Here is a 144,179-nt window from a genome sequence, read left to right as displayed (position 1 = left end):
TGATACATTTCTTTTAAAAATCTCTAGAGAAGCAGAGTTTTTGATAATGTGAGATTTGGAGTTCCATATCTGTACACCGCGATATCTGAGGGAAAACTGGCCGTGTTTAGTTTTATAAAAAATAAGATGAAAATGATTAACCTGTCTAGTATTATATGAATGTATTTGAGAATTATAAGTGAAAAAATTACTAAACGATAGTGGTAAAGAAAAAGGCAAAAACATATGTTTGTATAAAAACACACATATCTGATGAATATTTATGTCATATACTGAAAGAAGTTTGACCTGGAGACGTTTGTCCATGAGGACCAGAACACCTGTCTACAGGTGGACAAGTCTCACCGACATAAGGTGGAGAGTCTGTCCTTCTTCCCACCCACTTTCATTTGCAACCGCTTTTTAATTATTCTGTTGGACCACAATTTGAAAGCAATGTATTGATTTTCATTAATCAATGTTCAGTAAATACTAAGTAAATAAACTTTATCTCAGGGACCACTGTGGATTTTTACCACCTTAACACCTAACACCTTTATTATCATGTTATAAAAACCATACAAGGACATTTTGGTATAGACCCAGCTGATGTGGTATTATGCAGGAAATAAGAGTGACATGGCTCAATTAGAAACTGTTGTGTAATTCATACTTTTTAATGGCCCATAACTGCCGGAAGTGAGTAGATGTCCTGGTTAATGTTGTTGAAGGAGGTTCGGATGATAAACATGTGCACAGGCATTCACTGCAGATGATCACAGGCTTTCAAGATATATTTTCAATGGATATTGATTAAGAAATATTGTTTTATGAAAACAGATCTGTTCAATTCTGGTTGAGTGCCTTGGAATAACTTTTGATATTTACAAAAATGGATCAAAATTAATTTAATCTCTTTCTTTTGTTGTTGTTGCTTCAGAAACCAATTCCAATTAAAAAAAGTAAAGAAATTCAGCTTGAAGGAGGTTTTAACGGCTGAGGTGTTGTGTGTTGTAAGGGCTTATGTGTACATGTAAGTCTTCACCAAGCTCCTATCAGAACATCCAGTCTTACACAATCCTGTCACCCCGTCACTGGGCGAAACCATCGCAGCAGCTGCCACATCCTGTTTCTCTGCAGTCGTTTTGTTTTCTCCACGGTGCCACTGCAGGTGTGGATTCACTGACGTTCACCTGATGAAAGACGAGGGCTCAAACTGTCTCCAGAGGCACAACTTTTCACACAAGTTCATTGTTTTTAGATCAGACCTGCTGCACAGAGTCACTGATGCAAATTAGTATTTGCTGCAACTGTGGAAACGGTGTGTTCATGTGAGATTACGGGCTAATAAAGACCGTGGTGCTCATCTACAGTGGTAACAAGGTTCTCAGGTTCAGAGGAACTCAATGGTTGGCAAAGCAGAACCAAAACTGTGAGATGCCGTTGAAAATTAGACCAGCGCCCAGCGGGCGTCCCTTCACAGTTGAGCGTTTGTAGGCCTTTATTCTCACAAAGAAAAGAAAAGCTCCACAGCTCAGGGCCTCAAACGTATGGTAGAGCCGAGTGAGAAAGAACAAGGAGACCCTTGTAGACGAGGAGTACTTTTTTTGTGTCCAAAGACTGAGGAAAAAGCTTCTTCAGTTCAGCCAAGGACCATTAATCTTTGCAGGAATTTTCCAAACCTCCAGGTACTTAAAACGACAGATGAAAACAGACACAAGAAATATTCATGCTCTCAGCTCACGCAGTCTGACAGGCGTGATCTTGGTCGAGTGAGACTATGTCACTAATTGTGACGAGGCAGCATCTTGCAGCAACTTTAAAAACTAGGCTTTTGAAAACTTGCAAAGTATAATTAAAGGGGCATGAGACTGTGCAAAAGTGGAGAGGGAGCCCCCTCTAGTGGTCGGAAACGAAAATGTCGCTTTATGGCTGAAAAGTTTGACGTTTCAAATAATGATGATTTGGTACAAAAACAGTAAATGTGTTTGAATTGTGTATGAATGTTTGCTGGTGGTCGGAGGGGCCATCAGTCCGCCCCAGGGCAGCTGTGGCTACAAACGTAGTTTACCACCAGGGAGAATGTGTATGAATGAATAATGATCTCTGTAAAGCGCTCTGGGTGCCTATATAAAACCAAGCCATTATTATTATCATTATTAAGTATGAAAGGCTCAAGGTGAGCAGGACATTTTCACAACAAATGAGGGAAAGATCCAGGAAAGTACAAGAAATCAGAAGAGTTTCCAGTGTGTAATTTCCAGGACAGCAGTGATCCCTGACCCTTCATATGGCAGATTGAGAACCGATATGAGCACCTAACCTCGCTCAGAGGCGCCGCTGACACCTCTGAAGGCATCTTGGATAGATTTTTAAATTTTAATTTTTTAAGCTCTGGACAGCAGATGAAAAGGACCATCCAGGCTGTTACGAGCAACAAGTCCACTCACCAGGACCCGTGATGGTCTGGGGTTGCATACGCAGCCTTCATCTTATTCCATGCATTTGTAAATAATTTCATGCAACAGCACATTCTGCACGCATTACAAAGGCCTGGCTGGGGGGGGTTCCTGGCTTGTCCCCCTACAGAGGGTCTGGAGACTGTTCAAAATGAAGCTGCTGCACAACTGAAGATGAAACAACACTCTCGTCCTCAAAACTGGATGTCCTCAACGTCGCCTCCCAAGAGTTACGAGAACAACATCACAACATCGTCAGCTATTTGTAGTGCGGGAGGATGTAATGCCTGTTAACAGATTAGATTTGATTACACAAAACATCAAGTACTTGATATGAAATCAGTCCAAATAAATGTAAGAGAGAGATTTAATAGTTGTTTACGTTGTCCATATTGTCTGAACTTTTGTTTGTTTTGGGGTGTAAAGAATCCTGTGGGTCAGTAAATCATGCCGAGATAGAGGATAACGATCCTCGGGTTACGATAACGCCGGTGTAATCTGTGTCTGTCTGTCGTGCCGAACATCCTCTGCTGTCAAGTGTGATAGTGGACCGACCGGATCAGGACGTCACGCAGTCTGGACGCGTGAGACAAGCAGGTCAGAGACAACGTTTAATCACCAAGTCCTTGTTCCATTAGTTGGAAATTCATTGTGTCTCCGGTGTAGAGCACAACAGTGAGCACGTCAGTGATAAATGTTTTACATACTAACAACCCAGCTGAATCATCTCTCAGGTCTCTGAGAGTATGAAGAAAATACGGCTCAGATATATAGCACAAACAGAGCCTTTACTACTACTGTCATTTAGCAGACACTTTTATCCAAAGCGACTTATCTGACACACACACTATGGAGTAATTAGGGTTAAGGCCTTGCTCAGCGGCCCAAGGTGGTTCATCTTGGTTGCCATTCCGGGAAGACGAAGGATTTAAGGAAGGATGCAGAAGTGATGGACGGGCCAAAAAACCCTCACTCAGAAAGATGGTGGGTGTGTATTTCTGCGCACTGACATACACAGACACGCACATGCAGTCATCATTGATCATGACAGTGAAATAGAGGAGGATGTGTCTGAAGACAAAGACTATCTTGAGCTAAATTCTGATTCTAATGATTCTGATGATGAACCAGATGAGGGAATTGCTATTCCTATTCCAAGCTAGACATTCATGTCGAAAAATCGTGAAATACAGTTGGTCTTTATCCCCAAATATGTGTCAGTCAAAACTGTGTGCAGAAAACATAACATGACTGTGTCAGGGCCCACTAGGATAGTCCTGTGACTCGTAATACGATTTGATAATTAAGAGACAGGAAGACGGGAGAGAGACAAGCTGGCAGCTATTAGGACAGTGTGTGACAAGTGGGGAGAGCAACTTCCACTACTCTACAACCCAGGCCCTAATATCACCGTGGACGAAAGGCTGGTGGCATTCAGAGGCCCTGCCCATTTAGGCTATATTAAATATCCAGACCAGCTAAATATGGGATAAAAATCAGCTATGCACTGAACATTAGGGAATTAGGGTTAGAGAGTGTTTTATATGTTAGTCTTTTAAAAGTAATAAAGTAGTGAAACATTAAAAAAGTTTGAACATGTTTTTTTTTAAGGAAAAAACAGTGAATTATCCTAATTGAACCATTACCTGTTGGAGGTAAGGAACACCATTGCACTAAATATTGATAGAATACTTAGTAATGGAGTTAGTGATGAAATATTCACACTGCTTGTTAGGATTTTTTTTTTTTTACATATATATATATTATATCACATTGACCCCGAACACCATTGCATACATAACAGGAGCGTCTTTTCTGATGGTGAAGACGAAACAACATCCCTAATCAGAAGGGTCACGAAGTGGATAAAAGATGTGCGTCTTAAGGAGGACAGAGAAAATTCCCAGAAATACACCTCCTCTGGGCTATTTAAGACATCAGCGTTGTTATGGACATCAACCTGCTGAATAAGAAATGCTCGTGAGGATAATGTTGCTTTTTTTTGGCATAGCTTTGTGCACTTTTGTACCATCTTGCATGTGTTTTTTTTTCTTGATAAAAAAAAGTAATTTGCAGAAATTGCACATGCCCTCACCAGAGAAAAAATGCTTTCCACAAACGTAGTCGTGAGCATATATCAAGGTTCAGACTCTCCCGAATCACTTTCCCATTGGATGAGGAGATAAGGTCTCATCTCTACTGCAGAGTGACAGCCGAGTGTGACACGTGACGCTCCCCCACCCCCCCGGTTCACACCGTTTCCACCGGTACAATACTGCGATGGGTTTGATCAAGAACATACCAGATCAATCGCAGGGTGGGGGTGGGCTTTGTGCAGCGACTCACTCAGGTGCATCTGACAGCCACAATACAACACCTGAACAAGAGTTAGGATGGTCGGCCAGACTAGTAAGTGATACATATGTGCACAGATACCGAGCACAAAAAAGACCTTTGTACTTCAGGTGATGACAGGTGATGACAGGTGAGGGGGACAGGTGATGACAGGTGATGACAGGTGATGACAGGTGATTACAGGTGGTGACAGGTGATGACAGGTGATTACAGGTGATGACAGGTGATGACAGGTGATGACAGGTGATGACAGGTGATAACAGGTGAGGGGGACAGGTGATGACAGGTAATGACAGGTGATTACAGGTGATGACAGGTGATGACAGGTGATAACAGGTGAGGGGGACAGGTGATGACAGGTGATGACAGGTGATTACAGGTGATGACAGGTGATGACAGGTGATGATAGGTGATGACAGGTGATAACAGGTGATAACATGTGATAACAGGTGATGACAGGTGGTGACAGGTGATGATAGGTGATGACAGGTGATAACAGGTGATAACATGTGATAACAGGTGATGACAGGTGGTGACAGGTGATGACAGGTGATTACAGGTGATGACAGGTGATGACAGGTGAGGGGGACAGGTGATGACAGGTGATTACAGGTGATAACAGGTGGTGACAGGTGATGACAGGTGATGACAGGTGATGACAGGTGATAACAGGTGATGACAGGTGATGACAGGTGATGACAGGTGATGACAGGTGATAACAGGTGAGGGGGACAGGTGATGACAGGTGATGACAGGTGATTACAGGTGATGACAGGTGGTGACAGGTGATGACAGGTGATGACAGGTGATGACAGGTGATAACAGGTGATGACAGGTGATGACAGGTGATGACAGGTGATGACAGGTGATAACAGGTGAGGGGGACAGGTGATGACAGGTGATAACAGGTGATAACAGGTGATAACAGGTGATAACAGGTAATAACAGGTGATAACGGGTGATGACAGGTGATAACAGGTGATAACAGGTGATAACAGGTGATGACAGGTGATAACAGGTGATAACAGGTGATGACAGGTGATAACAGGTGATAACAGGTGGTGACAGGTGATGATAGGTGATAACAGGTGATGACAGGTGATGAAAGGTGAGGGGGACAGGTGATGACAGGTGGTGACAGGTGATAACAGGTGATAACAGGTAATAACAGGTGATAACGGGTGATGACAGGTGATAACAGGTGATAACAGGTGATGACAGGTGATAACAGGTGATAACAGGTGATGACAGGTGATAACAGGTGATAACAGGTGATGACAGGTGATGACAGGTGATAACAGGTGATAACAGGTGATAACAGGTGATGACAGGTGATAACAGGTGATAACAGGTGATGACAGGTGATAACAGGTGATGACAGGTGATGACAGGTGATGACAGGTGATAACAGGTGATGACAGGTGATGACAGGTGATGACAGGTGGTGACAGGTGATAACAGGTGATGACAGGTGATAACAGGTGATGACAGGTGATAACAGGTGATGACAGGTGATAACAGGTGAGGTGGACAGGTGATGACAGGTGATAACAGGTGATAACAGGTGATAACAGGTGGTGACAGGTGATAACAGGTGATGACAGGTGATAACAGGTGATGACAGATGATAACAGGTGATGACAGGTGATGACAGGTGATAACAGGTGATAACAGGTGGTGACAGGTGACAGGTGATAACAGGTGATGACAGGTGATAACAGGTGATGACAGGTGATAACAGGTGATGACAGGTGATGACAGGTGATAACAGGTGATGACAGGTGGTGACAGGTAATGACAGGTGGTGACAGGTGATAACAGGTGATAACAGGTGATGACAGGTGATAACAGGTGATGACAGGTGATAACAGGTGATGACAGGTGATGACAGGTGATGACAGGTGATGACAGGTGATAACAGGTGATAACAGGTGATAACAGGTGATAACAGGTGATGACAGGTGATAACAGGTGATAACAGGTGATGACAGGTGATAACAGGTGATGACAGGTGATAACAGGTGATAACAGGTGATGACAGGTGACAGGTGGTGACAGGTGGTGACAGGTGATGACAGGTGATAACATGTGATAACAGGTGATGGCAGGTGAGGGGGACAGGTGATGACAGGTGAGGTGGACAGGTGATGACAGGTGATAACAGGTGATGACAGGTGGTGACAGGTGATAACATGTGATAACAGGTGGTGACAGGTGATGACAGGTGGTGACAGGTGATGACAGGTGATGACAGGTGATAACAGGTGATGACAGGTGATAACAGGTGATGACAGGTGACAGGTGATGATAGGTGATGACAGGTGATGACAGGTGATGACAGGTGATGACAGGTGATGACAGGTGATGACAGGTGATGACAGGTGATGACAGGTGATAACAGGTGATGACAGGTGATAACAGGTGATGACAGGTGACAGGTGATGATAGGTGATAACAGGTGATGACAGGTGATGACAGGTGAGGTGGACAGGTGATGACAGGTGATAACAGGTGATGACGGTGATAACAGGTGATGACAGGTGATAACAGGTGATGGCAGGTGATAACAGGTGAGGGGGACAGGTGATGATAGGTGGTGACAGGTGATGACAGGTGATAACAGGTGATGACAGATGACAGGTGATGATAGGTGATGACAGGTGATGACAGGTGATGACAGGTGATGACAGGTGATAACAGGTGATAACAGGTGATAACAGGTGATGACAGGTGACAGGTGATGATAGGTGATAACAGGTGATGACAGGTGATGACAGGTGAGGTGGACAGGTGATGACAGGTGATAACAGGTGATGACGGTGATAACAGGTGATGACAGGTGATAACAGGTGATGGCAGGTGATAACAGGTGAGGGGGACAGGTGATGATAGGTGGTGACAGGTGATGATAGGTGGTGACAGGTGATGACAGGTGATAACAGGTGAGGGGGACAGGTGATGACAGGTGATGACAGGTGATAACAGGTGATGACAGGTGACAGGTGATGATAGGTGATAACAGGTGATGACAGGTGATAACAGGTGATGACGGTGATAACAGGTGATGACAGGTGATAACAGGTGATGACGGTGATAACAGGTGATGACAGGTGGTGACAGGTGATGACAGGTGATGACAGGTGATGACAGGTGATAACAGGTGATGACGGTGATGACAGGTGATGACAGGTGAGGTGGACAGGTGATGACAGGTGATAACAGGTGATGACAGGTGATGACAGGTGATGACAGGTGATAACAGGTGATGACGGTGATAACAGGTGATGACAGGTGATAACAGGTGATGACAGGTGATGACAGGTGAGGTGGACAGGTGATGACAGGTGATAACAGGTGATGACAGGTGATGACAGGTGATGACAGGTGATAACAGGTGATGACAGGTGATGACAGGTGATGACAGGTGATGACAGGTGATGACAGGTGATAACAGGTGATGACAGGTGATAACAGGTGATAACAGGTGATGACAGGTGATAACAGGTGATGACAGGTGATAACAGGTGATAACAGGTGATGACAGGTGATAACAGGTGATGACAGGTGATAACAGGTGATGACAGGTGATAACAGGTGATGACAGGTGATAACAGGTGATGACAGGTGACAGGTGGTGACAGGTGATGACAGGTGATAACAGGTGATAACAGGTGATGACAGGTGATAACAGGTGATAACAGGTGATGACAGGTGATAACAGGTGATGACAGGTGATAACAGGTGATAACAGGTGATGACAGGTGACAGGTGGTGACAGGTGATGACAGGTGATAACAGGTGATGACAGGTGATGACAGGTGATAACAGGTGATAACAGGTGATGACAGGTGACAGGTGGTGACAGGTGATGACAGGTGATAACAGGTGATGACAGGTGATGACAGGTGACAGGTGATGACAGGTGATGACAGGTGATAACAGGTGATGAGAGGTGATGACAGGTGATAACAGGTGATGACAGGTGATGACAGGTGACAGGTGGTGACAGGTAATGACAGGTGATAACAGGTGATGACAGGTGATGACAGGTGATGACAGGTGATAACAGGTGATGACAGGTGATAACAGGTGATAACAGGTGATGACAGGTGATGACAGGTGGTGACAGGTGATGACAGATGATGTCAGGTGATGACAGGTGATGACAGGTGATGTCAGGTGATGACAGGTGATGACAGGTGAGGAGACGGGACACAAGGGACAGTCTTTTTGCTTTCTTGAACATAGGCCGCAGTGGTAGCAATCTAAATGAAAGGAAAACCCCCCGGCAGGCCAACGAGGCCTGAACCGACCCGTCGGCCCATCAAACTGTTTTTTCTCCATCTTCATCTACTGGCAGCAAAATGCGTCTGGTCCAAATTGCTCAAATGATTTGTGGTCACATGATTTATGTTCTGGTGAGAGTGCTGAACGTAACTCAAACAGTTCTGAGTTCTCAGACCGCACATGTGGTAACCTCACAGTCTGGGTGTATTGGCGCCATCTAGCTGGGGTTTAGTGGCACAGGGGGTCCGATGGGAGGCCCTCCATCACGTCTGGGGCCTCCTCAACAGGTGAGCGCTGCTCGCTCGCCTCTGGCCTCCTGTCCCGATGGTTCGATGTCGGCTGCCACGCTTACAGTGACCCGTGTTGGCACTGATGCAGGTGAAGCAGATGCCTCAGACGTGACAGAGCGTGCTGCAGACTCCCCAACAAGCACCTGAAACTGGATCAGAGTGGACCCGGCGAGAGCGCACGCCGCACGTCGCTCTCACAGGATCAGAGCCTTATTAACAAATGCATACACTAAAAAAGTGTTTTTGTGTTTTAAAACAATAATTTCTGCTCAATAAAGGGCTTGCTGAAGTCTGTTATGAGCAACAAGTCCAAACCTCCTGATAAAGACGTCCTTGTGAGAGGTCATTTAAACTTCGGTAAGTGGCTGTGTCAGGGCAGAAAAGTACGCTGAAGTTCCTGCTCAGCATCTGCTGCCTTCAAGGTCACGCCTTATCCGGGTATGTTCCTGCATTTTTCAACCAAATGTGAACGTATACGAACAAATAAATGAAGCTGATGAGAAGTAAAAAAAAACACCACATGTGTTGGCTTTGTTCCGTCTACGCAGAAACCCAGATGAGCTGCAGGGGTTAGGACGACTCTCATACCGTTCCAGCTTCTTCTGATTTGGGTCCGTATCAAGTCCAGGGGTCTGTTTGTTCTGCTTCTGGTCCGATGGCAGAAACTGGATTCCTGGACGCAAAAATAACATTCCCCAATGTGGACCGGTCCGCAACCAGACATGATGTTTCTGCAGGTATCCCTGATCCAGTCAGGGCAGCTGGGCCTGAGGTCGAATGTGAGTCCTCCGAGTGAGATGAGCCCACAGGGGGACACCTTAACCATGAAACATTACCAGGGCGCTAGTACCGCACGCGTCTTGTTGCTCAAGTGGGTCACAGGATGGGTTTTGATTCACATTTTGCTGTGAATGTTTATTTGTTTGCTGAGGTGACGGCCTGAGGGCCAGATGGTTGCTATTCCCTTTCTGCCTCAGTGACCAGAGAAATCAGTCCCAGTTGTTCTGCGTTTACGCCTCCAAAAGGTTCACTTGAGGTTAGTTCACATGTTGAAGTGTCCTTGGGCAAAACACGGAACACCGTGCTGCCTCCAGCGCGCTCAGCGGCATGTGATCGTGTATCTACGACAGAAAAAGCCATGGGACTCTCTCCAGACTAGGAGGGTGCGTGTAGTGGTAGCATGCTTTAAGGGATCCATAAGAGCAGATGTGGGTCCGAGGGTCCCACGTGTGGTTCAGGTACAACGCTGGTGTGTTATCTGGCCTCATTGACATGAGCAAACCCAGGTGGGCATTTCACATGGAAACAGCAAACAATCACAGACCAGTTCACTGGTTTTCTGCCCATTTAAACCTCAGATGGACACCACATACAAATGCTGGTGGGGTGGGTGCTTTTAAAGCCTTTCTGTTTCACGTTGTCAGTCTTAAAATACTGAAACGGACGTGTGTTATGATACTTGCGGAGTGCCTTGGATATTTTCATCTTGTTTATTGTCTGCCCAGCTGTGTTGCTGCTTCCGTGTGAAGTGTTGTTGGTTCAGGCTGAGCGCTGGCTTTTCTTTTTTTCTTGCAAGGCATCTTGTGTTTGCAGCTGCTCTGCTGCAGATGCGACCCCGCTGATACGGCAACAGGGAAGGGAGAGCACCCAGAACTCAGCAGCCTTGACAGAGAGATACAGAACACAGCAGCTGTGGAGAAGCACAGCTACAGGCAGGTGAACCCGATGATACCCAGACTCTGAGCACAAAAGCCTGCAGAGCAAAAAATGTGTCAGTGTTTTGGAGCGTTCACGATCGTGTAGCCAATTTATCAATCAATTCAACTGAATAACGGTACATGGAGCCCGAATAGAGTGTAATGGAGAGGGGGCTCGCTTCATTGCACTAGGGCCTGGATTTGGGCTTGGAGTCATCAAGAGGGGAATTACACTTCCAAGTTTGGTACAGTAGCCTTCAGGTTGATGTTAGGATGGCTGAGGGGAGGCTTAGAAAACCCTGGCTGATGCAGAACGATTACCCTGAACATGGAAGTAAATCCTCCACAGAAAATAGAAAATCCATCTTGTGAAGTCGGAGAGCAGACCTTAAAGCCACGGTTTCATCCATTACTCATGCTGCTATAAGCCTAGACTACTGGGGGGCCTCCCATGATGCTCCTCTCCTCACTCTGTTCTCTTCAACTCCAACTCTGTTAATGACATCATTAGCGTTGCTACTACTAACCTGTGATCCTGGTTCCCAGCACCTTCCTGTCCTCTCAACCCCCAACCGTGAAGGCCGATGCTCGCCCTCCCTGAGCCTGGTTCTTCCAGCAGTTTCGCCCCGTTAAAGGGGAGTTTTTCCTTTCCACAGTCGCCTGGTGCTTGTCCAGGGCGGGAAATTTAATAGAAGAAAAGTTCTGATGCAATCTGTTGGTTTCATTAGCGAATCAATGGTCATTGCTACGTTGTTGGCTTTGTATCAGCTGGAATAATTTGGAACGAGTTGAAGTGTATTGTTTAAGTGCCTTGAAATCACATTTGTAGTGATTTAGTGTTATATAAATAAAGCTGAATTGAACTTCTTCATCCAGAAGTGTTCATGTGTTCAATAAGGACTCAAGAAGTTCCACCCGTCGATGCGTTTATGAGCCGTGTTTAGGTGTTTTGGTCGCCTTTAATGTTACTTTGATAAGGAATCAGATCATATTTGATGGAAAATTATTGCTTAAAAAGCTGTTAATTTCTGCTTTTTCTTGCAACTGTGTCTGGAGCAGTGGCAGCTGGTGATAAAAAATGTTGGGGGGGGCGCACTGGCGAGTGGGGATTAGGGTTAGGATCAGTGTTGTGCTAGTTACTGAAAAATAGTAACTAGTTACCGTTATTAGTTACTTCATTAAAATGTAACTCAGTTAGTAACTCAGTTACTTAAAGTTTAGTTACTTTAAATAAAAACATTATTTTAAATGCTCCCATTTCATGCCCCTCTAGCCTTCATTTCAGCAGGTACTGTATGGATTTGCATTGTGCATCGTGTTCTGCATTCTAAACAGTCTCCCCGCTTCTTCAGTTCCTGTATCAATAACGTTGGTCGCTTAGCAAGAAGCTGAGAACGGCCAATGAGCTTCAGCAGCAGCTCAAGAACGGGACCCTTTGATGAATCGTTCATTACAGTCTCAGATATGATCCATGGTGGCATGTCGATTTATAAGAATCTTTTTGCCCAGAATGAAAAAAGAGCGTCAACAACAACCCATAACTATTTTCTTCTCTCGAAAAAACATCTGCACCGCGGCTTTAGGAGAAAAAGACGCTACAGCGCGAGTCGGGATGCAGCGGCTCAGAAGAGCGGTAGAATACGTGCGAGGCGGTGCTGATCTCTGCAATTTGAAGCCTTCTATAATAATTGTAAAAAGAATTTCACTTACCACGGGTTCTTTTTGTAACGTAACCCCTGCGAAAAACCAGGGATTGCTGTAATGACAATATCTCCATGTTGCGAAACTCGCCTTTTCTTGGTTCGCCATGACCGTCATGTTTTTGAAAGCACACACACACGCCCACTACGTTTCCTCTGGTCTCCGCGTGTTGGGAAAAAAGCTTCACTGTAGCTGTAGCTGGCGTTTGTATGCGAGTGACAGATGCAGTTGTACACTGTCAGGGGTGTGACTGATTGACAGCTCATGAATCAATCAGATTGGATGAAGAATGACAAAAAACACGCTGATTGCAGAGAGCTGCGCCCGGAGGAGAGTCTTTGAGTAACCAATTAGAGACCAGCATGAAGTCACATGGAAGAAAAGTTTAAGAACATACAATACACACTCATTTGGCCGGCGCCCCTCGCCATTGAAACCTATGTATTTCCGTCTGCACAAAAAACAACTCTGAATAAACCCAGTATGGGATGGGAAGGCTTGAAAAATTAAAAGTCAGACACACTTTATGGGTTCAGAGATGTGATAATTACTTTTTATTACGTAATTTATGTGTTCTGTGTCTATATATATATATTTTTTCCTGTAATTTTAATGGGGGCTGCACCCTAGCGCCCCCTATTGACAAACCGCCACTGGTCTGGACTGACTTCCAAAACCTTCACAGCCTTTGTTTGAACATGCTGAGAACTGATACCACAAATAGTTCACATGTCCAGGATCATATTAAGCCATCTTCACATCATGTTCCATTTTCTTGGAAGTGGCGAGCACAAACCTGCATGACAGATCTCACGAGGCCACGCCCCTCTAAGCAGAACCACAAACACATGGTTGGAGAGTGAACCAAGTCAGTGCCTCCTATTTTTATATTTTCGTTGTTTCAGAAAGCTTCGTCCTTTCTATCCCTTGCCTTTTTAAGTCTAACTGAGTCTAACTGAAGCTATCACTTGTGCTTACGTAAGACAGTTCATGATCCCGGCTGCAAATAATGAGAAGACAGGCATAGCAAACAGACAGAGGAGACAGAAGACAGAGACATGGACAGAAAGCAGGACACCATGTTAGTGTCGCAGAAACTGTTTACAGAATAATCACGGCGTCGAAGGAAGAGGTTTGAAGGGGGCTTTGGAAAAATTTTGGCCGCGATGAGTAAAACTAAACATAAAGTATGCACAAATAACTTCTCGTGGAGTAGTTTGAGCTCCTTTCTCAAACTTATTACCTGAAGGTGATAAAACAGGTGGACTTGATCAGGATGAAAGCCGTCGCACCCGAGGGACCAAACACTCGTCCAGGCAGGACATCTCAGGCCTGGTGGTTTCCTTTAGTGTGCGCCATTTTCAAACCAGGATTTAAAGAGATCTATGAACCCTTGAAGTAAAAAGGTTACAAATGCCTGTAAGACTGGTGAAAGATTTTAAAAGATCTCTTCTATATTTGAAGTATATGATTCCACTAAGGAAAATTGCTTGCAGGTGTAGCAGATTTCAGACTTCTGACATTCGTCCAGGGCTGTCTGACTCACTAAATTCTTCCCATAAAGACATAAACAAAGAAAGAATCTCGTAATTTCATCACAGGAGCCACAGGTGAACCTCTCAGCTGCACGAGCTGAACAAATCATCTCACTTAATCTTCTTTAAATATGTCTAAAGAGCCAAATGTTTCTCTACATGGAGCCAGTTCAACAGAAGTCATAAAACAGTTGTTTCTGACTGCTGCAATCTGATGAAAGTTACAGTATTCTTTCATTGCAGAGTTGGACATCAAAAAGTATTTTGTGTGCAAAATGTTACCAGTATTTGCCTTTTGGGCCTGCAACAACAGCTCAGCTGTGGCCATGAGAGTCAGATGGAAGTGGGGGCTTTATTAGAAAAGCTGCATGGGAAGAGATGGGAGTGAATGTCACTATCTGGTGTGACGCAAGCCGCCACAAGGTAAAAGCTCTCCCTGCACGTCTTATCAAGCCGGCTGTGAACTGTGAACAGCTCTTTCTGTGCTAACACAATCAACAGGATTTCCAAACTGAATGGGCTTAATAAAGAAAAGCATTAGCTGTGAGTGAATGTGGCGTTGCCCAAGCAGCTGTGTTAAATCAGGACTCTCGCGTGACCGCTTGCCTTCGCGTAGGAGTAACGTCCGTCTGTGATGCTGCTGAAATCTGCTTCACAGGTGGATGAGACCAGTTTCATCCAGATCCAGACTCAGGCGAATTTAGTGATGCCAAGAAGGGCCGTTCATCTGCAGCTTGTCCCAGCTACAAAACACTCCGGCGGGCCCAAGCTCAGTTAGAGAGGTTTACTGTGTGGGATGTAAATAAAAACAGAACCCAATGATTTTCAGATCTTATAAGCCCGTGTTTCTTTCCCAGTAGAACAGAAACAATATCAGCTGTTCAAACTGAGACATTTTGACATTTCATGAAAGTCCATCCATCCATTTTCTACCGCTTATCCGTTACCGGGTCGCGGGGGCAGCAACCTCAAAAGAGAGGCCCAGACTTCCCTCACCCCAGACATTTCCTCCAGCTCTTCCGAGGGGAGTCCGATACATTCCCAGGCCAGCCGAGAGACATAGTCTTCCCCAGGGTCTCCCCTGCCTGGAACACCTCTCTAGGGAGGCGTCCAGTAGCATCCATACAGATGCCCTGGCCACCTCAGCTGACCCCTCTCAATGAGTGCGTGGGAACTTTAATTCCTCTTTAATTCAGAATTAAAATTAAATCCGATTTAAAATCGGGATCTTGTTCACGAGTGAGGGAACAATGGAGCGTGAGATTGACAGGCGGATCGGTGCAGCGTCTGCAGTTATGCGGTCGATGTACCGGACCGTCGTGGTGAAGGAGCTGAGTCGAAAGGCGAAGCTCTCGATTTACCGGTCAATCTACGCCCCTACCCTCACCTATGGTCATGAACTTTGGGTAGTGACCGAAAGGACAAGATCGCGGATACAAGCGGCCGAGATGAGTTTCCTCCGCAGGGTGGCTGGACGCTCCCTTAGAGATAGGGTGAGGAGTTCGGTCACCCGGGAGGAGCTCGGAGTCGAGCCGCTGCTCCTTCACATTGAGAGGAGTCAGCTGAGGTGGCTTGGGCATCTGTACCAGATGCCTCCTGGACGCCTCCCTAGGGAGGTGTTCCAGGCATGTCCCCCCGGGAGGAGACCCCGGGGAAGACCCAGGACACGCTGGAGAGACTATGTCTCTCGGCTGGCCTGGGAACGCCTCGGACTCCCCTCGGAAGAGCTGGAGGAAGAGTCTGGGGTGAAGGAAGTCTGGGCATCCCTGCTGAGGCTGCTGCCCCCGCGACCCGGGAACGCATAAGGGGAAGAAGATGAGTGAGTGAGTGAGTGAGTTAAAATGAGTAAAAATGACCACGTAAACACCTAATTCCGAATGAAAATGGCCATTCCGAATTAGACTTAATTCCGAAGTAAGTGGTTGGTTTATTCCGATTTTAAATCCGAATTCTAAGTCCGAATAGAATAATTCTGCGATCATTCCCCTTTAACTTAATTCCGGTCTTTCTGCGCTGCTCATTTCCTTGCCTGTCTGTCACGATGACGCTTATATTCCGCCCTGGGCTTGTTTTCCAAACAAAGTTTCAAGATGGCAGCACGCAGTAAACGGTGGTCAAGAGCAGAGACCATTTATTTAATAAATAGCTTGGAGGACCTGGAAATAATTAAAAGAACAGATGGCAGGAAACATGAAAATTGTGAGCTTTTCAAAGTTGTAGCGGCTAAGCGGCTAAGTTTGTTTTTCTTCTGGTAGACGTAATTTCCGGGTAGATGTATCGCCCCCCCTATCCAATTAGAACCTTCCCAACCCCCAGACCTTAAGCAGAATTGGATAAAGCCGATCAAATGTGTTTTCCATGTAAACATCAATTCGGAATTACTATTTCCATGTAAACTCAAAGGAAAATAGTTTAATTCGGAATTATTTAATTTAATCCGAATTAAAAAACATCATGTAACCGTGGCCAATGTGAAGGAGCAGTGGCTCGACTCCGAGCTCCTCCCGGGTGACCGAACTCCTCACCCTATCTCTAAGGGAGCGTCCAGCCACCCTGCGGAGGAAACTCATCTCGGCCGCTTGTATCCGCGATCTCATCCTTTCGGTCACTACCCAAAGTTCATGATCATAGGTGAGGGTAGGGGCGTAGATTGACCGGTAAATCGAGAGCTTCGCCTTTCGACTCAGCTCCTTCTTCACCACGAGGGCCCAGTACACCGACCGCATAACTGTGGACGCTGCACCGATCCGTCTGTCAATCTCCCGCTCCATCGTTCCCTCACTCGTGAACAAGACCCTGAGATACTTGAACTCCTCCACCTGAGGCAGGACTTCTCCACCAACTCGGAGAAGGCATGCCACCCTTTCCCGATGGAGAACCGTGGCCTCGGTCTTGGAGGTGCTGATTCTCATCCCTGCCGCGTTGCACTTGGCCTCAAACCGCCCCAGCACATGCTGAAGGTCCCGGTCCGATGAAGCCAACAAGACAACGTCATCCGCAAAAAGAGGAGACTAAATCCCCTGGTTCCCAAACCGGATCCCCTCCGGCCCTTGTGGCTACGCCTAGAAATCCTGTCCACGGTCAAATGCCTTCTCCAGATCCACAAAACACATGTGGACTGGTTGGGCAAATTCCCATGAACCCTTGAGCACCCTACGGAGGGTGTAGAGCTGGTCCAGTGTTGCACGACCGGGACGAAAACCGCATTGTTCCTCCTGAATCCGAGGTTCAACTATCGCCTGTATTCTGCCTGTAAACATCTGGGGAGTGAGGAGACCAGCCGCTGGAGTTGTAAGAGTGGAACGTTGTCCCATTCTTGTCTGATCCAGGACTCAACAATCCTGGACCTTCATTTCTGGATTTTTCATTTCATGATGTGCCAAATTTTTTCTGTTGGTAAAAAGGTCTGGACTGCAGGCAGGCCGGTTCTGGACCCAGAATCTCCTGTAAAGCCATGATGTTGTGATGGATGCAGTATTTAGGTATCATCGTCTTGTTGAAATATGCAAGACCTTCTCTGATGGAGACATCTGGATTGGAGCAGATGTTGCTCTAAAACCTCATTGATGGTGACTTCCAGATGTGGAATGTAACCACGCCATAGGTGCTGATGAAACCCCATACCATCACGGATGCAGGCTTTTAAACCCAGCTGACAACAAGCTGGAGGGTTCCTCACAGTTTTCTAAAAGAATCTAAAAATTTTGATTCATTCTACCACAGACCAGTTTTTCCATTTTGCCTTGGTCCAGAGAAGATGGCGACGTTCCCGGATTGCGTTCACATATGAGCTAGTCTTTGCATGGTTGAGTCGGAGCCGCATATGTGGGTTGTATGGTGAAGTGTGTTCAGAGACGATGGTAGCAGTATGATCCTAAAACCATGCAGGGATTTCCTGTAGAGGATCAATGTCTGGCTTTAATGCAGCAACGAGTATCTAGTTTTGACCTTAGACCTCGTACCTTGTGCACAGAGATTCGTCAAACGCTCCTGTAGTTGTTTTAGATTTGTGCCAACTACTTTTCCAGCCTTCTGTTTCCCCTCTTCCAACATTTTTGAGATGTGCTGCTACCATCTAATTCATAATGAGCTAATATTGTTCATGAAATGGCAAAACATGTCAGTTTCATCATCTGATATGTTGTTTATATTTTATTGGGAATCAAATGTGGGTTTATGAGATTTACGAATCACTGCTTTTTATTCTTATTTACTCAGTATGCCAACTTTTTTTGGATCTGGGGTTGTCCAATAAATGATGTCATTATTAAAATAATTGTTTTAAATAACTGCTGTTTGAATTTAATGGACTAATAGCAGAGAGAACAAAGGATTTGGAGTTTTAAGTTAATTCTTCTCAGAAGTGCATGATGCCAGCGACCTGAAAGAACCATGATCTCACCAGACTGAACAGGATCGAGATGAATAATGAAAATAAAATACATTGAGAAAAAAAAGAGGTTTACCTCTCAAACCACTCTTCTGTTTGGCTCAAATTTTCTGTCATTGTTTTCTGTGCAGATGTGTTTAAAGAGGATACATACTGAAAAAATAAAAATAAATCTATTAAAACATACCATTGACAACCCATTCGAACACTCTGACAAGCCACAGGTCTGAAGTCTGAAGTCTGAAGACCCAGAACAGAACAGGATTTTCTCACATCTTTATCTGGAAGTCTCATGGAAGAGGGGAATAATAAACTGTACAACAGATCTATAATGAGGCACACCCGGAGCAGTGGGGTGGAGTCAGCGGCTGGATTTAAACTCCACACCCTAAAGCAGGATGGCGCGTACAGAGGTGCAAAGACACGGTTGAAAATAATGTTCTCGAGCTGCTTTACTGTAATTTTTTGAACAAAATATGTCACCGACACTTCATGGACAGTGTTGTAAATAGTGTCTATTTTGAAAAACGTACGCGTCCTTTAATGTGTTCTGTTTACAGACCTGGATCAAACAAAACCTGAAGTCAGCACAGAATTGTTCATTTTCTTTTGCAAATCCACAGTCAAGTAGGACAAATACCTTTGTTTCAGCAACGGTTGATGCAAACTGTAAAATGTTGGTATCTTGATTTTTTTTTTTCTAGCTGTCAGCAGACGCAGCCTCGAGTACTTGCTCCAAGCTCAGTGATGGGAAGATAAAACGTTTAAAAAATGTCCTTCAAATTTGCTAGACGCTTCAATGCAAACACAGCTCCTGTTGCAGAATTCAAACATGACTGTTGAGCTTTACTGAGAAAGCATGGTGTAGCTGGCTTTGTTGTATTTGTTTTGATCTGGAAAAAATCTGGAAAAGGAACATATTCATATAAATCACTTAAAGTTATTTACCGAGGTTAAATAATATCTGATTCATCACGCCAGCAGCACCTGAACGCAACACGGCTGCATCACAGTCACACACACAGTCCGGTAGTATGATGGACCTTGATGGCAGCGGCAAGGGGCTTGGTGGTTGGAAACAACGAGATGATATATGGACATATTTTCAATATAATCAAACAGAAAGAAAAACAGAATGCAGCGTAGAGGGAGATGGCGATAAATGTGGCCACAAACTAGGTGGAAAGAATCTCAAGCAGCTCCTGAAGACTCACCACGCTGATATTTTTTCGAAGGTTGGCTAAGTTACACAAAGTCCTGTAAACATATATACATACAATGTTACTCGACAATCGGCTTGTGATCAATTTCATATGATCAATTGCTGACTTCAGTCTAAAATTGGTTGGGCTTGGTTGGGCTGCTAACCCAGGCTGAAGTTAGTTTAGTTGTGCTGACATCAATTTAGTAGCTTATGTGTGTGTTACTGGTAGCCTGTGTGTCGTACATGACGGGATTTTGGTCGGGTTGCAAGTGTAATAAGTTATCATATTGACCCATGTTTGAGTGACTGTCTGAAACGTAGACGAAAAAAGAGCATTTGAGACGTGTTGCTGTTCCCGAATCCCCATGTGTCTGAATGAACAGCACACTTGGCTTCTTTTGTAAGTTAGCAGCATGTTTAACCATGTTTCAGTGACGGTGTGCTCCTCTCTGTGTGTTTATGTTCCGTCAGCATGTTGCCATATGTTAAACTGGTCGAGTTATATGTGCAGCATTATCATACGTGCTAGCTTTAGGCTAAAACAGAATATACCTTTATTATTGTAAATATTGGTGAAAATACTTATTTTTTATCTTTTCTTTTTTTAACTAAAACTGACTAAAACTGGACTAAAACCTTTTTGAGTTTTCGTCGTCTAAGACTAGACTAAAACTATCACATATAGAAATCACTAAAATGTGACTAAAAACCAATAAGCATTTTCGTCCAAAAGACTAAGGGGTAAATCCACAAAAGGATTGCGCGGCTTTTGCGTCCGCTAAACCGGTGTAAATGACACAAAAAGAGAGCGTCTAATTCACAAAGCACCCGCAAACTGCGCTGCCAAGCAAATAGTGGCATTGTGCGCCTGTGCCATTTGCATGCATGTAAATTAGGTAATATTCATACATTCGGCGCAAAATTGCCCCCTTTCTATGCAAATAAGCCTCATTGCAAAAACCGTCTAATTCACAAAGGCCTGCGCTATTTGCCACACGCAAAAATAGTGGAGCAAATACCGTCTTTTCGAAGCGTGTATTAACTGCGCGCAAACTCACTCCTCACTCCCACTCTGTCTCTGTTTCTCTCTCTCTTCAATATCATTCAAGCCTGTGTGATACTGAATGATATTAAGGGTGAAATCTATAGTCAGACATGACTGTAGACAATCAGATCAAGTGGGGTTGTGGACTTATCTCGGATTTAAAAATAAAAATAACAGGACGGAGTTCAGGATTCATCCATACAGTAGGGGCTGCTTTATTACAAACAATTCCACCATATAAACATATAAATCTAGAATGTGTTTGTTTAACAGCTTAATAATGTCATCACATATCACAACATATATCAGACTTATAATAAAATAGCGCTGATCGTGCCCCTGTGAAGCTCAGCGTCAGTCAGGACTCTCAGCTGCTACTGCAGATGCAGCAGCTGGACGGGTGGGCTGCCACCCGTCCCTTGAAATACGGAATTGTTACGTAATTCGGAATTAGAATTCATATAAAACAGTTTATTCCGTATTTCACAATCGTCCCATGCACGTCCGTCACATACGCACACACTAGTTAAGCCTAATTATGCCTAAATAATGGTCCGCGTTAAATCGACGCAGAGCCTACGCCGTAGGGTTACGCCGTAGGGTACGCGGCGACGCGCACTGTACGGTGCGCCAGCCGCGTAACCTACGCCGTATGGTCTGCGTCGATTTAACGCGGAACCATAAATCATCCTTGAGCAGCACGGAGGGAGGAGGTAGACAGGGTCAATTTTCACAAAATCAGAACCCCGAAGGCATTTTGTGAATATTTATAATATACAACATTTCTAGGGGTATTAAAGGGTGCTGAATCCAAATCTGCTGTTTATGAAGCTCAAAAATGTCCCAAAATGCCTCAAAATTGAGAAATCCAACATGGCCGCCACTGCCAGGCTGAAATCTATTTTTCAGTATATCTTTTTGACTAAACAAGGTACAAACATGAATTAAAAGGTGCTTTTGTAAGTTTTCCTACATGGGCAATTCGATGCCATATTCAGAATTGAGATGTAATGTGAAGAAACTGCTTAGGTATTGCAAAAATAGTTGTTTTTAACTATGAATAATTACTAAATTATTATCATTATTATTAGGTAAAATGTATCAAATGTGCTGGAATGGAACCTTTGCCATCCCCAATATCACCCCACCCCCCAAGCTTAGCTTTTCTCACACTTCTCAGAATGGCTGATCGGAAACATGAGACAGCTAACAGGTAAAGTCATGTCCAGTGTATATTTTGATAATGTGACATGTTTTATGTAGTTTAAATAATCCCAGAATATATTTTTAGCATTTTTGATCACTAAAAGAAGCCTAACTAGCTAATGTTAGCTAGCTAGTTGCTGAGATTAGCTAACGTTAGTGGCTAGCTAGCATTACTGGCTCAATGAGCTAGCTAAATAAATACATATCGATGTCTTAGACTTTGCAAGAAAACTCACTCGTTCTTGTAGGTCTGAATTAGTCAGTTGGCGACAGAAACCATGGCTGAAGCAATAGATTATACCCAAGAAAGCTTAATGTCCTCAGACCCACAGTTATGCATCATTGTTTAGATGGCTGTGTGAAACAGTCTGCTACTACAGTCCGCTCTGTGATTCCTCTTTGGTGCAGGTACTATATTCGTCATTGCCTTGGGGATATTGAGGGTTTCTGACTTGGAGTAAAGATCAATTCCTTCAAGGAGATCACCTTCAGGTGGACCACATTGCGAGACTTGAGTGACATGGCATGTCCCTTTTCCGTCCAGAGTGTATTCGTTGATGTCAACATTGTCCGCTGAGAAATGAACAAAGCGACCCTATATCAGATTTTGTGGAACAACGGCACCATCATCCCCCATGGTTTCCAAGGTCGTCTTAGCCAGTGCAGTGTCAAGTTTGATTACCTCACAGTAACTCATAACATGACCTGCCTGGTGAAACATGTTCACCAACTCCTTCGAACGTTTAGCTTGATGAAGGGTACTGGCCAGTCCTATGTGCTTCGGAGTGAGGAACTTGTCTCCACTAGCTGTGTACATAAGATCCTGTGCAATGCTGAGGATCTTCGGCAGGAAGGTCCCCCCTTATGAGTCCTGCTCAAGGTTTCTTCCCTCCTAAAGGGGAGTTTTTACTTGCCACTGTTAGGCTTAAGGCTTTTCTCCCACTAGGGGAGTTTTTACCTGCCATTGTTTATGTAATATGTGCTCGGGGGTTTATGTTCATGTTCTGGGTCTGTTGTATTAGACGCTATATAAATAAAATTGAATTGAATTGAATTAAGCTGTCGTTTGGCTGTGTTATTATCATAATCTTCAACGTCATCCCCCAGCAGGCGCTGACCACCTAGTAACAAGTTGAGGAACATGTACAGACTGTTGGGTATGCTGTCTATTGCTCTGTTTTCACTGATGTCTATCCCCTCTTGTTTTGGATGTGAGATCATATCTCTTCGGATGTGCAATGCCACATGGACCATGTTCAGGAACATATCTTGATCCTTATGTTTGAATGTAGGAATGACTCTATGAATATTGGAGGTGTCATCTTTCACCATTGCTGATACTGGAATGTGCCGGTATTTGGATGGAACCAAGACAGTACAAGGTTCATTTCGAGGCTGATCATGCAGTACAACAAAGTCGTATATGCCCTCAAGACGATCAGCTATTTGTTCCTTGAAGGAGTTCCTTTGGCTTAGAAATCTAGATGGTATATCTAATTGAGCCTCATTAGCTAGTGTAGAGTGCCGGTCCCACACATGTACAAGATCCAGAATATCCGCTTGCTTTACTGATTGTTCAAGTTCTTGACAGATCCACTCTAATGGCATTTCCGTGCTCGGAAGTGACTCCATGCGTTTGGTCCTACGTTCAAACCTGTTTTTGCAAGTCATGTGATAACTTCCTTCTGCAGGTATAAGATCATTTACTCAATCTAGTCGCACTCTTAAGAATGAATCACACTTTACTGCTTGTAGGATTCTGCTGCTGACTTTCATTTCTTGTATGAGATGTACACATGTACAGATGTTTTTCTTTCTGATCTTGGTGGCAAAAGACTGCTTCCAATCTATTGGAGGTATTTTGCTCCGTAGACTAACATTTTGCGGAGTTGGGGTGGATGCAGACGAACTTTGTTTGGTATCTTTTTTCGATTCTGCCTTCAATTTCCTTTCTATTTCACGTTTATTCATGTATTTTGCTCGGCAGTTCCTATGCCATAAGAATTGCTGAGGCAACTCTCCTTGAAGTATCTCAGTAAGTTGATTGGTTGCATTTCGGAAATTGTCATGATGTAATTTCATCCGGAGTTGTCTTATAGTGTCAGCTGACTGGAGGACACCCTTACTAATTGTCATGAGATTTTGCTTATTGTCTTCCTGGCATATGATGCATAACTGTGGGTCCGAGGACATTAAGCTTTCTTGGGTATAATCTATTGCTTCAGCCATGGTTTCTGTCGCCAATTGACTAATTCAGACCTACAAGAAAGAGTGAGTTTTCTTAGAATAAGAATGCAAAGTCTAAGACATCGATATGTATTTATTTAGCTAGCTCATTGAGCCAGTAATGTTAGCTAGCCACTAACATTAGCTAATCCCAGCAACTAGCTGGCTAACATTAGCTAGTTAGGCTTCTTTTAGTGATCAAAAATGCTAAAAATATATTCTGCGATTATTTAAACTACATAAAACATGTCACATTATCAAAATATACACTGGACATGACTTTACCTGTTAGCTGTCTCATGTTTCCGATCAGCCGTTCTGAGAAGTGTGAGAAAAGCTAAGCTTCGGCGGTGGGGTGATATCGGAGATGGCAAAGGTTCCATTCCAGCACATTTGATACATTTTACCTCAAAACAAAATACAAAGTAAGTAAAAGTAGCCTAATAATAATAATGATAATAATAATAATAATAATAATTGAGTAATTATTCATAGTTAAAAACAACTATTTTTGTAATATATAAGCAGTTTCTTCACATTATATCTCAATTCTGAATATGGCATCGAATTGCCCATGTAGGAAAACTTACAAAAGCACTTTTAATTCATGTTTGTACCTTGTTTAGTCAAAAGGATATACTGAAAAATAGATTTCAGCCTGGCAGTGTTGGCATGTTGGATTTCTCAATTTTGAAGCATTTTGGGACATTTTTGAGCTTCATATACAGCAGATTTGGATTCAGCACCCTTTAATACCCCTAGAAATGTTGTATATTATAAATATTCACAAAATGCCTTCAGCACTTTAAATAAGCACATTTTCAGAAATTCTGCCTAGACTAAGGGAGGAGGGAGGAGGGGGAGCGGGGCTCCCGTCCCGTCTTCGTGTTTTGATGATTTGTAATGCAGGCTGAGCCTACCGTTAGTTCTTAAACTGTAAAAAAGTTTTTTGGGGGGGGGGGGGGACTAAAGCATGAGTTTGAAAAGTGGGGGGACATGTCCCCCCTGTTCCCAGTGGAAATTGCGCCCTTGCGCCTCACGGCGTTTTATTTTCACTCGCTTTATTTTTTATTTCTGCAGTTTTCATTATGGACCAATCTGTGTGCTGAAATATGGAGAACACTTGAAACAGCTCCGCTCACTTACTCAGACAAGGGCAAATTGCACTCAGCCGCAAAACTTTATGGGCGTGTTTGCGCCGGCATAAAATTAGAGCAAAATCTTTTGTGAATAGGACCTTAAGGCGGGGCAAATTGCAGGCGCAAATGCGGCGCAATTCACAGCGCTATTTGCGGGCGCAATCTGTTCTTTGTGGATTTACCCCTAAGACTAAATCTAAAATGGCTGCCAAAAACAACACTGGTCCCAATGCAAGCGTCCTGAGCGAGCACAGGCGATTTCTGACAATTTGTTGATGACAAGACGAGGATGTCTGTCAGCTCTTCATCCTCAGAGCCGTGGACGCCACAAATCAGCTTATTACAGAACCATAATCTGCACCAGGGTACTAAAATGACAGACCGCAGCCTTGCATGACACGAAGCTCATGCAGTCATTAACAAACTGAAGAACCTCGAAAGATGTTAATTGCATTGAGTAAGCAAGGGGCACCAGGTCGACATGTCACGTAGTACCACTCGATAACGATAAGCTACTGAGTAGTCTTCCCTCTCCTCAAGTCTGCTTCAGACACTGGGGAGGCAATAACACACTTTACGTTTACATTACCCAGCACGTTCATCCAGGGATAATAGTGGGGTCTAATCTAAAAACCCCTAGTGAATGAACAGTGCTGGCCTTATTCTCAGAGCCAGCTCTCAGCAGGGTATGATGCTCGCAACAGAGAGAACTTTTGTTGCGGCCCACACTGGGGTAGCACCTGTTTTGGCCGGGAAACTACAGTATTTTACCCCTCTTTCCCGACGTCCTCCCGTATTAGCATTTTCCCGTAAATTTTTTATAATATAATAATTTTTAAAAAGCATTCCTGTGCCTCTTCAAACTGAATTCTTACTAGCCTCACGAGAACTGCCCCCTGGTGTAGCCTGGGTGGCCGAGGTTAGTGTCAACAACGGCAACAAACTCGGAAAAACAAATCAGAGAGATGGATGGATGGAACAAGAGAGAAGGCATTTCTGGTAGTTATTTTAACATGCTGGACCTCGCTCGGCCTGGTGGAAACAGCGGGCAGCGGGTGGAGGAAAATTTCCCTTATTTTTAAATCCAAAACTTGACAGGTATGGGGTAGCAGCAGTAATCCCAGCCAACAGATCACAAGAGGCACGAGACAGCATGTTAGCAGAGTATTACTGTGATATGGAGCTGTTATACAAACCCTGATCAGAATTCCTCTAGGCGCTTGTGGGCAAGCCTGATGCTTGATTCGCTTGGCTCTTGACACATGGCGCAGAACAGTAGCAGAAGCTGAAGGGAATGCCTGCAACACCAGAAGCCAAGTAACAGGGAGAAAATCAATGCAGCAGAGACGACGACTACCGCTGCTGCCAGATACCGAAAACCAAATTATCGCACAGAGAGCCCGAAACTATCGTATTTCACATAGGAATGATTGTACCCTACAACAATGGCAAATGGTAAACAAGTTTGCTGATGGCGTGTATGAGAGGGAAAGTGAGGGTAAAATCAATAAAACATGACAAAACACCTGATCAATTCCAGATAAATGAATATGATTCCAAATCAGTCTAATATTAAAAAACAGTTGTGAAAAAATACCCACTTTTCGAGAGGGATTGTGAAATTATCGTACACTTACGACTATTGATCGTTCTTCACAGGGGCGAAAATCCTGTTTCATAGTTGGGGGGGACAATAAACAGTAAAATTTTAGAGAATAAATCCAGGGGGGGACAAGGAATAAAAGTTTTAGCCTTCCTTTAATACAGCATTTTGACATTTTTAACTCTATCTCGCAAACAGGCAGAAGACCTTTCTTAGAGCAAAACAAAACAATGGAATTAGGTGGAAGGTGGCAATAATACAGCACATCTGACATAATACACTGCAAAAACCCACAATCTTAACAAGAATATGTGTCTTATTTCTAGTTAAAATGTCTAATTTTTCGTTAAAAAAATCTCATTACACTTAAAACAAGACTAATCACTGGAAAAAACAACAATTTTCACCAGTTTCAAGTAGATATTCACTTAAAATAAGTAGAAAAATCTGCATGTGGAACAAGATTTTTTTGCTTGTAATGAGAAGATAAATCTTGTTCCATTGGCAGATTTTTCTACTTATTTCAAGTGAAAATTTACTTGAAACAGGTGAAAATTGTTTTTTTTTTTTCCAGTGATGAGTCTTGTTTTAAGTGTAATGAGATTTTACTGTTTATTATTATTTTCGATTTCGGTTTCGGCCACAAATTTTCATTTTGGTGCATCACTACTAAATACTACTGCATTGTTCCAAAATTATTAATTCTGTCTCAAATTATTCTAGGGGGGGACAGCTTTACTAATGGGGGGGACTTGTCCCCCCTGTCGCCCCCGGGATTTTCGCCCCTGGTTCTTCATACCGGAGTCTAAATTATTGTACAAAAACAATAATTATCATACATCTGGCAACATTGACGACTGCCACGACTTTCAGGTTTTTTATTAGACTGTCATAAAATTAGTTTCCCTCCCATGACAGCGTTGAGCAAAGTTAGCATCATTAGCGCTGCCTTTTTTTGCATTAAACAGCTGGGGGCATGTTTTCTGACATACGGACCAATGAGGGGCAAGTGGAAAGGAGGTGTTACGATACCCATTTGGCGTTTTATAACACAAAAAACTATGCTGCATGACAAGTACACACAATGAACATTTGATCAATTCTTAGCTTTCTTGTATTTTGTATTATTGAACCTGTTTCAAAAACGTCACCTGCTCTGTGTGAAGCAGGGATGTGGACCCTCTCATCTTCTGTGGCCCTTTAGTGGTGTCGACTGAAGAATGTGCTGCGCCATGACTCCCCTGCCAATCAATATCCTGTCCTAAATCTGCCCTGCACCCTCACAGGCCTCCCCCTGTTGAGTCTGCTGGCTGGAAGAGCAGTCACATTCCAGCTGGGAGTTAACTGCTCATATCTGATACCTGGAAGAATACCTCTGGAATCACGCTCAGGTACAAGATTCAAGGAAACGTTCATCCAAAAATGAAGTGCAAAAGTAAATCAGTTCCATGTTTTATCTTTTATGTAATCAAACTACTGTCAGAAGACGTAATCAGCTTCCACTTCTTTGTGCTTCAGAATATTTATTCAGGAGTGTGAGTTCAACACCAACTCTGGAACTTTTACAGAATTCAGCCCTGGAACTCCCCTGAAGTTTGACGCTTCAAGCCTTATTAAGGTGTTCAGGTTTGCAGGCTACTGGGCACCGAGTAGCTCAATCGGACGAGCAAGTCTCTCGGAGCAGGTACAGGTCCTGCGTATCCTCAGTGCAGCCAGTCCAGGTCGGGGGTCCCGGTTCATATCACCCCACGGACTGAAATCATTTCCATAGTTCCTGTTCAATATAGAAACAACTTCAAAATCCCCCTACTAGTCCAGAGAGCCCCTTCCTGCACTTATCTGACTTTCTTACTGTGCAGAATCAGGTCTCTCGGATCAGCAGGCCCAAAACCCTCATCTAACAGGAGACCTGCTGATCCAAGATCTCAAACAGCTGCTACCACTTTTAAAACCAGGCTTTAAACATTTTTATCTACACAAGCCTATATTCTGTCTGTGTATTCTGTGTGTGTGTGCGTGCGTGTGGTGTCACGCTGTGTGGTTCATGTGTATTGCTCTTATTGCCATTGGGATTTTTTCAGTGTTCAGTGTTTCAGTGTCTTTTATGGCTTTTATTCTATTTGTATTAATATTCTGTCTTTACTCCTAAAGACCTTTTAACTTTATGTCGTAGATTTACTAACCCTCAGAAGTGGTTGGCACAAAGCGGCAGCCCCGTTGCCCAATGACGCGCCCTTCTTGGAAGGAGCTTGAGTGGAGTCATGCGTCTGGCTCCACCCCCTTTAACTGGGCCCTTTGACCAAAGCGGTTTATTGAGAGTTCATATGACCTTTATGGGTCACCACAGTGAATCCTCCTCCTCCATGTGACCCTGTCCTCGGCATCCTCTTCTATCACACTAACTTCATGTCCTCTTTCCTCTCATCCACAAGGCTCCTCTTTCTCTTTCATAGCAGCTCCAACCTCATCCTCCTCCTACCAGTAAACTCACCATCCCTCCTCTGTACATGTCCAAACCATCTCAGTCTGGCCTCTCTGACTTATCTCCGAAACATCTTACAGACACTGTCCCACTGATGCACACCTGTCCATCCTCCCCGTCACTCCCAAAGAGGAACTCAACATCTTAACTTGTTTCCTCCAACTACCCATCCCGTATTTTCCAGTCTCTAAACCACACAACACTGCAACACTTTTCCACATTCTCCGTTGCTCTGAACTCCCGGTTGTTCAGGGCATTCTTTCATGTCCAGGTGTTCCTCCACCTGCTCCCTGCTCTCCCTCCGGATCACAGTGTCATCTGCAAACGTCACAGCCACGGAGACTCCCGTCTAACCTCATCCGCAGGTCTGTCCTTCACCATAGGAAACAAGAACGGGCTCGGAGCTGATTATTGATGCAATCCCACCTCCACCTTGAACTTTTCTGTCACACCTACAGCACACCCCACCAGAACATATCCGAGCCGGGCCCTTTGCAGCCTGGAGCCTCTCGTCTCCTGACCTCCCGTCTGGCTCTAGGCTGTAAAAATACCCGTCTCATTATCATAGCCTACACATGCCCAACAACAGGCTTACAAGCATCACCAGATGTAAGAGCAGAACATAGCCTATTAGAGATTGTGAAAGATAATTTTAAAATTTGTTAAAATAATACACATTTTCAGAATAATTATGTTTACTTGCAGCAGGGTAACATATAATTTAATGTCCGCCCCCATGACTCGCGTTTGATTGTATTTATCAGCACCACAGATAACGGAAACCCACTTCATATACAGGACTGTCTCAGAAAATTAGAATATTGTGATTTTCTAAAATGCAATTACAAAAACAAAAATGTCATACATTCTGGATTCATTACAAATCAACTGAAATATTGCAAGCCTTTTATTATTTTAATATTGCTGATCATGGCTTACAGCTTAAGAAAACTCAAATATCCTATCTCAAAAAATTTGAATATTCTGGGAATCTTAATCTTAAACTGTAAGCCATGATCAGCAATATTAAAATAATAAAAGGCTTGCAATATTTCAGTTGATTTGTAATGAATCCAGAATGTATGACATTTTTGTTTTTTTTTTAATTGTATTACAGAAAATAGAACTTTAAGAAGAACTTTATCAAAATATTCTAATTTTCTGAGACAGTCCTGTAATGATATAACATGACAAAGTCCAACTAACCACAAGAACAACAAAAACATAGCCTAATAAAACAAATACATTTCAGACATTGTAGGAGTTCAGCACCACGGAGCCTCCATATCACTCTGAAATCACCGTCTGACATCCACTTCAGCTCATGACTGTAGTGTAGTAAAATTGGCACGGCGGCCCATAAATTCACAAGTTCAAATTCATTGAAGCATTGTGGCCTACTCACCACTACTTGAAGGTACTCGGTGAGTCTTGCGCTCCGCGAACTCACCCGGGGGCCTGGGGATGAAACGCTGCTAAACAATGTGGTTCATCTCCCACAGGCGAACAGAATATGCATCTAGCTTGGGCAATTTGGCTATTTCTTGGTCCCTTTTTTCTTTTTGTTTGCGTTTTATCACTCCACTTTTGTGTTTATAACTACCGCTCATGTTTCGGCTGTAGGATTACTGTGCTCTGTTGACAAGTGATCGATGATGGCGTATGACGTTGATAGACGTCATACGCCAACGTCAATTACATTTGGAGATTATACTTGCAATTTTTGTTTTAATGTTAGTTGTGAGTGTGAAAATCTCAGCACAACATATTATACAATGCTTTATACCTATGGGCTCAAATTAAAGCCATAAATATTTTGTATTGTGCATGTGCAAAAAATATTTGTACTTGTAGAAATATTTTTTACATGTGCAAAACATATTTGTACTTGTAGAAATATTTTGTACATGTGCAAAACATATTTGTACTTGTAGAAATATTTTGTACATGTGCAAAAAATATTTGTACTTGTAGAAATATTTTGTGCATGTGTAGAACATTTTTGTGGCTGTGGCTCTTATTATTGGCAGGTTAAACCAGTGCCATAATTCGTAGTTGTAAAAAAAGTTTGCAGGTTTTGTAAAAAAAGTTTGTAGCTTTGTATATCCAATGTTGCACACAGACTAATTAATTCCACAGCTACAAAAATGTTCTACACATGCACAAAATATTTCTACAAGTACAAAGTTTATTTACAGATACAAAATATGTATGGCTTTATTTTGAGCCCATATATACCTAAAATGAACCAAGTGGTGCCACAAAAAAAAAAAAAAAATCTCGCGGGGCGGTGCGGCCTGCGGCCCGGGCCCTATAGGGCCCCGGGCCGGGGGAGTACCGCCCCCCCAGTCCCCCTGAAGCCCCGTGCGTGCACCCCACCACTGTCCTATAGCTCCCATACATGTCCTGCACCACTCTTACAGCCTCCTCTGTAGCAACAGGAGGATGTTATTGTATTCCTCAAACAACATGGGAGCTCCTCTCTGGACAAGACTGGAGCAGCTCGTCTTAAACAGAACCTCCTCCCGGATCTGCTGATATATGGTATAATTACTCTCCCACCTCCGTGGGGAGAGTAACTATGAAGCTTCATTTCAAATATCTCTGAGGTGTGCTAACGAGTAGCACCACCTATCTCCGCATCTCCTGTTCCTCATAAGATACGAAGGCCAAAAATCAGACCTCTGTGGTGACCCGTCACCTTGTGGACCTGTGGTCCATAGTTGGGGAACTGAGGAGGACGTCACCTTTGCAACGGTGAGTTTTTAAATCCTGTGTTTTCAGTCAAAGTTCAATTCCTGGTTTTCATTGAGCATGAGATAAAAGTATCTTTCATTTAATGGCCTTAAATAGTTGTAAAGGACATTAATTTATGTTTTTACTTGTTCACTGACCTTGAAGAATGTTGTATTATGTTAGGATAGAAATACTGGAACTACAGCACTTTTAAAATTGAAAGCATGAGTCAATATTTGTCTTCAATGTCAGATATGTTTGGAAAATAGTTCACATAGTAATTGGTCAGAAACTGCTCTCCTGGAGCACAATAATCTTTGCTCTTCGCAGAACGAGTACATTGATTGTATTTACTCGGTAATCTCTCAGTAATGCTGGTTAAGCATTAATCGGTTTATTTTATCAGCTGTGCCACACAGGCAGTCGCGATGGCCTTCAGCACTCTCTGAAGGATGATAAGTGCAGTCATGTCAAAGCACAACCAACGGCTACCTTACTCTGAATGTCATGTCAAGTTGTGTTGAATGTAGCTTGACATCCAAAACAAAAGCCTCAGGTTTGTGAATGCTGAACTGTTTCACAGCAAATAGTTTATAACATTTATTTTAGTTACAGGAAGACATACAGAAATAAATAACTTATTTATACATAAAAGATGTGCATACTGGTACATAAAAAAAAGAAATACTTAACATGTACCATTCACTTGGTACAAAAAATTAAAAAAACAACTTTGGTGCCATTCAGTCGAAAGTGCAGATGGAGGATATTAAAGTCCAGAAACACGTAAGGCACGTCAGAAACTGTGAATATGTGACGGCAAGAGCGTAAAACAAGAATAAAGTGATCACAAATATGAATTGAAGTAAAATATTAACACGTGGCTAAACCGACTTGTAACTAAACATGTGCAAACTTACTGTGCTCACGTCAAACACAGCGGGGCATTTAGCAGCTGAACAGGGCCTTCTGGTACCGAACCAGGACTGGGGGGGCTGAAATGTTTGCTTGCACATTCATTTATCACGTGTGCGCGCACACACACGCACACACACACACACACCCACACACACACATACATGCCATTGTTGCCACAGCAGCCAAATATTTGATACTACACATGCACTGGTTGATCGGTTGATAATTCAACGCGCTGGTTCCGACTAGTGGTTGGCTAATCAGATACCAACAAAAACAACATTTTTTTTGGTACCCAATCAGTCCTGATGAGTTAATGTATTTGAAGAAAGTACTTAGAAATTTGGTGCCGACTTTTGTTTCTCTTCTGTTGGTGAACACGTTGCGGCGCTGAAGCCCCCACGCCCTTGACTTGAACGTTTGTCCCGGCACGTACAGAACACCCCAACGTGTAAGGTAAAAACTCCCACCAAACAGTTCAACACTCTGAAGGACCGTCGGCCTGCTGAACGTCCTCGGTGCAACGAAGCTAGCAAGTGTTACAAGGCTGAAAAGGAAGCGAGAACAAACCTCAACTTTCACTGGTTGATAATATTGTTACACACATTGACATCAGAAGGTCAGACATTAAAAGCCACAAATTGTATCTATAGTAAATACTGTTCACTACAACAATCAACCACTCAAAACCCAAAGCCCACGAAGGTGTCGGTGAATGTGTGGGGACATCTCTGGTCACTACGCTGCTGCAGGGGTAACACCATCATCGTCCAGTCTGGTCCTGGACCTCAGGACCTTCAGTACAGTCATTTCAGATGACAACTCTCCGTCGGCCATCTAATCTATTTTGTGAAGAACATTTCAATGTCACTCCCACTTAGGATGAGAACTTCTTTGGGATGCATCTTTCACACGTAACGTTTTAATTGTTCATGCACTCCACCCATCCCGTCGTCTGTGGGATTCAAAGGGGACTCCCCGTCGATGAAGGAGGTTGCTCCGTCGTGCTCTCCATGTTCTTCCTCCTACGTCCCAAAGAGACTCTGCTTTTCTGTTCAGGCAAAGGCTGCGTTTTCTTCCTGTACGTTTTCCTCTGTGGACTGTTGGGAGCTCCCACCTCTTCCAAGAGCCTCTTCTGAAATACCGCCTGGAACTGAAAAACAAAGATGAGTGTGAGGAGCCGATTCAAAAGTGCAAAGTAATGAACAGAATATGACATCCGGGAACGTCTTGGCCATACCATGTCTTGGGCAGTTGTGGTTTGCAGTGTGGCGGATGTGCCTGTGCTTGCGGTCGTGCTTGTGGTCGTGGAAGTGGAAGTGGTGGGATTCTGGCTCTTTGGGGTGGCGCAGTACATCTCCAGGTGGTGAAGTTCACAGCCAGAGGACTTGCAACACTGGTCCACGATCCCTTTCCGTCTGGGCCGAGCACCGTAACCAGACCAGGAACCTTTACCTACAGACAGATTAACGTTAAAAGATCTCCTGTATTTCTGACTTGGTCCATATCAGTAAAATTAAATAAATAACACAGACCTGTTTTCCTGTTATCTGTCATTTTGTGTTTAGGATCATTTGAAACCATTATAATTATATTTTTATCATTGGTTGTCCGGTAACTAAATCTGAACATACATTTCTCAGTCAGATATGAAATCTGGGTACATCACAAGTCACAAACGAATCACTTGAGCTTGTCCTTGTTGTCTTTGGTGAAACTCTGAATGCATCATTAAACACCACCTTATGAAGTATTTTCCTTTGCTGTAACTACAACAGAGATGCTGTGTGGAGGTGAGTACGGAGTATAACATGCTTTAAAAAGTTCAGTTTTATTGGATTGTGCTTATTTGCAGCACTGGTGGTTTGCATGGTCGTCGTACACGTCAATGCTTATTTGCTTTACTCACCAATATTAACTCCAAATGAAACAAGAAACAAAGAATTTAGTTTTTCATCGTCCTTTATTCTAACAATCAATCAAATTCTTTGCAAGATCCAGACGCCAGCTCTTAATATTTGGTGTAAGACTGCACAACAAGGGCACAACATTACTAAACCATCTGCATAGATCAAATAATATTATTCCTCACCAGACATCTAGTTTTAGATTCCCTCAACTTTCTGCACAAATATACAGCCCAAGAAACTCACAGTTTGATAAAAACAGTTGCTAAATGTTTGTTTTAAATGTTCTCACTAACACCCCATCTAACTACATATCAGGTGACAGGAATCTCAACTATGTGACCAATGCATGTATACGCTCTAGCCGCATGATTAGATGACCATCGTGATTGTGATCAAGCATTCCTTGCAGACTTTCCTTCAGGATGTTGCTGCCGTGAACTGGGATGGAGTTAACTCCATCCCCACCATGGCTGACGCCTGGTCTAACTTTAACAATACATTTTAGCCTCTGGTTCGCTCATGAGTTGGCGGAGCTCAATCATCAGAAGAACGCCCTCCGGAGGATGGTTCATTCCTCTCCAGTAGCTGCTGACTGTCTTGCTTTCAGGCAATGCAGAAAAAAGACCACTCTGGTGATCAGGACTGCCAGAATCTGCCACTTTAAAGAGGAACTCAGTGCCCGTGGATCAGATGCAAGAAGTTCTGGAAAACAGCTCAGTCTAGCAAATCCTATCAAATCTGCTGGCTTTGATGGACTAGAGCCCATCTTCCTGAAAACAACAGCTCATATCATCGCTCCCTCCATCACCCAAATATTAACCTCTCTCTGCAGCTCTTCCACCTCCCTTCTGACTGGAAATTGGCTGTGGTCTTTCATCTCTTCAAAGGGGGCTCTATTTCTGACCGAAACTCATTCTATTTTGCTGCAGCGAACGACTACTCACTTCAACACAATCTCAAACTCACACTTCTGATGTCTCTTTCCGCTTATAAGCAAAACATCCATCAGGTTGATCATGACTATTGTTCCTGTCATTTATAATACCCATATTTCTATAAGTATTTTATGCTTTTAATCATCTGTCACTGATTTTTTTTTACACTGACAGCAAATTCGGAGCAGTAGTCTAATTAAGGAAAATCCAATTCAATTAAGTTATAGTCCAATTCATTGAAATTGAGTTAATCCAGTTCATTCCAATGAAGTCCAGATTCTAAATGTATATGCACAAAAAAGAGAGATTAACTCAGGTGAACGGCAAATTATCCTTGATTAGTGTTTACAGAAATAGCTCTAAAATAAAATAATAATAATAATAATAATAATAATAATATTAATAATAATGTTCACTTTTCCTTCATTGATCTCTGTTGTTGTTGTTGCACATCAGGGATTTCAGCCGCAACAAAACCATTTTCCCACATGAACGCTGGAGAATTTTGGGGCATTCATGGAAACTGGACTTTCTCCGTCATTGCTGTGCACACATACACATTACAGCAGAAGATTCTCTGGTGGAGACATGCTCTCGAGCGTGAAAATAACCTGAAGGACGGTGGAAATGACGTACAAAGTTTACTGTGGAAATCACAGTCCTACTGGATGAAAAGGCTCCATAATTACATGTGTCTTTTAATACAACGTTGCTGGATTTAGCTCATTATTGCTCCGGGAGGCTCGCGCTGCAGCTCCTGCTCCTTTTCTGCACCTTTCTTTGTTTTTAGTGAGAAAGCCGAGCTCCTCTCAGATAACAAGTGTTTTAACAATAAAGCTATCGCACACTGAGGCACAGTGTTCTGGTGAGTGCGCTGCCATGTTGGTGGATTGCCATCAGTCAGATAGCAGAGGCAGAAGGTGGCCTTGATCTGAGCAGGGCGAAAGGTAACCAGGTGAAAGGGCCTCTGCGTATGTGGGAGAAATTATATGAAATGCTGCAACATCCTCTGCACTATGACTGTTATTGAAGCAGAAAAAACAATAGAAACTAATGATTCCCTCCCTCAGACATCATTACTGAGCAGAGGGCGGATGCAGCTGGGAGCGCCGGGGCCACAGAGGTTTGTTGTGGATAGTTGGATGTGTTTTGGTTGTTGTAGAGCTGATGACTTGAATGTAGTTGCTTCAGTGTTTTCATGTGGACATGATGGCCATGAGCGTATCTGTGTTACACATCTGGGCCGGTGTGAGTGGAGCAGAACCTTCACAACACTCACTTCTATCAGTATCTGGATGTTTATTCAAATCAACATCAAAAAAATCAGACTTTCTCTTGGAACAACCTGCCAATTTATTTTTATTTACAACTGATTCCTTTTTTTTTTTTTTTTTTTTTAAATCATCTACATTTTTCTTCTCCTTTCAGCTCACATCCCAAGAGCTGGTCAAAGCATCTGATACCATGTACAGAAGAAATGGCCAAAGATGTTAAATAAATATAATGATTAAATCAAAAAGAACATTAAGGGTTATCTGGAGGTATTGAAAAGTCTTAAATTCTGTTTCCTTCAAAGGAACCTTAAATAAAATAATACTTGAATACAATGTAAATCCCTCTCCTATTAAAATGTATTCAAGATTCATCAGATATGAAGTTCCAGCCATGTTCAAACGTGGTTCTGATTTTACAGTAGCTGCAATCTTCAGCTGAACCGGAACGAGGAAATAAAGGACGTCTTCAGGTATTTCCTAGAGAGCAGAAGAATGACCCGCCCCCATGTGTCTGCCACGTCTCCTGTGATCCAATCCACACCCCTCAGCGAACCCGACAGGAAAGAGCTTCCGGGCGTTACTTGTTGTGATATTGCACAGTAATGAAACGCTGCACCTCCAGAACCAGACACCAGCGGTGGATAATCCAGGTGCCATAAAGTAAAAATCCTGTCCAGCAGTTGTTCCAACCGGTCACTAAACCAGCTCTTCTGCAGGTAGATGGATGGTTGTTAGTGAAAACACCTGTTTTAAATGTACTGGCTGATCCACAGGTATATGTTTTAATGAGCAAATATCAGCTTAATGCAAATAAAATTATTTGACTAATGGTGCTTTGAGACTGACCCATTTCAAAATTGGTCTTAATTTAAGATTGATTCAAAACTATTTTTGATTTTGTAAAAAAAAGCACATTCAAGAGGTGTATAATCCAGGTGCCATAAAGTAAAAGCTGCCATGTTTCTGGATCAGCCTGTACATTTAGAGTAGGTGTTTTCACTAAGGACCTACCAACTACCTGCAGAGGAGCTGGTTTAGTGATGGTTGGAACAACTGCTGGACTGGTTTTTGACTTTATGGCACCTGGATTATCCACCTCTACCAGACACTGGACTGCTGTACTTATGTAATTAGAAGAACTGCCATCACACAGATTTAACACACATCTCTTGGCAACATAATGCAGCAGTATCTACCTACGATATGATTCTGCACCTCGTGTTGTTCAGGAAACCTGGGAAGTACTGAATACTCAGAAGACCGGCCCGATCTACCACACCGAGCCTGGCGGCTTCCAAAATAATAAACACAGACAAGCCCTGAGTCGGAGTTGATTACTGTTTATCCAACTTAAACCCAGAAAACCACGAGAACCAGACGTCTGATGAGCTCTGAGACCAGAGCCCGCTGATATCACTACTACCCATAATGCATCAGCAAATAATCAACTACGAGTGGAAAGATTAACACTGATATGTCGAGGCTTAAATATCACTTTAACCTCATTATTGTTTATCTAATCATTTGCACAAGTTGTAATAGAGTTTCTTTATATAAAAAAAGAAAAAACAAACAAGAAAAACTTTGTGACGCTTTCAGACGGTTTATGTAACTGAGAATTATCAGCAGACATTCTGCTTCTCTAAAAACACCACAGAACTGAAAACAAATGTATCAGGTACTAATCAGCATTTTATGTGGAATTTCAAACGAGTATCTGGATTTTAGGAATTCAGATAAACCTTGAAAACACTTGAAAATACGGAGTGAAGCTGCTTTAAAGCATCCAGAGCAAATTTATTTTCCAGCTGGTTCAAGCGAATGTTACCAGCTCATTTCTGAAAAATGGATTTGTAATCACAACTTAACCTTAAGCATCTTAAAAGGAGAATTGTTGATTTGTCTGTTAATTCAGACATCCACACATAAGTTCTCTGGCACAGGAAATGTAATTTTCCTTTAAAGAACCAATGAAAAGATGTCAGAAAACTCACCTAAATAGATCCCACGGTCGCCGCACACGAAGATGAGGTCGCTGAGGAGTTCAGAACCGCAGCGGAGCCTGGCGGCCTCCGAGGACGTCAGCCAGCCGGACAGACTCAGGCTGGTGTAGAACATGCAGATCCGAACACACAACACCTGAAGACGAGAAGACAAGCGTCAACGCAGGTTCCGAGGAAGAGTCGATGGGTCGTCCGCCTCAGACTAATGACTAAAGAGAGCGGGACTGAAGTAACTGAAGTGAGACGCCCTTCAAGCACCGATCACGGACACGCTTTTTCTCCTGTTTCAGATCTTTAGTTTAAGTCTTTGTCTCTCATGGTATACAGGCAGATTGAAACATCACTTTCTTTTTTATCATCCTGAGCCAACAGGCCACAACGGGAAGAGTTCCCTGTTAGCGGGTCGGTTGTATCCCCACTCATGCAGCTTTCATACAGATGTGAAGCCAAACTTCCTTTATGTAATAAAGCCGATGACAAGCGCTAACATCTAGCTGTGGAAACACAGACTCGTGGATGTTGAAGTCGTGTTCTTGGACTGATGCTGGGACTGCAGTTGCGAGTCGGCTTCAAAGCGTTCCCGACCTGACTGGCGCTGGCGACCACATCTAAGGAGACTCACGGCTTCATAAATCAGTTTAAGTCATTAAGTCAGCAGTTGTCATCCTCAGTTACATTCTCCTCCAGCTCAGATTGTTGCACATGTGTCTACACTGTTGTTTTTTTTAAATGTGTTCACCAGAAAGAAAACAAAAGCAGTCCTGACTTCGGCTTTGGTTGCTCCTTTTCTTTTCTTAAAGAATTTCAAATATGACTTTGGCCAGATGTTTATTCGTTGCATTGTCAGCTTTCAAAAGTGAAACCTGTGGAGGAATGCATGAAATTTGTTCTGGGGGAAGGTGGAGAAAATGGGGATTGGGGGGGGCATCACGAACATGCATTTTCTTATCCGTCGTGTAATCACACAGCCTGGGTAGATGTGACGTTCAGCTCAGCAGATAGACAGGTGATAAACGTCATTTCTGAAATAGAGCTCCAATAACAACTCCACGTATCATGAAGCCGTTTTATCCCCGAGATCATCATTAAGACTCAAGACGTCCACTCAGCTATCTGCTGTCAATCACCAGATCTGTGTCTGAATTATGTCATTTCAAACCTAAACTTATTCAAACTGTCATGAAAGTCATTAGGAGCTCATCTTTAGTTTTGTTTGGCTCTTTTTATGTCTTTTTATGGAGAATAACTTTCATAACAACTCTTTTTATTCGTTGTCTTTAAATCAACCTGAACTCAATCAATGCAATTTCACACCATCACATGACAGCAGTGGGGTGATGATGGAAAGCTGTTATCAGATCGTCAAGGTAAAAATAAAAAATATCAAACATTCAAGTTTCTTTTTGTTTTTTAAATAAAAACATTTTGGAATCATTTAAAGTCTTTTTTTCTTTCAGACCTGACATAGAAACAGGTAAAACCCACTACAGTTTATATTTGCGAGGAGATATAAAGACCTTTTTTGTTTTATGACTTCACAATTCCTTTATGATTTTATGGAAATTAAATGCACATTTGGCACCTACGGCAGGAACAATAAGGGCATAAATAAGTCACGATGACTTTAAGAGCTTCCTCTGAACAAAAGTCTCCATTTAAATCCAAGCGAATATTGTTTTATAGTCATCTCTGTGCAGCCGAGGGGCCAGGAATGCTTCTGATGCAGATTCGTAGAAGTGATTTATGAGGTGAATATTTGAATCTGGTGCGCCTCTGCAGTAACCGCGGCACTTTAACCACATGAAAGGTGAACTGGTTTATGCAACACTGTTAGCTGGATTCTCAAGATTCAACTTCAACACTTTTTTTTTTTCTTATTGCAAAGAACCTTTGTTCAGATTAACATAAACTGAACTGCTGTTCAGCAGAGACTTTTCATGCAGACACTATGATTACGCTTCATCTGGACTCGGATAAAGAACCAGCTGCTCAAATTCAATGACAAATATTGTTTTGTTCAGCTGAATCTTGCAGAGTGAAACAAAGTCTTACCTTGAGTGTCAGCGACCTGGCAGGGTGGCTGTGTAAGGAGGGCATCCTGTCTGAGTGGACGGGCTTCAGGAGAGCAGCGGTCTTATACCGAGGCAGCAGGAAGGGAGGTCCACAGCAGCAAGTCGTCCCTACTCCTCTCTTCACACCGTTTCTGGCTCTCTTCTAAGGACCACTATCAAGATTATATCCTGTGCTATCTCTGCTTTGTTTCCATCCCAGACGTGAGTCATTGTCGCAGCCTGAAACTGATTTTTCTAAGACCTAGTAGCACTTAGTTGCTCCTTCCAGCTGAAACTGGTGCAAATGTATCAGAAAGGTGCAGCCGAGTTTCATTTGGAGGCTGCGGACTGTAACTAGTTCTGCTGTGAGGGCACAAGGATTCTTGTGACGTAGTCAAATGTTTGCTTTTGTTTTCACAGGGTTTCCATGAAGGAAGTGTTTCAAAACGTTAATCTGAAGAAATGGGCTTCAAGTGGAAACCTTGATGGAGAGGCCGTTATCTCAGCCTCCTGCAGCAGGTGCATGCAGGTCACCTGGGAGACAATCTGAGCGGGTCACGTCTGGGCTTCTTTACTCTCAGCACATATTTACTGTCATGTGAATGTACACATCTAGGAAATATCCTAGGATTCTGCAACAAAACCCATTAAAAAATACTTTGGACAAAAATTCCCAACAACCTCCTTATCGCCGGATCGTCAGATAACAGTTACCATGGTTACTGTAGCAAGCACAGATGTGCACGTGCCAGCACTTTCCTTTCTTTTTTTCCAGGCTGCAGTAAAAGCTGCTTCTGAATCTGCGAGGCTGGCCTCATTTCACACTGTCCTGGAGATAAGTTTGGTTTGCCTGTGCATTGATTTACAACTAAAAACAGCTTGAACAGCAGCACATAAGTGTCTCTACTGCCGCCTAGAGGTGGACAAGTCGGAAACAGGACTTTTCAGCTGATGAGGGGACTAATGTGCTCTAAAATCGAACTCCAACGATCAACAAGCAGAACTGTTTTTTCTTCAGGATTCATACACATCTGCTGTGTTGAACTTGATAAATAAGCAGATTTTTTTAATCCAAAATGTTGTATAGGAACAAAATCTCCAGCAAAAAAATACCCTGATGACATAATACTTCAAGAAATGTTTCCAGCATGCAGCCTGCATGTATCGTAGCACCAGCACAGTGGACACATCATCTACTTCTGGTGCTGAAAACGGAAAGCTACTCATAGCAGAGTATAAACTATATCATCTTTAAGGGTTTTCATGACTTTATTTACTAATTATGTAACTTTACAGTTCAGTAAACCTTTACTATAAAATTATACACAAACTCTTCAAAAATAAATTCAATAATTAAACTTTTTTCTAAAAAAAAAAGAAAAAAAAGAATGCAACATTGAAAACTGAAAGTTCCTGGAGAAATATCTCCCTCTGCTGAACTTTTTACGTTTGAACACAACTTAAACTATGGAATATTTATTTCATGTATTTGAATTTTTTAAGTATTAATGGTTAACTCCCAAATTTGTCAAATTTGTTAATTTGATTAAAGCAAAGAAATTGAGCACAATTCTAACACTGATCAGTGTTTAAAGTCTCAGCAGGACTCATCCATTTGAGGCCTGTTAATCATTTAACCGCGGAAACGACACGGTATTTGACTCTAACCAATAAGAGCACTACCCATAGGAAAGATTTAGGAATTTCATGAGAGAAGAAAATGTTTGTTGGATCCTATGGAGTCAAGCCCTGGCACTCAACGGTGCCACACGTGTCTAGTTTTTAAAATAATATTGATAAATATCAAGGCAAAGTCACTATTTTACAATAAAAGCTCTATGTTTAACAGCCCAGCTGCTTTCCAAAGCCTTGACAGCAGAAATACAGCTTGAACAAAAAAAAATTAAGGGGATTTAAAGTATTAAAGTAATTAAAAATTAAAGTATTTTGTGTGCGTATTAAAGAAATGCAAAGAAAGCAAATCACTGCAGAGCAATACATTTATTCATCAAATGGTTGACAGAAACTTAAGGCATGTATTCAGTGCTATAAACAGGGGAAGCTGCTAATTTCCTACGGTTTCACCACACCCAACTCTTTATTTTTTACTTTTTAATGAGAAGTATACTCGCATATAGATGTGATGAATATAAGTACCGGTACGCTTAAACACAAAACATATTACTGAGACAGGTTCATGACTCCGGTCTGGAGAGCTCTTCTGTGCCCGAGTTAAAGGGCTGAGCAGACGGATGGAGTAAAGACCCAGGACTTACCTACAGTCTGGGTCTCTGCACAACGAGTGAGAAATTCTCTATTAAAGCATCAGATGAGACTAAAACACCGTTGTTGTTCACATCAGTCTGAAGACACCATCTTGTTGTATTTGGCCTTCAACTGAGCAATCTTATCATCCCTTTCCAGCTCACTAAAGTCAAAGTCCTGCTGGATTGATGTGGAGGTGGTAGCTGCTCCCAGAGACTCCCTACTCATCCAGCTGTGGTTGCTACCCGGGTCAGCGTCTCCGCCGTGCATGTTCAAATCTGAGTCATTGTTCCAGGAAGCACCCTCGGCTTCCTCATCACCAGGGTCTTGCATCTCATATTCCCCCCTGACACCGTAGCCCTCGTCTTGCTGCTCGTCCAGAGACTGGACTGGCTGCAAGGCTGCCACTTCATCCGGCACCTGATGTCTTCTGGCAACCTTGACAGAGCAGGTGTCCACTTTGGGTTGGGTGTGACAGGACTGAGGGGCTGGAAGAGCGGCCCGGACTGATGATGATTTTCTCTTGAGCGCAAAACCCTTTTTCACGTGTTGTTTTACATCACCCGAGGCATTTTTCACCCTGTTTTTGCCGCCAGATCCCAGCTCCTGCAGAAGACACAAACCAGCATCACATAAACCTGTTGTTTCGTTTGATTGTAAGCAACAGAATTTCATTTCATTTTGGTTCTCAAGTGCCCAAAAGCTTCATGTGGTCCAACTAGGACTGGGCGATATGGACCAAAAGTCATATCTCGATATTTTCTAGCTGAATGGCGATACTCGATATATATCGATATTTTTTCTGTGCCATAATTGGGGTTTCCCCCAAGGCATTATAGCATAGCATCTCTGTTAGCTTCATTTTTTTCTGAGGCAAACCCTTAAAAAAACAGTCAGTTTTAATACAAAGCCTCGTGCCAAATGTCACACAGGTTCCTTTATTAACAGAGGTCTGCACAATATCAAAATGTATAAAACAAATGAATTAAAAATAAACTGCCTGCATAGAATAAAAATGCTTCTTGAATAAAATAAAACAAATATCCCTTTCCTGCATAACAATTAAATTAAAATACACTGTGCAATTAATACAATGTAGATAGTAACAGGCAGACTTTTCCACTGAGGTTGACAGTTGTGCAAATAACAAAACATTTGTGCAAATCTCAAATAAAACATTCAAGTCAATTTGTCACAAAATAAGCTATATCAAAATCATATGGCGATATATCGCCCAGCCCTAGGTCCAACATAAACAAATATTCGGCATGTCTGCTGGATTAGCGATACCTGCAGCTTGGACAGTGAAGCTACCAGCAGATGAAGATTTTAAATGGGTTTTTAAGAATCAATCAGCACACATTCCAACTTCAAATTCTGTCTGCAGGATCTGAATGTTTTGTTGTTTTTCTTCAAAATTTGCAAATAATGACCAATGTCTGAAAATGTCAACTTGAACTGTGTGATCAACCTTGGAGAGACTTTTTCTTGTATATATTACAAGGCAAAGAGGAAAACCATGGGCCAAGAGATAGAAGCTTTGTTTAGGGGTCAATTACATGGAAAACCTGATTTGTTTTGGGTATTATTCTGGCCTCATGTTTGGTTTCTTAAGAAAGATTTGCTATGCAGGATTTCAAAGTCAAGAGACCTCCAACACTTCTTCCAGAGCAGGGACCTGAGGTGAGGAGAGCCGGGTACTGGAAGATCGCAACAGGAAACCAAGGAAAAACTGCAGCAAAGAGTTGAGGTCGAGGGGCATGGGGGCAAGCTTGTACCAGGAGAAACAAGACACGTCAGACCAACATCACATCTTCTAAGCTCCCACAGTAGTCCACTGAGGACGCAAGGCCTTGGTGGGTGGGTTGAAGCCAGGCAGCGCAGCTCACAATGACGACCATCAGACTCACAGCACAACAAGAACTGAGGTGGCCTTGGATTACCACGTGCCTCAGAAGACCATGACTATTATTATTATAATAATAGTTAGTCTCAAACCAGCTTCGCTGTAGATATGCTGCCTTTGCTGCAGGGGGGACGCCGACATGATCCACTGCGCTGTGCCCATCTTCCTTCTTCTCTTCTCCTCTTCTTCCATTTTTTATTTATTATAAGTATCTCTTAGCCACATTGTTGTCCATCATTCTTGTAGTTTGTTGTGCTGGTCTGCCCCCCCGACCACCTCAGCGTCTGCTGTCTACATCTCTTTATATAGTCATCCCTGTAGTACACCAGTTAGCCATTGTGTCTGTGTCTCTCCTTTCTCTGTTCTTCATTCTCTCTGTCTGTTTTCTCTTTTCCTGCTCTGTCCGGCTGGCCTCTGGCAGGAGGGCTCTCCCTTATGATCCAGGTCCTGCTCAAGGTTTCTTTCCTCCTAAAGGAGAGTTTTTCTTGCGACTTTTTGGCTTAAGGTTTTTCTCCCACTAGGGGAGTTTTTACCTGTCACTGTTTATGTTATGTTTATGTAATAATTGCTCGGAGGTTTATGTTCTGGGTAACTGGAAAGCGCCTAGAGACAACTTCTGTTGTAGTAGACGCTATATAAATAAAATTGAATTGAACGCCACACTGAAGCCTCAGGGTTGGCAACACAGGGTGAAAGCCCAGACCCAAGAAGTAAATGACCGTCCAAAGTAAATCTGTAGAAATCTAACATCAAAAGGTCCGATTTGGAGAGCTAATATTAGTTGCGTTTCCATTAGCAGAGGTTCCGGGTCCACGAAAGGTCCTGGGTGAAAAAATGTTCCTGTATTCGGAGAGGTACTCGGCAGTGTTGTGCATGAACGCGTTCAAATGAACATGTTCATTTCTGTGAGAACGTTGAACTGAACGCAACGCATTTTCAAATAAAGAACTAGAAAGTGAACTTTGTTAAAAAACATAAATTATTAATTGATTGTCAATATGGTTTTAGGGAAAGTAGATCAACGTCGATGGCCTTGATGGAGCTTATAGAAGAGCTTTCAAGTGCAGTTGATGAGAAAAAATTTGCAGTGGGGGTTTTCATAGATCTGAAGAAAGCATTCGATACAATAGACCATGATATTATTTTGGAAAAGATAGAAAGGTATGGAGTCAGAGGGGTGGGACTGGAATGGCTGAAGAGCTACATTAGACATAGAAACCAGTATGTTCAGGTGGGGGATGCCATGTCTATGCCAGCAAACATCCCATGTGGAGTGCCACAAGGGTCGATAGTTGGACCAAAATTATTTATTATGTACATAAATGACGTCTGTAAAGTGTCAAACATTTTGAAATTTGTAATTTTTGCAGATGATACAAGTGTCTTCTGTTCAGATGATTGTTTACAGAGGTTAATGGAGAAGGTGACAGTTGAACTAGGCAAACTGAAAATGTGGTGTGATGTCAACAAATTATCTTTGAATTTAAACAAAACCAAATTTATGATTTTTGGAAACCGTAAAACACATTTAACAACTCAGGTAGGTTTAACAATAGAAAAAGTTGATTTAGAAAGAGTATATGAGAACACTTTCTTGGGGATAATAATAGACCATAAATTCAGTTGGAAACCACAGGTAAGCCAGGTAAGATTAAAAATTTCCAGAAGTATCGGAGTATTGAGCAAAGTCAGACATTTTTTTAACTTTAGATCTATGAATACCCTATACTGCACGCTTATTCTACCTTACTTGACTTACTGTGTTGAAATCTGGGGTAATGCTTGCAAGACCACACTACAGACAGTTTGCACAATACAGAAAAGAGCAATACGAATGGTGAATAATGTTGGTTTTTATGATCACACCAATTTATTATTCATCAAGTCAAAAGCACTCAAATTCATGGACCTGGTAGATCAGAAAACAGCTTGGTTTATGTTTAAAGCCAGAAAAAATCTACTTCCTCCCAACATACAAACCATGTTCAGAGAGAGAGAGGGCGGTTATGCCCTCAGAGACCAATTCAATTGGAAACAACCGATCTGGAATACAGCTTTGAAAGTAGGTGCATTTCTGTCTGTGGCGTGAGGTTATGGAACACATTACCAGAAGAATTAAAATATAGCAAAAATGTGTTGAATTTAAAAAAAAAAAAAAAAAGGTATAAAGACATGATGATGGATAAGTACAGACTTGTTCCCGGGTAATGGAATGATGGCATAAAGAAAGGAAACAAAAGGATGGGTATATTGAGTATCATTTTTATAATAATTTAAATAATCCTTTTTTTTTAACATGTGTGTGCAGATACATGCATGTATGTAAGTGTATGCATGTGTAGTGTACATATGTATGTGGATATGTAATGTGCTCGTATATATGTATGTACATGTATGGATATATGTGTATGTTAGTACGTAAGTAGTTAGGTATGCATGTAAATATGCATATGTTTTTTGTTGTTGTTAGCTATTATTCATTTGTTGTATTTATTTATATTTATATGTAAGAAGGGGGGGCATTCATAAGCCGAGGCTTCAGCCCTGCCCCTTTGGTCGTGACCTAAGTGTACATGCTTGGTGGTGACCAATACATTTTTTTCGGGAATTTTACACATTGTCTCCCAAAGAGTCCAACGGTAAAAATCTAACCTTTCTAAGCAAATTATGTCCACCTGCGCTGAGAAAACAAGTGCGACCGTCTGCCTCGTCCGTCTGCCTACTAAATTCAAAACGTCATGTGGAGTTAAAGCATCCGTCCAGTGTGAGAAAATATCTGCAAGTCCTTGACAATCCAGTCACACTGCTGCACCTTCAGGGGGTTGATTTCCCAACAACAGGTAGACAAATTGATAATGGACAACAATGTTGGCGATTTACAGCCTGAGTAAAGTTGAAAAGCCACTAGGACAATACATGATTGTATTCAGCAGGGTCTTCAACCCTGTCCTGCATGTTTTAGATGTTTCCTTGTATCATCACACCTGATTCTAATTAATGCTCGTCATCAGCTTGTCATCCAGGTCTGCACAAGACTGTTAATGACAGTCATTTGTATCAGGGTGCTGAAGCAGGGAAATATCTAAAACATGCAGGACAGGGGGTCCTGAGGACCAGGGTTGACGACCACTACAACAGTTTTAGGATAGGGTGGAGTTTCATTCATACTTCTCACCTAAAAATATTGAAATTAACTGAATTAGAACTAGTTCAAAATATAAATGGTTAACTATGAACGTGAACTGTTCATCTTTAAACTATGTGAACTGAACTTTGAACTAGTTCATGAAAAGTATGAACTTGCACAACACTGGTACTCAGATTGGCCAACAGGAACTTCCTGGCAGGGGGTCTTTGCTAATCAGGATGTCTAAATTACACTCAGCCCTCTCACATGACCATAAATCATGTGAACACAACTCATGTAAACCTGGACCAGAAACCTTTTGCTGCAAGTACATTTAATGAAGATGGAGATTTCAACCGGCAAGTCGGTTCAGGCCTTGTTGGTATGGCCTGTAACGACAAACAGTGTCACAACCCAAGTGCACCTCCACAGAATACTCTCAGGGACACGAAAGCCTTTAAAAATTAGCTAACCACATGTGGAGCAGTTGGGCAAACTCCCACGCCCCTTCCAGGACTCCATTGAAGCGTGAGAGTTGTTCACAAACAACTCACACGCTTCAACATGACTGAAATGTTGAGGCGTGCCTGGTTTAAAGTGAATTAAACGTGACTGCAGCCGGAGGAAGCTTCACGCTGACGTCAACTAACATTTTACAGTTCCCTTTTTGCAGGCATTAAAGGGGACCTACTATGAAAAACAAGTTTTTTCTTGTTTTAACATATATAAAGTGGTCTTCCCTCACCCTGCCAACACAGAGAAGGAATTTAGCAACCGAATTCTGCAGGGTCTGTACAGCCCGCCTGGCTGAATCTTACAGTGTCATGTGACTTCTACGAGTCGTTCAGATTCTGCGCCTATGGTGACGTCACCATAGGCGCAGAGGTTCGCCCTCCGCTTCTGAAACCACGCCCACAACCAGCTCAGCCGGCCGGAGCGCCAGCCATTGTTTAGAAGCGGTGAATCGTGTGGCTGTTTCCACAGCGATGGACAGTTAAAATGAGGTTTTGCATCGACATTTACCTTAATAAAAGGATCAGTTCCAACAGCACGGACCCGGCAACTGCACACGAGTCAGCGGTAAGTGACGTTAATTTTTTATGTTTTTTATTTTTTTTTTTTCAAGTATGATCTTTGCATGGGCTAAGTATTTAGCTTAGCTCCGGAGCACCGGAGCCCCGGACCGGACCGGACGGGGAGCAGCTCCGGTGCTCCGCTGTTACCTAACGGAGTGTTCGGTAACAGCGGGGATCTATTAGTTATACATTTTTTGTCTGTTTATGGTTTCAGATCTTCCAAGCACCTGAAGCTGTTCAACGACACCTTCAGAAGAATACACGGTCCTTCCTTGAGCCAGCAATAGTGCATAAATGTTATTTATATACAACTTATGTTTTTATTTTTTTAACAATAAAAGTTGTCATTTGTGAACATTCAGTTTTGTGATTTCTTTACAGTTAACATGATTCATTTGTCTTGTAACATAAGAAATGAAATGATGAGGAATCGGAGTAAATAACTGTGGTGTACCTGTTTAGAATTCAATTAAATCTTCCTGTGTGAATTAGTGTGAAGACGAGGTGACTAAAGGCTGATTTATGGTTCCACGTGTCACCAACGCAGAGCCTACGGCGTAGGGTACACGTCGATTTAACGCAGAACCATAATTCAGGCTTTAAGATCCCAGGGAGTCGTTTACACCGTGTTACCGCATGCGAGCGTCCGACTATCGCGTCGAGCTGCGTGACATCGGACGCTCTCTGTCCACACTGAAACCGTTAAACTCGCGGCCGGTTAGGACAGTCCAATACAATAAAAATAAAGCAATGGAATTGATTTTTTTTTTTCGCCGAAACTCGCTCGCATGGGACACGCTTTGTGTACGGAGCCGCTGCTCTTCAACCAGAGTGAGGCTTTGTTCCCTCCCCTGCTACACGTCATTCAGCCAGCCAATCAGCGCAGAGCCTCATTATCATAGCCCCCCTCCCCTCAGGATCCAGCACAGATTCTGAGGCTAGAAGCGGTAAAACTAGAGACATGGCTCAGAGGCTGAATTTCTGATTTATGTAGAAAAAACAAGCTTTAGATTGTTTTTAAGACATTCAAGGCCTGTTTAAAATATACATTAAATGCCATAATAGGTCCCCTTTAAACAAGCATTGTTTGTGAACTGATAAAATCTTCTAATGTTAAAGCTTAAATTTGTCAAAGGAACTGTCATGTTTCCCCAGGATTTCCTGTTGCTATGTTACCACGGTGATTTAAGCAACTGAAATGTCACGTTACCTTCTTTGGATTAGTAGATGTCAACTCTGATCTCGGGGAAACGGCAGAGCCTGGTTTGAATGTCTGTGGTCCACTCCGGCTCTGCATGCCCCTCCGGATGCACAGGTAAATGCGTCCATGGTAGATGACCACAGCATTCTGGTTGTCTGGCGGCGCTGAGCCCTCAGGAAGCAGGCGGCTGTGATGAGTCTGCCTGCCAGGTGAAATGTCCTTCAGCACCTCCCACGCTACACGGTTGGAGGAGACAAAAGACATCTGCAAGGAAGTCAGCCGAGCACAAAACTCTGTGCCCAGTAATGAGCGAACGTTTTCCGCCACTTTACTCCCGTGGTGTGACGCCGCTCCCTGACTTTTTCTTCCAATGACAGCGGGACAAATCCATATGACTCTCGGGGAGTCTCCTGTGCTGCTGGAGGAGTCGCAGTCTGGGACAGGGAGGTCCATTCTTTTTAGTACTGAGTGGGGTAAACTCTGCAAGGGGATGTTCTTCACCTCAGCCTCCACAGGAATATAGATCTCCCAGTCATTAGAGGCAGCCATGCTGTCAATGGATACCTGTGCACACACAAACACTTATCACTCAAGATGTAAGCCACTTGATGAATAGCTTAATAACAGTTCAGTTGTGATTACACTGTGATAGCAAAAATGGGGTTACTTTCTTTTTAAACACACCAACAGTGGAATGCGCAAATTTACAAATCAAAAGACTGGTTAGGGGACAGACAAGTCCTACTGTCTATTGTAATACTCTCCTCCGGTCAGGCCAACTACTTGTGCAAGCCAATGTTCTTTTTTAAAAGATATTTGCTAAAAACAGCTTAATATGTTAATGTAAATTTTATTCACACATTTCCATTGTGCAGTTTCATTAAACCAGTGTTTCTCAATCCTGGTCCTCGTGGGCCCCTATCCTGCATGTTTTAGATGTTTCCCTGCTTCAGCACACCGTGATACAAGCAGAGGCGGAAAAAGTACAAAAATATTGTACTTAAGTAAAAGTACAAATTTTCTGCTTGAAAATTACTTAAGTAAAAGTAAAAAGTACCCATTAAGAAAATTACTTAAGTAAAAGTATAAAAGTACCTCAAATTAAATATAATAAAGTACCAAAAGTACATGGTGTAAAATGTACTTAAGTACAAAAGTAAAAAGTAAAAAGTACAAAGTACAAAATTCAAAGTACAAAATTATTTTCAAAAGGATTGCAAAGAAATGAAGAATCCAAGAATTTGCTTACAACTCTAAATAATGGTGATATTATTCTGACCCCTTTAGCGTTTGTTTCCATTAACCCATTTTAATTTCGTCGGCTTGAGCGTCGGCTGCCGCTCAAGGCTGATTTATGGTTCCGCGTTACACCAACGCAGAGCCTACGGCGTAGGGTACGCGGCGACACGCACCGTACGGTGTGCTTCGCCGCGTAACCTACGCCGTACCTTACGTCGATTTAACGCGGAACCATAATTCAGGCTTCAGTCCTCATCGGTACTCGACGCGACGGCGGTTCCTCCGGCCTTCCGGCCCTCCTCTGCGGCGCAACTCTCCCGGGGGCTGCGGCTCCTTCTCGGGGAGGCCGAGTCTCCCCGTCTGCCCCAGGTGTCTCGCATGGATCTATAATATTAACGGTATTAAAAGGTGTCTCGTCACGGACCCGCCGCCGGGCAATCACGGGCAATTCACTCGCCCCCCTTCCTTCCCGTCCGCCTTATCGACGCACACCTTACGCCGTAGGCTACGGCGTAGAGTGTGCGTCGCCGCGTACCCTACGCCGTAGCTCTGCGCCGGTGTAACGCGGAACCATAAATCAGCCCCCGCTGTGCTGTTCTCATGGCTTTAATTTGTAGCGGGTAACGACGTGTCCAATTTTAAATATAGCGGATTAAAAGTACGATTTTTTCCTTGAAAATGTAACGAAGTAAAAGTAAAAGTACAGAAAAATGAAAGTATCAATAAAAGTACAAATTCTCAAAAATCTTACTTAAGTACAATAACGAAGTACTTGTACTTCGTTACTTTACACCACTGGATACAAGTACCTGTGTTATCAACAGAGTTGTGCAGACCTTGGTGACAAGCTAATGAGGACCATTACCGGTAATTAGAATCAGGTGTGTTGGTGCAGGGAAACATCTAAGGCCCCGTTTACACATAGCCGGGTATTTACAAAAACGGATATTTCCCCCTCTACGTTTTGAAAAATTCCATCGTTTACACAAGATCGTTTTCAAAATCTCTTCGTTTACACGAACAGCATAAATATGCTGTTAAGGTGCTATGAGCAGCCAAACCTGCAGGGGGCAGTGTAACAAGAAGCGTAAAGTCATGCTAGCCAATCAGAGTCCTGGAAAAAAACGTCAACAAATGACATGTGTGAAGCCTGAATAATATGGTTCCGCGTTAAATCGACGGAGTTTCTCTCCCGGGGCGACGGAGCAGCTTGACCCGGCGGATACGTCTGATCTCGGGCTGTGAGCTGAGGCTGCTCCCCGGGGGCGGCGGCTATTCTCATCTCCGAAAACATTGGAGTTATTTGGATAAAATGAGCCCAGGTTGCGGATCTTAAGGTTACCTTTATACCTGAAAAAATATTAAAACTTAATACAGTGCCATATTAACAGCGCTACAGCTGAAATTAAAGCAGCTTTTGGCTCTCTGCTTCCTGATCAAGTTAGGGATGAAAACGAGGGGGAGTAGGAGAAATGGGACAGGCACCTGGGCCAAGTGCCCTAGATCTCAAGTGCCCTAAAATCTCCCCCTTCTTTTTTAGGGGTTAGGGAAGAAAAGAAGTACGAGTGGAGAAAAGAAGGGCGAGTGAAGGAGAATTGGGATTGGCCCTAAATCTCCGTTTTCCTCTGTTTAGACGCAAATGTGAAAACTGAGTTTTTGAAAATCTCCACTTTGGCCGGAGTTTTCAGAAATGATCGTTTTTGGTGACTTTGAGCTCCGTTTTCGTGTAAACGAACGGCCAAAACGCATGAAAACGCCTCCGTTTTTGCTCCGTGTAAACGGGGCCTAAAACATGCAGGACAGGGGCCCACGAGGACCAGGATTGAGAAACACTGCATTAAACCAACTAGCCTAAATTGATGTCTACAACTTGTATTTTGAAATGTAATCCGTGGTTCTCATTCCTTTTACCCTATGCTGTCAGGGCCATGCTCATACAGGAGCTTATTTTATTTAAAAGCGTACATTTAATATTTAACATTAAAGGTTAAATATGTTGGTCTTATGTGTTGTGGTATACCCTGGTCTCCATTTATCTTGCATTAAAGCCTGTATTATTAGTAACCCGTCTTCTGAATTATTACTTCCCAATAGAAGGCTTAAGGGCCATTCTAATGGATCCTAATGGGGTCCAGTTCAAAAACAACAATTAGACAGCTGAAACCTGGATCAAATCAAATCTTAGATATAGTACTGAATATATTCAACACAATTTATGAAACCCTTTTTCAACTTGTTAAAATGCAATAGAGGGTTATTCCACTTAGGGTTATTTCTTATGCTAAACCAGCTAAAACCTGGATTAAATGATCTCTTATATAGTAAAGAACACGTCAAATACAGTTTGTGATATGTGAAACCTTTATGTTATTTGTGAAAATGTAAAACATACCAGTCTCCTCACCCACTTGCAACAGATGCAAGTCTGCGACTGGTAATTTAGTACATTCTATTTGGTTATGCAGTAAAATTCATACACACTGGAAAGGTATTTTCCATTGCTTCTCTATGGCTTATGGGAGATGTTGGGAGCCAGATCCGCTTGTGGCCATTCTCAGGGCAACTACCCCTTTGTCTTTTGCCAACAAATATCAGAAAAAGGCTGTTCTATTTGGAACTGTGATTGCAAAAAAGCTTATCCTCCGGACTTGGAGAGCAGACACTGCACCCACATATGATTTGTGGCTGAGAGAAATGGCAGATATGTTTCACCTGGGGAAACTGAGACTTTGTAACGAAGACAGGGAAGACGTGTTTAAGAAAATGTGGGACCCTTTACTGCAATGGTTTCAAAGAAAAGACAAATTTATCAATGGGAACCTCCTTGCTGTGTGTACTACTTATTTTACTTTTTACTCGGTACAGTTTTCTTTCATTATAATGAGATTATTGTAGTGATTGTGAACTTTACTATTTTCTTACAAGATGTGCTGAATCTGTTCAAGTTTTGTTTGTGTTGAGGGTGAGGGAGGGGTTTTCTTTTTATCTTTTCTTTTTTCATTTGTCTGTTCTGTATCTTTGAAATTCTGAAAAGCAATAAACATATATTAAAAAAAAAAAAAGCTTACCAGTCTCCCTCCTTTTGACAGTGAAACCACCTCAAACCATCCACCTAACTATTTTCTACACCAGCTACTGCAGCTCAGACATTATTGTGGGTTAACCTGGTCTTTATGGAGGTAGATTTGTGTCTTAATTAGTCAATCAAAAAAAAGATTGCTTCAATCAAAAAATATATTTTCAATAAAAAAAATTTCACTTCAATCAAAAAACATTTTTCAATCTAAGAAAAAAAGCGTTTGAATGAAATATTTGAGACTAAAAAAATGCATTTGAACACTGTCTTTCTTTGATTAGAAATGTTTTCTTTGATAGAGTGAAGTTTTTTTGTTTGAAGCAACCTTTTTGATTGAAGTAGTGTTTTTTGTGTTTGGGCCATATTATGTAGGACATTTGTGTCTTTATCATTTAATCAAAAAAGAAGTTGCTTCAAAAAGAAAAAAACATTTTCAATGAAAAAAAAAATCACTTCAATAAAAAAAACTTTCAATCAAAGAAAAGTGTTTGAATGCAAAAAAATATTTGAGACCCTAAAAATTGCATTTGAACACTTTTTTTGGGATTGAAAATTTTTCGATTTGAAGTAAAAAAAAATTTTGATTGACGTGAAAAAAATCTTTTTTTTATTGAATCATTTTGACACAAACATCCCGCAGTGGGCGGATGCTTCTGCTTCCCCATTGGTCAGACCATATTGACATCTTTTTTTTTTGATTGAAGTGAATTTTTTTTTTTATTGAAAATATATTTTTTGATTGAATCAATCATTTTTTGATTGAATCAATCATTTTTTGATTGAATAATTAAGACACAAATCTACCTCCATAGGTCTTAGCAGCCTCGCTGCTCTAGCACGTGTTTGAATGGCCCTTTAACTTTCTGGGAAACCGAAAGTTAAGCCTCATTCAGTGACTGGTGGACCAAAGCGCGACCACAACACGGTGCATCTAATTGCCTGGTCTGCGCTTCATTGTGAAATAGATCATATTTTCTTCCAGGGGAAGATCCTGGCCTGAATGTTAGTTTTAGCTTTAGATAGAAACCTTAAACAACGCTTTTGTTCGACTAAAACACGTTGTTTTATAATTTGACGTCTCTGCCGAGGCGTGAAGGCTAATTTATGGTTCCGCGTTACACCACTCACCGTACGTTGCGCGTCGACGTGTTCCTTACGCCGTAGGTTCTGCGTCGATTTAACGCAGAACCATAAATCAGGCATAGGAAGACGGTAGGTAGACTGTTATCAAACATTCTTCGGATAGAAACCAACTAAATTATCAACCAAACGGGACATCAAAGTGACGGTTTCCAACCACATAGGTAACAACACGGTTTTAACAACACAATATTATATAAAGTTCCGCAAAAAGCACATACCTGGATGCTGCAGCCTCACTTCAGTTCGTAGGGTTTATTTCCAGTTTACTGTAAACCCAAATTATTTCCGGAAACGACCTTTCAAAATAAAAGCGCGTTCGAATCCAACTGTGGTTCCACACAGACTGCCTGGTCTTAGGTTTTCTTACATACTTTTAACTTTACAGACAATAAAATATTGTCTGTAAAGTTAAAAGAGCATGAGGCAAGAATAAGAAATGAGACTCATTAGCGCCACGACGACCGTCGGGGTTCCTGCAGCCAACAGCGAAGCCGGTGTCGTGCCAAAAAGTGATTGCCTGCCAGAATCTGATTTCTCTCCTGAAAATGGGTCTTTTTACCTGCCAAAATTTGATTGAAGGCCAAATACAGTTAATGAAAGGTTGTTTCTACCTAAAGATTTTGTCTCATTGTTGAGCTTCATAAAATAAATACTAGAGCTCTCAGGATTGCTTTTAACTCTTTTAAAGGACCATTACAACACAAAATAGGCATTTTCACCTGCCAAAAATTGATTGAAGGCCAAATACAGTTAATGAAAAGTTGTTTCTGCCTAAATATGACTTGATCTCATTCTTGAGCTTCATAATCTGAAAATCTGACGTTTTAGCGCTGTCGTTCAACGGGCTGCTGTGCGCGCTCCTGCGGCCAGAAATCAGAAGAAATCAGATTCTGGCAGGCAATCACTTTTTGGCACAACACCGGCACGGGAGCGCCGTTCAAATCAAGCTCTAAATATGACTTACAATGTTATCTTACCTGGTCAGTAGGAAATGAGCCATGTCAGCATCTGTTTTCAGTCCCAATTCAAGTTGAAGCTGCCTCCATGACTCTAACGCATATCCAATGTTTACTCGTGCGCCGCCGAGAACGCGCATGCAGCGTCATGTGACGTCACATCCGCAGGACAGCGCGGGAAATTCCGGTCCGGAATTGCAGCACATTTTGCAGCACATAGCCTGTTCAAGGCAACGGAGAGATACACTAGAGGTCTCATTCTTTTTGGTTTGGAACGCTTCATCTGACATTATTACTAGAAAACTTAAAACGTATACGAATTTTTTTCATAAATCCTGCCTCAATCCTGCCTCAAGCTCCTTTAAGTTAGTTACTCTCTAAGAGTGACCATCCTACAATGAGGAAATTCCTGAATTAAAAAGTAATCGATGGCAGAGCCATTCCAGGATTTCACCAGCTTCAAGAGAAATACTTACTTACTTAAAGGGAGCAGTTTTGTAGCATAACAGATTCTGTTCTACCTCACTTTTATAAAGCAGGAAGCAATTATTTAATTTTACAATTTTGTGACTCAGGAATGTTTAAGCCATGCTTAAATTGAGACAATAAAAAATACCAAAAATTTGCACTGTCTGTGATGCAGCTTGTTTCTAGCATGCTTGTTTATTATAGGAAGTCACTAAAATCTCTTTTATTCAGTAGTAGCCCAGTTAGAACAGGAACAATCACCTTTATTACATTTCCTGCATATTCTGCAACTTTTCGCATATTTCACAACTTTATGCATATTTTGCAACTATTTCGCAACTTTTGCAATTTCACTGCATAAAATCGTACAATAACCCTGCATATTTCATCGCATAATCAAGGATTTTTGCCCGCTTTTTTCTGGAGGGTCTAATAATGCAGTTGTTGGCCTGCAAAAAAAGGATGAAACTATTTTCAGAACAAAAGTGCATTGTGTTGCAGAGGGATAATGTGGCTCTTAACACATGTAAAACTGACCTCGGTCCTCCCCACATGACAGCAGTGATTCTCAACTGGTGGGTCGGGACCCAGAAGTGGGTCACAGACCCGTTTTCAGTGGGCCCCGGGCCCCGGGCCCTGTGCCTTTAGATGATGGTCAAGTTCTCAGGTTTTTGGGTATATTTCCCTATTTTTTCATGTATTTGCAGGAAAACACCACTTGAGTCTGTTAAAAGTGGCCGTTGAGATATTTAGATTGTCAAATCAGCTTCCTATTTGAAGCTTGATTAATGACTGAATAACTTCACTCCTACTGTATTGTACATTTAATTAGTGGATGCTCAGCTAAAGCCATATATTTTGGCAAATATTTTTCAGTTGCACTTTTTTATTTCACGTTTGTATGTGAAAACACTGTTATTTCTCTACAATCTGAGGCTTAAGCTACACTACATTTTCAATGAATTTGAGAACTAGAAAACTGTCTTTGATTTGGGTCCCGGCTTGTAATGAAGGAGGGATGGAGGGCCCCGAAGCCAGACCAGTTGAGAACCACTGGACTAGAATGTATGTTAAACTGGACAGAGGATTTGTGATCTCTTCCATAGTTTTTGCTGAACAGTGGTTTTGTAACGTATTTTTCCTCAGACTGCAGGGTGCCATATAGCCACACAGGATAAATGCCCACCTTTTGTCAATCACTGGTACCAGAACCTTTGGGTGATCAACAGGGGGAGGTGCTCAGTTGCCTACAGATGTTTGCGTCAATATCCACATACTCCCAATTTAACAGACTGACTCACTTTTGGAGCCAGCCTCCAGCGGTGAGTGGATAAACTGCAGATCTCGTTTCTTCTGGCCTCAATATGGAAGTAAAGCCTGGTTTATACTTCTGTGTGGCAGCTACGCAGGTAGGCATCGCACCGCGCCTACACCATCTATGGCATTTATACTTGTGTCATTGTTTGAGTTGCTCTATAATTAAACCACACCTAATTAGTAATGCAGGTTATTTTTCTGCATCAAAGTAGCTCAGAGTGCAGTGTTTCCTTTTGTGTACTTCATGTATGTAGCTCAGATCCAATAAAAGTTTGAACAGCATGAAAAGGCTGTCCTTAAATGGAGAAATATCCTTAAATTCACTTCTGTAGGCAACAAAAAGCGTAAATCAACCAGCTGCCATGTTAAAAATAATCTTTAATGTTCTGGGTCAAATTGACAACAGCAGCTTAAACCTACAAAACATGACATATTTGTACCATTTACTTTGTTTACAATATGTAACATCCGTCAATAAAACATCTCACAACTGATCCATCTTCTATACATCCAGTTTATTTTGTAGATATAAAGTATTTAAAGGTAACTGCCTTCTTAAGCGGCGGCTGGGACGGAAATGAAACATAATCAGTCCATAGCATTTAACAATAAACAACCAAATAAATCATTTCATAAAAGCACCAAAGGGGAAACTTTGTTTTAAATTGAAAATCTGGAGGCATATTTCATGGAAATGGATCCATAGGACAGATATTGGATCAGTTGGTGGACCAACTGACCGATCCGATAAGGTGACAATTGAACAGAAAGTCAACATCCAACCGTATTGCGCTCCGACAGAACAACTTTACCACAAGAACCTTCATAACATAATAATATTAGTAGTATTTCACAAGTGACTAGTGTGCATTTATTTATTCAATAGTATTTAATACTTGTAGTGAGTCAACAGGGTTAAACTTCTGCAGAACTTAAGCTCCTCTCTTACTTTTATGTACTTCCATTTCAACTTGGCTCAAGACATCTTGCTTAATGATGACAAGTAATGTGATGAATTAATGAAATGTAATTAATATTCCAACAGCTCTGTAATTGTGAATTATTATAACCAGAAACTCAGAACTAAACAGCAGAGGTGAGAATAATGAAAAAAGACTCAGTGCCATCAGCTGAGACAGAACATGCAGAGCTGTGTGATATGTGGTGATAAAACTAATCTAGATCTAAATAATGATAACATAAGTAGCATTAAAACTGGGCTATGAAAGAACAAACTGTTCAGCTCGTTGTCACTCAACAGATAAAGTGGCAGCGCTGCTGTCTCGTGACGTTTTCATGTTAAACCGTCAAAGTTTTGGTCAAAACTTGGCCAAATCAAAAAACTGTATTTGTCTTAGTTTACTGTGATGAATAAAATGTTAACATAGCACAGTTTAAAATGCAAAATGTCCTGAAACAAGCCTCCACTGATGAGCAACCAACCAGATAGTTAACGAGTTTAAATCATATAGTGGCCAATTAAAACTCCCGACTGGCAGGAGTGAAGTACATTCCAGGAAGTGAACGTCAAGACTCAGATTCAGTCATCCGGCTTGAATTCAAAGGCAACCGGACCTGCTTTGTTGGTTCTTGAAGATGTGTCACCGTTCATTGAAAAAAAGGCTGTTTCACTTCTGACTGATGAGAACAGAGAACACAGAGGGGGGGGGGGGGGGTCTTTGTGGAAATGAGGGAAACACTGGGAAGGTGGCCTCATGTATCTCTCCCGAATCTCCTCCCTGGGAGGTTTGACCGGCTGGCAGTTTCATCTCGTAAACGTGAAGGTCCCCACCAGCCAGCCACACCCGAGGAAGGCTCCCGGACGAGAGGAGAAATGTCTCAGAGAACAGAGGAAACCTGTCCAGCTGACTTTTATTCAAGGACAGGGCTGATGCAACCGTTTGCTTGCTGGCATTAAAGACAGCAGCGGACGACTGGGGGGGGTTACTGTGTGTGCTTGCCCCGATTGTTGCTCCACCTCTTCAGCCTCGTGGCCTCCAGGGTTGTGGCCGTGGAGCTGCTCGTCAGCGTCTCTACTGCTCTAATAAAACAGTATCTGGACTTAGTCGTGTTAGTACTTGCTAATTCCCACTAAATTATCAGAAGCAACACAAATACTTTACTGCAAACAAATTAATTAAATTCACAACACGAAGGTTATGCATACTAAAATGTTGGTGTCTTTTGGGTTATAAAAAGCAGATCAACAATCAAATCCTCTGTAAAGTGGTTCATCAAGAATCCAAAATCTACTCTGAAAGATGCAAAAAGAGTGTTTCAAAACAACCCGATGAAGGCACGTGAATGATGAAGCAAAAACGAGATTTGGGCTGCAGCTTCTTCACATCCTTCGGTATATGTTTTTTGTTTTTTTGTGTGTCAACTCATACCTTTTCTTATTTGAGCCACCTTCTCCTCAAGGATATCTTCAAGTCTTTCACTCTGTTCGTGTCTTTTGAACTCCAAACCATCACCAGACTGGATCTCGTGTGGTTTAGAGTTTTTGCTTCTGGACTCCACACAGCTGATCCTTGAAGAGGTTCTCCCATCTTTCCTCGGGACCTTCGGTCGTCCCGCTTTCTTACTCGTCTGGTCCGCGGTTAACGTGCACTCTTCGGGCTCCTCGAACCTTGCGCTGGACTTCCCGACAGGATGCAGAACGTACGGGACGCAACACGGACACATGGTGCGCTTCCTCGTCCGCCCCACTCTCCTCGTGCTGGCGTTGATGTCCCTGCATGTCTGAGTTTGGGGATGGGCCGGTCCGTCCTGTGACCTGGGGTTGTCATTTTCATCTGGGAAATCCTCATCTATTGGTTCAACGTAGCTGACCACTGGTTCAGACTCAGAGCAACGCGTTTTGCTGAGGGAACTCTGGCCCAAAGACCAGCAGTTCTCCTTCAGTCTGGAAGGATGTTTTGTGTTAAGTTTGGAAGGGGAGCTTTTCAAAGGTGTGACACTTGCGTGCGGAGATGTGGACACCTTGTGTTCAGTTTGCACTTTCACACTAGGAACATTGACAGGATCGTGGGAAATGTCTGTCCAAATGTCGTGAAAAGAGAGTTCTTTCTCTTTTAAACCACTTGCTTCCTCGTCGTCTTCTGCCAATCGCATGGACTCTGTGTGCAGGAGATCTGCAGAGAAGCACCCAGGTCCTGCTTCATCAATCTTCTGCAGACAAATTCTCACATCAGCTGTGATCCCAAAGATGTTCCTCAGCAGGCGGTCTGACATCTGACAGGGCTCTGACAGCAGCAACATCTGCAAAGAAAGAAAAAATGAATTTATGAGTACAGGTAGCATGTGCAGAGCAGACTGAGTTTCTTGGTTGTCAGATACAAACATCTCCCATGTACAAAAATCTCATCGGAATAGTGGATTTTGTGCCACTTTTCACTCTGAACGTAATCAAAGGACAGGAAACCAACTAGCAACCACCGATTAGTTAGTCAATGTCAAACTTCATAAGCAAAGACTGTCTAGTGAATGTTCATCTATGTTCAGTGTTTTTTCTTCATACTTGACACCATGTATTGTCTAGCTTAAGTTGTATAGTAGGCGGGAATTAATAAGCTCTGCTTCTGCCTGAGCCTTTTTCAGTCAAATTGTAATATTTGTCTCTTCCTTGTTGCCTTGAAAGGTATATATGGCTGAAATAAACTTAAACTAACTAACTAAACTAACTAACCTTTAGTTTATTTAAACTGCACTCAAACGGCACTGTTGTGGCTCCGTGAGCTACGTCGACTTTAATGCGCATCAAACTCAATTACAGACTCTGGGAAAACATGAGTGGCAGACAGCAGCCTGGAAGCTCTCAGGACAACACACAAGTCAGATGCATAAACCTCAGCGGTTTCACGCCATCATAAACTGGCTTTCACTGTTATTTTCAACTATGGCTGGATACAAAAACTCTTCTTTATCATATGCATGATGCATGTTTTTGCACCACAACTCAATGAAAGAAACATCAAAGAGTCACAGTTTTACCCAAGGTCCATGGTTTCTGTTTGTACATGTATTTCCAGCACCTGGCCCCAAGCACGGGCTGTACACCCCCCGCCGCCTTCCTGTGGTAAGAACAATCCCTGCAGCAACGACTGCTAAACCGACATCTGTCCACATCCTCTTGCAAATGAAACAAACAAAAAAGTTTTACGTGGACATTTGATATGATCTTGCACTTCTTACCCTGAAGCTGATGAGCAAAACTGAAGATGACAATGTTGGACCAGATAAATTAAAAGGAAATGAAATTGCTTGAAAACAAACTAGAACAAACTCGAGTGGCATTTACAATATTGCATAATCTTTTCAGGAAGAATTTTTTTTAAGGTGAGGGAGGAGTCACATGACAGGTAACGAGAGGCCAGGCAGACTGCAGCTTCAGCGGCTGCTAGTCTTGTCCCAGCTCTACAACCTGGCCAGGGTTCTGGAGGGAGCATGCGAGTTTGGTCAGTCAGTCCACGTGTCACGACACCTTGGCGAAGGCATACGACCATGTCCCTCAGGGTGTCCTGTGGGAGGTGCCGAAGGAGTTTGCTCACAAGTGAGGGAAGAATGGAGCAGATGATTGACAGGTGGTGATAGTTTTGTCACCTACGGTCACGAGTTATGGGTCACTGTTTCCCCAACCATTATATTGGAGGCCACCTCCCTCCTATGACCAACCTGTCACCACCAACATGATCTGCCGCGTGTATTTCTCTATCCATAACCATTTACAATATCTATATAATTCAGAGGCTACCAGAAAGCAGAGAAATACAGCATTGTGTCCATATGAGTCTTGGAACGGTTTTCTGAAAGAAGACAAGAGCTTTTCAATTGTGTGGGACGACACAATTGGCATTATGGTAACAATAAACTGAGTGAGGGAAGACCGACGCACAGCTTTAAGTAGCAAGAGGGAGCCAAGGAGCACAACAGCCGTCATTGTGCAGTTCTATTCAGTTTTGGGGAGAAATATCAGAGATGTTTGATGTTGAATCTCAGGAAAAGCAACAAAAACTCCCAGCATCCTATGGTGGTGTGAGACAACGATGTCCTCGTGGCCTCAGACAGTCGACTCTGTCTATACTTGTCCTGTTTGTATGCTTTAATTACTTTTTAATTTAGAATTCTTCTCTTCAAATATAAAACTTTAGGGTCCTTGCATCTTCTTATCTTAAATACCGCATACAGATTGCAAATATATAAAATATTTAGAATGAATACATCAGTTACATAAATCACAAATGTCCAATTCCAGTGCTCGCAGCCGCCGTCCCGCACATTTGAGACGTTTTCTTGCATCATTAACAGACTTGTGCAGACCTTGATGACAAGCGTGATCAAGACATTTAAATCAGGTGTGAGCATCCAACATACAGGACAGCAGCCCGCGTGGCCTGGGATTGGACCCCCCCCAGCTCCCCTAGGTAAAAAATAAATTGACTGAACTACTTTAATTGTTTCCACATTTCATTTTCTTATTCTTTCACAGATGCAATATTTTATTGTGACAGTGCTGTCATCACATAGAAACATTCCTATCAAACACATCACATCAGATTAAATTGTGCCCCTACCTGGGGTTCTGGAGCGCTCGCCACGGGTTCTGGAGCGCTGGCCTCGGGTTCTGGAGCGCTCGCCTCGGCACGTTCTCCTCTGTCCTCGGGATCTGCTGGACTTCCCGTTGTTGCACCCACCTCCAGATGGTCTCTCTGCTGGGTGGAGATGCTCCGCTGGCTCTTCCCGTTGGCGTGGTCATCTTGTCTGATGGGGATGCTTTGGCCACCAACTGAAACGTCTGCTCTGCGGTTGGAGCCACTTGAGGTCATGAGTGTTGTTTTCTCTCCGGGTCCCATTGTTGTTTTTAGGATCACCTCTTTTGCCGTGCTGGACTCGGCCTTGGGTGGAATATATGACACAAATATGACGTTATCCTCGTCCAGTTGGGAGGCTTGTTGAAGTTGATCCTCCTGAGCGTCGTCGTCGTCGTCACAAAGATCAATCACTTCATTTGACTTATCTAGTGTTCTGAGCTCTGGATTCGTTTGAGGCGCAGCTGACTGCTGGCGAGGAGAAGGAAAGACAACTTTGTTGCCCTCCGAGCTCTCTCTTGCAGCTGTGGATTTAGACGTTAAGCTGCCATTTTTGCCCACAAAAAACACCTTCCCATTGCACACCACCAAAGCATTTTCTTGTCCTTGCACATCCTTGCCATGAATTGTTTGAGAGATGGTCTGCCTGACAGCATTCCCTCCCTCGGTCACGGATCGAAGGATCTCTGAAGGGGAAGATGGAGAATCAACAGGTCTCAGGTTATCAGGGGAGGAGTTGTCCACCTCTTCAATAACCCACCTGGTGGGGCTGTTGGGCCTCTGCGAAACCTTTGGTATTAGTCTCAGCTGTGGTTGCACTCCCTTCAGAGGGACACATGCCGTCGGATTGGGCGTTTTGGGGAGCAGTTTGACTGCACGGGTCGTTGAGCCACTGGGTTCAGGAACTCCTTGTCTCATGGTAGTGACGGGTGACACGAGGACCACGCTGGGTGAGCTTGAGTACGCCGAGGAGTTGGCTGATGAAGTAAAGATCTGCTCCTTGATCGCTGGAGGGAGCTCAGATGCCGGGACTCTCTGGACCTGTGCATTGGGGGGAATCTGCAGGTACTGTCCTCTAGGAAGCGCTGGAGATTTCACCGTCACGGGAAGTTCCCTTGGAAGTCTGATCAACTTCCCCAGAATTGTTGAAGGGTCTGCCATCTGAGAAACTTTGGTCGTTAAATTTGAAGTTTGCTTCTGCATGGGAGGCTTGTTTAGCGAGTTACTGAGGACAAAGTTGACTTTATTGGGCAAGTTGTTCACGAGGGAAAAGTGGTTCCTGACAAATCGTTCAGTTGTACAGTGACTCCCTGCTTCCTTTTCAGCCACGAGGACAGATCCTGAGGTATTGTTCATGGTGACAGCTTTCTGTGCAGCTGAATTTGTCTGGGTCATGCTCATCTGAGTCGGGATAAACCGCCCATTGACCATTTGGACAGGAATCAGTTTCATTATGTTCTTTCCGTCGGCTCCAACCGCAGGCATCGCCTGGTAGAAGACACCAGTCCCACTGGGGCAGAAAACAAACAAAACATAGCAGAGAAATGTGAGCAAAAAACAGGATATAAAAAAAGGACAGGTAGGTAAGGTGTCTTTGTTACTCGGGTGGTACCATTCCCAAACACTGAAGCTCTAGACATTTACAAAATACCATGGCCCTAAGGAGTGGCTCAGTGTTCTAGGAAATATATTGATCTGCTGTCTGATGTGAAGGTGGATATCAACGGGCTCTTTTCACAGCAATGTCTCCTGCTAAGGTGAACCACTCTTACAATTTGAGCCCAAATTAATCCTGGAATTCATCTTTGAATACGACAGCAGCATCAGTGATGGAAGCATGAAGAAAATAACTGGTTACTCAGTTTATTCAGCACAAAACAAATCTGCACCTAGACAGGAGTGACTGAAGTAATCCAACAAAAATTCAGGCCATATCTGTCAAGTCTCCGTTTTGGCCAGGAAACTACCATATTTTAGCCCTCTTTCCCGCCATCCTCCCATATTAGTATTTTCCCATAAATTTCCCGTTTTATAACATAAGAGTTAGAGCTGGGTATTGTTAAGAACCTCACAATTCAATTTCGATTCTTTAGGTTTCGATTCGATATCGATTCGATATTGATTTAAATGCTTCGATATCGATTCAGTAAGACTCAGTGCTCAGTGAGTATGGAGTCCGGGGCCCTCTGCTAAGGGCTGTCCGGTCTCTATATGATCGGAGCAGGAGTTTGGTTCACATTGCGGGCAGTAAGTCAGACTTGTTCCCGGTGCATGTTGGACTTCTGCAGGGCTGCCCTTTGTCACCGGTCCTGTTCATAATTTTTATGGACAGCATTTCTAGGCGTAGCCACAGGGGCCGGAGGGGATCCGGTTGGGGAACCACAGGATTTCATCTCTGCTTTTTGCAGATGATGTTGTCCTGTTGGCTTCATCGAACCGGGACCTTCAGCATGTGCTGGGGCAGTTTGACTCCGAGTGCAACGCGGCAGGGATGAGAATCAGCACCTCCAAAACAGAGGACATGGTTCTCCACCGGGAAAGGGTGGTGTGCCTTCTCCGGGTGGGTGGAGAAGTCTCTGGTGGAGGAGTTCAAGTATCTCGGGGTCTTGTTCACGAGTGAGGGAAAGATGGAGCGTGAGATTGAAAGACAGATTGGTGCAGCGTCCACAGTTATGCGGTCGGTGTACCGGACTGTCGTGGTGAAGAAAGAGCTGAGTCGAAAGGCTCTTGATTTACCAGTCAATCTACGCTCCCACCCTCAACTATGGTTATGAACTTTGGGTAGTGGCCGAAAGGACAAGACGCAGATACAAGCAGCCGAGATGAGTTTCCTCCGCAGGGTGGCTGGACGCTCCCTTAGAGATAGGGTGAGTAGTTCGGTCACTCGGGAGGAGCTCGGAGTCGAGCCGCTACTCCTTCACATTGAAAGTAGTCAGCTGAGGTGGCTCGGGCATCTGTACGGAATCCTCCTGGACACCTCCCTAGGGAGGTGTTCCAGGCATGTCCCACCAGGAGGAGACCCCGGGGAAGACCCAGAACACTCTGGAGAGACTATGTCTCTCGGCTGGCCTGGGAACGCCTCGGACTCCCCTCGGAAGAGCTGGAGGAAGTGTCTGGGGTGAGGGAAGTCTTGGCATCTCTGCTAAGACTGCTGCCTCCCGTGACCCGGTAACAGATAAGCGGTAGAAAATGGATGGATGGATAAAAACATTCCTCTGCCTCTCTAAACTGAATCGTCACTAGCCTTGTGAGAACTGTCACCTACTGTAACCTGGGTGGCCATACCTGCGAGGTTAGTGGTGACAACAGAAACAAACTCGGAACAACAAATCAGAGAGATGGATGGATGTAACAAGAGAGAAGGCATTTCTGGTAGTTATTTTAGATTTCTTGTAAACCTGTCTTAAAATGTAAGGACTACTGGACCTCGGTTGGGCTGGTGGTACAGCGCACAGCGAGTGAAGGAAAATTTCCCTTATTTTCAAATCCAAAACTTGACAGGTATGATTCAGGCTGGTATCAGCAATACCGATTCGATCACCGACAGATGTGCAAATACACATAGTGTGCCCAGTAAATCTGAAAAATGGGTGTATTTTAGATACAGAAGTATACTGAGGTAGCAACCTCATTCACAATATAGCTGAGCTATTACAACAACAGAAAAAACAGTGTTTAAAAAAGGTGTTTCCATCACTAAAAAAAGATCCTACATAAAATAATAAAACCATTAAAATAGACAAGAGAATAATAAACAAAAAAAGGAACTACTATAAAAATGAAAAGTAGTTCCTACCAGAGGCGTGTCATTTAGACAAAATCTGAATAGCTTAGTTACTTTCTGCCGTATTCCTGTTAATGATATACATTACAATTTATGACTTAAGTATCAAAAGTATCGATATTTTCATCTGAGGCTCGATTTTAAAGCACACATGGTCTGGAATCGGGAGTATCGATATTTCAGTATTGATCCGCGCATCACTACCATCTCCTGCCCTTCTTACGACGATATACTCCCATGTCTGGGGGGGGGTGTAAATCTGAACTCCTCAGACCAAAGACACTTCCATCCTTTAGTTTCCCCAACCGATAAGCTGTTTTCTGAAGGCTACACGGCTGTGTTGTATCCATATCTTTTGGGAACGCTCTCACCATCACGATTAAATGTTTATTATGTCTCAATAAACATTTAAGTCCTCTCCTACTTCAACTTTGACCTCTCAGGTTTTATAAAAAGGTGCTGTAGTTTTTAACCCAGTCTAAAGTTATTTTATGAAGACCATAGTGGTTATTGTCCAGGCAGAAGTGTATTTTGATGCCTTTTCTGGGACATGCAATCTTCAGGAGATGTTATGGGCAGAAATATGTGCCACTAGAAACTGAATAATTTATATTTGAATTTGAATTGCTCAACTTGAATAATTGCATTAAAAACTGAATCTGAATCACATAATTTGAATTTGTATTGTTTAATTTGAATCATTGCACTGAAAAACTTATTCTACATTCAGTTCTCACAATTCAAATTCAGTTCTTGCAATTCAATCTTATCCTATGCCAGACATCCGGGTCTTCTGGAGGAAGAGCAATCGAGTGCAGATACAAAGAACTCCTTTTCACATAGCCTACTATAACCAGTGCTTAATTTGTCAATGAAGAGGTCCCGGAACATCCTTTCCCCCCCCCCCCCCCGGGAAATTTTTTGAGCATAATGCATTTAAATGCATCAATCTGGTGCACTTTGGAAAGCTAGAATAACAATAATAGGGTGTCTGCTGCCTTAACTTATCTTGGAAACATAGCTCCGGACCTTCTCTACCCGGTTAAACTTATTCTTCCCTCTGTTTGTGTGAGAACAGAGCATTCACAGCCTTCACCGCTGATTGGCTTTTTCCCGTACCTGTCTCTGTCTGTAACCAATCAGATGGAGCTGTGGGCGGGACATTGCTGCAGAGTGCAGTGACTGCAGGCAGAGAGATGCGGCTGCATCAATCCCAAAATAACGCCGTTTTAAATTGTACAAACACAATATTGGTATCGTTGGAAAGGGAAAAATGTCCTCTTAATTTTGGGGGGGCTGAGATCAAATTTGGGGGGGCTTCAGCCTGTTTTTTTATTTGTAGTGAGAACATAATCCACAGCAACCGACACAAATCCATTCATGTGTATGTGCTCCGCGGCGCAAGGAGCACATTGATTGCCCTCATCGCCGCTTGTTGCTTTTCTGATTCGTTTTGAAGAATCATGCAACTCTTCCTTCTTTTTGAAAAAAGACAGTTAATTCAGCTGTCTTTTTGACATGTTTGCGTTGTTCGCTGCTGGCTCCCCAGATATAATTTCCAAAGTTTTTTTGGTCAGGGGCGTGGTTTGCTGGCCCATCTTTTCATTGCATCAACAAATCTCCGACTCTTTCAAATGACGTTAAATCTTTATAAACAACATGAAATGCTTGGGATTTGTTCTGTAAATGAATTTATGCATATTATTATTTTTTATACATTAAAAAAAAACTTTTTTATATTATTATTGTTTTATATATATACGAGAGGTGCCGGATCTGCCCAAATAAGTCCCGGAACGCAGGGAGGCCAAAATCGAGAGGTGCCGGATCTTGTTCCGGCAGGATCCGGCACAAATTAACCACTGACTATAACCTCTATTTTCTTTCAACGACATAAACGACCAATGGGAGCTAGATATTTCGAAACCTATTGTGTTTTTCTCCATTCTGTGTAAAAAGTGTAGATTTATATCTTGCCGTTTTGTAGAAAAAATTCTATGGCTATGTGAAAAGGAGTTCTATGTATCTGCACTCGATTACTCTTCCTCCGGAAGACCCAGATGTCTGGCACAGTGAAATTGAAATTGAATTGCAAGAACTGAATTTGAATTGTGAGAACTGAATGTAGATTCAGTTTGTCAATGCAATGATTCAAATTAAACAATACAAATTCAAATTATGTGATTCAGATTCAGGTTTTTAATGCAATTATTCAAGTTGAGCAATTCAAATTCAAATATAAATTATTCAGTTTCTAGTGGCACATATTTCTGCCCATACGATGTCCTCACTTTTAAGACTTCCGTTTTATGCCCCATTCTGCTTTGTAACACGTTCCTGCACAACAGTGCGCTCATTTAGTTTGAATTACACACACTTGCAGAGTAGATTATGCCACAGGAGAGCGGGTGAGTGGATTAAATCCCGCCACCACGGTGTTTTGACCTAATTTAACAGGGACCTGAACCGACCGAGCCCGGAATGCTGCAGCTTCTCCACTCGCTCACACCACACATTTGTCCACACGTGTCAGCTCCGCCACCGTACCTGTGAACCGCGTCCATGTCTTTTGTCTGTAAATGAAGCAGTGCTGATAATAATGTTCCCGGCCAGCCTTTAGACGCGGGGAGAGCCGGGGACGGGCTAATTCCTGGAGTGTTTACTTCACGTCCATGACTCCGAGGGGCGGTCTACGGCGCGGCGGCCCCTTTGTTGTGCATGTTAAGGTATCATAGCGAGCCTTCAGCCTCGCCACTGCTACTGATGGTTTAATATAACGCATGTGTATTCCTATTAACAAGTATTTTGAGTTCACATTTTATTCCTGGCGTCTCGCACCGCCGGAAATGCTTCGCTTCCCTCTCGGCTTCCGTTGTTTCGCCATTTTCTTTGGTTCTGACTTCCGGTTAGTGACGCTGTTTTTATTGTAAAAAGGAGAATATTCGTTTTTATTGTATAAATCAATGGAATTGACCTACATAGCTTTTATTAATGCAGATTAAAGTACAGATTAAAGTTTGTTTCTTATGGAATATATTAATGTATTTATTAACGCCGTACAAAGGCCATGTTTTTCCTCTTTTTTTTACATTAATTTTCTTTTTTCTTCACTATAAGCTTGAATTCTTTCCTCCTTTTGTTCTTTTTCATTTTTCTCCTTTTAATAATGTATTTTTATTTTGTTGTAAAATAGTGATTTTCTTAAATAGCTTTCGTTTTTCATTTTCATTTTTTTGTTAGTTTTCCTTTGTGTTATTCCTTATTATTATTATTATTTTTTTCTGCCACATAAATAAGGCTGAATTAAATTTATTGGAGAAAGCCAGGTGGAAGAATTGTAACTTGCTTTTTAGCAGCCTGGAGGTTGGGTTTTGTTGTTTTAACAACCCAGGTCTAATGCTGCGTTCCATTTACCTCGGAAGTCGGAACTCGGAACAAGGCTGAACTAAATAATTTATAAATAATTATCTTAATAAATTAAATAATTCGAGGTGTTTGGATGTGTCTGGAGGTGTTTGGAGGTGTTTAGGGGTGTTTGGATGTGTTTGGAGGTATTTGGAGGTATTTGGAGGTGTTTGGAGGTGTTTGGAAGTATTTGGATGTGTTTGGAGGTGTTTGGATGTGCCTGGGGGTGTTTGGATGTGTTTGGAGGTGTTCGGATGTGTTTGGGGGTGTTTAGGGGTGTTTGGAGGTGTTTGGATGTGTTTGGGGGTGTTTGGAAGTGTTTGGGTGTGTTTGGATGTGTTTGGGTGTGTTTGGGTGTGTTTGGATTTGTTTGGATTTGTTTGGAGGTGTTTGGAGGTGTTTGGGGGTGTTTGGATTTGTTTGGAGGTGTTTGGGGGTGTTTGGATTTGTTTGGAGGTGTTTGGAAGTGTTTGGGGTATTTGGAAGTGTTTGGATGTGTTTGGATGGGTTTGGAGGCTTATGAGTGCAGTTTGTGTCCACATTCAAGTGTGGGGAAGCACAAAGCTGTTGAGCAGCTCTTAAATAAGGTATACCTCATTAAAAAGAGAACTGGCTCTGACGTAATACTATATAATACTGAATAAACAAAGTGCAGCTACACCACACAACTGACTTTAAGTAGTTAGAATAACTTTTTCATCAAAACCACAAAGTTACGTTTATAAGAACGTGTGAAAACTGATTAAGTACAACATCAAAGGGCGAGACCAGCCTGCTTTATTAGAAACTGTTGATGTCAGCTTTATTACAGATGCTGGAGACCTCAGGGGTTAAACACATGTAAATAACATTGTTTTACATGAACATTCTCAGTTTAAACACATGAAATCTGAAGTAATTTAATCAATAAGACTCATGCTTAATCAAAGTTTAATCAAATCATTTTGAGGTATGCCTACTTAGTATATTTGCATTGGACTTTCAAAGATCAAATTAACATAAAATAAAGAAAATTATAAAGTATGGAAGGATGAATCACTTGTAGTGAGAGGAATAAGGCATCAGATGTGTGTAAAGTTATAAAAATATAGTCCAGCCTGAGCATCTTCTCGAGAACCCGCTGGAAAATAACTTCCCAACAATTTCTGATTAACTGAATATTTGCCGTGAGAAGAAGACACTGCAGTGACAGTTACAGTGATAGATTGTAGGAGGTTTATGCACTTTAATTTTATAATCAGATTACATGTGATCTGATTCGGTGCACAGACCAGATTAAATGCCTCTATGGGAACACTGCCTGAGTGTTCAGTCCTTGTTTTGCAGCAGATCGTCCAACATGCGTTCGCACATGTACAGGCAGCGAGGCACATGGAAGAACCCTGGAGGGGAGAAAACATACAATATTTAACGGGAGTAATGATGGATCACCAACCACTCCCGCCCTCCACTCTGCTAAAGGTCGTCCTCTCAAGGACACGTTAAGATCATTTTTTTGTTTGTTGTTTTTTTGAGGGGTTTGAGGTGAGCAGTTTGTTTTAGTTAAAAGGTTTAAATGGAGAGAACCAGTTAAGAAATATGTGGGAGACGGGGGAGACGGGCACCGACCACTGACTGTGCACAAATCACTGGAGCATCCAGAGTCGAGTTTAAACATCTGGAGTCGCGTAGTCAGGTTTAAACAGCTGGAGTTGCGTTTAAACATCTGGAGTCACATTTAAACATCTGGAGTCGTGTTTAAACATCTGGAGTCGCGTTTAAACATCTGGAGTCACATTTAAACATCTGGAGTCGCGTTTAAACATCTGGAGTCGTGTTTAAACATCTGGAGTCGCGTTTAAACATCTGGAGTCACATTTAAACATCTGGAGTCGCGTTTAAACATCTGGAGTCGTGTTTAAACATCTGGAGTCGCGTTTAAACATCTGGAGTCACATTTAAACATCTGGAGTCGCGTTTAAACATCTGGAGTCACATTTAAACATCTGGAGTCACATTTAAACATCTGGAGTCGCGTTTAAACATCTGGAGTCACATTTAAACATCTGGAGTCGTGTTTAAACATCTGGAGTCGCGTTTAAACATCTGGAGTCACATTTAAACATCTGGAGTCGCGTTTAAACATCTGGAGTCACATTTAAACATCTGGAGTCGCGTTTAAACATCTGGAGTCGCGTTTAATCATCCAGAGTCAGGTTTAAACACGCTGGAAAACCAGTGTTTTAGTAGAAGAAAATAAACTGTCTGTTAATTAAGATTATTCAAAATTCTTACTAATTAATTGAATTACAGCAGAATAAACCTAAATTAAAGTTAAACGGTCTTTGAAAGAGTTAAAGTTTCTGAGCCATTAGGGCCTTAAGACTCTTCAATTGACACTAAAACCACAATTATCTGATGTGATCAAGGGCGTAGGTTTGCATAGGGACGGTAGGGACATAACACTACCAACTTTTCAGGAGGGTCAAATTGTCCCCACCAACTTTTAAGCAACCTTATTTGCATTATATAATCAGTTCAGATATATACCGGTAGGTGATTTAGATTGTCTTCCCAAATGTTGTAAGGATAGAATTGACCCTACCATTATTAAGTGAATTATTTTCTTTATATTCAGACTTATATTTACCTCTTTTCACTTGCTGAATTTGCCGGCCCATTTTTTTTTCCTCAAATGCACGTTTTATTGGCTGATGGTCTTAGACAAATGTTTATTTTTTGCATTCTGGATAGTTAAGAGATTATTAATAAGTACAATTAATACATTTATTTTGTATGTTAATATAATTTAAGTTATGTTCAAATATTGCAATTTAAATTGCTAATAAAATCCTGGAATATTCTGGAAGTTTTCAAAATGTTTCTTTAGTAGTTTTTGAAAACAAAGGTTTGAATCGAACCGTGTATCAGGTGAACCAATACACATGAAAGTTAGTATAAGTCAATACAGATTTATTTTGCATTGATCATTTAGCCTATCAATTAATTAGGTTCATATTCGTGACAAATGTAGCCCTGACCCCCGTTCACCCAATCTGTTTGGTCTTATTAATGTCCCGTCCCCAGTAAAAAGTGACCATGCAGGTTGTGCTGTTATATCGTCCCTGCCAATGTTGAGACCAAACCTACGCCCTTGGATGTGATTACTCACAAACTGGTAAAATTATAGGCTGAATTATAATTCTGGACTAGGCAGAGATCAGTCTTAAAGAATCACATTTATTCATGTCTATTGACACAGTAGGATCTGACCATCTATGACCAAGAGAGATATGACCAATTTCAATTGTCCTTTTACACCTATTAGCGAATTAAAGTGTTTAATGTCTTAATGATCATAACAATGATCACCTTTTTGTGCAAATAGTGCTGTGGACTTCTTACCTTTAAAGGGGCCCCCTTTAAAATCCAATGCTACTTTCCCTTCTTGTGTCAAATATCCAAACCACTCCCCACTTTTAGAATCAGGAAACTGCAATTACACACACACACACACACACACACACACACACACACACACACACACACACACACACACACACACACACACACAGACACAGACACAGACACAGACACACACACACACACACACACACACACACACACACACACACACACACACACACACACACACACACACAATATATAATATATAATGTAGTTTGCAAAACCTGTATATTATACACTCACAATGTCAATATTTCCCGTAATCCTCAGGTTGCTTCCACAGACAGTGTTCTTAAATGTTTTAAATTTATGCTTAGAAAAGTATTAGTTCAAGCTTTTCTTTCTGAAACTGAGTTTAGTAGATGAAAATCTGTTTCTTGTTTTCAACCACAGCACTTCGGGGGCAAACTGCTGATGCTGTAGTTCCCATTGACACCACGGGGTGGTGCTGTTTGTCTGGTTTGACACCTGCGCGTCATATGTGGTGAAGGACAGAAATGTCTTTCAGTCGGAAGGATTTTTACATCAACTGGTCTTCACGGGAGCATTCGTTTTTTTGCCATTAATACATTGATGTATTTTTTTTTAGAGTCATGACTTATGAATAGACGATGTCAGACATAAAAAACAATTAATTAAGTTGTCTCTAAAGCCTCTGCATTGCTTATGTACATGAAAAAGTACTTTTCCAAAATAGATCTTATAATCAGTCCTCTTAAAAATAGATGAATGTGGAGCGCTAATGGGGATAAATTATTACAGAGACTGTGTAATATGTTACCAACAATTTAAAAGCTGCATTGTTTATGAATAAATCTGCCCTGTATTATAGTATTTAGTCAATGACCTTTTAATGGGTTCTCTTGCCGTTTTTATAGTTGCTTTAAAATATGCAGAATAACTTAATAGCTACGGTAATAGTCTGTGTGCCAAACTGGGATACCTGCCCTGTAACGAGAGGCAAATCTGATCACTTATAGTGGAGAATAAACATGGAAAAAATCTTCAACCCAATAAGAACAGACGAGAGAGATGTGGGAAAAGTCAGTGATAAAATAAAAACATCAAGTTTATCCTTTCAAATGGTTTTTGTTTCATATTTTTAGTTTTTTTCCACATAAGTGGAAGGTAACATTCCTGTATTTTCAGGATTTAAGAGGCTATTTTCAAACATTTATGAAAGGTGCCTTAGTCGGCTTGAAGTAAACGATGAAACACCAGTTTTGCTGTCGTCCTTCATCAACTCACATGACTGAAAGTGTAATCGTAAACGTGAAAGAATCTCTCCAGCAGCTCCGGCTTCCTGGTTTTCCCGTAGGCCATGAGGAAGGCGATGAGAGCCTCGCAGTGAGGCCACCACAGCTTCATGCTCCACTCCAGCTGCTCAGACAGGCAGACCAGCGTCAGACCCACGTCCATGTAATCTATCACGCACTGATGAAACATCTGGATAACCAACCTGAGTAGGGCAGTGACCATCCACATCCAGGAAGTACAACAGGCCGCCGTGCTCTTTATCCCAGCCATACTGATAAGGAAGCTCCAAGAACTTGTCGATGGCGGTTCTTTGGAGGTCACCGTCGCCCCTCTGCTCGCTGTACTGGAGCAGGAACCAGCCTGCTTCCAGGGCGTGGCCTGAGTCAGCAACAGGACGCGAGTGGAAAAGACCAAACAAGTGAAGAAAGTGTTGAGGTTAGCAACTGAGAACAGGGGAGGACTGAAAGCCACACCCCCAACCGCTTACAACCGATTACACTTTAAATCATCTGGCTGAACAGTCAGGAGGGGGTCACCTGGGTTCTGCTGACGGCCCAGACAACCCGGCAGCTCCGCTCCATCCGCGGACACGTTCTCCAGAATCGCTGTGCCAGCTCTCTGCAAAAGGGTAGGAAGGAAGAAGAGGGGTTTTATTTGGACAACAATAAACATCTAACTGCCTGAAAAAGCTGCAAATACAGAGACGCCAAAGTTCTGCAGCACAGAGTTCAACAGCTGAGTTCTGAACCACATGTTAGAGACGGTCTTGCAAAGTGAAACTAGTGGTTCCTGACATCAGAGACCACATCTGTCTGATAACAGTCGTGACACGAGCTCCTTCACATCACCACCCTCTGGTTTACCAGCATACGCAACAGCCTGCATCAAGAGCAACGCTCCCTCTCTGGGACGCTTCGCCAGGACTTGTGGGAGAGGGAAGGACGTGGTGGCGTCCCCTGTGTCTTCACGCAGTCACCTGACCTCCCTGATAGTAACAAAGAGGTTCATGCAGACAGTTACAGTATCAAAGCAACTGGGTCCTATCTTTTCTTGCAACAGTCACGACACAAAACAACTGTGTCGATGTTGCAGGGGAGTCTGGGAATGTGTCACTCCCAGTAACAGATGAGTGTGTGTTTTTGGCATCTCAGGAACTTAGTTTTTTTTTGTTTTGGTGACTTTTGACATGACATTTGCGAGCAGCTCGGCCAGTTGGACACGCTAGAGAACGCTGAACGCCGGGATTCAGAGACGTGTTTCCCTTGAGGCAGCTTTGGTACAACGTCTTCTTTTGTGTCTTCTTGAGATTTTCTGAACCGTTTTTCTGCTGAAAGACGCTACGTTGCAGACATCTTTTTAGCATCTGTTGTGATGAATCAGCACGAAACGGTACAATTGTTTACATGTGGGAGCAGCACACTAAGCTCTCCAAAGAACAGGGGGAAGAGTCTGGAATGAGACGCCAGATCCTGGCAAGTCTCTTCTTTCCGAGTCTGTTGTAATCTCAGATGTGGTTCTGCCGGTATCTGGCGCAGTTCACAGCTGTTGGGGTGGGTTCCTTCCAGCCATTGCAAGTTGAAGACTGGATATTGAGAAACAAAATAAAGAACAAGGAGAAGGGAGTATATCATCCCTCAAACATCACGGGGGATGCGAGATTGCTGGAAAGCAAAATAGGATGAACCCGGAAGTGCTGACGAGGACACAGTGGAAAAAATGTGTTTCACCGAGAGATGACTACAGGAAAATACTGCAGACGCCGAGGCCTCTCTGCTGATAGAACTGTCTGCAACAGACTGCACAGACAGAATTACAGAGTTCAGAGGGAGTGACTGAAGCGCTCTTTAATAACAGATTGTGTAATCCAGGACAAGCAAGTGTGAAGGAGCGTCTCTGCATCCCAGATATCCAGCTGTTGGCTGGGAGTTTCTACCCATGTTGTCTACTAGATACTATTACAGTATATTACAATATAATACCATATATTACAATATAATACAATATATTAAGTATTTCTCTGGCAAAACCAGAATCAACGTTTAATACTCAGTGGACAGTTAGTATTCAAACTTTCAGCGGTGTCATCTGTGGGTAAATACCTGGACGTGTTGTAGAATCTGATGGACGCACCAGCTTCCCAGCTCTCGGTACTTCTGCACCACCTCTGGCTCCCGGTCCTCCGTCAGCTGTTGGACCAGACACAACAGCATCATAGGAACTGCCATGCTGCTGGTGGGAACATCTCCCGGGAGCTGGGGCCGGCCCAGGCCCGACGAGTCCACCCGAACCCACTGGATCAGCTGCTCCATCATCTGCTCGGCCTCCAGCTGGAACACAACCGAGCAGAGGTCATGTTGTCAGCGAGTTCTTACATGCAAGAAAACATGTTTGTTTTTATATCGTTCTGTAATCAGTTCACTTTCTTCCTTTGTCTCATAAGGGCAGCTGCTGAAAACTAGAGTTGGATATGTGACGCATGATCAGAGGTGGACAGAGTACTCGACCCCAGTACTTGAGTAAGAGTACAAATACTACTGGTCAAAATTTACTCCGTTACAAGTAAAAGTAGCTCAGTCAAAATATTACTCGAGTAAAAGTAGAAAAGTACTTGCTTTTAAAGGTACTTAAGTATCCAAAAGTAAAAATGCTTTTAAATTTACTTTAAGTAAAAGTAAGAGTAAGAGTAAATTTCTTATTTTCCACATCAGTAAATTACTATATTTTTTCTAAATTAATTTAAGGATCTTTTAACTCTTGTTTCTGAGAATTAACTCTTTGAAACCAGCTGTTGAGTTGTTGAAAGCAGAGAGGTAGTTCTGCTTCGGCAGACACAATAAACATTTGAAAATAAATGTCTCTGGTTTGTCTGTGCCCTCGTTTTTTACTCGGTCGAACTCAAACATTGAGTTAAGATACGGCCAAGGATTTTGTGAAAGTCCCTGCTCCGAGTCCGGCTCATTATCAGACTCAGACGACTCAGCGGATTGTCTTTCTTCTCCTGACGCAGGCGTAGCCATTGTTGCAGCTCTGTCTTCACTTGTTGCGGCTCTGTCTTGACAAACGCAGGCTACTTTGGCGGTATCGTTTTGAGGAGGCTTGATGTATTTCCGCTTCACGTACATCCCAGTGGAGAGCGTGCACTGTGATAGGTCTCCTCCTTTGACAAAAACAGCTTGTGTCCAATAGGATTTTAGGGAAGAAGAAAAAAGAGCAGACCTGAAAGTAACGAGTACTTTTCAGCCTTCCTAGAAATTTACTCGAGTAAAAGTAAAAATATTTGTCTTGGAAATGTATTCAAGTAAGAGTAATAAGTACCAAAGAAATCTAATACTCAAGTAAAGTACAAATCCTCTGGATATGTACTTAAGTACAGTACTCAAGTAAATTTACTCCGTTACTGTCCACCACTGCGCATGATATTTGCATTAAAATGGAATCACGACTCAGAGCATCCTTGTGCAACACATCTGTCTGACGTAATCGATCAAATCAACATAATCCCGACTGCAGAAACGTGGCTGTAAAGAAGGATTCTTGTTACAAAAACATGGAAGTCTTAATGCATTCGATGTGATGAGGAAGATCGCAGGTGCAGTCTTGGTTGCCATGGTTACTGCCATCAGCTGTAGCTCACTTCAGCAATTCAGCCAAGAGACACAATACTCTTTTTCATTTGAAGTTGTCACCACAGCTGAGCATGAATGAGTGGTTATGTTCATTTTTTTAATCATCATTCTTACTATTATGATGATATGTTTTGGGGTTTTTTCCCTTAACAAGGTTTTCACTGTAAATGTGCTCGTCTTTTAAAACTGGGATATTCTTGTAATGAAAAATACTTTCTAATTCATAAACTTCCCAGCTCTACTTACACTTATTATTTAATCAATAATTCATCAAATAAAGCTTGTTAAGCCTTTTAGGAGTGAAGCGTCCTCTTCAGTGACGTCACTGACTTGTGCTGTTCCTCAAAGCTCCGTACTAGGCCCCTTTAACGTTCTTGTACACATAAACAACAATGGTAATTGTTCTTTTGTAGATAAAACAGTGACTTCGGCTGTCTTTTGAGGACAAATGATGAAACCAAATTGATAATCTCTTGACCTGCCGTGAGTAACCTGGAAATAAATCAATTATACTCAACCTCACAGCTACAAGAGCATTCCCACCAGGCCTTTTAGACTAAAACGCTAAAAAGCTGGATGAAAATATAGTCTAGTTAATGTTCATTATTGTTCTATATAGTAAGAGATCCTTTCAAACCTGCATGTCCTTGTCACCAGTGGCCCTGCTTAGTTCGTCCATGGCCATTATGTAGAAACACTCACTGAAGATGGTCCTCTGAACTTTGACTGCTTTACCATCTCGTGTTAAGCAGAAAGCACATTTCCACTGGCCGCTGCTGTTGGACACGCGAGCAAACTTTCTCAGGAAAGTTCCTCCTGAGAGGCACACAGACAAAGGTCATCAGTTTTTGATCAGACACGTCGGCATAAGCACTGAGGAGGTTTTGAGATGTGAACAGATAACACTGCTGGCTTCACCCATGTACGAAGGGAACTGACAGACTTAATTAGGAGATTTAACAAAACACTGAAGAAACCACGGCTCCGACCAGTTTTCCAGAACTGGACTTGTGTCCAGTGCCATTTCCAAACATGTAGTGATGTTGTGCAAAATGCAAATAAAAACAGAGTGTAATTATTTGAAAATATTATAAGCCCTATATTTATTTAAACAATAAAAAAATTTAAAAGGCTGAAAACGTGAGATTTTAGAGTTAATTAAAAATGATGCAGATTCAGAACGTGAAGTCAGCACCATGTTACAGAAAAGACGGGCCATATTTGCCACACGTAATAATTTCTCTTCCGGTCATGTTGTTTTCGTACGTGTACAGTTTTGATTGGCATTGTCGTGCTAACATAAGCAAGTCCTTCCCTTATGAAGCAAAAACAGAAAGTACCTCTCAAATCTGTGGCCGTCTTTATTTGATTTCTGCTTCAGTAAAGGGTTTTACATTTTATCGGACTTTTACTAACTAGATCCAAGATTGTCCTCTTGGATCTGATGCCAGGTTTAGAAGATCGAGTCTGTGGCGGGAGACTTCTTCCAGCTATTTTCAAACTGGTGTTACCGATACGGTACTCTCTGTTTATCTAAATTCTCCGCCGTAGAGTATGTTATCTTTATTTACAGTCATTTCCACACGGCCAACGGTTGTCTCACTAAATAGCAGAAGCACAAACTGACAGCATTTTGTCTGACCTCAGTGAGGTTATAAACCTGTGTTTGTGTTAATATTCCTCACAAGATTAATCTGAGCTGGGGCATGACCCGACTGAAGAGCTTCTGATGTCAAGCCAGGTAGGATCCTGTAAGATGTGAAGTCATTTATCTAGGAAATGCAATCCACAAGAAACGCTGGCAACCGTGTGCCTCAGATGAATCCAAACATGGTGATGGACTCGCAGCCGAGTCAAGACTCACCAGCTTTGGCTGCTTCCAGGATTTCAGGCCTGTGGAAGCGATCCATGGTTCGGTAGAGGCGACAATACATCCAGACCTGTAAGAGAGGCGAGTTGAAACACTCATGCCACGTGTAATGTTTCCAACAGTCACAGCAACGGCAGACATACCTGTCTGCCCTGCAGCCAGACGTACTTCAGCTCATCATAAACCGTCCCGTCCCTTCCCAGGCACGTGAAGAACCCTCTGCAGAGCAAAGTTAGGAGATTTTAACCACAAAGACCCAGGCTGCATGCGTGATACCATGACTTGTGTACGTTCAGCACCCGTGTTCAGTGTCATGAGAGTATTTTAGCCAGAAGTCCACAACGTTGTCCAGCTGTGCCCTGATGTGCTGCCGACACTCCTCCAGCTTCACCGCAGACATGGTTTCTTTCAGAAAGACAGAACAACACAAACTGTTTGCAGATCAGTTAATGATTTAAGAATTTAATGTTTGGTTCATTAACTAGTTAGATCATTCACAAAAGTGTGAGGATGGTTGATGAACAGAAAAGTCAAATGTACACAAAAATCTTCCTTAAATGGGCTTTATACTAATGATTAAAGTAGCTGTATTAAGATTAAGCTTTTTAGACTAACTCGTTTTGCTTCACCACACTTTTACAGAAGACGAACATCTCAATCTCTTACCTTGTGTTATTGTTTAGTTTTTTTAAGATTAATTCAAGAATTTTTTTTAACAGTTAGTACTGAGTCATTATGTTCGAATAAAAGATCTTTGTTTACCTCTAAACGTTTATAAGTTAGCCGTTTATACAAGATATACACATCACGTTGTCTCCACAAATACCATAAAAGATCACTCCTGAACTGTATATTGAAATATAAAGTAGGCTACTTATTCCATTGCATGTAACATAATTTAGAGTATTAAGCATCAGTCATTTCACTCAAGGCACATTTTCCTCTTAACCAAAGTTTAGGACTATAGAAACATTTAAAGGGGGTTTATCAACTCCACCAACAGATGATAACGATTATTAATTATTATTATTATTATTATTATTATTATTATTATTATTATTATTATTATTATTAATAATAATAATAATAATAATAATTTAAAAAAAATCAACCACAAGCATGAATGTCAGATGACTTTTGTTATGTATATTACTAATAGCTGCAAACTTGGTGCATCTTAAACTGACGGATTATAAAACAAGTTTTATAATTATAAACGGATTATAAAACAAGTTTTATAATCCCATGAAGGACTTGTGATTCTTCTTCCCCTTTCTCGACAAAAACAGTGATCCTGCTCTCGGCCAAACTAAATGAAATGCAGCCTTTTCATTTTCGTGTCCAAGTTTTTTCTTGTCGGCGGAACTTAAACTGAAAGGCAAAGGCAGTGATCCTTTTTCTGTTCTTTTTTCTTCCCTTACCTGGTCCTGCAGACGATGTGAGAGCTGCTCCGAGTGTCAGGTCCGTCAGGATCGGTGTTGATCACATGACAAGAGAAGGAAGTGAAGCCCAGCAGCCAATCAGAGCAGAGCATCTGCGTCAGGAGCGCGTGTTGTTAACAACACTGGATCCTCATATGCAGTCTTTTATCTCAGCTCTCCCAATACAAGTAAATAAATTACACTGCGTTTCCAGAAAGATATTGTTGCATTGCCGTGTATCATTTCACACTGGTTTATGGTTGGTGTAACGGCTCATTTATTATCCAGCTTAAATGACTCTCTTTTACAATGTTATTCATCGTACTTGTTACATAGTGTTTATTAGCTTGCAATAAACTTTGTGTCACGTGAAAAGATTTTCAGAAATCTGTATTTTGTTTTAAGATCTTCACTCAGCTCTGGCTGACTAATGACCCTTGGGACAGTTCTGTCATGCAGTAATAACGAGTGGCAGGTCAGTCATACTGAGGATGGAGGGATGCTGGCAGAGGTGTCAAAAGTATTCACATTCATTACTCAGGTAGAAGTATAGATACTAGACTTTAAAAATACTCCTGTAGAAGTTGAAGTATCAACTCAAGTTTTTTACTCAAGTAAAAGTATAAAAGTACTGGTTTCAAAACTACTTAAAGTATAAAATTAAAAGTAATGTAAGGGGGAAAAAGCCATTAAGGACAAAATCCATTGAAAATGAATTCATCTTAGTATAATGCAAATATATTCAAGAACCATATATGTGTACTATTGAGCATTAACATGTGTTTCAGAGAGCAGCAGATATGATGACTAGTTGCCTATAAGTATTGTAATGGTGCAAAAAGTCAAACTTCAGAGGCATGTTATCATTTATCCTAACCTTTATTGGAATGTACATCCAAGTTTAGTTGCAGGAATCTGAGGGAACGGATGTAAGAACAAAACTGGACAAGAACATCTGAAACAACCACAACCAAATTCACTCTATCCGGATGGAGCAATTTAAGTGGGTAGTTTTTTTTAAAGGCCGAAATGAAATAGAGTAACGAGGCTGTTTTTAAAATGTAAGGAGTAAAAAGTACAGATAATTGCGTGAAAATGTAAGGAGTAAAAGTAAAAAGTCGTCTGAAAAATAATTACTCCAGTGAAGTATAGATAACCAAAATTTCTACTTAAGTAAGGTAACAAAGTATTTGTACTTCGTTACTTGACACCTCTGGATGCAGGTCCAGCCACCAGTCTGCAGCACACCAAGCCTGCTGCTCTGCTGCTCTGCTGCTCTGCTGCTCTGCTGCTCCCGAAGAACACCACCCATCGAGCAGGAGACATGATGGCGGAGCAGCTTCCAGGGGAACTGTCTGTGCAGCGTTCTGGGGGCAGGTGTTTACCTGGCAGGTAGGTTCTGTCGTAAAAACTCAGCTCAGGAGAAGAACAACTGGATTTTCTGACATGGGATTTCTCCATTCCAGCAGGATGCACCGCCCTCCTCGTAGCAGCATTCCCAATTGTCCAGATTGCTTTCGGTAAGTGGGGTTTACTTTACTGCTCACAGTATAATATTGTCACTTGTATAGTGGTCGATCAACAGTGGTCGCACGCTACAACAAAGATATTTGAGACAAAGACAACTCAGCACAAGGGACACGAGACATCAGGACTTCCACTTATCTGGGGCCTGTCCTTGACTCCTCTCCTCGTTTCTCTGGGGAGGAGTACCAGTGCAAGAGCTCAAGGATGTAGAATTCCTTTAACAGATAGATGAAAGGGCAGCATGATCGTTCGGTGGTTAACACGGTCGACTCACAACGAGATGGTCCCGGGCCTTTTCTGTTTTAGCCCCTCGCTTATGGAATGACCTGCCGGAGGAGACCAGGGTAGCTAACACACTGTCTTCTTTTAAGTCACTATTAAAAACTCACTTTTTTAGACTTGCGTTTAACTGATTGTATTATTTGTCTGTTTTTATCTCTCAATTGTGTCTTATTATTGTACCAATTGTTTGTTTCCTGTTTTTAATTGCATGTAAAGCACTTTGTGACTTGTTTTGGAAAAGTGCTCTATAAATAAAGGTATTATTATTATTATTCAATAAATGTTCTCCAAATACCCGTTTGTGGACAGGTGCCGTGTATATTTACAGCTGCACCAGTCGTCCCTGTCTATTTGATGGTGTCGGGGGTCCTGGCCCTGCTCATGATGGCCCTTTTTGCTTTGCCGAAGCTCCTCCATCCAGCAGCACCAGGTCACGCCGCCTGGACCGCGTGCATCATCGCCCTGCTCCTGTTCATCTTCATCATCTTCCCCTGGCTCCTCTTCGGTTTGTCAAAATACCCCACATTTGCCGCGTCCATGTTTCTGCGTTTCACAAAATAGCTTTGCCTTTCCCGTTTGACCCTCAACAAGAGCGGGGAGACGGCAAATATCCAGAAGGAGCATCGGAGGGCGGCCCAAGTCCTTTGCTGCAACAGAACCGTGTAGGTTTGCTTTCTGGTGTTGGCAGGAAACACCCATCGCCTATTTATACGGCTTCATCAAATATGCAGACGTGTTTGTGAAACATCTCACATCTTCACATTACAGTTTAAAGATGAGCAAAGTTGCTCTGATACGTTCATGCGCGATGAAGAGGAAAACTCAACTAATCACAGGAGAAGTTGGCTGATTTCAGCTCATTTTAGACTTGAATGTTCCTCGTGGTCACGCGTGTCCTCTTCACAGCCGAGGGAAACAGAAGTTGTTTCAGTTGAAGTGATTTCAACACAGTGAAAGAAACAAGTTTGTCACATAAAAAGAAGAACTGAGAAGGACAAACCGCTCCAAAGCCCCAACACGATGACATCACACCTTCTGCATGGTGTTTTAACTAAACAAAAACCACATGGGTAGAAGACAAAGGCCCCGCTGAAGGGGAAGAGAGGAGCGTTACTGGACTGGCTCGCATGCTGTACTGGGCTAACCTTAAAATTTGTAAAAAGCTAAAATAGTTTAATTTAAAATATCATATCATTTTATTTAATTTAATAAAAAATGTACATAAAAAACATATTACACAGATTTCCAGACACACACATACAGACTTACATATTACATTCACTCAGTGGATGGTTATGGGAGGAGACGGGGGAACCGCCCTGGTGGACGGAGTTGGACCGGTGGGTGACGGGCTGCCCAGGGCAGGGCCGGGCTCCCTCTGTTCTCTTCCAGGAACAGACAGTACGCTGATCTGGTTTAAATCATGCTCACTTTTATACTCCCCTTGTGTAGATGTCATAGATGTCTGGAGTTTTCTGATGCACTACAGCAGTGCTTCTCAATCCTGGTCCTCGAGTACCACTGTCCTGCATGTTTTAGATGTTTCCCTGCACCAACACACCTGATTCTAATTAAAGGTCCTCATTAGCTTGTCACCAAGGTCTGCACAGTTCTGTTGATGACACAGGTACTTGTATCACGGTGTGCTGAAGCAGGGTAGCATCTAAAACATGCAGGACAGTGGTACTCGAGGACCAGGATTGAGAAACACTGCACTACAGTAAAGCTTTTCTCCATATAGACTTTTGAAACATTTTGAAACATGGTAATTTTAACACTTAATATTTGTTATGATGAGTAGTCATGACAACTCAGAGCTGTTTGTGTGTGGAAGCAGCAGATTCGCTTTTCAAATACCAGCCAATGACCAGAAAAAGAGAAAAAATGTTCTGCCTCATCATGATGAGGAGCCTGAGATCCCGGGAGGTGGATGAATGGGCCTGTAGCTCTGAAAGGAAACAGGAGTGTTGTGTTCCTCCAGACGTGGGGCAGCAGCAGGTTCTGGGCTCCAGCACCTCTTCAGAGGATGCAGATGGACTAAATACTTCAGACAGACGTGGGACAGGAGAGCCGCAGTGCTCCTTAACGACCTGGTCATGTGACTGAAAGCGCCCCTATGCTCCATAGTGCACCTGAGTTACCTGCCCGTGCTGCATGTGACGCCATCCTTACACGTTACCAGGCAACGAACCCAACACTCCACTCAGTCGTGAGGATCTCTGGAGATTTCTACCACATTTATCACCCAACAATTTGTTTTTATTTAACTTTTTCATCAATTCATCAAAAGCAATCAAGTTTTTACATGACAATATGATTTCCCTTCAGGAATTAATATAATACTATTCATTTCAATTCAGTTCAAGCATCCAAACTCATGCAGGTCCTCTGAAACAACGTCTGAGCACCCGTAAGCACGTAATCACCGTGCATGGAAGGGTTAAAAAGTGCCAACAGTTTAAGAGAAAATCTGCATTTATATGGATATTACTTGACTGTGACTACGTTTACATGCAGTCAATATTCGGGTTAAGGTCGGTATTCCGGTTACTGAAACATACGGAATAATCTGTTTCCATGCGTGAGCAAACAGGGTTATCCCTGTATACATGGTAATTAATCATTTGGGATATCTGGATCAAACCAGCGACGCACGGAGAACGTCATGACGCAATTCCCGTCATTTCCGCTTCTTCTTCCTGTATCCAAATTCAAAACAACAACAATAACAGCAGCACGGCGGATAATGAACAGCCTAGTAGAAGTCGTTTTGTTTCTCGACCCTGTAGTTCGCCTTTTTCAGCATCTTCCAGCGGAGCTTGATCTGGTCTAGCGTTCGTAAAAATCCTGCTTCGCGCAACTTTTATCTCACCTTTTTGTAAATCTGGCTATCCCGGTACTTTCTACCGTCTACAAATGCCAAAATGTTCATATCTATCATTACATTTATGAAGTGATTAGTCTCCTCCTGGTCTTGTGTTTCTCCATGTTTATAAGAACTTCCTGGACTCAAAAGAACAAGATTCCTTGCAAAAAGAACATGTGCAGAAAACAAATTCATGTTCCGTTTGATGGGGATATTCCGTTAGGCGTTTACATGACCAAATATTCGGGTTAGAAAAGGAGTAACCCAGGGGTCATTTTCGGGTTTTTAAAAACCAGAATATAAGCAAAGGGGTTATTGGTGTTTACATGGCCGTGCAAAACCGGGTTATTGCTAATATTCCGGTTAGAAAAGGGTTATTGACTGCATGTAAACGTACCAATTGCTGCAAACATGGAGGCACTCGTATCCATGGCAACGCATGCCCCGACTGTACCAGACAGGTTCCAGCTTTTCGTCGAGTTGGATCAGTGTAAATTATCACATGGTAACATTAAAATGTGTGTTTTCACACACATGCACGCACACATGTGGAGGGCTGATCAGACTGGGCCGAGAATATTGGCAACAACAATCAAAGAAACAGGAAATGGATCAAGAAGAACACGTGTGCACCACATGACGTCGACATGAATCTGCTGGACTCAGCAGAGTCGCAGGTTTGGCCTCTGAGCCGATGCAGCTGAACTGATCCCTGATTTCTGGAAAAAATCGGAACCATCTGAGCTGGACAGGAGCTCCTTTGGCACGCCATGATGGCCGCCACTGCGTCTGGATGTCTGGATGTCTGGATGTCTGGATGTCTGGATGTCTGGATGTCTGGATGGCAGCGGCGGTCTGAGGCAGAGGGAGGAGATGGTGTTCTGGTGAATGTTCCTGAGCAGGAGGAGGAAGAATATCCCAGCAGGCGATGACGACGTCAGTCCTCAATGGAGGGCGGCGGGGTTGTGGGCAGCGAGGTCGTGGGCATCCGGCGGAAAAAGAAGCTGGATCCTCTGAAGAGGAGACCCTGACGGGGGGCGGGGACAACGTAAACGCTTAAAAACGTAAGCAACATCGCCATCAAAAGTAGACGTCAAAACTCTTCACATACCTTGCGGCTTAGATGATCCCAACAGCACAACCAGGATTTAAAGACGGGAGAGTGAGGAGGAAGACCTGCAGCCAGCCTTGCATCACCAAGAACATCCAATCAGAATCAGGCATCGGGGTTGCGGCCGCGACCGCCATCGCGTCCGGTTAAAAACACTCACCCACAGTTGTTGACTGCCATCACGTCCGCGACCAGCATGAACGGATAAGTGAGGACACTCACTGCAATCTACACAAAAGCACTCAGCGTTAATGTGACTGGCGGCACATGTGAGAAAACATTACCACGGCGATGAGCGGGATACTTACTCCCATCACAAACTTAGTGTAGCTCCTGACGGCCGAGCCCTGGCTGAACTGAAACACAAGCACGGAGAAGTTGTTCTCAGCAAGTTTCTGCGTTTACTCCATCTAAGTACGCTGCACCCCACCCGTTTACCTCCACCTGCCGTTTACCGTCACCTGCAGTTTACTACGGTGGCCGAGACCCGTCATTGCTGAAAATTAAAGAAACGCTGCAAATAAAAAGAAACGCCGCTGCAAATAAAAGAAACGCTTTGCAAATAAAAGAAACGCTTTGCAAATAAAAAGAAACGCCGCTGCAAATAAAAGAAACGCTTTGCAAATAAATGAAACGCTTTGCAAATAAAAAGAAACGCCGCTGCAAATAAAAGAAACGCTTTGCAAATAAAATAAACGCTGCAAATAAAAAGAAACGCCGCTGCAAATAAAAAGAAACGCCGCTGCAAATAAAAAAGCCACAACGGAAGTGAATTACCGGGGACTATTTTTGCTGATGCACCGGGGTTTTTTACGTGAGAGGAGAAGAAGAAGACGAAGAGGACGTAAGTGAAAAGGAAGAAATAAGAAGAGCGAGGAATAAGAAGAACAATGAACGAGAAAATAAGTGAAAAGGTTAGTGTTCAACGTCGCTACGTGTAATTTTTAATGTGCAACACCGGTGAATCGGCAAAAATAGTCCCCGGTAATTCACTTCCGTTGTAGCTTTTTTATTTGCGTCGTTTTTTATTGTATTTGCAGCAGGGTTTCTTTATATTCGCAGCGTTTCTTTTATTTGCAGCGGCGTTTCTTTTTGTTTGCAGCGTTTATTTTATTTGCTAAGTATTTATTTTATTTGCAGTGGCGTTTGTTTCTGCTTGCAGCGTTACTTTTATTTTCAGCAATGGCGGGTCTCGGCCACTGTAGTTTACCGCCACCTGCCGACGCTACACAGCTTTATTCACTCCAAAACAGCGGATGGACCCAGCTGGTGCAACAATCTACTCCTGCAGTAAACTCTTCAAACCACACACACACCGCGACAGAGGAAGGGCGAGCAAACCATGTAACAGATAAATCCCACGGACTTACGCTCTCGTCGACGGCGTAGGTGTTGATGAAGTGAGCCAGGAGGTTGCAGCACCAGAGGAATAAGACCTCTCCCAGGACATGTGGTACCAGACCCCTGAAAACACAAAGACCGGTCACACTGCTGGAGGCTGAAGGTGGAGGAAAAACGTAAAGCAGGAATTTTAACTTACACGTAAAATCCGGCCACTCCTTCCTCCTTAAAAATCTTCACGATACAGCTGAACATCCCTCTGAAACGCAAGCAGCTCCATTAGGACGTCGATTGTTAAGATTTCAACAACAGCTGGTGTTAGTGGTCTCTGCTAAGGACATTCAGGAATGGATCTTCCCAAACTGGAATGATGCTGTTACATTATCTGATAGTAAAACGCATGAAGTTTGTGACAAACACCCCAATTTTCCCCTTTGGCCTTTACGACAGCTGAACACGTCACTACGGAGACCAGAGCCAATAACCAGCACCACCTTTCTGGAGGGAATCTTTTAAGGCTTTAACTTTATAGTTGTTTTGGTGTTTCAATGCACTGATTCAGCACAAAGGGACTAAGAATAGTTTAATAAATGGAATCTGAGAATGTGTGAAAGTTGGAACGGTTTCATGGGAGTGAAGAAGATGATGAAGAAAAACCTGCTGACACAATTTCAGTGACAGTATAAGATTTTAGCTGCCACGTTGCTAGTTTAAGTATAATTTTGATGTTGTTTTTTCTGTGATCTGTTTGTCATCTTTTTCTTGTGTGTATAAATCACTAATGTGGGTTGTATTTGGATTTAGTGCTCCGACTGAGGTGCACTCCTGAGGTCCCCCGTCTATCGTGCAGCACTTGATTCCTAATGTCAATATTTCCAAAAAATGTATGAATTTAATTTTTTTTTGCTTCTTGAACTCTTGAGATAATCAGGAATGTTTCTTGATAGCTATTAAAATCTATACGGAGTCAGATTAAACTAAATATTGGTTCTGTCTCCTCAGACTGGTGGACCAGTCAGAGCAGACACTTGAAAGGATGCAATATTTTCCTTCCCTTTTCACAGGATATATTTAAATATGCACCAGCAAAGCCATGTTTTTAAAGATATTCGACGACATAAATGTCTTCACAAGAAATTTTTAAAACAATTTAAATGTGTCATTGTCCTGTATGTGCAGCATTTAAAAGATCTTACCCATATTTGGATTCTCTGCCAACAAACTGGGCCATACATCGCACAGACATCACTGCCAAAATAAAAGCACAGCAGGTAACTAAGTAAACAGATTTGACAGAAAATACCATTAAATCTCTGGTAAAGTTAATATTAATGAGACAGCAGCTCAAACCGTCAGCAGCAGAGGCTGACCGCTGCAGACTGGCTGGTTCAACTGGTTTCTGTTTCTCACCCACGTGTGTCAATTATCAATAAACAACAAAAGGAACAAGAGGTTCTGAAAACAGGAAGTGATGCTCTGGTGAATGAAGCTCCAATCCACCAGTGAAATAGACAGATTTTATGATATTTTGGATAATAAACCGGAAATGGCTGGGCGGGGCGGATATTAAAAGCTGGGATGGATCGGGGGAGGTTCAACAGGGACCCTTTTGTTTTTAAAGATAGGGTAAGCAGTTTAGCATTTCTGGATGACATCATGTCTGTTAACATGAACCAGAGGGAGATAGCTCCTCCCGTCCTTCCTCCCTCCAGTCATAGCCAAGAGAAGCCTCAACATCATGTACCACGGGAATGATGATTGACAGGTCTGTGTGTGGAGACTATTTTATTTGATTTATTTCTTAGTGTACTCAGAGGAGGAGTGGCTAGTAAAAGGTGAGGAGATATTAAGTGAATGTTCTTCATTAGAATTTGTGTAGAATTGCTTACTCTGCCTTTAAATGAAGTAGGGGGGGGGGTATTAAGGATTTACCGTGAAAAGGATGTGTGGCTACTCTGGACAGGCACTGGATGATCATCTCATGAGAGGTCTGAGAAGACATTTAAACACAACCTGCTGTTAACGTTTATTACTAAAATATTGCCATAAACTGAATTTACTGTGTAACTCAACGACGTCTGTTCTAGTAACTGTTTTTAAATATTTAAGAAATAATCTTGAAATAATACACTGTTCTAAAGAAATAAAGGAGTAAAAAAAAAAGTGCCCTAAACAGAATATATTTGACCATATTAATGACCCACAGTTTGATTCTGTTAGTTAGACTTTTGTTCCCAAATTCCAGTAAATCTACAGCAGAGAACATGTTTGATGAGACGCTTTATATCCAAACGACAGAAGTGAAGAACAAACTTCCCTCTTCTCATTTCTCTCACCTCTGCCATCACTTTGCTGAGTGAACTCTGCTGTCCATCTTTCCTGGATCGAACCTGCTGGATAAAAACAGGACTTTTACAGACAAATGATAAGCTAGGTAAAGTTTTAAAAACATGATTTAAAACATTATTTCTTTTTTATATTGAGACATAAGTGGAAGATGCACAAATGTAAAGTAACAGTGAGAAAGGTTTTCTCTGCTGCTTCACGTGTTTCTTTACGGAGGCGACGTCATTCCTGCGACTCGTACTGCAGATAACAAAACCGTATTTTTAGAGCAGCATCAGTGTGAGACTGGACAGGAATTCAAGAAAAGCACAAAGTTCTTACAAAGTTGTAGTTTTCTCTTAAATCTTGTTGTATCACCAATTCCGCAGTTCATATCAGCTTCCTAAATGCTCTGTAGCTGTGTTAAACACCCCAGAGGTGGAACAAAGCGGCTGAGATATAAAAAGTTATATCTTCACAGGATTTTTACTCCAGCATAAAAAAAAATGTAAAAAAAAAAAAAAAAAAAAACTGTTGCTCTTGTTCTCAGATGAAAGTCAAAACATAACTCAAGATGTTGAGTTATTCTGCAGTTACAGTTTTCTCAAAAGTCCCTTTCACATATGGCTAAAAAAAACCAGGCTGCGTTGTGTTGAAAGGAAAAAAATAGAGGTGGGACAAACAGTAGAAACTTTAAAGCGGTTTTTTGCTTTTTATTTGGCTCAGATGATATGGGGAAAAAAATAGTGTATAAATCCCCCAATGGCTGATTAACCTGCATGTCGGGTCGGTCGACGTTTTCACGACTCATCAAATCTTACATTTCTTTTCTGTGACGTACTTCAATGGCTTTGTTGCTCCTGCAGTCTTGTATGACTCTGCACCACTATCAGCGCTGCAAGGCTCATCCATCCCACCTCCCAGCCCCCCCCACCAAAACAAACAAACACATTTATGAGGCTATTGATCCGTCTCTTTTCTGCTCACCTGCTTAACTTTGCCCCTCACCACGGTGGAGATGGCGCTGGATACGATGCGAGGTGGGAGGCCTCGAAAGAGTCCCCTCTTTCCGTCCACTTTCACGATATGCTGCGCTGAGAGCAGATTCATTTCTTGTCAGCTGCTCTTCAACTATCCACCGGGACAGTATAACATGGATAAATGAACACTTGGCTCACCATAGGAGAAGAAGCCAGGCAGGTATAAGACTCTTCTTCCAAACATGGTTGAGCCCACGGTGGGGGGAAGAGGTTCATGTCCCACCTGCAACACCAAAGACTGAAATCAACTTCCTAACTTCTTCATGTCACTGCTGTAGGTTGCTTTAGTTAAATAAAGAGTCAAAAGCCTAACTTGGCTTTCCCCCTTGTGGATCAGCATCCGATGGTGCAAAAGGGGGCAGTTCGTTACCCTGCCTTTAATATGTTTTGACTTAATGGACCTACTGCTGTCAATCATGCGTGAGCGATAGCCTAAAACTGTTGTATAAGGTTGTTGTAAATGTTAAAACCAATGCTGGAGTCTGCCAACAGAAGTCTGGAAAGTGCTCTGAATTTGAGTTCAAACTGTTAAATGTGCACCTCTGCATAGTAACACTTTAAACTAGCAGTAGTAATTTGTGGAAAATGAATATTATCAGAAGCTCAGAGCTGTTCACTGCAGGATGGAGTTCCCAACTCTTCTCTGACCCTCCAGGTGTGGCTTTCCATCCTCTCCTCTTTGCTTTAACTTCCATTTTCTGCTTGTTTGGTCTTAATTTGTGTCCCTTTTCTTACCATATATACAAAGCTTTTATTTTTGCACATATTTCTAGAATATGAATATTGCCTTATTATATTTAAACTTTTTTTTTTAGTATTGGTACACTGAAAAAAATAAATCTAAGCGCATGTAAATATAACATACGGTATTTAAATCTGTGATATTAACAATTAAAAATGAAGTTTGTTGCTTTACATGAATACATCTAGTTTTGAACCGTATCTGCATTGGTTCAAAAAACAAGACATTGTGCATTTTTTCCTTAACAAGCAGTATTTATGTAATCCCAGGCAATCTTTTCATTTACACACAAACCACAAGCAATGATCTTGTTGTATTTACTTTTCCTTTAACAATTTTAAACTATTGGGCAGATTGACCAATGTTTAGATGAAACATGCTTTATTTGTTTAAGTAGAACACCACAGTAAAAAATATCTTGCTTGATCTACTTTAAAAAAATTAAGGCAACTTTTTCGCATGAGATTTTTATGTAGATCAAAAAAGACTAGTCTTTGTATAAACTACATAATTTTTAGTATGTACAAAATTAATTTGCAAGTAAAGTCAACTTAATTTTTGCAAGTAAAGTCAACTTATTTTTTTTTATAAATAAAGTAAACACAATTAAGTTGACTGTACTTGAAAATGTATTATTCACATGTATATTCGTTTATACAAAGACTAGTTTTTCTTGATCTACATAATAATCTCATGCAAAAAGTTGACTTATTTTTTTAAGTAGATCAAGCACAATATTTGTATCAGTGTAACTGCATAAAAAATGCAGCTCTGATCAGCCTGCTGAATTGGTGATACACCTGTGCAGGTGTATTTATCAGCACACTAGTTCAAATGAACTCGGGGCTATAAGTGGACATTTAAGGCTGATTTATGGTTCCGCGTTACCCCAACGCAGAGCCTACGGCGTAGGGTACGCGGCGACGCGTAGCGTACGGTGCGCGGCGACGCGTACCCTACGCCGTAGGCTCTGCGTCGATTTAACGCGGAACCATAATTCCGGCTTTAGTGCACATCCGTGTCCCCGGGTCTGTACCTGGATGAGCAGCTTCACGTAGAGCAGCGGGTGCGCGGCAGCGGCCGCCCCAGCTGCCAGCAGCAGCACGGCGGCGTCCAGCTCCCCCGGCTCCCCCTGCTCCCCCTCCACCGCGGCACCGGCCAGGTTTCCAGGCGCTTCCATCTTTGCTCCCCGTCAGCAGGGGAGACGTTTCATCGCCACGTCCAGACTCGAGCTCCAGCGCTGCAAACACCACTTCCGCTTTGCGCTTCCACAATAATATTCAGTATTTTCGCTTCGCTGAACGAACTGTAGCTGCGACTGTTGCTGGGACTTGTTTACCTGGCAGAGCTGGGTCGGATACGGGGGTTTGTACTGATTTTAGAGTATTTTTAAGCTAAAAATAGTAAGCCCTTATCTCGGTTAAGGAGCGGAACCAAAACATATGGGCGGAGTCGGTGACGTCACTGTAAACCACGTGGGCGCTTTTTTTCCTCTAATCTCTTGCAGCCATATGTTTAATGTCAAAGGTTTCACAAACTACGTGCATTAATCCTAGAAAATGCCAGAAAAATGTACAGTTTGTGATATTATACATAATGTGTACTGTATACAAAGATTTGTTAAACTGCGTGTCCATTTTACAGTTTCTACTGTAAACTGTTTTCATGGGTTTCCTGGGTTTAATGTTCAGAGATTATAGATTCAGAATGGTTTTTCTTTATTGTCATTCGAGCATTACTTCGATGATGCAGCCCAGAACGGAATAACGTATTTGGATGCCAAAAGTGGATTTGTGTTTATTTATGTTACTAACCATACATGTACTGTCATCATCTCATTTGTTGAAAAAGCAAGGCAAGTGTATTTATTTATATAGCACAAATCAACCACAGGGGGATTCACAGTGCATTCAACATTAAAAAACATGATTTAAAGTAAAAAAAAGTATAATAATAATAATAATAATAATAATAATAATAATAAATAAATAAAATTAAACATAATTTACAAGATTTTAAATAATCACTTAACAATTAACAAATGAGATGCAAGAAATAAAGGTTGCAGTGCATTGTGGGAGACTAAAAGCACGCACATAATATAACATACAATAAATATATAAATAACTTTAGCATATAAAATGCACAAATGCTAAACAAGATTGTCCCCAAAGTAAATATTTTTTGACAATCAACATTTAATGTTTTAGACCGGTGTAAAGGACAGATGAACCATTTTCAATCTGTATTTACAAAAACCTTTGAAAAATATGTTTCAAAATCTTACACATTTATCTTTATCAATGCACAAATATCTAAACTAACAAAAGTGCTTCGAGCACATTTTGCATTTCTGAACCAGAATCTGTAATTCATTAGAAGAGCTCATTGTTAATGACACAATAATAATTATTACTGGGTATAAATCTTGTGATAAACCAATATAACATAACAAGTTGCTTTCAGGACAAATTGCATACAGCCAGCTGATATTCTTTTCCAAACAGTAATGTGTTTTTAGCACATTTTATTTATATACAGCAAGTGTTTTGATTATTTAATTATTTAGATCTAATGATCAAATAATAACAACAATAATGTAATTAAATAATTAACATTTGTCCTCATATTAAAGCCTCTGAATACTGTGCTGTTGTTAATTCATTAACTATACAACATTTAAGCCCTTTTTTTAAGAATACAACATACCAGTTAATTCATGGTAATCCTGAATCTATATTTTCTTTATACTGAAAAATCAAATGTATGATTGTGTTGTTCCCTTCCGTTCCAGTAGGGGGCGCCGTCAGGCCGCAGTGGTCCTGATGAGACTGGCTGAGTCCAGCTGTGACGTCACTTACAGCTCAGACTGCAGCACAGATTAAATCATTGCATTGCAGGGTTTTTTGTCTGAAGGAAAGTTTTTTTTTGTCTTTGATTATCAATAATCATGATGAAAGTCATACCAGGATCAATAAAAATAATATTAACTGTGAAGCTTTGAACCTCCAACACACAAGCTTCCTGACTTGCATGTCAGGTTCAGTAAACAACTTCATCATAGAGGCCTTTTGAACTGAAAGTTGTTGTCTTTGTTTCTTTCTGTTGCTTTAAATAGGCGAGACTGTGAAGCAGATGGGATGGATGTGCAACTCTCTGAGGTCGGGGACCTGAGCTGGAGGGGGCAAGGATAGGCTTGCCAACCGTCCCTTGAAATACGGAATTGTTACGTAATTGGGAATTAAAAGTTGCGTTCCGTATTGAACCAATACGGACATATATTATGCTCTTATTTATTGATGTCACAATATACAGGTAAAGGTCGGAACATTTGAATATATTGCAAAACTTAATTCGTAGTAAATTCAACTAAAGGTGAAACAAATATATTATTTCTCACTACATACAAAGTGAGATATTTCAAGTCTTTATTTGTTATAATTTTGGTGATTATGGCTCACAGCTTATGAAAACCCCAAATAGAAAATCTCTGTATATTATGAAATCAATAAACAATTCAATCATCAAAATTATAACAAATAAAGGTTTAACACGTCTTGCTTTGCATGTAATGAGACGATGTAATGTATTAGTTTCACCTTTTAAGTTGAATTATTGAAATAAATGAACTTTTACACCATATTCTAATTTTCCGACCTTCACCTGTATGTACATTATACATCTTGGCTGATGTGGACGTACATAGCATAGGAGCATGGGCTATTTCAGTTGCTGTATGGTTGGCTGTCTGTACAGTCATCCAAGCTCAATGCTATTAAAGCACTTTAAACTTTAAATCAAAGCATTTTGTTTTTTCTTATAAAATAAATACATTTCTATGCAGAAGTTTAGAAGTTTTGGGGATGTCCCTTTTTTTGGCAACCCTAGGCAAGGATGACCCGGGCCGGATGACCCGGGCTGGACCAGGGATGAGTTTCTGCCTCACGTTCAAGAAACTGGGGATCTTGTTCTTGAGTTGGTGTAAAACTGTTCTTCACCTAAAGAGAAGTGTTTCCCACTTGTGATGCTTGTCCCTTCATGTTGTTGTTTTGCATTCTGCCTGCTCTTACCATAACGCATGAAAACTCCATCAATATCTCTGACACCCGAGTTCTCCTAGTTCAGCAGCGGTCTCATCCAACAGAGAAGACACAGTCCTGCCCACAGGAGCTTGGTTTAATGGCCCGGCTCTGGAGGAGCTGATTTACAGTCGCCACGGCCGGTGCTGGCTTCCCCCCGCTGACTGGTTTCACTCACAGACCCCCAGACGACCGGCAGAGACATCAGTTATGCTGCTGCTGTCTGGGCCACGATGAAGGGGCTGAAAACCAAGCAGCCCTTTCTCCTCACAGCGGCCGCATCCTCCCGTATCCGGATGAAGGCAGATATACCGCTCATTCTCTTCAAAGGTTGCACCTCGACAATCACGTTTTCAGCACACACTCAGAATCCTTCATGAAACGGAGAGTTGGCTCCTCTCGATTTTATTTTATTTTCATCACAAATGCACTAATCTTATGTGAGTATACCTTCATGTCTGGTATTTAGTCAGATAAGAAACATGATTAAAGGGAAACAATTATGTAATTGGTTTCATTTCATCCTCTTTATTTTTGTAGCTACCGAGGTGTGAGAATTTATTCATACAGCACTTTTTAAAACTTGCGTTTCAAAGTTTTCTGCACAAGCAGCAGATAAAAATATAATATATTAGATCACAAAAATCCAAATCAAGGTTAAAACAATAAGAACTCTGTTAAAAGTGTGTTTCAAGACGAGACAGAGGACGTCACTGAATGTTTATTTAGTGTGTATTCTGAGAGGAAACGCTTCTGTGAGGCTTCACTCAAATAACTGAGCTGAATAACTCATCGTGAACCCCCAGAGGGACAATAAATGGTCGGAGCATAGATTGAGGATTAATAGATGAAAACATTTTTAGTTGGGAAGTTGGAAGTGTGGCAGAGAGGGGTGCTGAAATCTCCAGGATATGTCTGTTGCCTGGCAACATCTGAGCCCATCACGCCACATGCATATTGGCAGGTAACACAGATAAACTCTCTCAGTCGGCAACCCGGGTTGAAAGTCGCAGCCAAGGGCCCACAAGGGGTCACACGGGGTCACACGGTGCTGAGAGCGAAGCGCCGGTAATTGCGGTCCCCTCAGTAACGTTAGAAGGTGGATCCAGCTGTGAGTCGTTTCCTTTGACCCCCCTGTTAAAAAGTCCTACCTTACAGCGGAAATAAACATATTTGCAGCGTCGTAGATGAAACGGGTTCGTCTCCGACAACAGGTACCTCATCCGCTCTAACGAGGGTGAACGTCTGCGTACTTCATCAGAGTTAATTAAATGAAACATACTGTATACCAGGGACATTGTTTTGCAGAAATCTGTGTCAGATACTTAGCGAATATGGATTTTAGGTGACCTTGACACATGAGCTGCAAATTAAGAACGAAGAGAGCATAATCAGTGTCAACTTAAAAATGATAGGGCTTGTTGTGCTGTTAATTGTAGTAACAGACCGCTGCAATCGGCTGTAGGTCGACCTGGAAGGGTGTGGAGGTGGAGGTGGAGGTGGAGGTCACCCGGAGCAGCTGCTGGCACCTCCAGCAGCTGTTTCTGCCGCCAACCTGAAGGTGATGAGCCACTAGCCAGGGGCCGAAGCGGCAGCCGACGTGGCCTTTGTCCATGACAGCTGCCAACCGTCCAGCAGCCTCTCCACTCTTCTGCTTCTCCACCTCCTCACACTGTTTGCAGTACTGATTACAAATAATATAATATATTACAAATAATAGCACTGACCAAAACACCTGCAGAAATACTGCAGGAATGACATAGCAGCAGTTAAATGCAGCCTTCTGTAAGCTTTAAATATCCACTGGGCTTACATCAAATACATCAAAACAATAAAAAACAGTTTTCTGAACTTATCAATATGACTCTGTCCTTCACAGGATAAGTCAAATGGATCACTGCAAAAATTCAAAATCTTAACAAGAATATTTGTCTTATTTCTAGTTAAAATGTCTCATTTTAGTAAAAAAAAATCTCATTACACTTAAAACAAGACTCATCACTGGAAAAAACAACAATTTTCACCTGTTTCAAGTAGATTTTCACTTGAAATAAGTAGAAAAATCTGCCAGTGGAACAAGATTTTTTTGCTTGTAATAAGAAGATAAATCTTGTCCCACTGGCAGATTGTTCTACTTATTTCAAGTGAAAATGTACTTGAAACAGGTGAAAATTGTCAAATACATTTTTTTTCTGGTGTTATTTTTCTGGTGATGACTCTAAATGTTGAAATAGCAGTAAAACCACATTCATTAATGAAATGACATAAGGGATGGAAAGGGGGGATGGCAGTTTTTCAGGGGGGATGATTTTGACCGTTTTTATTTCAGGGGGATGCCATCCCCCCTCATCCCCCCTCAACTCCAGTACTGACTGTTTCCTCTTCAACCCGTCTGGATTTGAGGTCTCGTCCGGACATTACTGGAGCTTTGGACAACTCGAGCAGATGCCCAAAGTGCCACCAGAAGAAAACCCTGTGAGCGACACAGCATCCAAACCAGCAACGACACAATGATTGAAACACGAGTTGTTGTTGTTTTGGTTAAACAGCCAAACCAGCAAATGAAGACACGTGACCGAGGCCAGAGCAACAGGCGTCCTCCAGCGCAGCGCCGCTCCTGGATTTACGGCCTGCGCCTGTTTTATTGACCCATAAAATTCCCAGTGACAACTGAAGATGCCACAATTCCCTTCCAGAGGAGCATGAATGCCCCACTCCATCATATTATATCGCAAATATGATAAATTAATCTCTGAATTATGTTTTTTCTTTTGTCTGTTATTGAGATCATGTCTCAGTGGTGTCATATGATTTCATGAACTGTGGCACAGAATGGTTTGATTAAAAGCAGATGTGTAATTATCAGTTTATATTGACATCCTGGATCCACTGCTGCCATGGAGAAAATCTAAAGAGTGAATCTCACGCCGAAATATCAATCACGCTGCCCTCCCAGTGAGACGTGCATTTGCATTCCTCTCCGTTCAGTTAGGGGTAAATTGAAATGAAATTTGCAGCTGTTTATTCGGCATGAATCTAAATGATGGATTCTCGGAGCTCTGGCATCTCTGCAGAGCTTCATTACTGCAGGGTCGGAAAGCATCTTCTTCCTCACATCTTTTATTGATCTGGCTCATTTTTCTGAGCCTGCTTGTGTTTTTCATTAGCCGGTAGTCGTGGATGAATAGGCGCTCGTGGATTTCATCCAGATCAGCCCAGTCTCCTCGGGTTCAGACGGGCTCACACTGTAAAAGCAGGATTTCATTGCATATTTGGTCAATAATATGCTCACTTACCTAAAAGGTCGATATATTGAGTGGGGAGACATGTTTCTATTGAATTCCCCCCTGATTGAAAACTGTGGTGAGTAAAAAGGGTCTAAAATTAGGAATAAAATCATTTCATGTACAGTGGGGCAAAAAAGTATTCAGACACCAGACACCAGTTGTGAAAGTTCTCCCACTTAAAAAGATTAGAGAGGCCTTTAATTTTTATCACAGGTATATCTCAACTATGAGAGGCGAAAAGAAAAAAATCCAGAAAATCACATTGTCTATTTTTAAAGAATGTATTTGCAAATTATAATGTAAAATAAGTATTTGGTCAATAACAAAAGTTAATCTCAATACTTTGTACCCTTTGTTGGCAATGACAGAGGTCAAATGTTTTCTGTAAGTCTTCACATGGTTGTCACACACTGTTTCTGGTATTTTGTCCCGTTCCTCCATGCAGATCTCCTCTAGAGCAGTGATGTTTTGGGGCTGTTTCTAGGCAACACAGACTTTCAACTCCCTCCAGAGATTTTCCTTGGGGTTGAGATCTGGAGACTGGCTAGGCCACTCCAGGACCTTGAAATGTTTCTTACGAAGCCACTCCTTCATTGCCCGGGCGATGTGTTTGGATCATTGTCATTGCTGAAAGACCCAGCCACGTTTCATCTTCAATGCCCTGCTGATTGAAGGAGGTTTTCACTCAAAATCTCAGGATACATGGCCCAATTCATTCTTTCCCTTACACGGATCAGTCGTCCTGGTCCCCTTGGAGAAAAACATCCCCAAACCATGATGTTTCCACCCCCATGCTTCACAGTAGGTGATCTTTGGATGCAACTCAGCTTTCTTTCTCCTCCAAACACGACAAGTTGTGTTTCTACCAAAAAGTTCTATTTTGGTTTCATCTGACCATATAACATTCTCTCAATCCTCTTCTGCATCATCCAAATGCTCTCTAGCAAACTTCAGACGGGCCTGGACAGGTACTGGACATGTACTGGACATGTACTGTCTTCAGCAGGAGACACGTCTGGCTCTGCAGAGTCCCTGGCGGCGTAGTGTGTTACTGATGGTGCCTTTGTTACTTTGGTCCTAGCTCTCTGCAGGTCATTCACTAGGTCCGTGTGGTTCTGGGATCTTTACTCACCGTTCTTGTGATCATTTTTACCCCACAGGGTGAGATGTTTCGTGGAGCCCCAGGTGGAGGGAGATTATCAGTGTTTTGTATGTCGTCTATTTTCTAATAATTGCTCCCACAGTTGATTTCTTCACACCAAGCTGCTAACTATTGCAGATTTAGTCTGCCAGGTTTATGCAAACAAACGACAGAGATCCCTCCAAAAACAACAACGTTCATCTCTGCACGATGAACGGCAGTTAAGGCGAGGTACTTTGAGGGATTCATCCTTCCACCATGTATTTTAATGAACTTCTGTAATTCCTCTCTTATATCTCGTTAAGCTTATACAGTAATCATATTGGACACATAAATTACAGTATGGTTACATGCACATCTAAATCAAGCTATTGGCAACAATCTAGCTCAGGATTAAACTGGAGGTTCAGAGAAATCAAGTATAAATGCACGAGAAGACAATCATTTATTGAGTGAGGTACATCCGACTCCGTAATGATAGGTGGCGCCACATGCACTTTTGCGTTGGTGGTTCTTTCTTAGTTTAGTTAGTTTTTTGTTGTTCGTCTTCCTCTTCTCCTACTGTGTTGATATTCTGGCTCTTTCAGTGTCGTCACTTCCAGAAGGGGGAGTCCCGGGGCAGTCAGTATCTCGGCTAAGCGCAGTTTGCTGGAAAATACATGCTGGAATAACTCAGATTAGGACGCATTATCTGGCACTCGATCTCAAGAGCTTCAGTTCGGTTTGACTACAGTCTGGCTAAGGTGTATACATGGCTTTTAAAAATTCATTATCGGTCGGATCAAGGCAACAATTCGACTTTCTTTTAGTGCATGGAAAGTGCACTGAGACCTTTTTACCACCTCATGATCAAACAAGAGAAAGAAAAAAGTTTTAAACAAACCAAAAAATGATAAAACAAATAAGTAAAAGACACTAATGTGTTCATAATGACAGGAAAATGATCGTTTAAAGATTTTAAATAAAAAAGTGGAAGTGTTTTTGATTTCCACAGATAATTAACAATTCAAATGAAAAATAAAGGTGTGTTATTTTGTATGTCAGGCATCGAAGGGTTAACCTTGAAGCTGAAAGCCTCATATAAGCGTGCCTGGTATCATTAATCCTCCCGGTGCATCGGCTCAATCATCCCAGTTTTGTTTGACCGCTTCCATGATGACATCAGTGAAAGGATGACGCTCTCAACGCCCGCCGTTCTTCAGCTGGGCCTCTGTTACGATGTGACCCCTCGACCTCAAGAATGTGTCTTTGTCCCTCCGAGCGGCAATCGTCTCGCTTTCAGCCCACCTTTGTTCTTGAAAGCTTTTCTTATCAGTCCATTTAAACGAAGCTCTCACGTCCGTCTGAGCGCGGCTGATGAGACGGGGGTCCTGCGACGACGACGGCTCCGCAAGGACGGAGGCCACTGTGTTTAATTGGTGGAGATGGCCCCATGTTTGAGGTGTGAGAAACTCATTAGCGTGCACGAGGAACGTGACATGCAGCTGTCTGGCGGTGAACAACAAACACGCCCAGACTTTCTTTGTCCTTGGGAGTTAATCCTGCAAACACAAAACCCTTAATCGAGCAGTCTGAGAAGTAAAGTGTGAAAAGTGTGGACATCTGTGTGGCATCAGCTCAACATCCAGTCTGACTACTCTGGTCTTATAAGTTTGTGCAGTCTCTTATTGATATTGCTGTAGTTTTGGCTTCAGCTGTGCTTTACCTCTCTTTCGCTTTCTCTCTTCACTATCAAATTAAAGCCACGAGTGCTCAAAAATCCTGAGAAAAGAAATAATAATCTCCTGCATGTAAAAGGATATGCTGGAATGCCTTTTCTGGTGGATTTTGAACTGATATTCTTCTCTGCTCGGACCTTAAAGTCACTCTGCGCAGAGATTCCACGTCTGACCACACGGGGGGCCATATCCTAAAAATCCCCACTCGTTATGTTGTTAAGACTGTTTAGTGATGTGGGTTGGGAGTGAGGCCTCACTCCTCATACCTGAGATGCCAAGACCTGGGTCTTCTGAAATCCGAAGTCTTCTTCTTTCAGACGATACTAAAACATCTAGATAACACCTTCTAGGTAGACGTTCCTTCCGTAAGCGCATTACTTTTCTAATACATTACACTCAACGCTGACCTCTAGAGAGACGGTGTGGTATTACGACATGGAGTGTTTCCACTCCTCCCATCGGCGGCATTGCTGCAGAGAGTTGCTGTAAAAACTAATCAGAAGTTGGAATCAGCCTAGAAATTGCAGTTGTTATTAAAAAAGTGGAAGCAGACGGGTGGGGGGGTCTCAGCCGGGTATCAGACAACACACCTGTGGATCTTACTCACTTCGCCTGAAACCAATGACCACAACTCAAGTGTAGACTTCAATGTGACATATTTTGAATCCTAAAGGCCCGTTATAATCGTACTAAGTAACCGGCTCGGGTCAAAGGCGCCCTCACGGGTCAGAACAAGATAATCAGATGTTACGGCTGCCTGAAAGACCTCCTTGATGTTCCACAAAAGCCCGCTTTGACAGAGTGAATGAAGCCACAACGAAATGTCATGCTCGGCTGAGTCCATAACTGCCTTGATGTGTGAAGTTGAACAACTTCAAGGAGGATTGACACGGAGGCCGTGTCCCCCCGTCACACTCTGGTGGGAGACCGTTGCCGTTATGGTGAAGTCCTCGCTCACCTGCAAGAAAGTTGACCTTTTAGGGAGATTTTCTACGTCTCCCTGGCGGTGGAGTGGTGAGGTGAAGCAGGCGTTTGGGGTTGCGGTGACGCCGTATTGATTAGCTTGACCATAATCTTCTTCGTCCTGCGGGAGCGTCTCCGTGCCGGAGTCGAGAGGCAGCATTTTCCCAGAATTTCATGCATTATATGGTCCGAGTCCGATCGGCGGACCTGAAACCTGACAAGATAATTCGCATCATCCCGCGAGGGACGTTACGAACGGTTGTTTGTGTTGCTTTTCACAGGTCCGAGCCTCGGCAGGACCACTCTACCGTACAAGAGATGATGTAACACATCATTAGATATTCACAAGATAACCCACAAACAGATTTTACCAAGGATACAAAATGATTGTAATGATCTGAAATAGAATTTACAGCATCGCTTAATGATAACAGACTGGCCTTATAAATAAATGTAAGACTGTTCCTGCTGGTCTTTGGCCCGAGCATAAAGCAGACCCATCTGTGGGAGCTGCAGATATTAGCCACGTCCTAAATCAAACAGGCTCACATGGTCTCCAGATGAATCTGGAGCATCATTTTTATGTTCTCTGGAGATAAACCCAACACATGCAGGATTAAAGCAGGAAACTACAGCTCTGCTCAATTTATACGCGCCTATAAAATGGGCTTCTGATGCACCCTTCCTGGTCTGCACTCCACAAACAACACCCATAAAGATTTGGACACAATGACTGTTGTAATACAACCCCCTGCTGGGGTTTGACAGCGAATCGACATCAGGACGCCTCCTCAAACCGAGATGTCCTCCTGATTGTCAGCGTGTGATAATCATCACATGGTGTGTAAAAATACTTTATAGCTGCAAAAGCAATAACTCAGGAGCCGTTTATCCGCCCAGATGTCAAATCAAATTTAAACAACAGAAAATGTGTTTGAAGCGAGTTGTCAGCACAGGTGATATCCTTTACAGAAGACGGCATTTCTGAAAATTGTTTGTGTTGTTTTGGTTGTCGTGTGTCGTTTTGAGGAGTTTTTTAAACAAAATGAACTGTTGCTGGAGAACATAGAGAGTCGTACTTGAAATTTCCTTTCTACCCCAATCAGAGAGAACTAGTACCCACACCAAAAGAGGATTTGCTTTAACAGCCTGTTTTACTGACTCTTTCCTCACCTTCAGCTTCAGGGAGACTTTAATCGGATTGTAATTCACACCATTCGTTCAAATGTAGACAGCCTGTTGATTGTTTTCAGGGCTGGGTCAGGGCGCTATCAGCGAGCTAGATCTCAGGGGACAAATGTATGGAGGTAGATTTGTTTCTTAATTATTCAATCAAAAAAAAGATTGCTTCAATCAAAAAATATATTTTCAATTTAAAAAAAATCACTTCAATCAAAAAAATGTATTTCAATCAAAGAAAAAAGTGTTTGAGTGCAAAACAATACTCAAAAAATGCATTTGAGCACTGTTTTTCTTTGATTGGAAATGTTTTCTTTGATAGAAGTGAGTTTTTTTTTGTTTGAAGCAACTTTTTTGATCGAGTGTTTTTTTGTGTTTTGGGCCATATTATGGGTAGGACATTTTTGTCTTTATCATTTAATCAAAAAAGAAGTTGCTTCAAAAAGAAAAAAGTATTTTCAATTAAAAAAAGAATAACTTCAATAAAAAAAAAACTTTCAAAAACCCATAATATGGCCCAAACACAAAAAAACACTACTAAATCAAAAAAGTTGCTTCGAACAAAAAAATACTTTTTCCTATTTCCTATTTCCTATTTCCAATCAAAGAAAAACAGTGTTCAAATGCATTTTTTTTTTTTGAGTATCAAATATTTTTTTGCATTCAAACACTTTTTTCTTTGATTGAAATAATTTTTTTTTTTTGATTGAAGTGAATTTTTTTTTTTATTGAAAATATATTTTTTGATTGAAGCAATCTTTTTTTAATTGAATAATTAAGAAACAAATCTACCTCCATACAAATGCGGATGGTGATGATCAGCGGTGAAGAGGTTTCTTTTAATCGCGCATCGATCCACCGCAGAGGTTTTCTGGTGTGGAGTGACGGCCGGCGGCCAGCGGGGGGCAGTCTGGAGCTGAGATCAGCCCGTCAGCCCGGCCGGGCCGGACCGTCTTCTAGACATGATGAAGCTGCAGGCCCAGTTAGCCAACAACACTGAGAAGCATGTTTCATTTTTTAAGACAGCAGTTTGCCAGTAAACTGCTAATTTAAAACATGTTGATGAAGCATATAAATGATATTAATAAGTAATAAAGCATCACATGTATGATAACGATGGTGAATACTAAAACACTGCCAGATCTTTTTTTTTAACAGGTTTGATCAGTTTTTACACATTATGGACTGTGCAATTGCATTACTTTATATTTAATACAGTGTTTTATATTTACTCTGTTGCACTTGTTTTTAGGACCAGTGTGTGATGAGGGAGGTGATTGTACGTTGACTGAATGATCATCTCTGAAATAAAAGCGGAAGTTCTGGTAGTTTGTTGGTCTGGAGCGTTCACCCGAGTGCTAACACAAGGTTAACTAGGTAAGACATCAGCAGTGATCCTGTCACAGTTGGTTAGATGAGGACCCAAACGCAGGAGAGCAGGAGGCAGGAGTTGCAAAAAAGCAGGATTTATTTAGCAAAAACCAAACTAAAAGCACTGCAGAGCAGGATACAAAACAAGAACATGAACGTGGCTACAAAAACCTGACGAGGAAAACAGTACGGACTGACCGGGAGAAGGGGAATGACAAGACCAGATATACACAGGGGATAACGAGACACAGGTGCGGACAATCAGGGCAGATGGGACACAGGAGGGACAGAACTGAAACTCAAAAACTGGGGGGAAGTGTCAAACTCTGACAGATCCAGGAGAAGCAACTGTTGCTGCCCGTCTGAGAAGGAGTCTGGAGTCGCGCAATCAACGGGAAGGATTACCCACCAGAAGAAAGGACCAGGAGCGTCCAGTGTGACAGCCGGGGGGCTGTTTACTTTTTCCTTAAAAACCTCTTCCTGGAACATATGCTTATTGAATTATAATGTTATATCCTCATACTCCCTCAGCCTCAGAGATTACGATGTCACTTCCTCTAACAGAGGCCTGGGACTTTATAAACTGTCAGGATGTGTAATTGGCCTAATGGATCAGCCCAAAGGTGAGTCAGTGTAAAGCAGCAGGAAATGATGGTGAATCTTGTATTTCTGCATCATCACTCAGTGATGAGGATTTACATTCTCTTTAAACCACATTACTAAGTCTAACCAAGCAGTCCAAGTGCCTAAACGCAAACCAGGAAAAAGTGCTTCCCAAACCTAACCTAATCTATCTACCCAGACAGTTTACACGTTGGTTCAGCAGTACTGTGTAAAGTAGCGCCCTTTATTGACAGTATTCGGTCAGGAAAGGGGGGCAGACCGTCGTGTCTGGAGACGGCTGCTCAACCAGGTGAGCTACACCTGTTGATAGCTGCTGTTACTTTTGTCCAAAAAGTCTTCCTTATTGCTAATTACCTTCATGTGAGACATTATGGGCTCTTCCTCACTGATGTCTGATAGGGAACCTTGAAAGCAAGCAGGAGTTCATTCATCAGCCGTTCTGACCTCAACCTTGTCTTCAATGTTTTACCCTAACAGATTATCAAGTAACATCCAGCTCCATGTAGGCTACTTTGGTCCTTATTCACATGAATCTGGTTGTGTTTGTGCATCACAACGGTTTCAGGATATTTAATTTAACGATGCTTTCATTACAGCACCTCTTCAGACCGACCCACTGCTGGCCTCCTGATTGTCCTTTAGTGTCCATCAATATCACCCATATGCTCCTATCAGCACTGTTTATGATTTGAAAGCACACACTAATTTGCCCAAACATAGTAAATCTGAACCAGAATAAACAGCCTGGACTGGCTGTGCTAATTAAGCTCTAATATACCGTGTAATCGAGCAACTGTACACCGTTTTCATTCAGCTGCAAACAGACGTGCTGCAGCTTTCCAGAGGAATTCATTCAGACGTCCTGCAAGCGTGGGTTTGAATATCTGTCGTTAAATTGGAGCCAGATCTGAGAGCATAGGATTGTATCTTTGATTTCCTGTTCAGACTAAGGGCTGCGTGCACGTGGTTGTGCTGGTTCTCGTTGATCTCCACCAGCCTGTTGCAGCGGCGGCTCCATCACTGTACACATCTCACAATACAGCAACATTTGCCCACCGCCAAAGGAAATGAGGACGGGCTTGTGTGCACGCTCACGGAGTTCAGCTATGTAGGAATCTCTCTGAGTAATCTCAGCTAAGACTGAAATGTTCAAGAAATACTGATTTTTCTCTGTCCTCCACTAAACCCCCCCACCCATTCACAGCCAAAACAGCTTTTTTTTCTTCAGTAAATTAATAATATTGATCGAGTGGCGCCCTGGCCAAGTCTTCTGGCTAATGACTGTTATTTTTGACCCTCTAGGAAGTCAGTGTCATGTGTCATAACGTGAACAGAGGGCTATAATTTGCACATTTTTAGGATGAGTGACGCGGGAGGGGCTGTAGTTCCTGTGTCGACGTGTAGAGGACGGTGCTGCTCCCTACATGCAGCTGCCCTCTCGTCACCGTCACCCAGCCACGAGCCATCAGTTCCCATGCTCGGGACGCTCATCTGTAGAAATGCTGGGACATCATGTACTGAACACTGTGTGCTACTGTCCAGAAGCGCACACAACAAACAAAAGGCTGAGCCGTCGTCCTCGTGGAACCTCGCCACTTTAAAACCGGCGGGCGTGCGGGACGCCGGCTGCACAGTCTGGACTCCACATGCACAGTATTTCATTTGACATGCAGATTTAATTTTGAAGAGGTTAGAGTACTGATTGAATTTGATCTTCTTGCTCCTCTCACATTACTGTTATTTTTATACTTCAAATTGTGAGAACAATGAGACATTGACCTGGTATTTTACATGACGAACGAGGAAATTCAAACTGAATCACAAGAAAACTGATATTTCTTACATAATTTCTTACTCTGACTGGAGTTGGTGGTAATAATTTACGTGCCATCACGCCTCTGCTCCAGAAGGCCAAAGTAAATGATACAGTTCATCTATCAACATCCCACATTCAGACTTCAACTTAACCCCTCATGTCTTCACACCACTGAGATGTGAAGCTCTTCATCGTCTGATTACTGTGATTACTGGGATAGTGGATATGCATGTTGACCCTGCCTCGCATAAACATACACGTAGCACCCTTTATGCTGATCCCTGCAGATCTAATGGCACTGGTGAGTTTTTTTAATTCCCTATAAAATGATTAGAAATGGCTGATGACTCATCCTGAACGTTGATAGAAGTGGAGTTTCAGCAGCTGCTGATTGAGAAAAGTTGAAGGCTGATGGTTTTTGTTTAAAAGTACAACTGAAATCATCTAAAATACGACTGAAATGTGTTGAACTTACTTATCACACCAGGAAAGCGGCTCTGAGGAATGTGTAGGGTCTGTTTTAGTGCACGGAGCTTGGCGAGAGTCATGTAAAGGATTTTCAACAACGTTAGGAAAAGCTCAAGGCGGTTATGATTCACCAAAGGGGCTGTGCTTTTTAGTGACAGGAGGACACCCACTTCTTTTACAACTCCGATCTTATTAAACAATAACTGGATAAGATCATAGTCCCAGCCAATGGCCTACAGTATGTCCACTGTAACAGGTACTCGGCATTCACCTCTTGGGTCAACGTTGCGTGGGCGAAGATCACAACAAATGAATTGGTTTTTGCTTTTACATATTTCCTTCAACGTTTTCTTCACTGTTTTCCAGCTGGAAAGAAGGATAGATCGCTTTAATGTCAATAAAAGTTATTGATGCTCAGCATTCATGTACTGATGTGCTTTAGTCCCCATTCGGGCGTCTGAGCTCCAAGCAACGGGGGTGCAAAAAAAGACATATCAACATGCTTCTGACGACAATGCGAGAGCTTTTGTTCAAACAACACAGCTGAACGGTTTAGTGGTGTGTCAGGCTATAACTTCATAGCACATACTGTAGTTTAAACCAGGCTTTTGGAAAGCACTTGTCGCATCTGCATTGTGCAAACTATGTAAGTTGCTAACATGGTTAGCAACGGTGCCTTCAGGAGACACACTGTATCTGTCCCCATAAACAAAATACCTACATCGGTAATCATTAGCTTTTAAATCTGAGCTTTAAAGTTAGTTTGTTGTTGTTGGTGGTATAAAGGTCTATGAAGTTAAAAAAAAAAAGGTTAACGGGCTGTATTGTATATACTGTGCATGCTTACTATGCCTGAGCTTCGGCTTTGCATATTTAATACCCCTCATTTTTATTGTTTTGCATGTCTTGCATTATGAGTATCCGTGTTGCATGTTTAAAAAGTACCTGACAATGTAATGTAATGACAAAGGTGACCTGAATGATGTTCTCGCTAACATTATTTATTTTATTTTTTCGCTAACATTATTTTAGTTTTTCTTCTTTTCTTTTTATTATTGTTCTGCATGCCTATAAATGAATTGTAATTTCAATCTTACATTTCTGTTTTGACTCTGTAACATCTGTCCAGGGACTACAGATGAAAAATAGCCTTTTGGCTAACTCTGGCACATTTACAGCAATGTTTTGCATTGTCCCTGTCAAATAAACCAATAAAATAAATAAATAAAAATAAAATAAAAATAAACCTAGAAGAGCCTCTGCTGTGTTCCACTGGTTGATTATCTTACGTATGCATTTAATTGCAGCTCTTTATGAACTGCATGCTACGGTCGTGGTATAATGGATAGTTGCCCTCCAACTGAAAGGTCGTCCCATGTCCTCGGGCAGGACAATCCTCCGGCCACTCCTCCTGCCAGTCCCAAACCCAGATAAAACGGGAAGGTTGTGCCAAACCGATATGTGGAACACACCGTCGACGCAGTGACAAAGAATGCAGCTAAAAATAGTTCTGACAGGTAAGAGCATCGGGACGAGCCCGGAGAAGGCTGTGATTTCTGCATCTCTGTTACCATGGCAGCTGTACAATGCTGAGACTAAAAACAGTACCCAGTGCTATCTGTCTGTTCGTGCTGACTTTATTTAACTGCTGCGTCATCCTCAGCGGGGAGAATTAACTGATCATCGACCTCCAGACCGGGGCGGGTCAGGCCGGGCTATGTTGAGCCGCAGCAGGTCTGCAGTTTGTTCTCACAGCAGATTAAAGGCAGGTGGATTAGGATTAGTCAGATCTATGTATACCTGATCAGTGTCCAGGTACAAGAAGAGACGTCAGGAAGTGAGGAATGTTGGGATATAAATCCGTGTCAAAGGACAGACGTCCCCATGACGCTCGTCTTTAGTCCACATGAAAAAGCTTCTCAACGAAAGTATGATTTATGACATGACTCAGCACCCCACAATACCGCTCAATCGTCTACTTTTAAAAGTAATATAAAACCAATTACACGTCATTTTCAGGAGGTTAGCCGTGCAGCTAAGTTAGCCACATGCAGAGTAAGCATCAAATACTGTAGGTCCACCACAACACACAACTTGTGACAGTCTGGTGGTTTAAGTTTGATTTCTAGTCCTGTCACTCCTTAAACATTTAAAAATAAGATGAAATAGCAGTATGTATTTTATTTTTTTTTATTTTTATGTATCCTTTATTTATCCAGGAAAGTCCCATTGAGATACAATATCTCTTCTGCCAGGGAGTCCTGGTCAAGATGGCAGCAGAAAAATAAATTCAGTTTCATATAAAAGAAAATACATACAAGGATAAGTAACTTTACAAAAAAATAAAAACATATCAAAACAAGAAACAAACAAACATAAAACATACAAGGATCAGAAAGCTAAAAAAGAATTCATGACAAGAATGACACTTGATTAAAAACAATGACATTGTTCTGTGAAAACTGATTTTAACATATGTTTGAACATGTTAAGAGAGGGTAAATATTTAAATTTGAGTATGTGTTGTAGCTCATTCCAAGCTTGCGGTGCATAAAAGGAAAAGACCCAACTCTGTTCGAGTGCTTGGGACCTTGAGGAGAATTTTCTCTGATGATCTGGTATTATAGCTACTAGAGTAATATTTTAATAAATTGGATATGTACAGCGGTAGTTTACCCAGTAATGCTTTTGCAATAAATATTAACATATGTGATTTTCTACTTAGACTCAGTGAAGTCCATTCAACCATTTGATACAAATTACAATGATGTGTACGTGCACTTGAGCCAGTTACAAACCGCAAGGCAGCATGATAGACTACATCCAGTTTTTTCAAAAGAAATGAAGATGCATGCATGTAAATTACATCACCATAGTCTAATACCGACAAAAAGGTACTTTGTACCAATCTTTTTCTAGCAACAAAAGGAATTTTTTTGCAGTTTAAAATGCTGAATATTACGATTGACAACAAATGTGACTATTCAGGACATGTCCAGACTTTGAGAGTCCTGCAGGTTGTGATGGAGTGATGCTTTTGGTTGCAGTGAAAAAGATGAGTGTGTAGTCCAGACGGTACCATGAAAATGGGTTGATTGGCCCCACCACGCTACAACGGCTCCTCTGGAGTCAGCTGAGGTCACAGAAGAAGCTGGGCAGCTGGATCTGTATACACTTAATCACATGTGAGGAGGAGGAGGCAAATTACTTTTGCAATAAAATCTAATAAAAGCAGATCTGCCTCCATCTTGGATGCTACGAGAAGCTGCTGTCTGATGCTCCTGCATGAGTCAGATGCTGCCCCATTGCTCCTGGTTGTGATGTGCTCTACTATTGCACGGGCTTGGCTGGGGGAGGTTGGAAAGTAGGAGGCAAGATATTAAAATAATAAACTTAAAGAGGAGCGCAGCATCCAACAGTCTTCCTAATAAAGACAGATTCGTACTTCAGTTCGAGCCGAGGACGGTTTGGATGCAGCAGAAGGTAGATCTCAGACTTGATGCAGCAGGACCGGTGTGTGTGTGTGTGTGTGTGTGTGTGTGTGTGTGTGTGTGTGTGTGTGTGTGTGTGTGTGTGTGTGTGTGTGTGTGTGTGTGTGTGTGTGTGTGTGGTGGGGGGGTGTTGCATCTGTCAGTGCCACGTGCCACCGTGGAACAAGGCAACGCCACAGAAGAAGTGGGTCAGCCCGGTCTGAGCGAGACGGACAGACAGCAGCTCGGTACAGCTTGTTTGTTTGGGTTTAACCCTGGTGTTAAGCTGTCGCATCACTGACGTTTTCAGTTTCAGTTCCTTCAGTCCCTCGTCAGCACGTTTCTTTTTAATAAAACATCTTAATCCCTGCAGAATTCAGGGAGCGGAGAAAACCATAAAATAGATGATATATTGATCCTCCTTCCGGATCAGAGTCGTGTAAAATGTTCACAAAGCCATTTTATCTAAGACATATTTGTTTTATGATTCAAGCCATGTTTGTGTTTTAAAGGTTGACATTTGCACGCGTCTCAAACGTTAAAGCGGGATTTAGCTGGAGAACACGCTGAATCGCTGATGAAGAGTTCAGAGAGAGTTCACGGAGAGTTCACAGAGCGTTCGTCTGAAAATACCTCGCATCTGATGCAGCTTCACTCTCAGATCCGCTCTTTTTGTTTCTCCAGACACCATTTCCTCGCTCCGGCCTTTTATCCAAGTCAGCATAAAGATGTTTTTACATGCGAGCAAGAGACAATACACACAGAGCCATGCTTGGTTTTGTTTATTTTCCTTTTTTCAAGGATTTGGTGAACGTCCGCTGCAGTTTTACCTCCTGAATTCACGTGCACACATTAATGTCTGGAAGCAGGAACCCCTACGTCGTCTCCGGAGACGCTCAACAAAAGGACAGATGTCATTAGTTTATGATACAGTCATACCACTAAGTCCTGAAGTCGGCTGAGAGATTTGGAGTCATCTTATAACCGTTTATCCCGGCCCAGTCGTAAGCAGAGATGCCCCCAGGTTGTTTTCTTCTTAACCATCTTGCCTCTTATCTCTTGTCTGACCAGCATTAACATCACAAAAAACGTCTGTAATGAAACAGGTCTGGAAATCTTTCCTATTCGCAGCCATTTCCACCGGTACATAACGTACCGGGCCAGTAGGGGTGGGCTTTACTCAGTGTTTCACAGTGGATCATCCCCGAGGCTCTGTCCGAAACAAAAAAGGGTGGCGGCAGAGTTGCTCGTCACACCTTGGATAACCAGCGTTTTTCCTCAGAACCAGCCATTCCTTGGTTGAATCTTGTCTCTCAGCTTCGTCTCCGTTTTTCTGATGGTTGTATGCCTCATTATTATAAATTACAAAGAGTATTAAATATGGTAAAAGTGAAATCAAACCAGGTTCATGTTTATTTTTTTGTGGAAGAAGCTTAAGGTTCAGAGATATTTTGGACCCCAGGTGACTCTTCTCGTACACGGTCGATACTTTTCATAAATGGACCACAACATTTAAAGTTTATTTTCTGCAGGAAATACAAATGTCCCCCTTTTCTTTCTGTGCTCATCCAGTCAACTACATGGCAAACTCTCTGGAAACAGCAGACTGAGGCCGTGAACACAGAAGTTGATCCTCTGGAGCGTTTATGGGGCGTGAATGCTTCTGATAAGACTTGCTGGGTCTCATGAATATGGACACCTGCTCAAACATTATTGATGTGTTGCAAACAAACACTGGTCATTTTCAAAACGGTACTGTGCATTAAATGTACTGCGATGTATGTTTTGCATATGTTTTTTTTTTTTTTTACAAGGTTTACTGTTGTAATTGTGGAAATATACAAAGATCAAGTCCTTTACCTGGAAAATCCTTATCTAAATCCTTTAAATGAATGATTTATTTTCAAAAGTAGGACAACACATATTAATGAACATTTAGATCTAGCAGTTTTTTATTATTTGAGCTAGCGGAAGCATGTCGATGTTAAATAGGAGGGGTCCTAGGACAGAACCTTGGGGAAACCCAAATGTAATTTTTGTTGATTACGATGTAAAGTTACCCATTGACACAAAGTAGTCCCTGTCCTTTAAGTACGACTTAAACCATTCCACTACTATGCCAGAAAGTCTGACCCAATTCTCCAATGGCTCCAGTAACATACTATGGTCAACTGAGGTCCAATAATACCAGCACTGTGGTTCTTCTGCAGTCTGTATTTATGTGGATGCCATTGAACACCTTGACAAGGACACTCTCAGTGCTGTGGTGAACACAAAAACCGGACTAGAAGATGTCAAAGCAGTTGATAAAAAAGTTTAGAAGGTATGTAACTGTTGAAACACATTTTTCAATAACCTTACTGATGAACGATTTGAGATGGGTCTATAACGGGGCACCTGAAAAAAAGGGCTGAGTTCACTATCTGAAACAGATCAGATGCCATAACGGGTAAAACTTTCTTGCAGAAAGCTGTGAGTAGAATATGACAACATGAGGAAACACAGATCAACATCAAGGTTTGTGTTTTTCATCCATGTCAGATTCGACACTAAGCGTTTTAGAAGTTTTTACAATTATTTACAAGTATTAACAAGTATTATTTAGTCAAAAAGATGGCCTTTTTCTGTTGGGTCAAATAATTCAGTCTCTCACCCTCTCACAAGGCTGCCACAGTTCTATCCTGTCTCTATCCGTGCATGGTGTTGTCCTTAATTAAAACATATAAAAGACTGAAATGTGTTCATGTGATTTATTTTTTATTTTATAAAGCCTTGTGTATATATCGTTCCAGTTTTTAAAAACTCAGTCCCTGCAGAATTTTATGGAGCCACAAAAAGGTGATTTCAAATTGCATAGATGGAATTAAAAGCAACAGATGCACAAATTTGGCAAATGTGAAAATGACACACTCCTCAGGGAGCGAGGATTTATTTGGTAGCTTTGCTCTCATCAATGGGCCAAAAGTTAAAAAAAACTTGTTCAGACCAAAGGACACTTCAGAGGTTAAAAAATAAATAAATAGATCCCCTCATTGCAAACCAAATGGCAAAAATAGCTGAAAGCAAAAGGAGTACAGAAGGAAACCAGCAGCTCTTTTGTCTGTTTACAGCTTTACTTGCTGAGCAGTCGGATGCTGAAATACGGCGGGAGCATCTTTGGCAGTCGTCTGAACACCAACCTCAGACCGCTGCTATAAAAAACCAAAAACGTCAAGAGTTTCCTACAAAGGGGACACATCCCGAGACGAGTAAGCTAACGTTGCTAAAAAGTACCGTCATGTTTGCAAAAACAACAGTTGGAGCAGCTGAACTATGAACTTTATAATTCCTCTTGAAGTCACATTAGTAAATGCACCATATACTTGAAAAAGTAATTTATTTGCTTTTTTTTTGTTTGTTCCTCCCCCCCAAGTTCTATGCTTAACCCATTTTTGTATTTGTAAAATCAAAAGTTACTTACATTACAAAGGTTTTCTACCTTAGACTTTAAAACTGATCATTTGTTCAGCATGCTTCCTCTGCTGAAGTCTGTAGGTAAAATCGATCGAAGTGGAAAATGTGGAGAATTGAAAATAAAAACATGACCGAGACTCGAAGTGGTGACGGAACATAATGAGACAGCGCTGATAATCAAGAGCAGGACTCTCCTTTCACAAAATGAATCAGTGCAACGTACTTGAGACACCTTTTGTGCCGTCTGAGTGCATCCACCTTTGTTTGAAGATGTGTAAAGACATAAAGGCGTCGACGCGGATCAATGCCTCTTTTGTGACGAGCCCGGGCCTGGACAGAAAGAGGGCGGCCTTTGGCTCATTAATCATGTATTAAAATATCAAACACAGGAGGAAGAGCGTCATTTTTCTTTCTGAAGAGGACCACGCTGAAAAGAAAGATCAAAAAGTCTCTCATTACTGCAGAAAGAGTGGAGCTGAGAGAACAGAGCTAATGGGATACTTCAAGAGGAATAAATAAAAGTAATAAACAGCTCCCACCCACAAGAAAGAAAGGATGCTCTTCTTTAAAAAAACATCTGATAAAGAGCAGCGATGCTTGAAGCGTCACTAACTTACCGTGTTGTACTTGTTGCTCAGCCGAGTTGTCACAAATAGATTTGGGTGTTTTCTTTTTATTTCAACTTGAAGATCAAGAGAGCTGTTTGTAAATTAAAATTACAATAAATGTTTACTTCTTGTAAGTAACCTGCTGCTTGGAGACTGTATTGCAGAACCCTGGGAAGACAATTTGACTCATCAGCGCTGCAGAGAAACACATTTTCATCCTTTACAATCTAGCAGGGGCGCTGTGGCGCCTGTTATACCAGCAAGGAGCGCCCCGGCCCCCCCAGTGCCCCCACTTACCAGCTACACTGTAACCACAAATAAATTCCCTTAAAATCAAGTTTTTCTTTGTGGTGTTTAATCCCAAAGAGATCCGTCCATGAACAGCAGAGACCTTCACGGGCAGCTCGTCCCTCTTTTGTGGCTCATTTTGAGCGACGAAGACGGTTCCAGAGCGTGACGGGTCGCCCCAGGAGAGGCTTTCAGTGAGGCTCAGTGGAGGTGAAGAAATATTATAGTTATTGAAATAATGACGCGTATTCGTGATTTGGTTGAAGAAGTTAGACCTCAGATACGTCCGTTCTGATGTCTGTTTAGTGTCAAGGTCTGTGACGTGTGTGTTTACTTTGTCTTCATCATCTCCTGCCGTCACCGTGGGGGGTTTCTGAACGCCCTGCCATGGCGGCGTCTGGTTTATTCAGAGTATATATAATTAAAGCCTCACCTGGGTCCTCACCTCCAGTCTCAAACCTGCACCCACATCATCACCTGTATTACTGAGCAAAGCGTGATGTTTAGGAGTTTTGGAAAACATGCACAAAGATAATCAGTAGGTCACGATTTATCGTTCACAGACAACATGTACAAACAGGCGGGAAAACAATTAATTGCACGGCAACTAAATAAAACATGTGAACCTCGTTAGCTCATTAATAATCCAGCGTGGACCGTCTTGTCTGGGATTGAGGACGCTCTAGTTGGCTGTTCTGTGCTCGCTGTCACATCTGTTTCCATCTTTACGTAACTTCGGCAGCGTCTCGTAAAACCCGCCTCCCCCACCGCCACTCCGCATCACTTATCTCCATTTCACTGCCTATAGCTGCCCCTCCCACCCCTTCCTCCCCCTCCTCCTCCTCCCCCGTCCCACCCCGCCCCGCTGCTGGGACACGGTGTACCAGCTCAGCACGAGGAGAGAGAGCTCTGACATAACTGACACATCGTCAGTGTTTGCTGGTCCGGGCTGTGGGGATGTCCCCACCCAACCAGTCATCTACACATTCAAGTTAATCCAGCAGGCTAATCAGACTCCCCTCCCCCCGGCTCCATTAACACAAACTCCTGGACTTTACTGAGGTTTATTCAAAGTTGGTGAACTTAGAAAGAGTTAAAGCTTCCAATTTTGACCTCAAGTAGCTGGAGGGTGAACTTCAAACAGACAGTGCAGCTTCATAACGTCTTGATTCCTCTTGTTCAGGGGTTTGTACCACGAAGGAGTGTTACTCAAACTCAAACTTTATTTGTTTGTATAGCACCAAATCATACAATATAAATGCAACACATGGTGCTTTACATGCAGAATAAAATAACAATCAAAAACACAATTTAAAACATCCCATACGACCCCACCCCCCACCCCCCACCCCCCACCCCCCACGCGTACACACACACTCACTCACACTCATACACATGTGCACACACACACACACACACACAATAAGTGGACTGGTGACATGGCTTAGCACTAACGATCCAGGTGAGGAAAACACTACCTATGGGTGGCCGTCCACACCGAGAGGCTCCACCGACCATGACCACAAAGAGCATCGCCACAGAGACCCCCTCAACCCGGACAGACCGGGGCAGACCCCACACAGAAGGTGGAGCCCCCCCCCAGCCACCCAGGCCTGAGGGACCCCTATGACGACACCCCCATGGGCGGAGCAGGCACACCTCCCAGTGTGGACGACCCCCCTGAGGAAACACTGGAGCTAAAAACTAAAAGATTAAAAGAAAGTAAAAAATGCGTAAAAGTGTAAAATTTTAGAGAAATCTATACAAGACTTAAGATGAATAATAAATAACATAAAATAAAAAGTCACTAAAATGGATTAAAGTTTTAAAGATAATAAAAAAGCTAAAGAAGTAAACACAATAAATAGCTGAAAAGACTAGGTAAATGACATCAGATAAAAGCCAAACTAAAAAGGTGTGTCTTGAGCCTCCTTTTAAAAATATCAACGTTAGTGGGGCAGCAACGTCACCTCGGGTTTGACTCTTTTCTGTGTTACCATGACAACGTCAGCTGGAAAGCAGCGGGGCAGGTTATGTTCAGAAGACGGCGGACAGGCCGTGGTGGTCAACGCTGCTGGAGACATGTCCAGCGTGTACCTGACCTCTGACCCCATGGCAGCTGAGACAGAGTCCACCCTGCCATTAAAATCTGCCTGTTTCTGCATTTCATGGGTCCGGGTATACAGCTTCCTAAGCTGAAGACATCTGATAGCCCTTAGCACACGGATGTTGCTAAGGGGTCATTTTCACCCCCGACCTGACTGGGACTTTCTACGCTGCTGTGTCTCTAGGTTGGTTTTGTCGTTAGTTGCTTATTCAGGTTTATTTTAAGCACCAAACCTCCTGGATGACTTCATGAATAGGGGATCAGAGAACATCCAAGATCTGGTTTTAGAAGGTCCTAAACCACCGCCGGGAACGTCTGAGGGATCATGGGAATGTTTCCCTGTCATCCTGAAAAGATCTTAAAATAAAAAAACGGCCCAACTTCTCGCGTACAGCGAGATCAAACGATGAAGCTGTCTGGTGTTTCCAGGCAGAGACAACAAACTCTGCATTAATCCAGCGAGGATTCGAGGGATGAGAGTGGGCCGTGTTAAACAGCTTCTCCCACTTGCTGCCTGAATGAGCAGCGACGAGACTTTGGCGCACTTAAACAAACAAGTGCTCTTTCTGCCATCAGGAGCTCTGGGGACGGCCTGTTAAACCTCATGCCACTCAGAGAGCGGTTTAATGTCTGGCGACCCAGCAGCACCAGCAGCAGGGAAATGCTGCGTTATTTAACCAAACAGACCTGATTAGCCACGATATCTTAAGAACTATCTTAAGAGCCATATCATCTAAAATTTAATCCGGCCCCCCTTTGTGAGCCCAGCCAGTCATTTAGCAAGGGTTCTCTTATGAAACAGGCCCGGGGCTCCGCCTCTTCACACCCATCTCCGCTGGTACAAAATGTTCTGAACCAATTGCAACTGGGCGGGGGCGGACTCCGTGAGGCGACCCATCCCGTCGCCGGCAGCGCCCGAAGGCTCATACGCTGCATAATGTTGGCACACCTCGCACGGCACCACCTGGATCTGCTTAACCCGGGGGAACACGTCAAGAACGGCGTGTGCAGGCCGTATGACGACGCCCCCCAGGCCTGGACCACGACCTGATGATGCACACAGATGTGGGGCCGCGTTTTCAGCAGCGAGCGACAGTGAATAAACAAAATATGAAAAGACAAGTCAAGTGTTTCTTTTTAATCGTTTATTCCAAGAAAAGTTGTCAAACATATTTACAGCAAAAAGAAAAACGATGCTTTCTCAAACATCTAATGGCTCCTGTCAGCTTCTGTAACAAAAACAGTTTTCATCTTACACGACAACAGAGACATTTCTGTACACTGGAAATAAGCACTACTAGAAGAGAGCTGGAGAGACCCAACGAGAGCTTGGGATGCTGCGGCTCCGTGCGGCGTTTACAGTGAGGCAGTGAACAGTTCATTGCATAGTGTAAAGTGTTCAAGTGGAATCATAAAAAGTCTAAAGAGAGCTACGAGAACGGGCTCATAGAAAACACAGCGGCGGCGGGGCGGGCGGGTAGAACCTCCCAGCAGCGGCGGATCAGTGTGAACACGACCGCCCACGTGATTTAACCCGGGTAGGTTCAACAAAACGCACACGGAGACGTCGACTCGGCATCTTGAAGCGTACACAACGATTTTCTACGAGCTACACGAAGTCTGCTAGAAAAAAGCCCAAATCCTGATCCCGGAACCTTCACATTTTAAAAAACGGGTAAAATTCAACATCCGCAGCTCCTCCGAGGGTCCAGGCTCGCTCACGCTAACCAGCAAGCTCATTTTTGATAAAAGCTTGTATTAAATTAAAAGACTAAAAATAAAGCAGTCATGTAAAAATCCTACACCCGGCACCGTTGGGTCAAATTAGGTGCGCTTGTGTTTTTGGTCCAAGTACGACCTTTCAGGTCTCAGTATGCTGAAAACAAGCTGACAATCTTTTGTTTCTGTCTCCACATGCATCTTTAAAAGTGCACGTGAAACCTTCCACAAAGACAAGGTGCTTAAAATGTAAAAAAATAATAATCATGGCAAGTACTTTTTCTGAATTATTCATTAAAATACAACTGAGAACTTTTGATTCCTTTATATTAAAGTTCCAGTGTGACAACGACAGTCTCAGCACTGAAATGTAATATGAGTTTCACATCTCCATGGCAACTCCAGTCACGTCCAGAGATGTCCGGGTTGAGCGGGTAAACATGATCCTGCAACAGCAGTTCGGGGAAACTTTCACAGTATTCAGTTGGATGCAATTTCCCATTTGTGCCACTAGATGTCGCTGCATAACGCACACTGGACCTTTAACTTAGCAACTCAAAACTTGGCTTACCATCATCTTTTTATCAGTACAACATACTACAAACTAGTTTGTTTCAAACATACTGAGGCCTGCAGGCAGAGGTCCCCGGTACAACCTCAGTGGAGCTGCAGTTCCTGAACGAAGACAACACGCCGCTGCTGCGTGATACGACGGTTAGTAGGGAAGGTGTCGCACTTGTCATTAAAAAAAAAATGAGAAAAAAAAAACTGAAATAATAGCCTGTTGTAGCTAAAACACCAAAAGGAAGAGTTGGTGAGAGGGTGCTTCTAAGTAAGACGTGGAGTTTGAGGTAAGAATCTATTCCACTCAAGCAAAGTTCCCCCCGTACCAGGAACTCAGAAAAGGGTTCTCAAGAGAAAGTAGAGGATGGTTAAGAGCGCTAAGCATGAGGTAGAATCACGCAACAAAAATCTACTACTGCAGAGTCGTTAAACGGAAGCGCCGTGAAAGCTAAAGTCTGCTGGCGGAGTCATAAACATCTGGAACGTACATCCCTTTACTTCTCAGACCCGCCAGAGCGCACGTCGACAGCTCCCTTTTTGCGTTTTTTTGTTCTTCTCTATATTCCTGGAAATCCTTGTGGCTCAGTGTATTTCTCTGAACCCCAGGGTGCCGTAACGGCGGGGCTCAAACCTGCTATGACCTCCCCTCAGCTCAGTCAGAGCCAAGAGGCTGGAACACTTCAATAAAGTGGGGAAGGGAAGGAAGCAAGGAAGCAAGGAAGCAAGGAAGAGGCAGTTCAGATAAGTATCCCCCAGGCTGCACTTGGGGATGATATTCAGATCTTCTAATTTCCTCTGGAAGTCCCCAGATCAGATTGGATCGTGGGAGATTCAAACACTCAATACTGCTCAGGTGTAAAGCTACTATTTCACATCAAATCCGTCACAAGCCCTGAAACTCAAGAAAGGTAGTAAGCTTACGGGACAACTCCCAGCATCCCCCGACCACAGATGGTTGTGTTTCCCCCACCAGCTCAACATCGTTGAATGTAAATCAGACATTTCTTTCAGATTGTTCAGAGTCCCACAAAAGTCAAAGTCGTGTCATGTTTATATTCGCAAACAAGACGCTGCGCCGATAATAAACATGTAAACGCACTTGGTTCAACAAGCGCTCTTTGGATTCAACAGGAGTTGACGCCCAACAGGACCGGTCTGGACTCTCGTTGGACATCATTCAGTTACAATTGCACAGTTTTTCGCAGGAGTCGATGAAGGCTTTGCTGCCTCGTGAGAACGAGAACGTCGCCTTGGGGACGTGGCACAGATCTGTCGGACATCGACGCGGCGCGTCTCTACGGGAACGCCTTCGTCATATCGGCTTTTGTCTGTCGCTTTGTTGGAATCATAACTGTCGTTTGTTAAAGTGACATTATCAAAAACAATCGGTTCATTTTGTGAGCATCACATTTCTGAAGACAGAAACTTCACAAGTCCAGACTTCTGAAGATTCTCTCTTGTTTTGTGCGCTTTCACTGTGAAAAAAATAAATAAATAAATAAAAATCACGTAATTTGGAGATCGAATCGCACTTGGGGTGAATCGCTTTTAAGGCACTCGGCTGTGCGGGGCGGTAGAGGGGTCGATGGTTGATCATTTTTACTCTTGTGGGTGCGGTGACGGGCGGGCGGGCCGTTGCTGGACCCACCAACACCGAGGAGGGACAGTCTGGTACCTGCGGCACAGTCTGCAAACGTCCAGGAAGAATAGGCCCATTCTCAACAAAAAAAAAAAAAAATCAAAACATGGACAACCACCACTGACGAGACCCTGGACGACATCCTGCCAGGGCTGTGACGTCACTCTGGCTCTGTCCCCCCGTCGCACGTCCTGCGCTCCACAGTGACGGTGGCTCTAACAGGAGGGTGGTTGGCGCGCATTTGCATACTGTTTGTGTCCCAGAGTTTTGTAATAATCGTCCAGTCTTTCACTTCCAGCCCAACTCGGGTTAAGTGGAGTCTTCACAGTTCAGTTTGTCAGAGTCCCTTTGTTCCACTGGAGTCCGTGTAGTCGACAAAGCTGCGGAGACAAAATATCAACAGGTCAGTGTCAGGCAGGTTTCATGCATAATGAAGGTTTGAGGGGACCGGACGGAGCACCATCTTAAAAGGGGACCTATTATGACATCTAATACCTATTTTAAACAGGCCTTGAATGTCTTAAGAACAAGCTTTTGATTGTTTTTGCTAAATAAATTAGAAATTCAGCCTCTGAGCCATGTCTATGTTCCCAGTGTCTAACCTCCTTCTCTATGCAGGATTCTGAGTGGGCGGGGCTATGATAATGAGGCTCTGTGCTGATTGGCTGCCTGACGTGATACACCGCTACAAAAAAATGGCAGAAGCTCCGGCCGGCGGAGTTAGTTGAGGGCGTGGTTTCACGCATCGCGCCCGTAATTACGTAACGACAGGAGCAGAATCTGAACGGCTCGTAGAAGTCACATCACACTGGACGGATCATCCGGGCGGCTGTACAGACTCTGCAGAATTTGGTTGTTTCCTCCTTCTCTGAGTTGGCAGGCTGAGGGGAGACCACTTTATATATGTTAAAGCAAGAAAAAAACGTGTTTTTCATAATAGGTCCCAGTTAAGTTACCTTGTGCTGATACAAATATTTATCGAGAGAACTATAATCAAGGTGGATAGCTGCAGCGAATCAAACCTCGGCTTCTCAAAAATCTGTTCCTGCATTTCAAAATCATTAAATGTACAAACGTGTGTGGGTCACTAGTAGCGTTCAGGCCTGAGAGGACACCTGAACGCGCCTCCTGCCTGCAGATGTGTTCGCTTCAGCTCTATTAATAGCTTCAGCGGCCTGCGTGCAACAGCTCGGCCTGAGCAGTGGTTTGTTCCTCTTTTATAGGTTGCATAACAGCTCGACACATGCTACGAGCACAAGCTCAGCAGGAGGCACGCACGCTGGAGATGGACAACAAGGGCTGCTGTGCTGACGGGAGGGATTAGATCACTGCTGAGGAAGCTACACATGCCACTAACGTGCAGGAGGAGGACACGCCCTGCAGGTTCATCCACCCATTGCTGATTGCTCTCTACTAACAACCACTCGCTCAAACAGTTTTCTGATTCTTTGGCATCCAGCAGTTTTCTTGTTTTCCGTTTGCCATTTTAACACGAGTGGCTGCTAGCATCTCTCAAACCCACTGAACCCCTGAGCAACACTTTTAACGAGCCACCTCCCACTGCTGGAGAACACGCCCACAACTATTAGGTTATACAACTCTGCAGGGTTCGCCCGCAGGCTACCCTAACTGTTGGCACAAACATGCTGCTCTGTTGAAGGCTTCCCTCAAATAATACAAGTCCTTCATTTCACATGGTTCTTTGAAATACTCCTGATTTTAGTCGGCGTTACTGCCATCACTCGCCCTCAGGACGAAGACGGTAGAAGACGTACGGTTTCAGAGCGACTTTGAGCGAAAAAAAAGAAATTCTGTTGTGCAGTGTCAGATGGTGTTACAGCGAAATGAATAAATATCTAAATTAAAATCAAATTAGCTCCAGAGAGGACGCGACCAGGATGGACTGTAAGCCAGATGCTCAATCGTTATTCAAGGGCGGCTCAGTTGGGGGACGATCCGACCCACCTCTGATCTGTCAAAGGGCTAAAAATCAGAAGAACTCATTCAAAGATCGTTTTTCTTTTGTTCTGTGGAGAACGGCTGTGCAGGAGCGGGAGGTTTCCAGACAGACGGGTGACACGCAAGTCGTGTATCTGAACTGATTTTCTCCTTAAAAGATAAGGCTGTTCACGCTCTGGTGAAACAAGACTTCTTATTTGCATGACAAACTTTGATCCGTCGCGAGAGACCTGAAGTGAAACCGGAACTTCTGGTTTCTTTTGCAGAAATAAGAAAACTTTTTTATGTGTACACTAATAACACCAGGCAGCTCTCTGCTTCCCGACGGAGGGAAAGGGATTTTTTTTTCTTGCCCCCTTTTAATGGGCTGTGGGTGGTTTTGAGGTTCTGAGGCATGCAAAGCAAGGCATTCCTGCGCGCCACGGTTTCATTGAAACTGTTAATTATGTAACTGTAGCCCGATGCGTTGAAGACACTGTGTTTCTGAGACTTGCAAAGACTGAACACGATGTCACGATCACCTGTAATCACTGGTGAACAAAACTTACTTTAACTTTTGATGCAATCGCTGGGAAGGAAATCCACAAAAACAGGGATTTTCTAACAAAAACAAACAAAACACGTGAGCCATAGCTACAGGCCGAAGAGTTCATCAAAAAATGTATTTGCCTACTATTTTACTACTAAGCCTTAAGATAAAATTTAAATATGAAATAACAACAGTTGGAGAGGAAACATTCAGCCATCTTTGGAGGCTGAAGCAACGCGAGCAACTCCTCAGATTTGTAATAACTCCACGTTTGAAAGAGAGAAATATGTTGCTTCAAGTCGTTTCTGATCAGTCATCACTGTTACCATTTAAACGCTGGTGATATCCACCAAATGTCTCGGTCTCTTCCATTAAACTGCTGAACCCTCAAACACCTCTTTCCCATCAATTCTGGGTCGAGGCCAGCGTACTTTCTACTTCTACCGGATCAGCCAAATCAGCACTGCCTCTTTGCTGCAGAGGGGAAAGAACTTCAGTGTTCTCCGCTACGGACGGCAAGGTGCACCGGGACCAGATAAAGGATGAGATCAACACCGACTCTCCGCATCCTCCGAGCCTGAACAGCTAACTCGGACCATGGGGAGCCCAAACCTAAGGAACAGAGTCCTATTATCTCCAAGGAGTTCAAGCAATAATAATAATAATAATTACAATAATAATAATAATAATAATAATAATAATAATAATAATAATAATGATCAGACATCAGTTCACCAACTGAACATCAAACCAGCTCAGGGTTTGAAAATTAACAAAGTTCTCATGACTTTTTCATTTATTTGTGATGATTTATATTTGAGGAGAGGATACATCTAACTGCTTGTTGAACCTTCTGCGTCTCTGATAATCCTCTTCCCCCTTAGATCCGGTAACACAATGACTCCAAATCCTTCCTTCCTGCAACAGATGCCGACTACGCTCCTTCAGTCTGCCATTTACATGGAAACGTCACCCACTCGGTTTTAATATTCAAAAGAATCTGACGCTAAAACGGCGTCCAGGAACCAAAGATGGCACGATGCCAGAGTTGTGAAAGATATTTGGACTTTGTGGGGATTAACTTGGTGTAAACCCATTAGATCCAACACAGTCGCCATGAATGAAGACAACAGAGTGGAAAAGATTGGGATCTGCGTTATTATCCAGCACTGGGAGGCGACGAGGTTCGCTGGACTGGGCGAAGCGTCCATGAACCGTCCATCTCCAGAGACAAATTACACACAAAAAAAACAAACAAATGAGATCAGGTTTCACAATTAACTTGAGCTTTTCCCCAGACTGCAGATTCTCAATAAAACAAAGACAACAAAAAGGTGTCTCAGCAGAAACATTTATGTAACAGGACGTTTTTGCCCTCCTGGCGCTGACCCGGAGGGCCCAGAGGAAACATTTACAGGCTCCTCGGCCACCGAACGCCAACTTTTACGAGCATGTTGAGAGCACAAGTGTGATGGTCACACCCACTCCCAAATCTCAGAGAGGTGGCCTCTCTCTAGCGTTTCTCATCTGGACTGTAACCCCCCCCCCCTCACAAGCTGGAATGCAGAAACGAAGGCATCAAACAGGCTTGAGGGCATCTAGATGTTTATTACAGAGCATGGATGCTTTCTACAAGGACAACACCCAGAAACTGCCTCAGCTTGCACAAAGATTGTTCACGCTGTCAATAGGAATGAAAAAAACATATTTTAAAAAGCGTTGCTGAAGCAGGAACTGTGCATGTGGGGAGGGCAGAGGCTTACAGCGCTCTGGCCTGGTTAAGACAGAGGCGGCACATGGCTGGCACACAGCAAAAGGACAAAATGTTCCCGACGAAAGCCTACATAAGCTCTGGACCAGGAGCGGCGCTCTTATTGTCCGGCAGAGGCGGCGGTGGGAGATTTGGGGTGGGGGGGGTGGTTAGATAACTGGCCGGCGGGATTTCGCAGAAAAACAAACACATTTTCTTATATGGAGTGGGATTTTCCCCAAAAAGAATCACAAGTAATGCTGATTTATTTCCAATATCCTACATTCCAACAAATAAAAGCACCCCTGCTGTGTATTCACGCTGTGTCGGGTCTGAAATGGCTAAAACAGTCGATAACGATCAATATCAGGGAGCCTCAATTTGTGCAGGGAATTCATTGGTCAATATGATAGTGTCATCTGAACAGCATGTCAAAATATATATTTAATAAGATATATTTAATAAAAACAACAGTCAATTCAACAAAAACCAACTGACACTTTTAATCTGTTGTATCCATGTAATGCCACTAGGAGGCGCTCTTTAATATAATTAGAGGGGTTATTCATTTCGGAAGCCTGTAGCTCAATAAAACTTTTTTTTAATTATCATTAATTATAATTCACACAAATAGGTGTTTATTTTATCTGACCTTTAAATTTTAAAACCAGTTTTGCAACAGAAGTGTTGCTAGAAAACAAGCGTATGAAAGAGCTGTATTTCATTCTATCAGCTGGACCACATGTGTACATTTGGATCCGTATTATTTGAAGATTTAAAGTTGAAACCTATTTCTAATTTATTGTACCGGCCTCATCAAATTCATTTAAACTTCAATTTGATTCAAACATTTGTTAGTAATACTGTCCTTTCTTAAAACCGTTTCCAACACGGAGACGCAACAGCTGATGGAGACCAGAATCAAACGATGTTCATCGCGTCGGGCTTTGACCCGGTACTGTCCGTCTATTTTTGGTCAATAAACCCGTTTTCGTTCATCAAAAGTTAAAAAAGTGTCGACGTCATATTTGGTCGTCGCGTCAGCACGAACACGTGGGTCACCAAAACAAGCAGTTTGCAGAATGGAGACCGAGACTGGGACCTCCTCTCAGCGTCCAACACACCCTGCACATACACCCCTCCAAAAAACAGCCCTCAGTCATCAAAAGTCTGGGAATACTTTCATTTTTCCCAAATTCAGTCCCAAACGGCTTTTGGACTTGATACCAGACCGTCACAACAGCGATGTTTGTGCATCTAAAGCCCCTTGTCCCTAATGGACGGAACAATAATAATAATAATTGCAAGCACGAACGTCACATGGTCAAATTATGGTCTGCATCAGCTCCTACATTTGATGTTTTCTGGTTATAACTCCTTTTACTGTCATAAAAAACGTTGTGCTATCGGTTAGCAGAAGCTAAAGTGCCACCGGAAAATGATTCCTACCGAAAACAACTCGTTTTTTCTAGTTCCATCCGCCATGAAAATCACTTTCGTGATTAGACTTTTTTAATGTAATAAAATTATGTAATTTAGTGTAAAAAAAAAAAAAAAGTCCCCGTTTTATCCAAATGTTATTTTTAACGTGTTGTTTTGAACACATTTGGATAATATGCATTGTACTCTGAGGTTTTTGTTGGACTGTAAGAGTAAACAGCCTGGCCTTTTTATTTTGTATATTTTTATTTTGCTGTGCAAAACCGTGTTTAACAAACATTATTATGGATTTTTTATATTTATTTTATTAATTGAACAACAGAAAAATAATCGTTAGAATAATCGCCCACTTACTCATTAGATTAGTCAACTAATCGATAAAATGATCACCCGATTCATCGTTTTAAAAATAATCATTTACGCCACTTCTACCCAGGAACCTGGAGACATTTAGATGGAATCAGACAAATGATTTTCTATGCAGACGATCGAAATTCTTAGAAAGAAAAGAAGCTCAGAGCCATAAAAATGCAAAAACAAACAAACAAAAAACCAACCAGCCGAAAGAACTGCTGGGGGTTATTGAGTGTTTGTTTTTTTAAAGTATTTTACAGATGATCAAAATCGATGGTGAAGTCAAATAAAGCGTCCTTTCATCCCGACTCTGACTGAGAAGATCTCATAGACTCTCATTACGCTCGGCCTTTCCGGATGGTTAGCACCGACCTGCGGTGACCCCGGAGGTCACTGTGTTGTCGTCATCCTCCCTCCGTTAACCAGCTCCTGACATAAATACTCCACCCCACCCAAACAGATGACAGGTTTCCCATTGAACCAGAGCTGGGTAGCGGCCCGTTACGTAAGGTTCAATCCCATCGCACTGCGAAAGAATGAGGCCAATCCGAGGCGGTGGGCCGACGCGCAACGGCATCTTCAAAGTCCACCACGTACCCTCCCACCCTGACAGCAGGGAGGTGTTATGTCCCAGCGTGAAGGCTCGGGGCAGGCGCTAACAATGAAGGGTTAACGCAGATGAGCTGGGAGGACCCGAGAGCTAATTGTCAAACAAGTGCAGGGCTCAGTCCTCGGCGATGGAAAGAAAGAGTCCGAATAAACAGACGGCCGGTTCGGGTCACTGCGCATCCACTCATTGGCCGTTTGATGTGCCACAAGAAGTTTCCGCTCTAAATAGCAAACTGAGACAATTACAATCTTACAGGGACACGTATCCTGCTACGTCACCGCTGCAGAAGCAGTTGTTCCCTAATGAATGAGCAGGTTTAACTTCTGGCAATGTGAACTCAAATGACAGTTTAGAAAAGTTCCCTTTAAATGGAAAAGTTCTTCTTGAATGAGTTTCTTAAATTAATGGATGTCATCAGTCCCAGAAAACATCAGCGTTAAGAGTTTTACTGCAGTTTAATGACGATCAGTCCAACTCCATCTGAAGTCAAATATAAACCGGTAATTAAAATAAAGATAAAACCTGCAATGAAACAAGTTAAAACTACAATAAAAGATAAAACAGCTGTATAAATAAAAACTAATTCATGACATTACAGTTTTAAATTAAGGTGCCGATTTTATAGTGTTGAATGATCATGTAAAATGGGATATTGGGACTTTCTTTACCCAACAAAATCTTATGGAGATTACTAACTAACCACTTCAAAGACAAATAAATTATAGTTTACGTTTCAATTCACACCAACGTCCTGAAACTTGTACAATACTGCAGAAAACGCCACCGCTGCACATCAGCACATTTTATTGAAAAGTCAAATAAACAAACAAAAAGATGGGACTTGGTGAATATGAATAAATAAAAAGACATTATATGAATGTTTGAAAAAACAAATACACAAAAATATACGCCAATAAAGTTGAATGAGTGAAGGTTTTTTTTTCCTAATTATTATTTAGAAGATGTTATCTCTCGTTTATTCATCCTGGGGGTTTATTATTATAAAAATATTTAATTCCATCTTTAATATCCAAATTAAAAATCTGGATGGGACAGTTGATAATCTGAGCTCAACTGCTGATTTAAATTAACTCAAATAAAACTTGAATTTAATTATAACAGCAGTCCGTCCAGTTTTTGTGTTTATTTATGCAGAATGTGTTAATTCATTGAATTATAATTTAAAATCAACACGATTTCCTATTACTTTAAAATGTAAAATATAGAAAATACCTTCTTTCTTAATTCAGTTCAGTTTAATTCAGTATTATTCGATTAATCCTTGAAGAGAACACTGTTATATAATTAAATTATCTTACATTGTTGAATTAGGTTACCACATCTTACATTTGTAACGCATATTTCATTTGCACTTCAGCACTGGTTGAATTTGTATTGATTAATTTGAATAGATATAAAACTTTACCTTTGGTCGCTTCTTGTGAGTTTCTGAAGTATCCAACTGTAAATCTAATGTAGCATTTATAAAAATGTATTTATCCATTTATTTATATATTCATGAAATATTCCATAATACATTTAAAAAAAATTACATTTATAGAATTAGTTCTATAAATGAATACAATTATGAATAAAATATTTTAAACAAAAAAATTAAAATTATCTTTTGTTTTAATAAATTCTAATTGTATTTATTCAATACTGCGTTAAATATTAACAATACCACACTTGTATTGTTTCTATACGTTTTATCTAAAAAACAGCAACATAGATTACAAATAAAAAGTTTTTTTTTTTTTTTTTTTTTTAAATCTTCACATTTTATTCATCTCACGTTACGTTAAACTGTGGTGTCTCTGTCTTTTCCCTCCATCTACTTTAACAACTTCAAGATAAAAGGGAACTGATGCAACATAAGGAACCTTTGGATCAAAAGTTTCTCAGGACTATGAGGTTTCACAAGAACCTTCAGGAAAGGACCTATCAACAGGTGAGAAACAAACCAAAAATATGCCGTATTTTCTCCGTAGCATCACCAGCGAGACTGTTAAAGCCTGAACTACACGTGTTGTTATTTTTGTTACACCGTTGGTTCCTCTGGCTTTGACAGAACATCTATCCTGATGTAAGAGGCGGGTGGGCCCAGCTTTCTTTCTCGTTCCCCCATATTTGCATAGTTAAAATAGTAAGCGGCCCGACATCGAGGGTTTGACTGACACATGCGCAGTTTCCAGCTCATCATACTTTTTAAAAGTTAACCATCACAGACAATTTCCAGGTTTATCTAGCTTCTATGAGTCGTTTTAGTCGACTCTTATTGCCGTTTGTTTGATACCCGTTTGGTCCGTAACAAAACTGCATTTATATCAAGTTGAAAGGATTTTTTTGTGCCTTTTATTGGATTTTCACATCATATAATAGTTTTGTAAGAGAGTTAACAGCTGAAAAATGTTGATGTTCCCATTGTAGCGACAGTCTCTTGGCTTATCGTATGCCATTGAACCAATACTTGGTAACAATTGGTTACGCCAAACTTTTTAATCCAATAAAAGCATAGACGACACTCTCTCCTGTTGTCAAGTAATTTAAAGTGGTGCTTTCAAATCGTCCCAAAACTCATCACCAACATCTTTGCTATAAAAACAAGTCAGGAGCTCAAAACATACCCGGTGAAACGTGAATGTGAATAACTGCTCATTCCTACATACTTCCTAGGTAAGTGTTGATATGTGACTCAACTGAATGTTTGTTCAAGCCCCATTATCTCAACCACATGTGAGACACCGGCTTTTTAATTATGCTCGAGCATAATGAAAGATTTTTGGCCTGTAGATTCAGAATAGAGAAGAATAAGGTAACTTCTGTATTAAAATCCATAACAATATTGACAGCAGGGTTAATCAGAAGAACCGCTTGTTAAGCAACAAATAATAATATATATTTATGTAATTATAAAATCACTTTGAAGAGATAATCCCATCATAAAACAGCTTGAATTAATTTGTATCCCATGGTTACAGCAACATTTCCATCCAGCTGTACTGAGATACAGCTCCTGCCTTGTGAACACTAGGGGGTGCTGTCAAAAATGTGCATACTGAGAAATGAGGAATAAGCCCCCAACAGGAGCTGCAGAAACATCTTTGTCAAGACTTACTGAGGGTGAAAAGATAACAACGAGTGAAGGGAAAGGCTCCCCACCGGTCTCTGATCTGAAGGAAGCAGAACTCCAACTCTGCGTTTTCCTGACAGTTGTAGTTCACTGCCAGGTGTCGGTTTCAACAACATCATACACATGCCAAACATCCCTTTCTGCATTTCTTCCAGTAACTGGATGTTTTGTTTCACACATGCACTCTCACACCCCAACTGTACGTGTCAAATCAAAACCAGACTGTTTACCCTCGGGCGCAAACTGTACCCGGCTTCATTCCCTGTTCTGATGTAAAACTCGTTCGTCCTTTCTGATTATGTATCTGTCCTCTCCCAACTGACGCCTCAGGCCATCAACACACCTCGTTATGTACCATTTATGCGAGCTGCACTTCCGTATTCATTTTATTTATTTATTTTTTAAAGGCAGGATTTGTTTTTGACCTGGAACGACAGGTACTGATGAAGGCCTCGTGTAAGACACCGTCCTCTTCGTGGATCTTGACATCAGTGATACCAGAATAGATACTTTCTCGCGCTTTAATCCCGTTTCCTCCACAGTGACGCGGGTCACTTTGGCAGCGTTCGGGAGCAGCCGTCAAGCTTAGGACCTACTGAAAGCGTAGGGACTTGGCCAACGCGTCAGACACTTGTTGTTCCCATGTAGTTGATCACAGCCTCAATGATAATTCAAAGTATTGGTCGTAGTACCTTTCAGAAATGTTGTGTAACTTGTGTCCAGGACCAAGAGAAGAGAATGACTAGAACAGCACTACGTTGACCGCCAGCATTCAAGTGTCCAGTGGGTCTGAATCAGATGAAATATATCTTTTCACTCTTTGGATCTCTAAAATGACCTGTCCTAATGTCAACGTGCCACAAGCTGGTGTCCCACTTTATTGCTACAAGTCTGAAAAAAAAAAAAAACATTTGGTATTTCACACACTCCAATGACCTGCAACCTCGCACTACAGATGGACAGCAAATGAGAACGGTCTAGACAATGACCGGGACAAGAAAGACTGACGGTGTCAGCTGAAAGGAAGATTACGAGTTTTTAACCCGGGTTATCAACGGCCAATGTTCCCTTTAAGCCAGCGGTGGCGAGTCCCGTGTCACGGACGAATCGGCACAGTTTAATTCCCATTAATCACGTCGGCAGCTCATTCACTAACTCATCTATGTTTAAAGGGTGATAAGTTTCTTCTGTTGCACCAAAGTCAGGTACAAAGTTAAGAATGTAAATGCTGATAAGGTACCAAGGAAAGGAAACTTACCTGGAAAGGAAATGGTCCCTTCTTTGACTGGTTTGGGGTTATAAAAAAAAAAAAAAAAAAAGAAAGGTTTTTGGAAGTTGAAGTCCGTCACGCAGCACACGTGACTTGGTCCATCCGCATCTCTAACTGAAAGGCGTCCGGTCGGTCCTGAGGGTTGACTGCCAGCATGTCCTGAAGGAGTTTCTTCACCCCGTCAGACATGGAGCTTCTGGCCTTCTGGGGGATGTGGAGCACCATCTTGGGGTTCTCCAACAGCGCCTCCCCAACGGGTACGATCTCTGTGCCCTGCCGTATGTAGGTGCCCAGCAGCTCACGCTTCGACTCTGCATCGATGAACGTGATCCTCTCGATCATCGCCCAGATGATGATGCCCAGGGCAAAGATGTCAGCCTTGGCCGTGTAGTGGCCCTCCCACACCTCGGGGGCCATGTAGAAGTCTGACCCGCAAGCTGACGACAACCAGAACTTGTTTATGTTGACAAGGTTGTTCTGGTTGGTTCCCTTGGCGCCAGCTCCAGCCGTGGGGCGTTCCTCGGCGTTCTTGGAGCTCAGGCCAGCACAAACTTTACTGAGACCAAAGTCCGCCACCTTCAGCACAGGAGAACCAGAACTCTGCGAGATGAGGATGTTGTCTGGTTTCAGATCTCGGTGGACGATGTTGTTCTTGTGCAGGAAAGCTATGGCACTCGTCAGCTGGCGCATGAAGCTCTTGTTGGTCTGGGGGTCGGGCCGCCGAGACAAGATGTACTGGTTGAGGTCTCCGCCCTCGCAGAACTCCATGACGAACCAGAGGTAGCACGGCTCCGCGGGGTAACCCAGGATGCGCTCCCCTGCGGAGTAGAGAGATAAACAAGATTACTGATGAGCACTTTTATCAGTTCCTTCCCCCCATCCCCAGAGTTGACCTCCACTGTCAAAACTATATGGGCATCACCCACATGCTAGTCGTGAAAGAACCATCTCAGCTGTAGAAACTGTCATTATGTTTGACTAAGCTGTGAGATCTGAGAGAAAAACTGCCCTCATCCAGATTTCAGCTGCAGAGAGTATTGTGTAAGTATGTTGTGGAAAGCGTAAACAGCTATTTAAATACATCGGATAATAAAGCTTTCATGCTTCAAGTTCCAAACTCAGAGCAACAGATGAGCTGTTGCGCTCTCAACTAGCCGCCCTGAACCAGTCGGACTCCACGACGGTTACGTGACGCGTGCAGATCATCGCGATTTAAAATTTCAGCTTCCATGTTGGCAGATTAACGCACGCACACCTGCTTCCTGGCACGCTCGTCTAAACTGTTCTTCAGCTGCGCGTCATCTGCGTGCTGATCGTTTTAGTTTAGCTGTTCAATACAGCTTATCCGTTCTGATGTTCCTTTAATGTCCTGGATTGCATATGACCAAGTCTCAACTGGGCAAAGACTCCCTTCATGGTAACAAACAAATGCATTGCTGTGTTAAAAACTTCGAGCAGGATGTAGCTGCGCCACAAGGGAAAGGTTGGCGCTGTAGAAACACACAAAGCAGCTGTGACGCACAAGAACTGTAATAAAACTGATTCTCATAATGAGTTAATGCAAGTTGATTAAATGTTACAGACCAATTCTGTATGTTGAGGCCAATAATGATGATCTCAGACCTTTAAAAGTTATGTTGATGTTAAAGAAACAAAAAAGCTGACAATGCCTTGTAAAGGTGTTATTTCTGAATTAATTTTTAAATGTCCTAAAACATGACCTTGTGACTCCAGGTCTGATCAGCTGTACGAACAGCAGCTACCGTCTACATCAGTCACATTTCATACGACTTCACGGAGGCCCGTGTTGTTCCCGTGAACGAGAAGTAACTCCGCTGTCACAACTGAACTGGATTCAATAAGTGTCCAAATAGCATCACTCGTTATCCCGCCCTGATTTGTTCCCGTCGGCCGTCAAGAACTGGGTTAAGTGAACCAAGACAAAAGTTAAGACGACACGACGATTAAAAACAAGCCCTTCACATTGCTGCTAAAATCCTATGATCGTCCTCTGATATGGCCTAATAGCTGGAAAACGATGTCAGCTTCAGATTAATATTTTATTTCAGGATCCTGAATGGTGACACTTATGTAACTGCCTTGCTATAAAAGGAAACAAACTGTGCAGCGGGGCTCAGTTAAAAATGTAAGATTTTACAGAAAAAGGGTCAACAAAGGAACCTAAAAGCAAAATATATGATCATTAATATGCATATATATGTATTATTATAATTAACTCAACACTGGTATATTCTGACAAAGAAATTGTGAAACAGGCCAAACACAAATCCTCACATGGATTATATGATGTTAATAAACATGCAGTAGTTATAACTCATTTCCAGGTGATAATAATATGCCCCACATTGCACGGCATCCTCCCTGTTACATGTGTGGACCTTCAGCTGACAGGCTTTTAGGTAACAAGCTGCCAAGTAGTACACTGTGTTCTCTCATGAACCGGAGGAAACACAATGTGCTCTCTGTGCCACCTATAGGTAATGCACAGCGCTCCCACTGTCATGAACCAACATCTCCTTCAGTGCACAAAAAAAGCTGTTTAGTGGCCGAGCCAAGTGGCAGCATGCATGTATTTTTAAGTTAAGTGCAGATCAAGCAGCCACACAACAGCTGAACATCATCCCTGACCCTGGCTTGTTATGTCATGCACATCTTCTTTGATTCACACAAATTAAGTTTTATGCTCGTTTGCTTATTTTATGGTTACACAACATGCATGATTTAGTCTAGGTGTACGCATGCGTGAAGGCATTTAGCCACTGTTTTTTTTTTTATAACTTAAATTTTTATTATTTTTTTTACAAGTAAAACAGAACAATACTGCAAACAAGTTACATATTAGAATAGCAATAATAATAATAACATTAACAAAAACAAACTGTCTGGAGATGATCCTCTATTCAATTTAGCCACTGTTTTAAACAGATTTTTGCCAAAAACATGCAACAACTGTCCTGGGTGTTAAAATGATGATCATCATCCAGCAGACTTCCGGTCACGTTTTTAATGGCGTGTTTTGTAAAGTTGGGAGCGCTTAAAGGGACGTGTGGGGGGATGAAGGCTGATTTATGGTCCCGCGTTAAACCGACGCAGAACCTACGGCGTACGGTGCGCGTCGCCTGCGTACCCTACGCCGTAGCCTACGCCGTCGCTTTAACGCGGACCATAAACGGAGCAGCACAGGTGTGTTACCTTTGAGCGAGGTCTCCACCAGCCGCAGGTACTGCCGGGACCGCTTGTTCCCGTGGCTCATCTTCTGGGCCAGGCCGTTCCTCTGCAGCACGCACTCCTCCAGCTGCACCACGTTCTGGTGCCGGTTCTCCAGGCTGGTCAGGGCCCAGAACTCTGCCAGCGCCAGCTCCACGTTCTCCGGGGCGTCGCACTGCAGCCGCTTGACGGCCACGCGGGCCCCGGTCCTGCGGGCCACGGCCTCGTACACCACCCCGTAGCTGCCGCGGCCCACCTCCCGCAGCAGGGAGTAGCGGGGCGGCCCGGCCAGCCCCGCGGCCAGCCCGCCCCGCACGAAGCTGATGGAGAAGCAGTCCTCCCCGCCGTCCTCCTCCTGCTCCTCATGCCCGGTCCTCCGGTTGTGCTCGCCCCCCAGCGAGCGCAGCACCGAGCCCGCGTCCCGCTTCATCCTCCGGGCCGCCCTGCGCCGGCGGCTGAGCACGCCGCGGCTTACCTCGCCTCGTCTCTGCCGGCCGCCCAGAACATCCATAACTTCTTCTTGGTCAGAAGTAGTGGAGGGAGGGCGTGTTCACCAGTCATTACTTAACCCGCTCTGCCAGGTAGAAAGGTGGACGTTCCTCAACGTCTGACCCGCGCCGTGTTGTGGTCGTTGTAGCGGGAGATGATTGACGCGCTGCTGCTGCTGCAGGAGAGACGAACTATTGAGTTTCATAAACAAAATGTCCCCACGCTCGTTGAGGACGGGGGCGTGGCTTAGGACCAGGGGCGTGGCTTATGCCCGAGGGGGCGTGTCCGCGGCTCCTGATTGGCCGAGAGATCAAACGGCTCCGGCCGTTGGCGCCGCCAGCACGTTCCGTTTGTTGTTATTTTGAACTTCGGGCCGACCCAGATGCTGCCTAGGTCCCGGTACCGAGACGGTCCCATCTCAGGGAAAGTTCACGTCCATAAATTTAAATTCCCAAACTCTTCTCCATTGTTTAATTTGTTTTTTGATTTAAGTTGATTATTATCTCAAGTACTTTTTTTTTTTTCGGCAGCGCGTTAATTCAAGGCCGGTTTATGGCCCTCGTGCCTTGCCGTAGTCCTCCCACCTGTTACGTGAGTGGGAGTGTGAGCACGTGCGCGCCGTCATGTACACAGCTGCACGTCAGACATGTGAGCAGGAACAACATGGACCTGGTACACAAACCTGGAACTGAACTCCTCTTTATGCTTGCTCTAATAGCAGCACATTTGGGAGAGAACTTGAGAGCTATATACTATGTAAAACAACACATAAGATCAACATTGAAGGGAAGAACATTATCACTTATTTTGATTTAGAAGAAAATAAGTTATGCACTATATTGTCAATCTTTATATTTTATTAGGAAAATTTTACATCCATAAATGTAAATTCCAAAACTTCTCCATTATTTAAATAGTTTTTGATTGAAGTTGATTATTATCTCAAGTCTCTTAAATTAATTACAAATAGGAAATGTATATCAATGATGGATATCCATTCTGAGATTTTCAATCATTAAGCTGTCACAAATATAATTTTCATTTTATGCGAAATATTATAAAGTTACACCAAGGTTTTGTTTCTTTTATGTATTTTTTTTCTTTTTTCTATTTATTTATTTATCTATTTTTTTCTAATTATCTTGTTGTTGATGCATGACTGTGCTCTGTGCTGCTGATGTTGCACAGGGTGTGAACTGAAATGTCTGCTTATTGTACATTGTTTGTATATTGCAAACTTTCAATAAAATTTTCAACAAAAAAAAAAGGATCATGATACACATGCAGCCGCCGGGGTTTCATAAAGCACAGAGTGACGAAAGCGAGGACGCAGAGTTCTGATCGACATAAATACGGCTTTTCGTTTGAGTTTGAATTTATCATTCGATTTATTCATTGTTAATTTAACAAACCTTGGGAATAAATATGACACTACCTCCTGATGATCTGTTTTGTTTTATAGGGGGAATGATATAATCCATCCCCCTAAACAGCTGAACGTTTTGTAACACCAGAAGAGAGGTTATGCAATGACACGCCCACCAACCGCACACATACATTACGAAATTAAATCTAGTTAACTTTCGATTTTATAAAAGTTTATCTTTTAACGCGGGAACTTTTCTGCGAATAAAGAAATACATTGTCTTTCAATCCAGTTCCACTTTTCCAATAACATTTCCGGCATTGCAGTTAAAAGTGTATATAAATCACTGATTCCTGGTGGTCAAGAGGGACTTCTGGAGCCTTGAATACACACACACATGAAGAACATTTCAATACAAGCAACATAACTAAAATACATTTTATTTACGATGAATTATGGTCTGATAGCTTAACCTCTGCTGATTTTTGTACACTGAGCATGTTTTAAATTATTTTATTTCGTGTTATTAGTTTATTTTTCTTGCAATGATTAACAAATTATTTGCCTCGCAAATTTTTAATTTGTATTTTTTTTTAGTAAATTACTGAAACATGAAATCTTTTTTTAGTTAAAGATACATTTTATTTGAAATAACCTGTCTTTTAAACAGTTGCCTTGGAAACACAAGCGTTGGAAACTGCTCAAACAAATTTAGAAAAAAATGACGCATGTCCAGAATTTTGAGGTGAATGTAGTGAAAGTGCCAGTTCTTCTGGACAGATGTCTCAGGTGGAGCCACAGTGATGTCTGTTAAACTGTTAGCAGCTGCCCGTGTCCGTGAGACATATGGAGTTATCAGAACTGACCAGATAACAATAACCAGCATTGAGAACTCTGGTTTTGCCAGCAGCTGAAAAACTCCCGACAGTGCCAGATAAAACAAACCCTTCTTTTGTGTTAGTCCAAGCCATGTTGCATTCATGGCTCTGCATACCAGTCTGGCTGGACTCATAGAGCCGACTTGTCCATTGTCACGGCTCAGTGGCCAGTGAAGCTTTATTTGTGGATGTAATCAAAAGAGGAATTAACTGAGGCTTAGACCTCTGCCCTGCGATCAGCAGGACTCTAACTGAGGACGCAGCACGTTGGACTCTTCGCTTCGCAGGACGCTTCATGATGGGCATCCTTCTCAGATCATTGAGATCTGAAGTTTTCATCATTTTGATGCCCATTTTACAATTTATTGTTTCATTCAGGGGAGCAGCAGTTTTGTGTTCCTATGCATGACTATTTTATATCTATTCAGTCATCCAGTAATATTTTCATATTCTTGTTCATGGGCGTAGGGGTCCGCTGGAGCCTCTGCAAGCTGTCTTTGCGTGAGAGGCAGAGATACACCCTGGACAGATCGCCAGTCCCTCACAGGACCATGTAGATCACACTCTGTCCAGTGGTCAGTATCATCAATTAGCCTAATGAACTTTCCTGTGATTGTGAGAGGAAGCCCACAGTACATAAAAAACATGGAAAACCTACACAAGCACTTAAAAACTGTACCTGTCAGGTTGTTATGTGTATTATCCATAGTCTGTTGAGCGTGTTGATGCTTTGAGCTACATTTAATTACTGATAATTATCCCACATTGTTCCACACAATTATACTCCCATATTTAGGGGTGGGATCTCATCACCCTACATCTCAGATCTGTGTGTGGCTGCTACTCATCCATTAACACTTATTATGTTCACATGGATGTCAATTTTCCAGCTGTGGACTTTTCCTCTAAAGCAGAAGGAAAACATGTTAAACTGGAGAAGTAGAGCATAGTTTAGTCTCTGAAGTGATCAGTGAATCAATAAACGTGAGAAAACACAACCATGTCACTCCGTTTGGGCCCACCCGGATGTGAAAACGTGTCTGTCAGTGTTTGTTGCTGTGACATCACAGACCCAGATCAGACCAGAGCCGTGCAGCTTGCTAATGTTTATCTCCAGTCGATATCACATCTGGTCACATTTGGTTAAAGTGGGCCAAAAATGTTATACCAATACGGTTTCCTGTCAAGGACCATCCTGCAGGAACAAAAGGGGAAGAAACTGTTTTGTACTTTTTCCCTGTGGTACTCTGGCCCAAATCAGAGCAGACATGTCATTAATCCTTTAGGAAGTGTATCACCTTTTACATAGAGTTAAAGGAGGTGTCTGGGGAGAGGTATACTTCCTCTGATCAGGCTGTGTCTCGGCGATGTGTGGGATGAACAGACGGGTGGATGGATGGATGGATGGATGGATGGATGGATGGATGGATGGATGGATGGATGGATGGATGGATGGATGGATGGATGGATGGATGGATGGATGGATGGATGGATGGATGGATGGATGGATGGATGGATGGATGGATGGATGGATGGATGGATGGAGGAATAGAAGGAGCATAATTCAATGTTGATGGGGCATGAAAAACAACTAAAATTATCTGAAACTTAGGTAAGACTATGGCGGGTATGGAGATGCTAAACCATTACCTGTTCCAGATTTGTGAGTACTACACTTGAGCTCCAGGATAAACCTGTGAAGTAAATTAATTCCAGTGGTCCACTGATGATGACGAGACCACCATCAGACTCTAACAGCAAGCTCATAAAAATGCTTACAACTGTAATTTTCTACAACTCTGAAGACTTTTTCAACGAAGCAGCATCCTACTGACTTAAGGGCTATTG

At 42.4% G+C, this 144,179-nt stretch overlaps 6 protein-coding genes across 9 annotated transcripts; all 6 read right to left on the bottom strand.

Annotated features, from left to right (window-relative positions):
- Positions 1–32,998: 32,998 nt before the first annotated feature.
- On the bottom strand, positions 32,999–41,630 carry igf3 (insulin-like growth factor 3). Its single transcript, XM_061734784.1, has 4 exons — positions 41,427–41,630; positions 39,366–39,510; positions 34,493–34,707; positions 32,999–34,405 (listed from the first exon to the last, which is right to left on the bottom strand). Exons 1-4 carry the CDS (start codon positions 41,469–41,471, stop codon positions 34,217–34,219), a joined length of 594 nt encoding a protein of 197 aa, XP_061590768.1. The 5' UTR covers positions 41,472–41,630; the 3' UTR covers positions 32,999–34,216.
- Positions 41,631–43,424: 1,794 nt separating this feature from the next.
- Positions 43,425–56,725, bottom strand: LOC133456310 (uncharacterized). Its single transcript, XM_061734783.1, has 3 exons — positions 56,677–56,725; positions 51,010–51,564; positions 43,425–44,296 (listed from the first exon to the last, which is right to left on the bottom strand). Exons 2-3 carry the CDS (start codon positions 51,547–51,549, stop codon positions 43,784–43,786), a joined length of 1,053 nt encoding a protein of 350 aa, XP_061590767.1. The 5' UTR covers positions 51,550–51,564; positions 56,677–56,725; the 3' UTR covers positions 43,425–43,783.
- Positions 56,726–59,494: 2,769 nt separating this feature from the next.
- lrif1 (ligand dependent nuclear receptor interacting factor 1) lies at positions 59,495–71,431 on the bottom strand. Its single transcript, XM_061735614.1, has 3 exons — positions 71,119–71,431; positions 64,773–66,297; positions 59,495–62,460 (listed from the first exon to the last, which is right to left on the bottom strand). Exons 1-3 carry the CDS (start codon positions 71,133–71,135, stop codon positions 61,579–61,581), a joined length of 2,424 nt encoding a protein of 807 aa, XP_061591598.1. The 5' UTR covers positions 71,136–71,431; the 3' UTR covers positions 59,495–61,578.
- A 1,302-nt stretch (positions 71,432–72,733) lies between these two features.
- renbp (renin binding protein) lies at positions 72,734–83,657 on the bottom strand. The gene is made up of 11 exons (XM_061734782.1): positions 83,598–83,657; positions 82,476–82,581; positions 82,320–82,395; positions 82,171–82,246; positions 80,944–81,122; positions 78,780–79,007; positions 77,217–77,298; positions 76,883–77,058; positions 76,672–76,803; positions 75,361–75,448; positions 72,734–73,358 (listed from the first exon to the last, which is right to left on the bottom strand). Exons 2-11 carry the CDS (start codon positions 82,574–82,576, stop codon positions 73,285–73,287), a joined length of 1,212 nt encoding a protein of 403 aa, XP_061590766.1. The 5' UTR covers positions 82,577–82,581; positions 83,598–83,657; the 3' UTR covers positions 72,734–73,284.
- Positions 83,658–86,648: 2,991 nt separating this feature from the next.
- Positions 86,649–96,266, bottom strand: LOC133456911 (mitochondrial carrier homolog 1-like). Of its 4 annotated transcripts, none has more exons than XM_061735609.1 (12): positions 95,868–96,266; positions 94,228–94,312; positions 94,037–94,143; positions 93,061–93,117; positions 92,657–92,714; positions 91,921–91,972; positions 90,924–90,983; positions 90,754–90,847; positions 89,692–89,739; positions 89,544–89,611; positions 89,384–89,459; positions 86,649–89,299 (listed from the first exon to the last, which is right to left on the bottom strand). In XM_061735609.1, the coding sequence occupies exons 1-12, from the start codon at positions 96,009–96,011 to the stop codon at positions 89,210–89,212; spliced, it is 939 nt and encodes a 312-aa protein (XP_061591593.1). In that variant the 5' UTR covers positions 96,012–96,266; the 3' UTR covers positions 86,649–89,209. The 4 variants fall into 4 exon arrangements, with proteins under 4 accessions (XP_061591593.1, XP_061591595.1, XP_061591596.1 ...); XM_061735611.1 differs by having other exon boundaries at positions 93,061–93,114; XM_061735612.1 differs by having other exon boundaries at positions 94,037–94,138; positions 95,868–96,005.
- A 26,275-nt stretch (positions 96,267–122,541) lies between these two features.
- Positions 122,542–140,273, bottom strand: stk35 (serine/threonine kinase 35). Its single transcript, XM_061735608.1, has 3 exons — positions 139,584–140,273; positions 136,359–137,188; positions 122,542–125,705 (listed from the first exon to the last, which is right to left on the bottom strand). Exons 1-2 carry the CDS (start codon positions 140,107–140,109, stop codon positions 136,446–136,448), a joined length of 1,269 nt encoding a protein of 422 aa, XP_061591592.1. The 5' UTR covers positions 140,110–140,273; the 3' UTR covers positions 122,542–125,705; positions 136,359–136,445.
- Between the last annotated feature and the right edge of the window lie 3,906 nt (positions 140,274–144,179).

The sequence above is a fragment of the Cololabis saira genome, chromosome 12 (assembly GCF_033807715.1).
Source record: "Cololabis saira isolate AMF1-May2022 chromosome 12, fColSai1.1, whole genome shotgun sequence".
NCBI classification, from domain to species: domain Eukaryota; kingdom Metazoa; phylum Chordata; class Actinopteri; order Beloniformes; family Belonidae; genus Cololabis; species Cololabis saira.
The sequence above is the reverse complement of the archived record's forward strand: the minus strand, read 5'-3'. Positions and strand labels throughout refer to the sequence as shown.

Coding starts and splice junctions, on each gene's coding strand:
- lrif1 (XM_061735614.1), bottom strand. Junction 62,461..64,772: donor CGAGCGCTCCAGAACCCCAG/GTAGGGGCACAA, acceptor CTTTCTTTGCAG/ATGTTGCTGCTGTCAGAGCC.
- stk35 (XM_061735608.1), bottom strand. CDS start 140,109: ATGGATGTTCTGGGCGGCCGGCAGAGACGAGGCGAGGTAAGCCGCGGC. Junction 137,189..139,583: donor GGTGGAGACCTCGCTCAAAG/GTAACACACCTG, acceptor TCTACTCCGCAG/GGGAGCGCATCCTGGGTTAC.
- LOC133456911 (XM_061735609.1), bottom strand. CDS start 96,011: ATGGAAGCGCCTGGAAACCTGGCCGGTGCCGCGGTGGAGGGGGAGCAG. Junction 90,984..91,920: donor GGCAGAGAATCCAAATATGG/GTAAGATCTTTT, acceptor CTTGCGTTTCAG/AGGGATGTTCAGCTGTATCG. Junction 89,460..89,543: donor ATGGCAGTCAACAACTGTGG/GTGAGTGTTTTT, acceptor TGGTGATGCAAG/GCTGGCTGCAGGTCTTCCTC.
- LOC133456310 (XM_061734783.1), bottom strand. CDS start 51,549: ATGGCTGCCTCTAATGACTGGGAGATCTATATTCCTGTGGAGGCTGAG. Junction 44,297..51,009: donor CATCTACTAATCCAAAGAAG/GTAACGTGACAT, acceptor TGTCTTCTGCAG/GAGCTGGGATCTGGCGGCAA.
- renbp (XM_061734782.1), bottom strand. CDS start 82,576: ATGTCTGCGGTGAAGCTGGAGGAGTGTCGGCAGCACATCAGGGCACAG. Junction 82,396..82,475: donor TCTCATGACACTGAACACGG/GTGCTGAACGTA, acceptor TTTGCTCTGCAG/AGGGTTCTTCACGTGCCTGG. Junction 77,299..78,779: donor AGATTCTACAACACGTCCAG/GTATTTACCCAC, acceptor ACCCTTTTGCAG/AGAGCTGGCACAGCGATTCT.
- igf3 (XM_061734784.1), bottom strand. CDS start 41,471: ATGCCCTCCTTACACAGCCACCCTGCCAGGTCGCTGACACTCAAG. Junction 34,708..39,365: donor CGACCGTGGGATCTATTTAG/GTGAGTTTTCTG, acceptor ATCTGTCTGTAG/GTAAAGGTTCCTGGTCTGGT. Junction 34,406..34,492: donor CCACAACTGCCCAAGACATG/GTATGGCCAAGA, acceptor TTTGTTTTTCAG/TTCCAGGCGGTATTTCAGAA.